The 112,102-nt window shown below is 40.2% G+C and overlaps 5 protein-coding genes across 6 annotated transcripts; 1 reads left to right on the plus strand and 4 right to left on the minus strand.

The window, feature by feature from the left end:
• Positions 1–5,698: 5,698 nt before the first annotated feature.
• LOC144518117 (DNA repair protein XRCC4-like) lies at positions 5,699–33,823 on the minus strand. 2 transcript variants are annotated; one of them, XM_078250529.1, is made up of 8 exons: positions 33,715–33,823; positions 27,747–27,888; positions 26,791–26,981; positions 16,986–17,152; positions 15,955–16,119; positions 14,662–14,762; positions 11,769–11,901; positions 5,699–6,035 (listed from the first exon to the last, which is right to left on the minus strand). In XM_078250529.1, exons 2-7 carry the CDS (start codon positions 27,883–27,885, stop codon positions 11,777–11,779), a joined length of 888 nt encoding a protein of 295 aa, XP_078106655.1. In that variant the 5' UTR covers positions 27,886–27,888; positions 33,715–33,823; the 3' UTR covers positions 5,699–6,035; positions 11,769–11,776. The 2 variants fall into 2 exon arrangements, with proteins under 2 accessions (XP_078106655.1, XP_078106654.1); XM_078250528.1 differs by lacking the exon at positions 5,699–6,035 and adding an exon at positions 8,445–10,852.
• Positions 33,824–33,923: 100 nt separating this feature from the next.
• tmem167a (transmembrane protein 167A) lies at positions 33,924–39,044 on the plus strand. The gene is made up of 4 exons (XM_078250530.1): positions 33,924–33,992; positions 35,785–35,894; positions 37,989–38,023; positions 38,130–39,044. Exons 1-4 carry the CDS (start codon positions 33,990–33,992, stop codon positions 38,198–38,200), a joined length of 219 nt encoding a protein of 72 aa, XP_078106656.1. The 5' UTR covers positions 33,924–33,989; the 3' UTR covers positions 38,201–39,044.
• A 22,216-nt stretch (positions 39,045–61,260) lies between these two features.
• LOC144517608 (arrestin domain-containing protein 4-like) lies at positions 61,261–63,491 on the minus strand. Its single transcript, XM_078249694.1, has 4 exons — positions 63,204–63,491; positions 62,971–63,058; positions 62,624–62,880; positions 61,261–62,245 (listed from the first exon to the last, which is right to left on the minus strand). The coding sequence occupies exons 1-4, from the start codon at positions 63,363–63,365 to the stop codon at positions 62,117–62,119; spliced, it is 636 nt and encodes a 211-aa protein (XP_078105820.1). The 5' UTR covers positions 63,366–63,491; the 3' UTR covers positions 61,261–62,116.
• Positions 63,492–64,709: 1,218 nt separating this feature from the next.
• Positions 64,710–71,087, minus strand: LOC144518119 (arrestin domain-containing protein 3-like). Its single transcript, XM_078250531.1, has 6 exons — positions 70,732–71,087; positions 69,751–69,811; positions 69,516–69,663; positions 67,813–67,909; positions 66,635–66,891; positions 64,710–65,978 (listed from the first exon to the last, which is right to left on the minus strand). Exons 1-6 carry the CDS (start codon positions 70,988–70,990, stop codon positions 65,730–65,732), a joined length of 1,071 nt encoding a protein of 356 aa, XP_078106657.1. The 5' UTR covers positions 70,991–71,087; the 3' UTR covers positions 64,710–65,729.
• Positions 71,088–76,526: 5,439 nt separating this feature from the next.
• On the minus strand, positions 76,527–78,720 carry LOC144517554 (arrestin domain-containing protein 3). Its single transcript, XM_078249637.1, has 5 exons — positions 78,629–78,720; positions 78,206–78,356; positions 77,693–77,789; positions 77,355–77,611; positions 76,527–76,760 (listed from the first exon to the last, which is right to left on the minus strand). The coding sequence occupies exons 1-5, from the start codon at positions 78,718–78,720 to the stop codon at positions 76,548–76,550; spliced, it is 810 nt and encodes a 269-aa protein (XP_078105763.1). The 3' UTR covers positions 76,527–76,547.
• Positions 78,721–112,102: the final 33,382 nt, after the last annotated feature.

Raw genomic sequence — 112,102 nt, forward strand, 5'->3', positions numbered from 1 at the left:
GTACAATTTAAGTGTCAAACAAAAGCCAAACCTGTGACATACAGTAGAGAGAAAATGCATCGTACTGTGATTTCTCAAGGTACAGGGAAAACAAGCATGTGTGTATGTTTTTTGTGAGTGAACCCTGTTTAGAGCAGAACGTGGGGAAGTTGCCTCAAGACAGACCTGAACCTTGAAGCGAGGCACAGTAAGCGACAATAGTAACTGACTTTCATCATGTTTATTCAGACCAAAATCAGAACCATTTTTGGCGATATTGTCGTACCACAAAAGAAGCTTGATGAAAAAGTATTTGTACATATACAGGCTACAGGGTGACTAATATGGGATTTTTAAGGCTGGTGATGATTTTGGTATTTGTGAGTCACACAGATAACAATACAGTCAGGTCCATAAATATTGGGACATCGACACAATTCTAATCTTTTTGGCTCTATACACCACCACAATGGAGTTGAAATGAAACGAACAAGATGTGCTTTAACTGCAGACTTTCAGCTTTAATTTGAGGGTATTTACATCCAAATCAGGTGAACGGTGTAGGAATTACAACAGTTTGTATATGTGCCTCCCACTTTTTAAGGGACCAAAAGTAATGGGACAGATTAACAATCATAAATCAAATTTTCACTTTTTAATACTTGGTTGCAAATCCTTTGCATTCAATTACAGCCTGAAGTCTGGAACGCATAGACATCACCAGACGCTGGGTTTCATCCCTGGTGATGCTCTGCCAGGCCTCTACTGCAACTGTCTTCAGTTCCTGCTTGTTCTTGGGGCATTTTCCCTTCAGTTTTGTCTTCAGCAAGTGAAATGCATCCTCAATCGGATTCAGGTCAGGTGATTGACTTGGCCATTGCATAACATTCCACTTTTTTCCCTTAAAAAACTCTTTGGTTGCTTTCGCAGTATGCTTCGGGTCATTGTCCATCTGCACTGTGAAGCGCCGTCCAATGAGTTCTGAAGCATTTGGCTGAATATGAGCAGATAATATTGCCCGAAACACTTAAGAATTCATCCTGCTGCTTTTGTCAGCAGTCACATCATCAATAAATATACAAGAGAACCAGTTCCATTGGCAGCCATACATGCCCACGCCATGACACTACCACCACCATACTTCACTGATGAGGTGGTATGCTTTGGATCATGAGCAGTTCCTTTCCTTCTCCATACTGTTCTCGTCCCATCACTCTGGTACAAGTTGATCTTTGTCTCATCTGTCCATAGGATGTTGTTCCAGAAATGTGAAGGCTTTTTTAGATGTTGTTTGGCAAACTCTAATCTGGCCTTCCTGTTTTTGAGGCTCACCAATGGTTTACATCTTGTAGTGAACCCTCTGTATTCACTCTGGTGAAGTCTTCTCTTGATTGTTGACTTTGACACACATACACCTACCTCCTGGAGAGTGTTCTTGATCTGGCCAACTGTTGTGAAGGGTGTTTTCTTCACCAGGGAAAGTATTCTTTGGTCATCCACCACAGTTGTTTTCTGTGGTCTTCCGGGTCTTTTGGTGTTGCTGAGCTCACCGGTGCGTTCTTTCTTTTTAAGAATGTTCCGAAACAGTTGATTTGGCCACACCTAATGTTTTTGCTATCTCTCTAATGGGTTTGTTTAGATTTTTCAGCCTAATGATGGCTTACTTCACTGATAGTGACAGCTCTTTGGATCTCATATTGAGAGTTGACAGCAACAGATTCCAAATGCAAATAGCACACTTGAAATGAACTCTGGACCTTTTATCTGCTCCTTGTAAATGGGATAATGAGGGAATAACACACACCTGGCCATGGAACAGCTGAGCAGCCAATTGTCCCATTACTTTTGGTCCCTTAAAAAGTGGGAGTCACATATACAAACTGTTATAATTCCTACACCGTTCACCTGATTTGGATGTAAATACCCTCAAATTAAAGCTGAAAGTCTGCAGTTAAAGCACATCTTGTTTGTTTCATTTCAACTCCATTGTGGTGGTGTATAGAGCCAAAAAGATTAGAATTGTGTCGATGTCCCAATATTTATGGACCTGACCTGGCATTTGGTTATTATAGAATTGTGGCAAATGCATACACACAGTTGATCAATAAACTCACTAATAACCATGACATTAGCAGTAAAATGAGTGTACATTAAAAGTAAACCAATCGTTATGAGTCAAAACACAAATACAACAAAAACATTTTAAATATTGAACTTGAATTGGTGGGAAAAATGTTCAAATACGTAAAATTGCACACTATACAAGATGTATCTACTGCAATGTATATTCATTATGTTCCAGGAGATCAATATTGATATATCTGTGATAAGTCATGTTAATATATTGGCCTGGTTCTAACACAGGCTATTACTGTTCTGGAGGTCTGTGAAATTGTATATAAAAATAATTCTTGTTCATATTCCCAAGGAAAATGATGGACACATCTGCACAAAACTGCTAGCACCTAACCTTGCTAGTCAAGTCTAACATGTTTTAGAAGTATTTTAGACTTGGCAAAGTTACAGTAAACTATGAACTGTGTTTTAATAGAAACACAACCAGACAGCAGCAGCTCAGTGCCGCAACCGCTCGTTTCTACGACATCCGAACAACAAAAAAATAATTAAAAAGCTAAAAGAAGCTGCGCCATTGTCCATTGTGAGGACTGCACAAGTGGCACAACTGTCTGGAGTCCTCGGTACCAGCTGTCAATCAGGTAGGCAACAGGTGTCAATCAGCAGGCAGGTGTCAGTCATGGTGCTGACAGCTGGTGGCCTGTCAATCGGTCTGACGGCTGTGACACAGATACTTAGGTTTGCCCTGCTGTCCACTAATTGGTGCCTCTAGTGTACCCTTTACTTCTTTATTCATCTAGTGCTTCTTTTTTTTCTTTACAATTTTATATCTCTATGCTCTTCAGTCATGTGGTGTTGGCAAACTCCAAATGCTACAAGACCAGATTAAGGCTCCATTTTATTAAAGAGATGTCTTTCTTCTTCAGCTCTACTAAAGAGGTGATGGTTGACAAGTTTCTCCCTCTGTCTCTGTCTCTCTGAGTCAATTCAATAAACACAGGTAAGCACGGGTAAAATGTAACGCAGTACAGTACTAAAGCTGCTCCTTTTACTGTGCAGTTAATTAAAGGGGACTGTCCACAACATTAACATTAACATTAAACTAAACTAAACTAAACTAAACATGAGCAGTGAGAGGTAAAATCACAGCATAGGTGCTGTGGTGAGGCTGAATCACTAAGACAACAAGGCCTGTCTGTAAAATGTAATACACATAGGGCTGGGTTCAAATAATCAATTCCCTAATTAAAATTTTGAAAAAAAAAAACTTAGTTTGAGTGATCTGATATCGATTAATAAAATCTCTAAATCAATCTTTTAATATATGCTTTTTCACCATGGATGTATAAACCACCAGAAACATTTTGGGGGTCAACTTCTTATGTAAACATTAACCTGGTGCATCATGAAAATATTTGAGGGTTGCTGTTTGCTTGTAGAAATTTACAGCATAAGTTGTCTGAGAATCTTTTATATCCAAGCAAAATTGGTATTGTAAGTGAAATTTCCCTAACCTAACTGATATTGAATTGAATCAGAAATGTAATCAAATCGAGACCTTGTGAATCTGAATCGATTTGGGAAATCATTGGCAATACCCAAGCCTTAATACAGGTAAACACATTCTTCTGTGAAACTCAGTTTGGTGCCTTGCTCAAGGAGGTGAACTGGTAGCTCTCCAGTTCTCCACTCTGTACAGGGACTTGAACCAGAGACCCTCCAGTTCCAAACCCAACCCCCTACGGACTGAGCTACTGCCACCCCCATTGTTTTTTTGTTCCTTTTTAAAAATCACTGCATATGCCACCTTCTATCAAACCCCTTTAAACCTGAAAGGATGGCAAAGAAGCAAAGGAACAAGGACAGGAAGTGAGTGTGTGAGAGAGAGAGAGAGAGAGATACAGGTGGGGGCGGGGGGGGGGAATGGTTTGATAACCATAACCAGACCATTCCCACGTCACAGATCTTTGCCAATTGCACTTAACATAATGCATCATTGTGGGAACCATTTAATTCTCTAACCTCATTCCTTCTGCTGTAATCACCCTATACAGTACATAACCTCTGGGGACTCAGGATTACAGTATTTCAAATTAAGATTGTGTCATATTCGAGAATTTAGCACTAACGTATAAAAAATGTTGATCTATGACATTTGCGTGACTCCCTATGGTAAAGTCTCCCTATGGTAAAGTCTCCCAGAGGAGTCTTGCTTCTCACTGTACTTCAACCACAGAAAAAATGGGTGTGTGAGACAGTCAGTTATTAAGCCAGGCAGCAATTAGGCCTACACGAGAGAAGGCAATGTGGACAGCCTGTCGATCCTTTGGTCTCTGAACAAGAGGAAGTCAAGATAATAACATAATGCATTCCCAGTCATGAGAGAAAATCAAGTCAACTGTAGAAAGTCATTTTGGTTTCTTTGGTTTCAATTACCAATTTAAAGGATGTTTTGGTAAAACTGCAATAAAACTCTGTTTCGGTCATCCGTGAAATGCTTGGGTGGCATACACTGATATTTGAAATTGCTAAGTGGTAACTATACATTGCTGTATTTCTAAGTAGTACTCTCACATGCAAAAACATGAAAAAATGTGATAGTACAACCCAACACACTTGCAAACGTTAAGCATAAATGTGAGTCAGAGCTCAACCTCATTCTTAAAGCAGGGTAATAAAATAAGCGGCACACGTTATCGTTAAAACTTGGTTGAAAAGTTGTATCTACACAAGAGTAACTAAAGAAGAAGAAAAATAGATATTTATGTAGAACCTTTCTTACAAACTGCCTTATGTCAAAAGAGAGAAAGTCTGCCTTGAACACATACTGCAGCAGGTTGTCATTATCACACACTTATGTTCAACTACCATCCTCTTAAACCCTGCAGAACATTGGGTTTAATGAAATAATGAGGCCAATCATTTCACAGCAGCATCTCAAAGAGAAACCACTCATTGTTTGTAATGATCAAAAGACTGTTTTAATGACTGGGTTGAAACAAAGCGGATACTATTTGCCACTGGCAAAACTTGTAGACCAGTGCAGAAAAGACTCCACGACTGGAAGACAAGTCAGCACTAAATGTGGAGTGGAGGTTTCTGCTGAGTAAAGTTTTATCTGTAACATACAGAATATTGCTGCAATATAAGTGGCTTTTATGGTATGTGTGTAAGTAATGTTATCTCAGATGTACAGATGTATACTCTTTTGCCACATCATCAATGGATATACAACATCTGGAAAGTTGTTGTATGTTGACTATAATGGTCTTTCTGTTATACTAATGATAAAGGCCATGCTAGAAGTCAGATGTACAGACTAGCTCTTTGGTTTCACACATACAGTTTACACACAGAGCAGACACTTACATGTTCAATTCAAAGTGCTCCAGCAGGAAGTTTCACTGCTGGTTTTCTATTGCCCTGAAATATATTCCCTCAGTTTTAAACAGCCTGCCCACTGCTTTACTTCCATATGTGTGCCGCCCCCAGCAGAAACAGCGCTACTGCACACTGTGAGCAAAAGGAGCAACAGGTAATGCAGTCTGACACAACCAGCGCAATAAAACCAATTACATTTCTGAGTTAGAAAGAGAAATCAACAGATGAAGAACAAAGTAAAACGTGTTTAATGCTTTGCAGATTTTTTATTGACTCACAAAATGTGTTTGATTCATGCAGCAAGGGGGCTGTAGTGCAATAATCCAAAGTGGAAGCATTCACATATTGGTCCAACATGTCTGAAGGGTGAGTAAACTGTTACTCATGGTATTTGATTATATATTCTCCAATGAGTTGTCATCTTCATTTTTTTAAACATTTTTTTTTATGATAGGCCAAGTGGTTTCAGACATTACGGTGTAAGGCGGTGAGCAGTGAGAGCACAGCACAGGCCGACAGACAATGACCACTCTGTCTCACTGGAGCTCTGTGGCGGGAAAGCAGGAAGACTCCTGTCATTCCCCTGGATGATGGGAATCCTACAGGTGCACACAGTAAGTGAATGACGATGATAAGCAAGAGACTGAACGTTTAATTTCAGCCTGGCACAGCCTTCATCGCTCTCTCACAAACAGAGTTAACTCATACAGCTGCATGGGCTGCTGTATGGCCCCGTTGATCTGTAGACTGTCTTTGCTAGAAGGTCATGTGTTTGCGACTTTGCTGTTTTATTCCAAAATGCTATAAAATGTGAAGAAAATCTATAGACTAACAGGAATTCAACAGTTACCAACTTTTAAACATAATCATTGATTAGTTACAATTAAATTGAAGCTAGTATGACAAACCAACACAGAGTGGGAAAAAAGTAAGGTTACCCAAAACTGAAAAATAATGTACATTTCAGAATTTTACAAAAAGGCCTTTTTCAGGGAACAAGAAATGGGTTAACAATGTAAAGCTGTTCTGCAGCAATGGAGGTTGATCAAGCTTTGAAAGTTGGTGCTACCAATTCCCACAGGTGTTCCAACTTGTCTGGATTACTTACAACCCCCTCTGTTTGTATAAAAGTATTGTTGGAACACACTGTGGTACCGTACTCTCGTGAGCATTATTTGAACAGTATCGTACTGCAGAAAGTAGTGTGTTGCTATAAAAATGGCGGGAAAAAGGCAATTAACAATGGAAGAGAGACAGACCATCATAACACTTAAGAATGTTGGTCTTTCCTACAGAGAAATTGCGAAGAAAGTCAAGGTGTCCGTGAGTACAGTATTCTTTACCATCAAAAGGCACTTAGAAACTGGGGGAAACTCTGACAGGAAGAGGTCTGGCAGACCCAAAGCCACAACAGAATCAGAAGACAAGTTTCTGACAGTCAACAGCTTGCGTGATATGCGGACAACAGCTTCAAGCACAGCTTAATAGTGGTCGTAATAAGCAAGTCTTAGTTTCAACTGTAAAGAGAAGACTTCGAGCTGTAGGTTTGATAGGTCGAGTTGCAGCAAGAAAGCCATTGCTAAGACGTCAGAATAAGAAAAAGAAACATGGTCAATGGACTACTGAAGACTGGAAGAAGGTGCCATGGACTGATGAATCAAAATTTGAAATCTTCGGTTCATCACGCAGGATTTTTGTACGCCGTCGAGTAGGCGAAAGGATGGTTCCTCAGTGTGTGACATCAACTGTCAAACATGGAGGAGGAAGCATGATGGTCTGGGGCTGTTTTGCTGGATCCAGGGTCGGTGATTTGTACAGAGTGAAAGGCACCCTGAACCAAAACGGCTACCACAGCATTTTGCAGCGCCATGCAGTACCCTCTGGTATGCGCCTAGTTGGTCAGGGGTTCATCCTACAGCAAGATAATACATAAGTCCAAGCTATGCCAGAACTACCTTAGCAAAAAAGAACAAGATGGTAAGCTTAAAAACATGGAGTGGCCAGCACAGTCACCAGACTTAAACCCCATTGAGCTGGTTTGGGATGAACTGGACAGAAAAGTGAAAGCAAAGCAACCTACAAGTGCCACACATTTATGGAAACTTCTACAACAGAGTTGGGAAGAACTTTCTGAAGAATATTTGATTTCCATTGTAGAAAGAATGCCACGAGTGTGTTCACCTGTTATATCTGCCAAAGGGGGCTACTTTGATGAGTCAAACATTTAGAATACATTTTGGTTCATAAATTGATTCCATGATTTCTTTTTTAACTTAAATTGTTCATTTGTTCTATTCTTTCATTTCAGAGTACAATAAGACATTGAACTGCATGAATTTCAATAAAAACCTGGAAAAATTGGGGTGTTCTAAAACTTTTGACCGGTAGTGTATGTGTATTATATCTAAATATGTGTGTGTGTGTATATATATATATATATATATATATATATATATATATATATATATATATATATATATACACACACACAACAACTTGTTCTCAGTGTACACCTCTATATTAAAAGCATCTCCAGTGTTGATTTTCACCAAAATGTCTACATTTCATGTTTTCACTGTACAGTACACCAAAAGACTGCTTGAACTCCTGCCACTGTTCTGTCCTTGTCTAAGCACGGTGTGTTCCTGAGGGCATACATGCCCTCCCAGACCAGATAGGGGAGATGTCATCAACTCTGACAAGATAACAACTGTTTATCATCACTGTATCATGATTTATTACATTTCACTTGGTATTATAAAAAGCAGCTGTAGAGAGCTTCGTTAGTTCAGTTTCTGTATGCATGCTGGGAGTACTGAAACTGCCTCCTTGTTGGGTTATCAAGTAAAATGAACTTTGATATAACTTCAGTGGTCCTGTCTATTATTTGATAATGAAGTTATTCTAACAGTATAAAACCTCTCATGACAGACACGTGTCGCATGTAAAACCCAAGACGCATCATGTTTTGCATTCATGACCTAAATGGGCAATGACTTTATGATTTAGTAAATGCTGAAAAGGCAAAGTTGCAAAGTTAAATGTTTATTTAAGTCAGGTTGAAATTAACACAACTAGTCTTGTGAGACATTTCAAAATAGATATTAAACCAGACATTTGAAAAACATTTACAATATTTCACATAATAAAATACTACTTTCTCCTTCATGCATATTTAATACATTTCCAGGGAAACATTTGCTAAAATCAAACACAAATATGTATTATTGAATCAACTGATTGAAGACGGAATTTAAAATGTCTTTTAAATTACAAAAAAATATATCATGTTCTATTCAAAATAAGGAAAAAACACAAATAGAATATTCATTCATTTTCAATTCAGTATAGTTTCCTAATCTTTCACACTTGGTCTCATCCTCCATCGGCACGGTGTCATCACGCATCTGTAAATTATCCTTAGAAACTGATCAGGTCTTCCCTTTATACAATTCCTTATTATGGGATGTATAGAGGAGAAGAGTGTGACATTCCTGTGGGGATTACTAAACCAGCAAGCGCGTGATGTGTGATTACCCAGACGGCCACCTGTGGTCTTCAGCAGACATTTAGGTATCATCAAAATCATAAAAGACAGCGAGAAGGTCCAGAAGTCAAAGGTAGAATGGTCAGATCAAGACTCTGAATAGGTCTCCATAGGTTAATTACTATCAGTGCGAAGACACACTGTGATGACCTCAGGACCTGAAGCTGGTAGCAGAGGTAATGGAAGAGGTGAAGACAGAGAGACAACATAACCCTAGTAACCCTCTGCATAACACCCCTCAGGTAGTCTTGGCCACAGAACAAGTAAGGAATAAAAGGCCAGATGAAAACAAGAAACAAGGGGTAGGTCAAATTATTGTTCGCAAAATGCTAGTTTAGAAAGTGGAAATGAAAGACATGGCGTACAATTTATTTTCATAATGAAAAGAGGGAGGAAAACATCAGCAAGACATGATGAATAAGCAGCAACAAAGCAGCTTTGGTTCATTGTTGGTGACACCCTGTTTTCTGGGTGTAGCCTGTTGTCCCTCAATAGCGGTTACTCTTTGTCTGGTCTCAAGGCTGAGGGTCTTGGCAGCCAAAGTCAAACTCTTAAAAAATTGCTTTCATACTCCTGGTCCAGATTTTCTGTCATGTTCTCCAAGTCATTACCAGCACCAGTAGTTCCTGAGGAAGCACTGGATGGCGTTATGTGCCTGTTATCACATGGCCACTAACGCATCTGGGCAGAGTCTTGACAGCAGCTCCGAATGGAGCACGCAGTCTTTGGAGTGTTTGGAGAAAAGAAGTCTCTCATGAGAGGTGTGGCAGGTAATTGTCATAGTTAAAGCAAACCAGATGGCAGTGATATGCTCAGGCTTTCTGGGAATTGCTTTCTCAATCTGGGACCAAATCTGGGGACACCTCCAGGACATTGTTGCCTGGTTGTCACCGTTTTGGTTATTTGTGTTATGGTGAGGTTGACTAGCTTGCTACATACCTAGAGAGGGATCAAGACAACCTGTTATTAAGGAAAGCCTTAGATTTAGGTCTTTAATCGTGTTCATGATGAGTCCCGGATGTCATCCATTCATTGAGGAGGAGGGTGGCGACAAGACAGGGAGAAAGAGATGCAAAGACAGAAGGGAATAGAGACAGTGAAAAAGTTTGAGTTTGTGTATCATTTACACAAATAAAACAAATGTCACATTTCAAATTTAATATTGTATCCCTCAATATAGCGATGCAGTTTGGGAAATACAGTTAAATATCTTGATATGAGCCAAGGCTGAATACTATTACCTTATATTCTGCCCAAGAAGTACAGAACAAATGAAAATGATAGAAAGTAATAGCGAGGGTGCAAATGAGAAAAGAAGAAGTGCATGTTTTCACTGGAACTCAAGGGCTGCTGCTGTCATTGCTTAGTTGGACCAAGCTACACTACACATTGCAGTCATTTTCTGTTTTGTTTATTTGCCAGCCAACACCCAAATGTAAGCTGTGGGAGGATGTTATGAGGTCTTTAGATTTAAAAGAAGTGTCACTACAACAAAAGTAGGAGAGGTAATCAACTTACCAAATGCACCAAATATTGACTGACAACATGATAACAACTGAAGGTTGACATTACTATCCCAATGCAACTGTTCTGAATCTGGAGATGTTAAAGTTACTGTTGTGTTAAATATTTAAATATAGATATAGCACATACGTGTGATGAATGTTGCTTTTTAGACTTTTTTTTGTAGCAGTAGCATACAAACACAGATGCAATCTTAGTCTGAGCATATTTGTAGTCCGAAAAGGCAGCCGTCCAAGAACCTCTGGTCATTCTATTGCAGTGCGTCAGTATGAGAAAAGATGCAGCTGCTGATAGGGAAAGACCTCACAACATTGTATGTATGAGCCGGATGTTCAGGAGACACCGCTGGAAATCCAAACAGAAGTTGATTAATATCTTAAACTCTGTCACACCCACCAGTGAGTCCATCTTTCTGAAGTCATGTTGTTAAGATGTTCACACCCATAGACATGCATTTTCTCAATTCTACTCACAAACCCAAGGGTAAATCAGAAGAGTTTAAGAAGTCAAATGCCATGGAGAGAATATGAAAAAATAAATTTGTATGCCCTGTTTATTAGGAGGAGAAGGCATCAGCTCCACATCTGAAACCAGTGCTGTGGTCAGAGGCAGCAGGAGGAGTACTGTATCTCCCTAATGCGTAATCAGTACAATCAATACTATAAGGTGTAAGATCAACAAAACCAGATATTTATGCAGAAATGTGCAAGAGCCCAGAGCTGCCACTGTTGGATGCTGGGAAGTGTGCATGTTTGGGCTTTTCTGTAACACCAATTATGACTACAAAAGAATGATTCAACCTCCTTTAATGAAGGAAGGTATGAGTATAGAAATTCAGTGGGGCACCTCAAATCAGTTACTGCAGTGGTTTTTAAGAAGTTTGTCTGAGTGCAGAAAATGAAAAAAAATGAAAAATGTAGGGAAACGACAGCAATGTTTCAGTTCCATAAAACAAAGCTTGAAATGATTTGTTAAACTCTGGTTTGGAGCCACAGGCCACACGGAACAGCTTATTCTTTAACTGACAGAAGACTGGAGAGATTGTGTGTTATGTTGACACTATCTTAATAGAAGATCTGCAATATATAATCTTGTTGTTCCATCTAATCTCTCCAATGATAAGTGTTGTATTGCTACTGTATGTAAAAAAAAAAAGCTCCACAAAACAGCTATGAACGAAAACATTTAGGTCATCTACAGGAAGCAGTGGCAAGAACAACTATGATACCAAATACGGTAATACATTGGTTATCTGACTAACCTGTGGTTTTATTCCTGCTCGGAAGGTTCCGGGCTCGGGGTATGACACAACCTACGCTTCTGGCTCGGTTGTTCATCTTCCTCATCAGAAAAGGTCTGGTCCACAGAGATGCCATGGCACACCAGATTACGACCTGCATACAACACATATAGATGTATAAACATAGAACTGTTCAGAAAACAACCTCTGATACCGTGGGTCTTACTACATCAATACTTTGCTGTTGCTACGCATCTTTAATAAATGATGTCACTAATATACCTGGTTAGTTAATAAAAATAAAAAAAATCATGTCTACTGTAAATCAAAGGTACTACTGTAGATACCAATTACATTTCTTCCTCTGACTTTTGGACTGCTAGTTCCTCAAATGCCTCTAAATGCCTGCACGCTGATGTCTTGTCCCAAATTCTTGAGATTTTTGGTTTCATTACTGAAGCCCAAATTCTCCATCTCCATTGCTTAAACCGATTCTCCATCAGTGTCATTTGTGGCACATTTGTGGTTGTCTCAGGACAAACTGCTTCAGATAACCTCTGTTATCCCCGGACAACTTCACACCCAAAGGTCCGGTGACCTTTATCGGGAATGGAGATCTGGCATTCCACACAAGTTTAGTCATAGGATGGTTTACATACAAACAGACACACCAGTTTGCCCTTTAACACCGCTGATAGCCCATTCAAATTCAAAGATTGACAGATTGAGCCGTTGTGTGAGATAAAAACAAATACTTAGAATACTTTATTAGCTGTCTGATCAGGAGATAACACTTGAATGAATGAATGCTTCTGTTGGTATCCACAGTAAAATGAATGAAGAGTGATTCAAGTCTGACATTACATGTGGAATACATATTGAAAATGTACTACAGATTCTGTAAAATATTCTGCAACCCCCCACCCCCCTTTTCTGTTTGTGTTTGACTGTATTGTCTTGTTTGTAATGTAGAAATAAAAAAATATCTAATATCTGAATGTTAAAAGGGCCCCTTCCATCAGTTTTTATCAGTTTCTTTCTTCCCTCTCAGACACTCCTTCATCCCTTAAGCCACACTGCCCTCCTCTCCTTTCATTCCCCTTATTTCATCTTTATCTCTTCTATCTTCAGTCACACCACTGTGAGTGATATGCATCCTTATGTTGTCACTATGCAGATGCTAAACTAGAGGGAACATGTCAAAGAGAGAGTTTCTTCTTTTGTCTCCAATTCTACCCTGCCATCACTCTTTCTTATCAGGCTCCGGTAATATGAAAACACACCCCTAGGCACAAGGGTTCAATGGGGTCAATCAATTCAAAGGGTAAAGTTTGGGTAGATTTCTAAATGCAAATAAAACATTGATTTGCTATTGTGCACTGATCTAGGTCAAATTTTGCAACAGCTAAATGGGTGGGGACTGAATTGCAAAAATGTATCTGTAAACACAAGATATTGTCCTAGGTCGCACGTTTTAATGTCCTTAGATCCCTATGAAGGTTGCTGTGAATTGATTGGTTGCTGGGGTTACCAGACTAAGGCTGCACAATAAAAACAAGAAGGAATAACAATGCATTAGGCCCCCATTAGCATATTGTAGTAACAACCATTGACATGAATGGATGGCTTGTTTCCACCACAGCCAAGTGATGGCCAAAAGAGACACCGCCCAGGGACGGATTTGTTGGACAGCTGAATTAGTGTAAATACGACAAAAACTTTTGAAACACACCCATAATGTTAAAAAGCTCTGAATATGAAGAGAATACAGGGACAAATTCATCAAGGCATGGACATAAATGCCGGTTGACTTATACTGACAAGCTAAAAAGATAAGAAAGCATTGTACTGTGAAACACTGCTGGATGGCAAACAACAAAGTGTGTGAGAGGGCGAGTTTGGCTCTGAATACAAACACAGCCATTGAGAGAGAGCGATCGGTGGGTTATCCCAGCAGAATGTAGTACAGGGGGGTATGACTCAGGACATGTGACATCACTGCATGATGCAGGAAGGGGTTAGACCACCTCATGGCTGGCCGTGTTGAAGCAATCATAGCAGACTTTGCTGGGTGGGTTCATGACTCACTAGCAAGTGTTTCCCAGAGCCTGACTACCCGAGGGTAAACTCTCTGCTTGTGTGTGCTTTTAAGTTTATGGTAAAACCCCCTGCTTACATGATCAATTACATTCAACTGTCAGGTTTATTAGACAGTAAAATCAGTTTGAGGAAAGTCTCACTTAGAGTCTGCATCAATACTGAGTCACATTGTGACCTATGACATAACAAGGAGTACCGGCAATGGGCAAAAAATGTGCCATGTTCAATACTTGCACACCCAGCTCCACCAAACCATGGTGCATGTGTAAGTGAGTGGAATATTGGAGCACAATGTGCTGATGGTGTGTCATTGTAACAGTACGTTTCTATAAAAGTGACCTACTCGAAAGTCCCAGATCAGGAATCTGTCCAAAGTTTTAAATTACTTTATGAAACATAATCCTGTCACCTGAGCCCAAATGATCCTTCAGCTTACACTCACAAATACACAGCCAACGTCCAAGTCTCATTATGTTATGAATTGCATTTGTTAGGCTCTGCCTTACCCCGAGAGAAAAGCCTCTGTTATTTCATTCTCAGTAATTAGAGGGCAAGGATATGTTCCAGTCTTGCTATTATCATTGATATTGCAACATATTCTGATGCAGGCAAAGAAGAAAACAAATGATTTTTCCTCATAAATATTATTCATTTGTAATACCCAATAATGTATTCTGAGTTATCAGAAAATGGTATATTGGCTTAGGAGCAGTTTTCCCTATGAAATGTTGTTAAAAAAAAGCTGCACTCTTAACATTATACACACACACACACACACACACACACACACACACACACACACACACACACACACCTGTGATGAGAACAGTTGGCTCCTGAGATGAATGGATGCTCTCAACTGACTCCTGTCTTGTGTCCTGACTGTCGTCTTCGCAGTGAGTTGTGTTATTGACACTAAAGGAAAAGACACAAGTTTGAGAGAAGAAGAGAACGTGTTTCATGTAGAACAAACAGTGGGTGTGTGAGGGAGAGTGAGTAGGACAAAGCAGAAAAATTGAGTTACGATGTAACTATGCTCCAGAAAATACGGCATCTCATTTTACTATACTTGCAAAACCTTTGAGTAATCACCTTTCAATACTTCATATTATTGACCACAAGGGACGGTGGCAAAGTCAGACACGTTAGCAGTGATTATGAGTAAAATCTTCCATCCATAAACTGTGGCCTGCAATGATGGAATATGTAATAACACAGGCTTGTAAAGAAACAAATTAGCCACCGTCTGTGTTCTGCAAAAGCCAAAGGTGTGGCGCACACAGATTTGACAGCACTGTGCTGACCTGCTTGGAAACAAAACTTGCAAGTGTGCAACTAAAGCAATACTAAAACAAAATTCTCACTGCTAAATAGTAAATAAGCTAAATTGATTGCCACATGCTCTGATACAGACCAATTCCTGCAAAGTCAGCCTCTAGATGTCAAGACTGGAATAAAGATAGACTACACATATATCAAGACTATATGTGCTATAAAGAATAAACTACGTTTATTTAGGAACTATTTTATAACATCCAAGATTCAAATATTTCTTTATATGTGTGCAGTTTGAATGGGAGAAAAACGTGCTGTGGTATACTGGCATTTCTTTAAACAAATCACAATTGAATTGGGCAGTGCTAGGCGCTGGAAGCAATAATGGTGCCTCTGCCTCGGGAAGGAACTTGTTTTGATGGAATGTGCTCGTTCAAAAGTTGTTTCAGTCGCACAACAGAAAACTCAGATTGGACAGATAGACTAGCTAGCTGTCTGGATTTACCCTGAAGAGATCTGAGGAGCAGTTAACCATAGTCCTCAGAAATCGACCAAAGTTTAGAATGCAAACACAAAGAAAGCGGAAGGTGAGCGACATCCGGCCTAAAATAAGGAATGAGGGACATCCGGCAGATCTGCCAGCAGCACCGGAGCAATCCCCTAAATAAATCGTCGTCGATATGGACTATAAACAGGTAAATCCTGCTGTGTGTCAAAACTGAAAATATGTGAACACATAGAATAAAACATATTTTACTGGTTCAACTGCATTTATAAGTTATGCCAGAGCGTCACAGAATTAGTTGAAGGCATGCAAAATCAGTCTGCTGACCTTTGTCTCCCGTCCTCATCCCTCTGCTGGTCGTCAGTCTGTTGGAGCTGGCGGAGAGCATCCTGCAAGCATCTGATCTTGGCCTTCTTCTCATTCAGCACCATGACAAAACGTGAGTACAGCGCCCCCTCCAACATCTCCTTATCCTCAACTTGCTGCTCCAGCCTGGTGAGAAAAGATAACTTTATTGTCCCGAAGGAAATTTGTCTTGGGCAGAAAGTACTGACAACGGCTTCATACAAACACATACATTTAATATCAATCAATCAGTTTGTAGACAGTACAATATAATACATGACAGTACATAACAAGACAATTAAAAGCACACCAAAACATACATGTGGTGGTGATGGCGGGTGGTGTGGGAGATCTGGGTTCGATTCCCACTGCGATACATCAACCAATATGTCCCTGAGCAAGACACTTAACCCCTAGTTGCTCCAGAGGTGTGCGACCTCTGATATATAGCAATTGTAAGTCGCTTTGGATAAAAGCGTCAGCTAAATGACATGTTATGTAATACATGCAGGGAAATGGACACCCACTTGCACATGGACGCACATGTGCAAACACAGACAGACAAAAGTTGTAAAAGCTGTAGGGTTGTTGTTTGTTTGCCTTCTGAGAGTAATTTGCTAAAACGAATTATGCTGATAAAGAGAAGTGATATATGAAATGAAAGATATACAAGTGAATAATTAGAAATTAGTTCCTAGAAATCCCAAGCCCAGTTTGCAACATCGGGTGGAACCTTTATTCTCCCAAATAGGCGACCAGTGATGTCGTCATATTAGGGGATTGTTGTACATAAAAACAGCTGGCAGCGCGACTTAAAAAGCAAATAAGAGCTTGCCCGCAAACAAGACAAACAACCAATAAATACCAGCGCTGAACATTCTAAGAAATGAATTAGTCTCTCTGGGTATTTTCCATTCAATCTTGACATTTGCTCTTCATCACGTTTTCTTTAATAAACATACATTTAAATCCATCAGCAGAAAACACAGGGCTGCTTTCCTCCTCATGCTTACTCTCTGAGTATTCTCTGGTGCTCCTGTTTCAATCTACGATTCTCCTCAAACAGCTGGCAGTTTTTTGACTTCAGACCTGTACTGCGCTTTAGGGACTGGCAAATCATCTCCCGGTTCAGCTCTAGAGGTTCTGGAGCTGGCTGGAGCTCCACGGAACCCAAGTGTACCTGAAGAAAGAAGTGTAGAAAAACAAGAAGGAAAATGAGACAGCAACATCAAATCAGAGTACAAATTGCATGAGCATCAGCATTCATATCGGTTGTCAGGTTTCATTTTTCATGAACAGTTGAGGAGTTTAGCAATGGGGGATGACCTCAGACTCCTAACCGGTCTTCCTCTGCATTGACAGGTGACAGTTAAGATAGTTCATGGCACAAGGTAAGCATAACCTCTGGGTGCCTCCCTCTGAGCATGACCGACTGGGAGGAGACAACAGGACAGATTTAAGCCTATACATCTCAGCTGCCCTGGGAGTACCAGGGGATCCTCTCAAAGAAGCTGATGGAAATTACCCAGGAAAAGCACATCTGGCACTTCAATCTTGACATGAGTAAGGGGCTGATAATAATCTCACATCTAACGCAGCTTCTAAAACCTGTTTACAGTCAAAAATGAGTAAGCATTTGTACCTTAATGCCATCCCAAAAAGCTCAGCAATATAGAGGTGCAACAAACCATTACATCACATTTTCTTTGAAGTGGGAGGCTTTTTAAGATGTTGAAGTGTTTTCTTCTGTCTGGGAGAAATACAGGATGGATTCATTGGTCACCAGTAAACTATGCACACAGTTTCCCCTCTGTTGCTTCTTGTCTGTCACTCTTTGGAATCACAGACAGGCTTCAGATGTAATAAAACATTCCTCATTTGGTTTGCATTTTGGCACAAAGTTACATAGCGGGGCTGAGGCACTGCAAATGTGGAAGTTTTTGAACATTTAGTTAATGTGTCAAAAATCAAAGCTGCCACACCAAACACACATATAAACAGCTGTTCAAACTTTGCTTGTTGCCTTGGAGACACACACACACACACACACACACACACACACACACACACACACACACACACACACACACACACACACACACACACACACACACACCTCAAGATGCTCTGGGAAACCAGAAGGTGATGAAGTGCTAAATCTTCACTGGGCTGTGTCGAAGTCACAGACCCGCTGTAATAAAGCCGCCATCTTCAAAAGATCTCATAAAATACTTGTCATTTCTGTCCGCTGTCCTGGCAGGCCACACAGCTGTTTTCCCCTCCACTGGTGAACCTGAACATGTTGAGTGGACATTCGCCTCAAATCGCTGCCACAGCTTCACTACCTTAGCCTTATTTCCTTTTTTGTCTTTTTCTCTCAATGTCAAATTTGCTTCTCTACTCTGTTTTCTCTCCCTCCCTGATTTTTTCTCTAAAGCCACCAGCAGATCAAATGTTTCACTCATCTAAAACCAAACATCTAAGAGATGAATTGGTACAAACCTCTGTGCTGACTTTCATGTATGAAATGTCATGCATGAACTTCATGTATGACTTTGTTGATGCTTTTTTTTTGATTAAGCACCACCATCAGGTTAGAATTTTTATTTGCCATTTAGAACCAAATGCCTACAAAATGAATGAAATTCCCATCCGCCTCAGCTGTACTTTGTGTTAAGTGCTAATTACCTAGGTTATGTTTCAGGTTCGGTTTTGTCTGTTGGTCAGTAGGATTACGGAAAATGTACTGGCCCCATTTTCATGAAACTTGGTGGAAGGGTGCAGCACGTGCCAAAGAAGAACTCATTACATTTTCGGGTGAATCTGAATCAAGAGGCGGATACACAAATTATTAGGGATCCAAGCCCGAGGGGGCCGGAAACTACGTTTGCAAGGCAACGTTCACAGATCCAGCAGAGCTGTGGAACCCTATTGTTTTCCTAAGGATTATGATTTTTCTTGTTTTTCCGCCTCTAAAACCATTTCTACAGCCTAAACCATGCATGGTGGGGCGGTGCCGTTTTCAGGACTGGTCCAGAACCCTGCAAGGACCTTGAACACAAAAAAAATCACCCACTTCCACCTATAGGTGGCGCTATAGTAACGTTTGGCCCTATAACTCCCAAACCGTACATCGCACATTAAAAATACTCATATCCATGCGTTCCCTGAATTCAGGTGAATCTCCTGATATAGGCCAGGCCCATTTCCTCCTAAACTTTTATGCGTGAAAAATTGTGATTTATCATAAACCTACTCCTACGAACTCCTCCTGGACTATGCGACCGATCTGCACAAACTCGGTACGTAGCACCTCCAGACCAACCGGACAGAGTTATCAAAATAATCTTCATCGGTTAAAAATTGCAATGGGTCAGGGACCTCACATACCAAAAATTACACATGTGGACCACTAGGTGGCCCTATAATGATGTCAAACGTGTTCCTTGAATCAAGCTGAATCTGATTATATAGGCCACGCCCATTTCAGCTAAGAAGTTTTTTTGCAATATCGCGCAATGTGTACAACCTAGGCCATGCATCCGATCTGCACAAAACTTGGCACATAGCATCTCCAGAGGGACCTGACCAAAAGTTATCAAAAGAATTTTGCTACGTTAAAGTATGCGCAGTTTAAGACCAAACAAATTTTCGTAGCTAGCTACCAAACACAAACTTAAACATATCTTGGCCAAATTAAATGCTATCAGCGAATAATACGAGATTACTGTTCAGCATCCCACTACGATGCTCTGTACCAAATTTGGCAAAGATCTGCGATTAGGGGGCGCTATAATAAACATTTGTGTTTTTGCCAATAACTCAATGCATGTAAATGGAACACTTGCAATTGCAATTTCTCTGCCGTAGTAATTGCTATCAACATGAAACTTGTACCTCTGTACCAAATTTGGTGAAGATGGCCATTAGGGGGCCGCTATAGTCAACGTAGACGAGTTTTGGCCCTTTAACTCAATCAATGTTAATGGGATATTTGCAATGGCAATGTACTACAGACCTTCAGCTCACACCTCGCAATAGTTCCTGATGTTTGCCTCCCCATCATTATGCTTTGGGTTCCGCTTTCGCATGCTCGTCGGGGGTGACTTGCGTCGGGGGCGACTCGCGCCAGGGAGGCTTGGACCCTGTCATAACTGCTTGCAGTTCTAGTTTTTTAATTGAGACAGGAAATGGCTTTGGCGGAGGTCTGCACTCTCCAACGGCCCTTCTAGTTAGCAAATGTTAGCATGCTAACACACTAAACAAAGATGGTGAACATGGTAAACATTAAACCCGCTCAACATCAGCATGTTAGCATTGTCACTGTGAGCATGTTAGCATGCTAAAGCTAGCATTTAGCTCAAAGCACCACTGTCCCTACATAGTCTCACAGAGCGTGCCTATTAACTTTACATTTAGTCCTCTTCTTGTGTTCTTTTAGGGGTGTGGACACCACTAACCTTTGATACAATACTGCCCTCTGCAATAGGAAAGTGCACACCATACATGGGCACAGGGGCTCACGTGTGGTCCACTCAGTATCATTCCACAATACACTCAATATAGATTATGTGATAATTCTGCAGAAAATCTCTTTGAATAGTGACATGCTTATTCAGTGCCAGTGCTGCCAGTCTGATCAAAACAAGGAAATCAGTGATTTAACAAAATTCTTAATAGGGTGGGGACACAGAGGAGACCACCCAGAATGTAAGGAGGATGAGGTTCCCAAGAACTCATAAAAATCAAGAACAACATCAGGATGTCACAGTGATACAGTGCAGGCCCCTCTCATGTATTTAGAGGTAATTTGTGTGATACTGAGCTTCATAAGTCATCGGCAAGTTCATTTGGTGGTGATTCTGTGTTTGTGCAAGATGGTCCACCATTAACAGGAAACCGCGAGACTGAGGTAGGAAGAGGCCGAGTAAGAAGGGCTGATGTTTAGCTTGCTCATATTAGACTGTTGTATTATGTCTTGTATTTCTTGAAAGCTTAACTAGGGACATGGCCTGGCATCGGTTGCACTTTGTTTGAATGTAACAATGCCTACATGTATTGTCCCTGTTAAAAAAAATGAATTACATAAAATAATTGTGAAAGCTTTGTTCTAACCTCTTCTATCTTCTCCACAAACCCCTCATCTCCATTTTACTACCTGAGCCTAAATCTCCCCTGTGCTTTCAGATGAAAGGAAATTTGGGAATAAATCAGCCCTGTTAGAAAGGATAATGTGAAGGCTTTGAAGTCTAAAATGCTGAATACACTGTTTCCACACTTTAAAGGATGTTGCAATGTCCTACATTTACTGTACAAGTCTCACTCCATTATAATGTCAAATGTCAAACTTTGTCATCAATGTTTTACCCACTGACACCGTTCAAGACCATAAATCTTCCTGACCAGTGTGTTAACATGGTATTACCAGTTTAAGACACCAGATACAGACATCTAAAGTGCTGGAAGCACAACCCTTATTTACTGGATTAACATTGGAAATGACACTGCAGCTGCTGTTTATTTCATCTGCTCCTTCTTTTAAATAGCAAAGGTTGTGTGTTTCACAAGTCTCTAAGAAAACCTACTGCAGTAAACATGAGAATTCCAGATCACCAAAAGTTTACCTTTAGCTTGTTGTGCAGCATGGAAAGAGGAAGGGCGCACTAAACAAAATATAAATCTGGAAATGTAGGCAAGCAGCATGCTAAGTTTTACCTACCACTGATAGATAGTAATGTTTTTTATTGATTTAAGTTCCTTGTTGAAAGACAGAAAAGGGCTACAAAGCTCCCTTTATTTTCCTGAGCTTCTGCTTCTCTCCTGAGACACAGAGATAAAGTTAAAGGTCAGACACTGTTGCCAGCCTATGCAAAGATGTGGGAGGTCAGATTGTTTGTCTGTGATCCACGACCCACTGCCACATTTTTCTACTGTGTTAAATAAAATAAGCAAATTGTTCGTAGATGTTGTTTCAGCCTTTAACAGCATTAGACATATGACTTTTATATGACAGGGTGGGCTGATTTATGACAATTAAAACACCAATGCAGCTAAGATAACAGGACAAGAAAGACAGAAAAGGAAATAACCTCTAAAATAAGATGAGATGCTTCCTGCATCTCTCTGAGTCTAAGATAAATATCATGACTTTGCATAGTTTTGCATCATTGACCTTGGTGAATCATTTTGTATAGAACATCATCAAAATAGACAAAAAACATTTAACGTAACATGGGAATGTAAAATCTTCCAGGATTCAGGATAATTGCCAGACATTACCACACTGTCCGATGTGTGTGTGTGGTCTAACTGTTTGTTTGTGTGTGAATCTCCAGACAGCTAGCCAGACCATAAGGTCAAACCCGTGGAGAAGAGGGGACGTAGGTGTGGAGGACAAAGCCAAAAGAACACAGTCACAGTGAAAAAGATACCACAACACACACTCTGTGTTCTCAGAGGACACAAAGCTGTCCTTGTCACACTGTCCAACACATTGTGTCCAAGGGAACAGAGAAGTGAGTGGGTGAGCACTGTGTGCATAATGACAAAGACACTATGTTCATGGGTGGGCATGGGTGCTCAGTATAGGAAGTGTGGGCATGGAGCGAAGTTCAGCTTGTCCCATCAGCTCCTTCATCCGCCATGCAGAGGCGTGAGGCCAGATAAAGAGCAGGAAGTGAGGGGCAACAGCACTCAGTCTGTCCCTGATATGAATGTTCCTATAAACAAAGGCCATGCTATGGTACAGTACCAGAAAAGGTAGTGGGGGAAAATAATTAAAATAGTTAATTTCACTTAGCTATCTGCCTAGAATATTGCGTTGAGAGACGTTTAACGCAAGGAAGGAAGACATTATTAACGTTAACTCTCAACCAGAGAGACAAACTACAACTCTGTGACTACTGTGATGTGGAACCTCCTGGTGATGACAGAAGGAGAGATGCGTTGGTGGATCAGATACTTCAATCCGTTCAGAATTCAAATCTGGCTTCCAGTTCTACCACAATTTCCCACACACTAAATGTAGAACAAAAGCTTTACTACAACTGTAAAAACCAAACATGTAACCGTGGACGATTGCAGATTTTATTCTATTTTTTCTGAAACCACAATAAAAGTTTTTGGGCCGAGTCATGGGATTGAAAATTTGCATCACCAACAATGGGTTTAGTGGCAATTTGTATTTGGGCCTCTCAAAACATGGCCACTACTAACATTGACTAATGTGATTTAAAAAAAAATGAAAAAACACATAGGGGAGGCCCTATGGCAACCTTGGACTCTGGGAAATTATGATGGGTATTTTTAACAGTTTTTTGACATTAAACACAAAACAATTACTTAAAAAAAAGAATTCAAAAATGTATTCATTACAATACAGCAACTGATTAAGAATCAAAGGCTGAACATTAATACACAAGGAGTAATAAATCCTGATCTCTTATCCTGTCATTTATCTCCAGTTTGCAGTTTCTCCAGATGTTTTGAAACATATTATTACGGAAAATGATATGCACAGTGAACTAGACATTTGCATTTACAATGTACAGAGGTTAGCTATTAGATATATGGCTTGATGATGTTTGGTACAGTGGGACACAAAAATAGAGAAAGAAAAAATTTAAATAAGACAGCTTTGAGATATGCCACCACGCAGGGTGGAAAAGCTGCAAAGTCTACAAAGAGAGGAAATAGGACACCAAACAGATGAATAACATCAACAAATAAGAAATAAAGAAGTGAAAAACAAGCCAATGAATCACCACACACACACACACACACACACACACACACACACACGTTGCTAAAAGTAGCTAGGACAGAAATAGGTCACCTATTAATGTATTGTCATCATTTCATCTATGAAGTTTTTGCTTTTGTAAAAATGATCATGCACACAATTTACAAATATCAGAGTTGTAAATAATTGACAAACGCAGGCTGTGAATTTACAAACACTCACAATTATATATTGAATCATTTCACACTTCAGTATGTAGGATAATTCAATCAGAATAAGAAAAACATGGACTACTGGCGTCATGCTGCACAGCTGGAATCCCCAGTGAACTATAACACAAGTTCAATTTGACAAACATAAAACATCGACAATCAGTGTCACATGCATCCACCCAGACTCATCCAGAATCATGCTGCTTCAATTACCACAACTGTCAAGAATTAGAGAAAGCTGGTCTGAAGTAAGAACTGTGTAGCTTAGTGGTACTGGAAGACAGCATGCCTCTGGATAACTGATCAAACATTTGTGTGACCGTGTGTGCTTAGTAAAATTGTGTAATCAACTTATGTCAGTGAAATTACAATTAGGCCTACATAAAAAACTGAAAAAATACACATACTTCAGATTGTTTAGGAGCCAAATCAAGTTCCTAAACAGACATACAGTATCTGTTAATTCCACTTAAATGCTCCAAAGTCCTTAGACCATTACGTGTCCGTAATAGAGTATTTATTTTTCCACCAATGACGGATTGGTACTTAAAAGGCAATTAAGGAGGAGACCATGTCTGACTTAGCCATGTAAAACACCTGCTTAGTAGCAGTTTAACAACGAACACCCAAATTACATTCATCATTACAACTTCTGGGGTCATATTCATAAAATATTAATGTCAGTTTAAGTTCGCCACCTGTTTTGTCTCCAGCCTCCTTTCTTCTATTTCCAGAGGAAACTTGCCTCATTTTTGGTCATTTCTGCACCCTGAAATTATCTGGCTGGGAAAATATGTTCCACTTTTTAACCTCTGACTTGTTGGAGAAAAAAAAGGCAAACAAGGGAAGAAAAAGAAGAAGAAAAGAAGCAGGTGTTAGACAAGAGTGGTAGTTAGCACTTCATGCAAATTGTCCCCCAGGATTCTTAGAATTGTGTCTACCACACACATACTGCACACAGCAATGATTGCAATTTCAAAGCCTTGATGAGCCTAACTAATGTTACCACCTGGTCGTATTCCTACTACATCCATAGTAGTAATACTAGTCAATCATTGTGAATTGTATTAAGTATTAACAGCGAAACTAAGCTACATTTGGGGAAACCATGTGTACCTCTATACAGTATGTTACTTAGTCTGAAAAAGAAAGCATCCACAAAAACACAACATGTGTTGTTTAGAATATCCATTCTGTATTTATATTCTTGATATAATTTCATTATTGAAATATGGCATGTAGTCACAAAATCCTTTACAGTAAAAATAACCGTTTTGCCAAGTATGTAAATTAGCCCGGCCACCTCATCTTAAACCAACAGTATGTCTGCACGTCTGGACACAGACACATGCACACATAGGCACACTTGTATACACAGCCCACACTCACAGACACAAAGAAAGCAAGGGGGAGTTGGACAAATAAAACAAAATGGCTCTAATCAACTGTTATTTTAAGATGGGGACGGCCCTGTCCATAAATCAGGGTTTTATGGTCTCTACAGTGATCCTAACCCCTTGGTCTTCTCCCTCTGGTTTCCTCTATCTGCACAGCAGCCCCAGGACCCGGAGTGACCTGCTCTCTGGAGGCAACAGCATCCTCTCATAGTTTGAAAGAATAACGCCAAAATCCACTGAAAGCAAAGTGGCCTGTACTCCATCAGTAATGTAAAATGTAAAAATCGCCTTAGCACAGAATGTAATGCATGTCTTTGTCAGTGACTGCTGCATAAATTCCAAAAGAGGTGATTTTATGTAGGGAACTGATTGTTTACATTAAGGCAAGCTAGCTCCACCGTACCATTTAACTAATCAGCAAACCCTTTTCTCTAAACGTTTATGAGCTGTAGCCATTAAACAACTGCCTTATATTGTTGCTATTAGATGACTGAATGATTCCTATCTCTGGCTTTATTCCACAGTGGCCTGAAGGCAACCAAGCCGTTCTAATTCTGCTTTAATGTGGGGACACTATAACCCTTATCTTTTTAACAGCCCCCTATAAAAAGTAAGACTTCCTTTCTATTTTGTTGTACGTCGTTAGATGCGTTTATCCTCAGGGAACAGTGACAAGGGGGAAGTGTATGATGTGGAATTCAAGGGTGAACGGATAAATCTACATCATTAAGAATAAACAAGAACTCTCTCAAATTGATCGTCAATAACAGTTTCCTCAACAGCTTTTGGTTCATTACCATAAGTGTGTGATGTGTCCCTGAACAATGATGCGAAGGAACCAAAACCAGTTCCAGCAAATATCACTGAACTACAGACCCGCAGGAGCCACAGCGGTTTCAGAGCTGCAGTTCCAGTCCAAACTTGCCATATGTCGGCAAGAGAGGTAAGCAGTTTAAAACTGCAGACATGTCGATATTCTCCATCTACAGGTAAGGCAATGTTGGCACTGAAAATTCATAATTCATAAGCTTGAATAATACATTGTTAAAAAAAAAGGTTTTAAGGTGTGTCAGACGCATTACATTTAAATACATTTTATTAAACAGTTGAAATATGCCATTCACATTACAAAGCAATCAACCAGAAATGTGCTTGTAAAACATGCCTGATGACGTTGCATTGGCTTGCAGCAAAGTTGAGCCAAATTTAACGGGTTTTTTTTTTTTTTTTTTTTTTTTTTACAGCCAATCCTGGAGCCCTCTGCGTTAGCATCACTGCTGTGCCAAGGCAGCAGTCCCATTAATGCGATGCTGCTGTCCGTCTGAACACAGCCTCAAAGCTGCTGCTGCTTGTAAATGTTATTATATTAACTTTAAAACCCCAAAGATGTAAAGGTTTTGTCAGCTAGACCATACTGGCTACACACTCAGAGTATTATAATAAAAAGCCGCCCAAAGCTTTTGCTCACCGAGATTTCATTGCAGATCTTCTGATACGAGAGATGACAGTGATCTGGAGTGATGTGAAAAGAATACGCTTCCTTGTCACCTCCTCTCCTTCCTCCTTCGCCTCCTATTAGCGCTTGAAAAAGATCCTCAACATATCTTTCCCTTGTGGCTCCCATATCGTTGACTTCCCTTGTCACCTCATCTTCTGAAACTGGACACACAGAAGGCATTTTTCTAATTGTTGCATCATTTTAAATTCATACAGTTGAAAGAAGGGCAAAGAGGTGATGGCAGACTGCAGAGCAAAACTATAAACATTAATTATGTAGCAATGTGAAAGCGGATTTAAAAGAAAGCATGTCGAGAAACCTAGGGGAATGTCGTCAGCTGTTGCACAGCTGCTCACTCGGGGCTGAGGGTCCCAATTAACACATCAAACACTGAAACACTGAGGACCCAGAAGACCGCACATAGCTGTCACAACCCCATCTCTGCCTGTCAACTCTGCAGATGGACAGCAATAGAAAACTAGTGAGCAGTTATGTTCCAGGTGTCCTTTCAGAGAAAATGTACTTGTGTGTATATGCAACCACACACACACACACACACTGAACACACTGAACACTGACTTGCACATACAAAGACAAGCCTTGTAGAGTTTAATCTACTTTCTACACCTGTAAGCTGCAGCACAGGAGTGAAGAAGGATGGTGAAACAAGGTCACTGCTGTCCCTCTGGTTAAAGGATAGTTTAATATATATTTAGTTACAATACTGTGAGATGGGGTTCAGCCAGGTGCCTACACAGTTTGGGAGCTCTGATGAATGGTAAACCTGGTGAAAACCCAGTCTAGTCAATGGTCAAAAGGTTTCAGTCTTTGTAGAAGGCATAAGCCGAAGATTGTGCGTTGGGAATTATTTGAGTAGTCCATGAGTCTTAATGTGTTTTTGTTTTTTGCATATCTGAAGTCTTTACCTTCTCCGATCCATGCAGAGTTACCATCAGTGAGTGCTAATGTGAACCCAGCACCCAGGTCTACGGCCCAGTCCACTCGCAGGATGTAGGGGGTACTTGGATCAGTAGCTACAGTGATCTGTCGGACTGTACCACTCATAACCTGCAAAAAACCAAAGATAGGAATTAAGACACAAGGTGAAATTATGATTCACTGTTTCTGCAACGAGCCTGTGGCATTGTGTTCAGGATGCTTCGTAGGCCTACTGCTAGAATTTGGTCCTAGGACTTCCTTCGAAGACAGCCCTCCTATCAATCCATTTTGATGTTGTAAGGTTGTCTTAATCTTCCAGTTGCATCAACTGTTTTACTTCTTGGATTTGGTAATAAACATCCCTGTGTGTCTTCGCATTTGCATGGGAGTGTGGGCTCCCTGACCACCAGTGAGGTCATTGCACGCTTTAAAGATAAATAGAAGAATACTATTAAAAGAAGGTCCAGTTGATGATTTAGTCAGTGTGTATATCCAACAATCTACAGTACACATTTCTTAACATGAGTCTGAACATCCTTGCCTCACACAGCCAAACTACATCTCAAGAGTTTGCAAACAAGATTCTACAAACATCCACTTGAGAGACTGAGCTCAAGCGTAAGCTCTTTAAACTCACAAAGCTTTGTAACAACCATTAAAACGGCACGTTACACTGTAGGGGAAATGTTAATCTCAGCTGCATGGACTATTTCTCATCTCAAATTTATTTAGCTTTTAATGGATAGTTTGGGAGAAATATGACATTTTAAGAAGAGCCATCATGTTTGACAATACGATGCAAATACCAATGACAGCCCTGCATGTCATTCGTTCAATCACATGTAAGGTATTGCATTGATGTGAGTTAAGAGAATTGCCAATCATCTACTGCGGCAAAACCCGTGGGCTCCATGCTCTTAGTTACTTGATACTAGGCCTGCACGATTAATCGTTATAAAATCGCCATCTCGATTAACCCTGTTCATGATTAACATTTTTAAATAACTTTGATTTTTTTTCGACTTTGATTCTCATTTAATTTTACGAGCCGACAGCATCACAAACGCTACTACTTTCTTCTGTGAGTTTTAAACATGGACTGTATAAAAAGGTTTTAAAGCGCTGCAATGCTCTCCCTTCTCTTCATTGAAGCCTCTGTGTTTACAGGCTTGTGGTGATGCTCAATGTGCTATAGGTGCCAAAACAAATCTGTTTGGTACTGCCAATTTGTTTTGTTATGTCATGGTTCGTGTGCAATAGCTGGTGTGCAATAAACATTACACTTCGTGAGAAAAAAATCGTGGCAGAAAATTGTGATATCAATTCTAAGCTAAAAAACGGTGATTCATATTTTTCCCCGAATCATGCACGCCTACTTGATACTGTGAACTAAACGTAATTTGCCAATACTACGCTGCTCAATGACTCATTCGAGCTCGTTTGGTAATGTCACCTTGCCCTCAGGCTAATACCTTTGCTAGCTGATTCACTGCTGCAGTTAAAGATAAGTCTCCTGCCAGAAGCAGCCTATGTTCAATAGATCAGTTACAAAAGATGTTGATCTAAGGATTACAATATGATCCATGAGATGGTTCCTGACATGTCCTTTTGGTTTTCTGGCAACTCATCAGGTTTATTTCTTCTCAGAGGGCTTGAGAAACTTTTACTTGATTACGGATGTCCAGGCCAGAACATGTGATTACTGCTTCCACGTGAAGTGAGAGGGGAGTTGGACATCTTCCCTGCTTAACTACAGGGCAAAGTGTGTGGAGATGGAGGGAAAAGGACGGCTAAATTGGCAGTTAGCCAAGATAGACATGTTTGCAAAAATGACCTCTTTCAGACACTATGCAATAAGTTAGGACGTGACAGCACTTTTTTTTTTTTGATTCTGTCTTTGCATCCCCCACCATAAATGCTGGCAGAGCAGCTGGCCAAGGTTATTCAAAATGAGACATACAGCAGAGATTTGACATAGACAACACATGTGCCCTCCACACACACACACACACACACACACACACACACACACACACACACACCCTGAAGAAACAGATTCAATTTGACCTCTTGTGCTTCGAGAAGGGGTGTGGCTGGACGAAAGGGGATGAAAAAGATGAGGGAGCTGAAGGGTTCAACTTTAACCCCATAAAGAGAGCCCAGCTACTCATTAGTTACTGTAACATCTGTTGTGCAGAGACGATAACCCTGTGGTAATGACAGAAGGACACTCCAATTAAATAAACAGCGCTGTCTGTCAGGAACGGTGAGCTGCGCAAAACCTTCAAAGTCAATCCCGAAGTCTTCCTGTTCAGTTCTTCGATCGGCGCACACATCACTGGAATGCTTAAAATCATCAACAAAAAAGCTCCCCGCAGCTTTGACACATAGCCCTTATCCTCCTCTCTTACTCCCTCTATAATTTCTTTGCTCAACCTTTTCATTGTCATTTCTTCAGCATTGCTGCATATGAAAATAGACTTAACTGTGCAGGAAGTACTAGGAAAATGAGTCACAAAGAGAGCCTCTACTGTAATTATGCATCTTGTGTCTTCAATGAGGAGTCCATACAGAGTAGAACAAGCTAATGCAGTTAACTGTCTCTTTAATGGGCCTGGACTATTAAACCAGTCCTCTCACTGTCCTTTCACTGGACTTTCCCCTCATGCTTTCTCCAATACAATAGATTCAAGATGAAAAGGAGAACTCTTTGGCTAGTCCACGATATATGGTAGGATGAGTCAGGGTTTAAACAGCAGCAGACTGTGCCATAGCCTTTTAGTCATTGTTCTTTCCACGTGTTGGCTACCTGAAGCCACTTGACAAATAGAAACAGTATGAGCAAATATAACACTGACTACAATGAATCAAGGCCTAAAGAGTGTGTGTGACCATAAATTGACTGATGCATGCCTCAAAGACCAGGTTTGAAAAACTACTGTAATTTAACCATGGAGATTTTTACTACTTATATTCGTGCTGCTTGCAGAGACTGCAATGAAGTGGTGATGGGTCAGGGTCAAGCTTCATCTCATGCTGTGTGACATAATGTGCCTTCTCTTACATGCAGTACTCCTTATACAAAGGCTAGATTCAAAGATGTCTTGTCCCCATAAGGTAGCAAAAGCATTTGAGATTGGTGACAAGTTTCAGACCTATAGTAGGCCTGCACGATTCGGGGAAAAATAAGAATCACAATTTTTTAGCTTAGAAATTGATATCACGATTCTCTGCCACGATTTTTTTCTCACGAAGTGTAATGTTTAATGCACACATGAACCATGACAAAACAAAACAAATGGCACCTGTAGCACATTGCGCATCACCACAAGCCGTTAAACATAGAGGCTTCAATGAATAAAGAAAATAAAGTACATACTGGCCATTTAAGTACAGTAGGCTACCAAAAATAGTAACATAGAACACACTGAACTAAATATGGCCCTGATACAGGCTCTATCTGAAATCCTTGAACATTGCATAATTAAAATCAATGTCATTGTCAATGTCAAATGCTTTCAATAAATTAATTGAAGGAGAAAAAGAAAATAATCAAAGTCATTTAAAAATTAAATGAAAATGAAATGAGAAGTTGAAAAAACGAAAGCACCACTGGCAGCATAATTAAGGTAAATAAATTACACACACCAAAAATATTTGCTAGATACTAGATAATGTAGTGTTTAAATTCCACTAAAATCACACAAAGATAAAATGTTACTTTAGTCAACAGGGTTTCCCCCAGTGTAGTGTAAGGCTGGTGGCCCACCGGGCTTAAGTTGCCCCCCACCATCCCTAAACAACTGAGATACAGTGGGGCGGCTTGGTTCGAAACTTATATTTTCAAATCTCCAGTTAGCTTTTAGCATTGACTTAATATAGAGCCCTAGGAAATCTGTCTTAAAGCTTTTTTAAAGTCTCAATTTCGCGATTCCGTCCATGATTGATGATGAACTATTTGGCTCTACATTAATGCTGCCATCAGTCTGTGACCGGCCCCAGGCGGGCCCTTGTATTTAAAAAAAAAAAACCCAAAACCCATTTCACAATAGAAACTGTACCAGTGGTTCTTTGCACCACTGGTTGTGAGGAGATGACTAATTCCAACAAGAGGGCAATCCTTTTAAACAAACATAGGCTACATAGCTAGCCTGAAAGGGTTGCCCTCGTGACCTCAGCTCTTCTGTATAATGTTGTACACAACATCTTGCTAACCCTGGATTCAGCCGCACAATAACAGGTTATTTTCACATCTCCAATTTTGACATAGGAATAAGTTACAGTACTTAAAACTTGCTCAGTCACAAATGTAAAGCAACTCTCAATGAATAAATAGGTCAGTGCACTGTAAACTTTAAAACGTAAATCACATTAAGAGGAATGTGCATCTGTTTAAAAAACACTTGCTCATCTCTTGCTGTTAGAAACCAGACTCTCCATTTGAAGACTTAGTCTTTTTCTATCCACATCCACATTATCCTCTTGTTGAAAAAAATGTTGATTCATGTGTGGTTTATAATCTGACAGATTTCTTCTTACATGAAGAGCACTGCAGGAGTGTCTGTGAAAGAAGGGTTGAGGGCATGGGCGTCAGTTTGGTTTGAAATGTGCTGGGGACAGAGATGCATTCGGAAGTGTATTTCCAGAAGTGCTGGGTACAATGACGCATTCATTTTTTTTTCTCTTTCGCGCAGGTCATGTTTTGAAAGACGCTGTCCTGTATCTTACTAATGTAAATGAATAAAAATGTATACAAAAAATGTGATGATGTCCGACACACTTTATGAAGAAGAAAGCCTTAAGTTTTCAAAAAGCATTAGACAGGCAGGGGATCGAACCAAAAGTCCAATTATTATGGACGTTATCTGACATTAAGCGTTTCTGCTTCACATTTTCAGCAGGGCAGCGGAGCGGCTGTGGGTTGACTCTCCACGGTTCTCATGGGCTTTATAAGTCATAACGTGAAAAAGCTTAACGTGGCTTAATGTACCTAAACGACGATCACCAAATTTCTGGTTTGATTTTTTTGACAGTTTTCAGTGGTTATGAGGAGCAATATGAGAGAGAAATTTGGTAATCATTGATCATTGTTTAGGTACATTAAACCACGTTAAGCTTTTTCCTCGCCATGAAGAAAACGTTAATGTGAGATAACTTCTATAATCGTTGGATTTCGGTTTAGTTTTTTTGACAGGCTTAAGTGTTCATGACAAGATATGGCCATATTTCACGTTAAGCGTTTTAGAATGTCCCGACAGGAAATGTTAACAGAGAAGCACGTAGCCAGCACAGCAGCAGAACGTGTGCGTGTGTGTGCCTGCCCTGTGGGGATAGAGATTTTTGTGGATTTGTTGGCATCTGTCGCTCAAGAATTCTATGTGTTATGAACTTTATTTTTTTTAACTAAATTGAGCTCAAAGTTTTCAAAAACAGTGGTGGGCCACAAAAATGTCAGTCTTACGTCAACAAAAAAAGAGGATAGTATCTATCAGGGTAAGAAAATATAAAGATAAATATACCAGTCAAATTTATCTATATGATTAAAACTAAGGATTTGTTTTATAATTGCTTAACTGTGAAGTCTGCAACATTTTATAAATCCTCATCTCAAGTTACCAGTGGCCAAAGTGATACTACTGAAGCAGTCTTTCAGCAATATATCTGCCTTATAATATACATATATATATTCACTTCCTTCTCTTTCCCATAATACCTCAGATTGTATTATAATTCACAGGCTAATGAATTAGTTCTCTTAATACATCCATGATTACACCCTACACTAATTTTATATAACGTTATACTAACTTCCGGGGTTCTGCTTCGTCACCAGTGCACCATTGTGGAACGAATATCATCGGTAACGTTACAGATACTCTAATAGTCGGAATTCACTATAAATTTGGTCATGTGTATGTAAAACACTTAACGTACATATTTCCTCAAAATACTTACTGTATTGTATGGGCTAACTACAGTGTTGTCCAAACGAAGGCATTTTTGTATGAAACTGAACTCATGCTGCTCTCTCTGTTGACAGTTTTTGAAAGAAATTTCAACTTTCACCTCCTGTGTTCTCAGCATAGGCTGTAGCTTCTCAGCCAACCAGCACACGAGGTTTCGCGCGCAATGCGTCGTTACGTTACGTTACGTAACGTAAACATCTTTGGTTACGTTACGTACGTTCCAGAGAGCAGGAACTGTGATGTGGCTTTGACTCACAACAAAAAATGGTAAGGTTGTTTTTCATTAATTAAGTGCTTCTGCTCTTTGACAGTGTATTTTAAGCATATTCTATAACACACATTCTACGTATAATGTGTGTCCGAAAAACACTGTGACAACAACTAATGCTTGCATTCGGTGTAAAGCAGGACCTATAGTAAATGCTAAACTAGCTTGCTAGCATTGGCTAGCTAAAATAGGCTAAACGTTAAGCCAGTCTATCTTTCACATGTATGTTTCTATTCTTAAATCTCACTTTACTATATTTTCATATCATCACGTAAGTTGCAATCGTTTGTCAACGTGAGTAGTTTGATAACAAAGGCTTAATATGTTGCAAATGAATGAGTAACGTTACAAACAATGCTGGCATCGCAATGTTTTGTGTGTGTGTGCCACGTAGCTGCACCATTCTTTAGGGAGCATGTAACGTTATATGTATGTGTGGCTCGGCTACACATTGTGGATTGGCATTACAAAGTTGAGCTTGCAATAACGGGAATATTTTAAACCAAAGCTCATAAGTAATTAGGTATCTTGACTATTCCCAGAATAACTTATTTAACTGAAATCTTAATGACAAGCGGACAATGTATTAAAAACGTTCTTCTTAAATAAAACATGTAGCAACAACAAACACACATGCATGATCGCCGCAGGCAGAATCATATGTATCACAACGTCCAAAATATTATCCAAATACACACTTTTAAAATTCAAAACTGTTTATAATGTTGTCATTTTGCCAACAATAAAATGGTAGTAATATAGTACTAAGTTAGCTGTGGCAGGAGTGTAATTAGTGCTATCTGGTAACAAGACAAAAAGAGTATACATGCTTATTTATTTATTTTTAAATGCATGATTATGTCAAATTATCTAAATGCCTAAAAGGCATGTCTATCACCATGTTAGGAATGTATCATATTTAAATATCTGGATTTCAGGGCACATATGAGAGCATCCCAGAATGATACTACAGTAACAGTTTTAGGATTAATACACATATTTCTGTGAGTAGAAACGGAAGGTTCCAGAAGAGGTTGCATCAGAAATAATTATAAAGCCCTTTGGTAGTTTCCGCTTTGGAGTGCAGAGTAGTTAATTACATGTATGATGATCCTTGTCTTTGACTGTGAGATGTCCAGTATTGTTGGCCAACTAAGCTGCACCCCAGTGTAGATGACAGGCAAGGATGTATACCCAAACAGGGAAGGGATGACATCGGTATCGTCCTCATGTAGCATTGCTTACCATGTCAGGAGCATCAGCAGACACACAACTGGCGAACAGCTCGAAAAGTATGCATTTAACACACAAAAACACAAATCACTAATCTGCAGTTCAGACGGTTTGGAATGAAGTCGGGTCCTACAGTTTGTTATGGCTTTTAAATAAGCTACATAGCTTAAAGCTAGGCAGAGTAGTCTTGGGTCTCCGTTTTGCCACATGGCAGTATGTGATTTAGATTTTTCTTAAGCCACAAAATTGATTTTGTAAATTAGTATATGAAAATGTAGGATCATTTTGACTGGCACGCCATCGAAAACATGCTATTTGGCGTTGAGTCTTTGACAATGGTGTGAGTCTAACTGGGTCTACACAGCCAGCCAAGTTCTTTGTCACACAGAATGCACAGCTGGTACAACAACATTCCTTGTGACAAGTATAGCATGACACCAGTGTTACAGAAAATGAACTAAAGGGAAGTCAGTGTTTCTAATTTGTATGATGTATTGCTGGTAAGCTGCACTAGATCATGTCTGTTACTAAATGTAGAATTTCTTTTTCATCTTGCAGTCGGCCATTTTCAACTTCCAGTCACTGTTAACAGTGATTCTCCTCCTGATCTGTACCTGTGCCTACATCAGAGCGCTGGCTCCCAGTATGCTAGACAAGAACAAGTCCGGGTATGCTCAGATACTATATGAGATACTTAACAATGAAGCTGCAATTGATGTCTTTCCAGTGATTAATTGAGCCTTTGTCTCTTAGATTGGGACACCATGTTATATCAAACTGTATAACCAAATCATTGGAGTGTTAATACACTTCTTTACTATCACTTATTATCTAAGTCTAAGACCATAAGACTCTTCTCTTATGGCCCCTATAATTCAGTTAGTGCTTGCTACTGTGTAGTAATACAGCAATCAGTGACAATGCTAAGACACACATTATTTGTTTTTCATGTAAGTGCTATACATTCTGCTTCATCCTATAAGTAATTCAGCAGTTCTGTATTTCAACTTTATATTAGAGCTGTTTGTTTTCTTTCTGTGGTAGAAATAGTCTGTGATAAAGCTGATTCTGCTTGAAATGTAGAATCTGAATGGAGTGTATGTATGTAAGTCCTATACTTTTAAATGATCCATCCCTCTGCAACTCACTTTACTCCTTTTATGACAGTAAACTGGATATATTTGAGTTTTGCACAAAACAGACATTTCAGGATATCATCTTTGGGAAACACTGGTCAATATTTGTTAACAATTTTCTGACATTTTATAGACCAAACAACTAATTGATTAATCAAGAAAATAATCAACAATAAAAAATAAAAAAATGTTAGTTGCAGCTCTACTACTAAGGACACCTGTTTATTTTTTCAGCTAATAATAAGATCCTCGAGGCAAGTAAAGTAGCAGAAGGCCTAAATGTTCATTTTCACTGGATCATTATTATTCTTGGATGTGCAAACTCCATGATTCACTTGGCACAGCCCAGGAACAGCACATACACACACCCACACCATTAGAGCAGGGAGGTGTACCCTCTTCAGACCAACAACAAATGAGACAGAGTGGCAGATGGGATGATTTAATAGTTTTCCCTCTGGATTGATTTGTTGACTAAGGCATTAGATGTTATTTGTGTTGATTTGGTGCCACACATTTTGCAGATCATTTGTGAGAGGTAGTGATAGGCCTAGAATCTGAGGGGAAGAATTCATGTTTTCTACATAAAAATATTTGTAGATAATAATAAAATAAAAAAATAAAAACATTTTTCCTAACTTGTAGAAAATGTAACTTTAACGGGTAACTTTTTAGCTTAATTTACCTTAACTGAACAGCTTCGGAGTCATTGGAATGGTTATATGACTTTTTTTCCCCCCCGAGTTGAATGGTGGTCGTCTCGCTGCCCCCTAGCGCCTGTGAGCGGTAAAACCACCCTTGCAACTTTCAGCCGGCGAATTGCTTCACGGCACTGCACACATATGCCCATTCAGGAACCGGCTAACAAGGCAGCGATGGAGTTTTTCACACTATCGTCATGGCTGAGCCGGCAAAAAAGAAGCAGAAAGCTAGGAAAGCATTGTCGGAGGAACAGAGAAAGAGGAAACGGCAGACTCACCGAGCGAGGAGTCAGTCACAAGTAAACATAGGAGCTGCCAAATATCTATTCCGAAGCTGTAGGAGGAGCTCTATAGAGAAACCTGCGAGCAAAAAGCGAGAAAACCGCAAAGAAATGGACAAAACTGCATCTGGCCTCTTTAAAACCAGGGCTATCTGAAGTCAACAAAATTAAAAAATCACAATGAGATTCTGACACCATCTGGTCAGTTTGAAAGTTGGCTTTTAGGCTTTTAAACTTGTACACTTGCAGACAGACACACCCTCACACAGGCCGACAAGCACATCAGAAAAGCAAAGGCCTGGAATGCAACATTTGCCTCAGCTGTCACTAGAGATAGTAAGACTTGCCTGCTGTCCCCCTCTCTTCCAATGTGAACACCCCTTACATGGAAATGGACATCTGATGCTGTCTGGGTTTTGTAGGAAGTTGAGCACAGTCCTCTTGGAAAGTCTGACTACCAGTTACTGTAGCTACTATATTGACATATCAACACAGGGCCCAGCCTCTTTAACTTTTAATAGAGGCTTTTTTGTTTTATTGCAGTAAAAGTTAATTAATTAACTATTAGTAAATTAACTTTTAAAGACAGATACATAAACAGACATTTGTTCTTGCTTGTAATTTTCTAATTGTTTTTCTTTTAGGCTTCTAGGAATTTTCTGGAAGTGTGCCAGAATAGGTAAGCCTTTTGTGTTTTTTTTTTTTCATTTTTTTCTTCTTCTTTATATCAATGAAATGTTGCTTAACGATGTAGCCTTGCACTTAACATTATTTATTTTCTCCAGGTGAGCGGAAGAGTCCCTGGGTTGCTTGCTGCTGTGTCATCATGGCTTTTAGTATACTGTTTCTACAGTAGCAGTCGGAAGAAAACCACGAATGGAAACATTGGGCAAATGAACAGACAACAAGGCATGGACAGTACAATCCTAGAAGCACAACAGGGCCTCCGAGGGTATCACTTAGATAATATAAAAATGGAGAGCTGTCACCACTCACCGTAGCCACGGAGAGAGAAAAATGTGTCTTGTGTGGGGGGGGGGGGGGGGGGTGGTGAGCTGATAGCCCAAGAGTGTGTCTAGATCCCTCCACGGACTCCAGGTCTGTCCTTGTTTGCTTATGTGGAATGTTTATTTACGGATGTATGTGTGGGGGGGCCAATGTTTTTTTTTTTTTTGTTATCTGCCATTTTGTTTAAAGGAAAGAAGTCATTCTGGTGGGATCAAAATGATAATTTTTTTTTGTCCAAACATTTCAAACCGATGTGTTTTGAAGTTGTCACAATTGCATCGACCATTTTGAAATTCTCCACAAAACGGACCTTCATAAATGTTCATAATTGTTATGCGATTCACATTGAGGCTTATATTTGTAAACTGAGTTATAGCGAGGTGTGACTTCAACCCATCTCAGCACCCTGTTTGTTGCCTGTGCCCTGTTTGTTGCATCTAGAAATGATCCTATTTCACAGCAAACAAAATGATAGTATAGCTCTTCAGGTGGCTAATAGTGCTACATGTTTGCCTCAAAGAGCTACTGATGTTTTTAAAGTCAGTCAGTTTGCTGCTATTTATTAAAAACACCCTTTTTGGTCATTTTTGGCTGTTGACACCTGTTTGTGTCTGTTGTGATGATGCCACTGTAAAATGAAGTGTCATTATTGAATTCAAACATGCAAAATACATGTTGATGAACCTGTTAAACCTTTGTCAATCTCTCTTGAAGGACTTGATTACACATACTGTACATGTAAGATTGCAAATGCAGAGTTAGACAACATGTTTCGTGATTAGTAGGAAACTACAACCCTAAAGGGGCTGTACTTGAAATACTGGGGGAAAAGTTGGCTGGGTTTTCCTCCACACGACTCTCAGAGACCGTTGCCCAACTCGTCAAATACCTACGCTTTGTCACGGCCCTTGGCGTCTGATACCGACGGACAAGGCACTAACATGCATTCGTGGCCGGATTGGCTACCAAAACAAAACGGCGAAGCTCGGATAACATAACACACAGAGGGAGTGTGACTTCATTCTCTGCTCAGGACGCCATTACTTCACTATATCTTAAAATTTCAAATACTTTTTTTACTGCTTTATTAATGTACTGAATATCGAGTACAGCTCTTTTTAAGTATTGCTGCATTAGGTTACAACGGAAGTGTAGTCCTCCTAGAGTGAGATGGACAGTGAAGAGTTTGCGATAACTTCTTCTATAACCTTGCAGTCAACACTCATCTTCACAGGGTTTACTGCAAAGAGCTGTCCCCTGATTGTACCACACAACATGACCTTGCTAGATATCTGTTTAGTTCCAGATATGTTGTAGTGTAAGCTGCATTAGAATTGCATTCAAACCAAGACGGCCTTTGATGTAATGTCTTGAAGTATTGGATGAAATACAGGAGACTGTGGAGGATATCCAGAATGTTTATTAGAAGGCTACAACTAAAACTGTGTAATTGCTGGTTTAGATGACAAATCCTCTCAATGGACAGCCTTGGCAGCATGCAAGCAGAATTCTAGCTAGTGTGACATTATTCCTAGCACCACATGTAACAAGCTATATGATTGCTATGAAAGGTTAGCGGCAAGTTATAACTTCAGAATGTACCGTCTCACTTGATTTTTACCGTCAGCCACACAAGTTATCAAATCTGACATGTACTGTTAAGGAAAATAGTAGAATTGCATTATGGGTTTGTCATGAACAATTGAAAGAAAAAGCATAGAGGTAAACAGTTACTAGAGTGGGTAACATTAGAAGCATCCGACACAATGTTCTCTCTTCTGTGTGGTACGGATTTATGTAAAGAAGGAGACTTGTTGACACACTCACCTTTGATACTCAGATCACTGCTGAGTGCCCAGATCCCAACACCCCCGCTCACAGTCCCTTGTTAGGGAACATGGATCCCATATTGGCGTGCATCCGTTTTGGCACTCGCAGGTTGAGATAAAGCATCAAGTGAAGGCTGCCAGTAAAGTTTGGATTATCAGGCAGTGACGCAGATACAAGAAACACAGAGGAGCAGGACGCTGTCAGTCATCTGCTTCTATCTTGGGAAGCAGAGATACTGGTGGCCTGGAGGAACATCACTGGGTCATCGAACCAAGCTAATGTCTTGGGTGATGATGAAAGGAAAAAGATGGGAGACGTGAAGTGGCTTACTCCAGCTGATGATAGCAGCTGTTATTATCAGTCTGGTTTTTCACACAGAATTAACAAACAGAATATAACAGAATATTAAGTATTTTGTAGTGCAGTGGTATTGAATAATCCTGCAAACTGTTAAGAAAATCAACATATGGTTGGAAACTGTAGACTCTTGGGTCTGGCTTAAATGCCTTTTGAGGATGGTCAAACGGACTAACTTGTTTTTTTTAAAACTTTTTCAATCAAACTGATTATTCTTAATCTGCCTTAAAGTGTGGGCACAGTTGCAATGACGAATATCTGGCGGTGACCCAGTGACTAGACGCCTAAAACAACATTTGGACTATTCCTGTTGTTTGTAAAGTGATTGAATACATGCCCTGATTTCTGTGTTTGAGTTGGCTTGGCCAACAATCAAAATTGTGTGTGGACGCCAAATGGCTAAGACCATAAGAAAATAGACCCTTTTCTTTTCAGTGTGGGAAAACTCTGTTTTACATGTCATTATTACCTTCATCCTCTATGTTTTTCTTTCTTTCTTTCATTCTCGTGGGTCCCTTAGGTTTTGAAATGGTGTCTTACAATGAAAACGTGGGATGTACACTGTAGATATCCAATATGTCTTAAGTCTTGCTACTGTTTGATTTGTGATCAAACAACACTTAGTTGATATTTTGTAGGCTAATTCCTGTATTTATTTAGACGTAATATATTTACATTTGGCTACTTTTATGCCAACAAACAAGTAAATCAATATTCCACCCACTAGAACTGTATTCCTGGTAGTACGAAGAAGACTATAAAATGATACTCTCCAAAGAGCCTTTCTCCATGAACTCTCTTACCTTTTATTTTGAAGGGATTAGAGGTGCAGCCAAAGATGTGACAGCATGAGATGGCATGAGATTTAGACATCAAATCCAAAACACCTCATCTAATATAGTGTGGTGTTTCATGCATCATTAATTTACATGAATAATTACGGCAAATGTCAGCTGTGTCGTAAAGAGGTGCATATGATTGATGCAGACATCAGGATTCATGTCGACCTCACTGATTGGTACAATACTGAGCTCATTCAGTTTCATTTCCAGATCATCATTTTTTTATCTGTTCCCGCAGTGATGATGGAAAATGATTCTCAGATAAGCAATAAAGACATTTACATTGAGGCTAAATCAAATGCTCCTGAGTTTGCAAATGTTCCCTCAGCAGATACTTCTAAATGTGTGATGTTCCTTGTGCAGCTCTACACTGTAGGATATAATAATATCCAAAATAACTCATATACAAAGTGTTTAGGGCGTATACATCATCATTGATACAGCTCCAGCAGAAGAGCATGTTAATCTGATGTTATTGTCCCTTTTCTTCCTTTGATCAGGCAGGAAAGTTTCTTGTAGTCGTTTTGAGTTCTTCAAAGGCAATAGGGCTAATAAAGTCGCAACCATATCCTGCTGAGCAGAGCGTCCAAACTGGCCTTGACCTTTTAAATGATTAGTGGAGCCTGTTAGAATCACTGCTACTGCATTTTTCTTTGTTGTTGGAGAAAATGAAAAAGAAATGCAAAAGAGATACCGGGTTAGAAAGATAATGACAGGGAAACAGAAAAAGAGAAGAGAGGGGATTATTTATTATACCACTGACGTATCTCAGCGATTAACCTCCCAATATCCCTTGGTTATTTATTTATTTAAAAGCATGTGGCTTCTTAGTTTACTGATACCTAGGAGGGCAAGTCCTTTCTTGTGGCTGCTTCTGGTTTCAGCCACAGCTCCAAACTCCTCTTTAGACATAGAGGATTACAAAGGCCACAGTATGATAGATTAAAAATGCTTGACATCACATTCTTACTGTAAAGCCTTTGCTCTGTCCTCACTTCCTCATTAGGAAAGTGCAACCTTTGTTTTCAGCCTTTGAGGGAAGACAAGAAAGAAAGACAAGAAAAATGTTGCCAGCTGAAAGACACCAATATCCTCCGTGTAGGGCAAGTCTGGCTCGGTAAGCCTGATGACAATGTGTGTGATTAACTTTATAATAGACACTGGATACACTGTAGATTTGCTCATATAGTCTCCCCCTGAGAACCAGGCCTTCTAGGTCACTCTAACTCCTTCCATGTGTTATCTTTGACCAGAGATTTTATGGTAACAAGACAAAATGTTAGACTTAGTCCTGGCAGACAGCTCCCTGTGGCCACAAAAACGGGGGCACTGCATGTCTCCTTTGAAGGCATTTGGAGTTTGTTCAGAGGACATCTCACTCCATGCTCATTAGCCCAAGGCAGGAGTTGTCTCTGCGTAACAAGGCAGTTGCACAAAGCTGAAGAGCTTGAGGTCTGTGCCAGCAGGGATTTGTCTGTGGTAGAAACAGATGAATGAAGTTACTGTGATCTGAATTTAAGATAACCCTGAGTAAAAATGTACAGTAGACAAATGTAGACAAATGGCAAATGAGACAAAGCTTAATAGTCCTGATGTGACAATTTAGCCTTGGATGTTCTGACACGCTCTGGCTATCAAATGCTATGAATAATGGCTCATTACTCAATTATAGTCAATAAAGCCTTGCATTTGTACAGGTTCTTGTCTGTCAACACAGTCACATTCTGATGAACTGTTTGATGAACACCTATTTGGCACATACATTCATGTGAAAAGTGTGGCAATCTTAATACAACTTTGGTATTCGTCAACGTTTCATCTTCTAATTATCTAATGATGAATTTTGCAATGAAGGTGTATTCAAACTGGTTTTGGCCTCTGTGTAAATCCTAGTTTTACTCAGGGCACGTTTCATGTAGTTATTAAATGTTGATTCTTGTAATAAAAATAAATGACTTAACTGAAGATTAAAAAAAAAGAATAATAAATGAAGATGAAAATCACTCTGCTTTAAATCGGATCACTCCTTCATATGCCTCAATGCATAATTTGAATAGTCTTGTAGTCCTTTATGACGGGATTATTTTGTGTATCAATCACAAAACTGTTCAAAATTGCATTTCTCAGAGCTGTCATTGGAACCGTGCAGTTGATGGTACACAACACACATAAAGTAACAGCTTGTGCATGTTGATGATGAAGAACAGTATTATCAGAATTCAACACTGAGCATGTTGAGATCCTGTTGCGGAACTGGAGCTTCTACCAAAATTTACAGACATTGCACGTACGCATATACAGGCATGTGGTCCGCACAAACATCCAGACTCCCATGGCTGAAACGCTGGAGACTACTGTAGGGGGCTTTTCAAGGCAATAACTCTAAAAAGACAACACCAGCCAAGAAAATGCTCAGCACAATAACTTAACAGCAATACCAGCTGCTGTTTAGGGTTAGGGTTAATACTTTTTCATTTTGTATCTATTTAATGTGTTAATAAAGAATTGGGTGTAAAAAGGCAGGTTAGAAACACACCAGATGTAACACATGCATTTGCGTATTTTCATCATTAGAAAAGCTGAGCAGTCAAATTACTTAATTTCTTCATACACAGCTCTCACAATATTAAAACAATAATCCGACATGTCAGATCTACTAAGACCATCAATCAAATTCAGAAGTCAAGAGGTGTTTCTAGCATTCTTGTCATTACAAGCCTCAGATACAAACGTAATTGCGGTTCACAAATTCTGATGAAAAGCTGATTCGTCCTCGGCTGTTCTAACGTACTCTGGCTATCGGATGTGATTACTCACTTATTGTCCTGAAAGCCACATTGGGTTTGTACAGGTCCTCTACTTGTCTGTGAACACTCTCACAATTTGTTGTGAACTGTTTGATGACTACACATTTGGCACATCATTTTGTGTGAAAGTGTGGTTTTTGGGCAATTAACTAATGATGCAATGATGATTTTGCAATGAAGGTGTATTCAAAACCTCAAAACCAGTTTTGGCCTCTGCGTAAGTCCTAGTTTCCCACAGAACACATTTTATTATTTAATTATGAATTGGTATTATTGTTATTGTAATGCTTTTATTTGAAATGACATACACTACTTCTGGATTTTTATTGTTTACAGCTGATGAAGACCATTAATATCAGACTTCACTAGTGAGCATGTTAAGATCAAATATGACAACACTGTTCTGTTGTGGATAACGCTTCTCTCTTCCAGACTGCTACATCCAGCCTTCAGTCCAACAATCCTTATTGTTCTAAAGCACAAATAATACACATAATAAGACACATAATGTCCATTAAACGATGGTGAAAAACATGGATATTATATGCACTGGAATTGAAATGTATTTTACACCAGCAGGTTACACAAAGTCATGCATCAAATTATGACTGAATCCACCTGACTGATCATGCAGCATTTTTTTTGTAGGATAAAATCATATAGGCTCTGTCAGATATTAATACGGAGTGGTCTGGTTTGAATAGAAAAGGCTCATTCAGGTGACATGAAACACCCTTTTGTTTTTCCAGGCCTTTTTCCTTATAGTCAGTAAATGTGATTACCTTTATAGCATTTTACCTGTATTGGATAAGTGTGACATTCCTTCATCACAGCTATATGGCCATTCTGTATCCTCTGTTAATCACTATTATATTGCAATACATTTTCAGTCTAAAGGCTGTATAACATTGAGTGGCAACATAGTTTGCACAGGCAGTTCAATATACAATATGTACAGTGTACAGTGCAATTAGTTTTTTCCTTGTTCCATAAGAAGAGTTTCTGTAAACGTTTTTGATTAATCACAACTCTCCCACATAACCATAACTCACTTTATTAGTCTATGATCCTCTTTGCAGCTCGGGACACATCTCTCTTAGTCTGCTCTAACTTTAAATGACTTTTTGTAGTGTTTCATCTGTTTTACTGGTCTCCATAAATACAAATGCAGTGTACCCACAGTTGTAGACATCACCAGGCGTGTCCTGGCACGTAACACGTATGACAGCAGTGCTGCTCACAGAGCTGTGGAGAGCCACATCTGGCCAATGTAAACATGCCAACTAGCTTTACAATCCTATGAGAATTCTGTCAGATGCTCGCCTCAGAGTCACACTCATGGGTGTAACCTTAAATTGAGAAATAATAACATGAATAATCCGTTATATCAAAGACTGCACACAATGCTGCGGGTCTGCAGGGATTTCGAAAATTAACATCTTCATAAGACAGATGACAACTTTAACAGAAAATATGTGTTTCTGATAAGTCTACAAGTGTATCACTTGCTTTTATTTATTGGTCCTTTACATTTTGATGCATTTGTTCAATTCACAGTAAAGGTTCTTTGGCTGAATGATGAAAACAGCAGTAATGCAATAAACGGTGACATTGCACGGGGCCACAAACCATTTCACACTCTGCCGACCACAGGATTTGGTACATTGCAATGAAAATAACACTCCTCTCTGTTGAGTAATAACAGTTTAGTGAGGCTGTAGAAGAATTGTATAAAATGTCGGAATAACAGGGAGTGGGTGATAGAGACTCACTATCTTCATACTTAATACTTGGTGGATCTTATTTATACCAAGGTTAGTTTATATATGAGCCAATGAGTCCAACTCCTCTGACTTTAGGGCAAAACTAACATCAGAATTTCTCCATGTATCGGCTGCACTGGTAATACTGATGAGAGACGTGTGATGGAAACGCCAACAGAAGCGCAAAAGATCCTGAGTATAATTCCTGAGAGTAATTGGTTGAAAAGGGTCAGTATGAGTATCTTGTAAACACTAAAGGACAACAAATAAAGCTTTCATGTAATTCTATGATTTTACAATTGTCCAGTTTGTCATTCAAATATACATCCAGGTTATGATAGTTCCACCTTTCTGCTCTTACAGAAGGCAATAATGGAGAGAAAAGCCATAGTCTTTGTAACTTCCATCGCCATTGATAACTGTCATCAGAGTACTTCTGCAAGTACTAGGGAGTTAAAAGGGCACCTTTGTCCATCTCTCTCATTACCTGGGCTCATTGTGCGGGGTTGTCATATCTAAAAATGTCTGATGGAGTACACTGGAGCAGTGTCATTAGGTTAGCACAACGGCTGGATCTATAGGATGAAATTTGGCAGGGTGGAGCTTGAGGGGGAGACGACAATGAGTCGACTCACTGACTCACCACCTGCGAGTCATTGGCTGGTGCTGAGTAGTAGAGGAAAATATATCCCGACTTTGACAACACTGTATTTATCTGCTAAACTTAGCATATTTTATGAATAAGTGAAATGAAAAAAAGGGCTCTAGGTTAGAGTAATTAAAGTATTGCGGTATTGTTGTGGCTTGAATACAGAGCACATATTTTCTGAAACATATTGCCTTTTTTTATTTACACATTAAAATATTCCAGAAAAGAAAGGCAGTGTGCCACTTGGACACAGTACTCCCTATCTGGCTCATACTGTTTTCTGTTCTTCATCGTTTACTTTCCTTAATTACTAAAATTAGTTGTTTAAACAATTTTTAAAAAGGACTTGATCCAGCAGTTGTTAAAAGCAGAATATCTGTGGACTATGATTCTTCAATGACAAACGTGTCTTTCAGTCATACTAAAAGTATTACAGTAATCTATGCAGATTGCAGATTAGATATCCTCTGATCCATGCACACAAAGGAGTTTCCAAATATCGCTCAAACTCTGACAACTTTATTTCCTCAAACTGTTTATCTATGCAGAACAAATTAGCCACACAATGAATCTTGTCAACACATGCCTGTCAGGTCACACAAACAAGAGGATGAGTTATCAGCCAAAATGTAAACTACATTTTGAAAACATGATCGTGCAGCACAGACCATGCAGAATGGCCTCTCCTCACTTCCCAAACAAACACAGTGACTGGACAGCTCAAGCAGAAGGTTCAAAGCAATCACAGAAACAGGGGTAACAGCACTGATTGTTAAGTATTTGCCTTGAGCTGAGGCCAAATGTCTCAACAGAGGCCATTACGTTCTCTGATTCTGAATGTGAATTTTGAAACATGTTCATACTGAGAAAGATGGCAAGGAAGTGGAGCATTGACGTGCGGTTTATAAAGAGAATAATGGAGTGCATCATTCATCTATCTGAATAGGCAGTTAATAGTAAGCAAGCAAACAGAGCAAGATTATAGAAAAACAACACAAAATAAATCTTCACAAAGGCTTTCTGTGTTGTACTTGTAAGGAAAGCTGAAATAACACTTAGATTCAAGCTAAACTATGTTGAGACATATGTAGGGTGTCCAGTGTTACTGTGGGATCAATAAATCAGTGCTTTGGAGACGTTATGATTCAATACGTCTTCAGTCCCTCTGATGGTGTACTTTGTCTAAGAGATTAGTTCAGTTCCACATTGTTAACAACCTAATTTGTTTTTCCTCTATTATTTTACTTGCTCTGTTGAATCTCCTAACCACCATTACATATTTGTCTGTCCATGGGTGTGACTGGTATGTGATGTAGTGACGAAAAAGAGGCTCAAACTGCTGAGTGAGGAGAAAAATTCACAGCAAAATGGTCACAGTTGTCTTTAAGATATATGTTGCTAGCCTCCACATATTCTCAACGTTTTGTAATTCCCGGATAGGATGTCAGCTGACAGAGAACCCTTAATCGTTTGTGTTCATCCACTTATGATTTAGGAGAAGCATTCAGCTAATACTGCATGTGCTCAGCTGAAGAGAGAAATATGTTTTGCCCAGATGAGATAAGTTTGTCAGATGTGGGAACTGAGTGAGTACTACAATGGCTCCTCTGTCCTCTCCTGGTCTCTCAGACATGACTCAGGCTGAGCGAGAGAGATGATGTCTCGTAGTAACAGGCTTCTCTGCTCTCTGCTGTGATGATACAACAGCAACAGTAAGGGCACTAATATGTCTTTACTGTAGTCATATACAATATATTGAAAGGCTAGCAACATCTTTATCTTTTTGTGTCTAGTTGTATATTCCAACTTTTTTCTCTTTCACTTTTTGATGCCTATTTCATCAAATTGCTAAAAGATCTAAATAAACTGATAACAGATATATGAAGCAACCACATTGATAACTCACATGTAACTTCCTGGAGATAACTTGAAGTTTGACAAACATGAAAGACACTCCATATTGTCATTTGTCTCTTATGGAAACGTTGTTTGACAGTGAAATAAAACAATGCCACATGCAGATGCTTATTCACTCTCTTAACACTCTTTAAACTTTGCACCCATGATAACTGGTGAAAATAATCACCAGTGGTTTACAGAGAGCTCAGGAAATAGTTTGTGTTCAACCCAAACACTTGCAGGGGGGGGGGGGAGTTTGTTCCCTTAGTTTGAAATGTTTCCCTTTGCTTTTTTGTCTGCTGCAGTCGTGACTCATGACAATGTTTAGGTTCAGATGTACAAAGTCAGTTCATTAGTTATTTCCAATAATACATATGGCTCTTTTATTTTGAACATCAAAAGAAGAAGCTCTGGTCACACTAGGTACTTACCAATAGGAGGTACCATTGGTAGTAAGTACCTAGAAATACGTAAGACTTTAGAAGAGTGGTAGCAGTTGTGCAACAGGATTACAGATATATTTGTAGTGTCCCTTTCTCTCTCTCTCTCTCACACACACACACACACACACACACACACACACACACACACACACACACACACACACACACACACACACACACGCACCATGTGTTTTGTGACCTAAAGTGTGCATCAAGGCATCGTAACAAGATCCATATGTAGTCACTTCCTCCCTCTACTGCTCTAACATGAGGGGGCAGTATTAACAGGGCTACAGAATCCATAGATTTACTCGCCAGAGGAAGAAGAAAGACACTAAAGACTTACAAGGTTCCTGGCACAATAACTTTTTTTTGACACTGAGACGTACATAAAGCCGCACAACTAAAAGCTTTTTTGCTTCCCATCATAGATCATGTAATTGGTAATTGGCATTTGACATTGGCCCAAATCAAGTCTGTAAAACTAACAGTTGCAACAAATATGCAATGTAGTGTACTGTTATGACATTTAAGAAAAATGACAATTGTAATAACAGGAAGATCCCATGGCCTTTTTAAGATGTTGAATTTACAGTGTTTTGCATATTTGTGAATCACCTTGTTCCTGGCAGGGCATGGCCTAACCACGCATGTTGCAGAATCTGCAGTCATGCTCCCACAAATCAGATTATGGCTGGAGGAAGCATTTAAAATTTCAGAGAAAGGACCGATTCTTAAGAAATATTTGTAACAAAGGATCACGTAGCATCTTGATGCGTCATGTGTGCTCAGTGGTGAGAACTGAACTAATTTGCAACTTTTAAAGGGAAATATGTTGCCCAGGTGTCAGATCTGCTCATAGTATATTTATGAAGTATTGCATGTCCACACATGATGCTGAAATACAGGACCAACAGGAGGGAAACATGGATCCATGGAGAAGAAAAATGTAATAAAGAAACAGGCAGTTGCTAGGGGACACTTCTCCTATAGCCTTGGCTTTGTGTTTTTCAGAGTTGCTGGTAAATAACTGTGAATGATTCTTGGATGCCACGTTAGTACAAACTGTGGATCTTCCATGTGAGCTGCCAACATCTGCCAGTGAAATGAATGCATTGTTTGTCATTTACAGTACTGATAAATAACTGTGTACAACACCCACAATCCATTTAAAAAAAAAATATTTTCCCATCTGGGTCATTTGGATCCAATTAAAGGCAACATGTAAACAGTTCTTGTAATCTGGGAGACTCCGACGCAAACACATGATTTATTGTTAATAATAAAATCACAGCAGCGTATTAAAGTGGAGGGGATGAGCCAATGATATGCACATAACATTCATTATGTTTCAAACCAATAGCAACTTTAAGTTTCCCATGGATGCATACAAAGGGTGATGTGAATTATTGATATATTATAGAGGACTAGGGCTGGGTACCTAACTTCGATTCTTTTAGGCACCGACCAAATTGCCTCCATAGTATCGAAAAATGCCGTGTCATTCAAAACCAAATTTCAATACCTAAGGTGTAAATCTCATCAGTGTCAGTGAACCTAAGCATGCAGCATGCTTGTACCAAGATCTAATAATGCTTGTGATTGGCTGTCTAATGTTACACGTCATAGAAGCATGCAGGAAATAATCTGTTATGCACAGTGACAGAGCTCAAGTGTGTGTGTTGTTGTATTTTCAGAGGTTTGACTACCGGGTTGTGACTACAGTGTACGTCACATAGGTGTAAAGGAGCTGAAAAATAATAATAATAATAATAATAATAATAATAATAATAATAATAATAATAAAAAGATTTGTAACATAATGTGTAATGTTGTAATTTATTTTTGTTAAAAAGGATTTTATAAAATTAGTATCGGAAAAAATATTGTTCAGGAACCGGTATTGGTATTGAACAATTCCCATCCCTATACAGGATTAGATTAGTCCCACATTCTTCAAAACAATTGTTGTATTTGTTTATTACCGTCTGGAAAGTGTTCCAGTCATTCTCTGTGTGTTGCAGACAAAACACTTTTGCACAATCTCCAAATGTGCCATATTTTGTGGTCAATGATGCGTCAATGTGGGAATCTGTCCCTGGGTGTCACATCACAACAATAACAACACCAATATGCTGTGCCAGACGTAGATGGAAAAATGGGATTCCCTAAGCGACACAGCACTTCTTGGAACTTAAATTAAATTTGCCATTAAAAGTTTTCTGCATATGGAGACATTTCACAAGGGACAACAGCATAACTCATAAACCAATCATTATCAGCTGGGACGTTCACATTAAACAGTTTCTTGTCCGGTCTGCAGACTCTTCATTTCCTGTCTTGTTGCTAGATAAGTATCTATTAAAAGACACTACAATGTCTATATTAATGCATAGGCTGCTTTGATAATAAACTTACTTAAATCCTACTAGTATGAAGGGCAGCAAGAATCTCTACTCCTGTCTGCTTAGTTTAGGGCCAATTTTAGGATGGTACTCCGGGTCTGCTTCATGGCTTTCAGATCTCTCTCTGCTGTTTGACGGCAGGTTTCCTTGGGTTTGAGGATAAAGACAAGCATTAAAATGGTCACGTGTCTTCAAAACATTAGATTTCCTCGGTTAAAGTGTAAGCCTTCAAACTGCCTTTTTAACCTTCAAAAACAGAAATAACGTCAGTAAAGTCTAACTGTATGTCACTAGTCTGAGCATGAATTGATTTAAACAGCATGTTTAACTTTGTTATCTTGCATACTTTCATTCTTCACAATTTATAAACTCACCTATACAGTACCTTACCTTACCTTTCTCAGAACAGAGAATCTGTGCTTTTAACTGGAGTGGAATTTTGTGACTAGAATCGATGAATTACTTAGTAATTAGGATATGTCACATGTTGAATTTGGCCCAAACCAGAACCAGCAGAGGCCGTGCAAGTGTGCCAAGAGCAGGAGCCAAGGTCTCAGTGACCAGCTCTGTCCTGGTCCAGCACTACAGGCGTAATGAGGAACACATGGTCTGCCAACTCAGAGCCAAACCACATCTCAGGTGTGTGTGTGTGTGTGTGTGTGTGTGTGTGTGTGTGTGTGTGTGTGTGTGTGTGTGTGTGTGTGTGTGTGTGTGTGTGTGTGTGTGTGTGTGTGTGTGTGTGTGTGTGCGTGTGTGTGTGCGTGTGTGTGTGTTTCATTCAAGCCTTTTAATCTGCTGCTTTGTTAACAGAACTTTGTGAACATAAAAATAACCATAAAACATGATATTCAGTACAATGAAGCCTCTTTTTTCCTCCCTGTATTCTGTGTTATACCTCCATCTAGTGGTTATAAGTAAATACATAATTGGTCTGCAGCATAACCTGTTGAATGCCATAACGTATTTATTCATATCTAATACAGTTTGAAGATATAAATTGTTTTTTTTGCATTTATAGCTTTTTCTTATGCTAATAGTACAATCCAAGTCAAGTAAACACTGTACAAACAAAGAGAAGCAATTGTTAAACCACAGTCTGTTTTCTATTCTTATAATTAATGAATATGTATTGTCATTATGATAATTTTAAGATATTAGTACAATGAACATTAACAAACAAGAACACTGGTGAGCAGATTGCTGGCCTCTATAGATTTTTACAGCATCTACTTTTGTTTTATGGCATATATTATCTCAACCATGGTCTTATTTGTTATCATTAAATACACCAAAGTATTAGACTTACAATTTGACAATGACAATAAAATACACACCATGAAGCACTTTCTTCATCTTTACTCCAACTTTACCAAAGTGCTGATGAGTAGTTACTTCTCTCTAACCACCACCAGAGGGCAGTATGCCACTGTTGCCTAAAGGGATGGGGCAACCAGGTGAGTGTTTTTCAAGGTCAGTATTACACATCACATTGATGATTTGGGCAGGTAGGGTTTTCTAAATAAGATCAATTCATGTCAAAGTTGTCCTGAAAATACATACTAGTTTACTTTGATACATTTTACCATTTATGTAACAGATTATGATTACTCTTCTGTTTGAAGTGGTGGATGTAACCAACAAATCCACCACACTGCTTATGATTTGCTTTCTCAATTCCAATCAGCTACTGTCTGAAACACTAAAGATGCCATAATAATAAGCCTCTCACCGACACACACCTACATACATACACATACGCACATCAGAAAATGACAGGGCGAAGGGTTGGTCTGTCTTTATAAGGGGCTGCAGTGGATGCACCATTTGCTCACATGCTGGCAATTGCACACACACACACACACACACACACACACACACACACGCACACACACACACACACACACACACACACACACACACACACACACACACACACACACACACAGACACACACACCATCTCTGAACTCATCCATGAGAAAAGGATCTGAGCTGTGGAGGAGCTGAGTTAGCCGCACAGACACTCTCTCTCACACACACACACACACACACACACACACTAAACGCCTGAGCCCCCATTGGTCGGCGTCTCTCCACCCCACCGCGGGAGTCTCTGAGGGGTCTGCTGCAGTACTCTCTGCTCCAGGGGCCTGGAAACGCTGGAGTGAGCCATTTTTTTTTCCCTTACTTCTATTTTTGGGCTGGATATCGGCGGTCCACAGCCTCCCTCATTTTCCACTGTTTTCCAACGTACTGGTTCCCAGTGTACACTGCTTGCATGGCTTCAGTGCCTTCTCTGCATATACAAACAGCAGTAAGGCCTGCAGCTCAGACAAGCAATATGATACCACTGAGACAACAAGAATCTGTGCAATAAGCGAGTGAGGAAGGACGCATAAATTGTGACTCTGCTGCAGGGCCCAGGGGCAGCAACCCAGTGCCCAGCCAGCCATATAGACTCAGGCCACAGCTAAAAGAATTTGGAAAGGACCCTTCCTGCAGCCCATCCCCCCTTAACTGTAGACATGACCTAACCAGTCTCCTCCCAAATAAGCAAGAAATCCACCACCAGTTATGTTGTTTTGAAGTCAAACCCAAAGAGCTTGTTTTACGTTTTCTTCTCCTCTGTTGTAATGAAAGTGATTGAATACGCTTATTATGTGTGATTAATGACATTACATACATTATACTACATTGTATTTACATTGTGATGGTAGTAGCATATAAGAATGGATCAGTATATGAAGTGGACAATACACTCACATCACAAAAGCTATTTACAGCTCCCTCGACTTATTACAGGGGTGTTACACCTGAGGGAGAACACTGCTAAATAAAGGCAGGGAATATTAGGTGGGTCTTTATTAAAGTTTTATTTTTACAACTGCTTACACACAAAATCTTTACATGTCACATGATTTTTGAAAACTCTTACTCAAAGAGCCAAACTAAACACCAAATCTCCAAAGCCATAAGCTATTTCTCAGCCTTTCACTCAGTTTTCAATTGCAAAAAACACTTCAAAACACTACACACAATTTTCTACCTAAGACAAAAAAATCTAACAGGAGGTGACTTGCTTTCCTTTCCAAACACAACCAATGAAAATGCTACACTTATTCACCAGGTCACAGACCCATTTCTCACATGTGCAAACACTAATTGTTAACTGATCACTAACCAACCACTGCTTTAGTATAGGGCTATAAATAGGTCAAAGGTCAGATTACCTGTTTTTTACAATGGATGCCAACAATAGACAGAGAGCAAGGTGAGGAGGAGGGAGAGACAGGGGAATGACGAGGACAAGTTCAAAAAGGAAGAGTTGGAAGAAGAGGAGGGGGAGGATGAGGAGGAGGAGGAGGGCAAAGAAGAGGTGGAAGGAGAGCCATCTCTGTTGAGATTAGGGCCACACATATTGATCATGTGATCAACCACGGGATGTCCAAAGAAGATGGACTGAGAGTCCATAATTCAAACCTTCAGAAATGAGAACAGGTATGCAACTATCTAATGACTATTTCAGCATTATCAATCAAAAAAATCAGACTTTATTTTTCACTTTTCATAATGCGCACACACACACACACACACACACACACACACACACACACACATAGGCCTACACATTTTTATTCTAAAAATGATTATTTTGGTTTACATATGTTTATGGTTTTGTTTTCTTGTATGCTATGTATACACGGTATACAACACTGTGCTACTGTTACAACAGTAATATTTTGCCAAATATTTTCTGTTTCCACATTGGTTTTTACAGTGTACTTTTCATCCCCTCTTGGCAAATTACTTTCACTCTAGAAAAATCTATGGAACTGTAGATATAAGCCAAAGGAGCTTTAGATTTAAAACAACAGTGTGTACATGCTATATCCAAAAATGTACTATTATGAAAAAAGTGTTTGCCATTTTATGCTAATGCTTCATTTTGTGTTTTTGAGGTGTTTATGGCATATTGAAAGCAGTGTTTCATTTTGAAGGAGATATGAGGCATTTTACATTTTCTTTTGGGAATTGTGTGTAGAGTTTTGTAAAAAAAAAAAGGAGACATACTTCTAAAAACGTGTGTAAGCAGTTGCAAAAAAACTGTAATTATTAAACACAGCTATGACTACAGTTAATATGCAGAACTAAATTGCTATATTGAAATGTGCATAATGGAACGATAAACACAACTACAGTGGGCAAATGTTACAGGCATGTTACTTTGACAGTGTCTGGCAATGTAATGGACTTTTTTGTTGTGAATATTTACACAGCAAATGATAATTAAAACCAGGCCGATACTGGTACAGCATATTGTGGGTCTGCAGGCCCAACAGGCAGTGGATCGATCAAGTTCATCAAGGGAAGCTCTTCATCCTCAGGCCTGGAGTAAAACACAAGAGTATCTGCCCACATTCATAAAATAGAGGGAGGTCCCTAATTCCACAATAGCCTATAGGGCTTCAGATTCATGTAGGAACCTGTCAGAGGGAAGAAGCATGTTTATGAATGAACAAGCTGCTTCTCTTCCCGAGTTCAGTGTGTAGTCTGTTTAGCAAACGGATGAATCTGTGTGAACCTGTGTGAAGTGGAAACATCCATCATTGTATTTTAATGATTGTGTGTGCCTTTTATGCATTTCCTTATTATGGATGCATACATAAAAGCCATAATAAACTTTAAAACAACTGATATTTGGTTGAAACGAGACCCTTTACATTGTTGAGCGGCTATTAGAAAGTTTTCACATTCCCAGCTGTTAGGTTCTGACAGCTGATTGACAGTAGGCCTATATGATTTTGATGTTTGCATTTTACGCAGTGGTTTCTGTATCTCCGCGGCCTCAGAGATGGGTATCCGGCTTATTGATAGTGGTGAATGCCAGCGGGCATTAGAACAGCAAGCGGCCATCTGCCAGCCTAGCGAACTAGCAACCCCACCAGCTGCAGTCGCAAAACGCCCTACAAAGCAGGACATGCATGCAGCTTCTGACGTCTGCGGCCACACTGCGCTACAAAGCCCAGAAAAACCAGGAGCGGAAACAATGAGAATCACGCTTTTATACGCCGCATAGGACCACTACCAGCAAGTTTTTTGAGAAGAGGCTGCCGTTAAGTGTTCATCAGTTCATTTCGGATGACCGGTTTGTGCGATTATTTTTCCATGCTGAAAAAATATACATAAAAAGACTCATGCAGGGGCACTTTAATTCCCCGACATGGCGACGGCAAGAAAAGGGAGAGAGCTTTTTACTATTTTGGAAACTAGCGCGGACACAGAAAGTAGCACGGTGTGCGACAGCCAAGACTCTCCGCTTAATCTTTCAGCCGATGTGAAGTGGTTTGAAATTCCTTACAGAAAGCCAGACTCGGACGAGGAAGACGAAGTGCGGGAGGAGGACGGCGAGGGGGAGAATGGATTCACGGGCACGGCAGCAGCCGCGGCGGAGACTGCAGACGCGGCCAGCTTCATCGCAGGAGGAGGCTGCAACATAATTCTAGTCACTGGTAGTAGTAATGGGATCAAGCCCGACGAGGAGGAGTACGCGGAGGACTGTTATTATTCTACCTCCACTAACTGCTCTGATACCACCTCAAACGATTCGGATATTGATTTCTCCGATTTGGAGGAGGAGGAGCGCAGGAGTTTTTTCAGCTTTGAAGATGACTCGGACGAGGACTGCACTTCTCTCGACTTCTGGGGCGAACCTGATCAGGTCATTTCAATCGAACCATTCACCGCTGTCAGCGGCCCTCAGCACTCGCTGGGGGACGATGCTGACACCCGTGACTATTTCCGGATACTCTTCCCAGATTCTCTTTTTGAACACATGGTAGAACAAACAAACAAATACGCCCTCTATCGGCAAAGGAGGAGTGGAAAATCAGACCCCCACTGGCACCCCACTGATGTCAGAGAAATGAAAGCTTATGTAGGTCTGAACATTCTTATGGGCATCAATCAGCTTCCAGACACTGGCATGTACTGGGCCAGTGACATTTTCATAGGCAATGCAGGCTTTAAAAAAACAATGACAGCCAGGCGCTTTGAAAAACTCACCCAGTATCTCCAGCTGTGTGACCGTGAGTCTGAGCCTGTGCGTGGAGAGCGTGGGTATGATGCCCTCTTCAAAATCAGGCCTGTCCTTGATGTGGTGGAGAACACCATGTGGGATGCATACACGCCCAATCGCTGTTTAACCATAGACAAGTGTGCCATTGTCATGAAGGGACGTTTCTCCCCCACCCAGTACATGCCCTCCAAGCCCCTGAGGAAAGGGCTGACAGTGTGGATGCTGTGTGACTCGCGCACTGGCTACTGCCACCGGGCCAAGATGTACGTAGGCAAGCCCAGTGAAGATGAAGCAACGGCCTCCCTGACCTACAAGGTGGTGACCTCCCTAGTGCGTGGCCTGGAGGGTCAGTACCACCACCTCTTCATGGACAGCTTCTTCACCTCAGTGCCCCTCCTCCAGCGGCTGCTGAAGGACGGACTGTACGCCTGCGGGCCCACCCAGCCAGGGCGCAGAGGTTACCCAGAGGTGCTGCGCCCCCGTAATGTCGGAAAGCTGTCACAGGGGGAGTTCTACCAGTGCCAGCGTGGCAATCTGGTTGCTACGGTGACACGGGATGTCAAGGTGGTTAGCTGCCTCTCCACCAACTGCGCTCCAGGGATTGTGGGTATCAGTCCAGGCCGGCAGCTGCATGAGACAGATGGGGAGGGCGAAAGTGACAGCATGAACTGCTCCGGTTTGTCGTACGGTGTACCCCGCCCTCTGCCCTTGCTGTTGTACCAGGAGAACATGAGGGGTGTTGACCTGTGTGACCAGCTGAGGGAATGCTACCAGGTTGGCAGGCCATGTAAGAAGTGGTGGCGCTTCTTCCTGTGGTTCTACGTCAATCTGTGCATCGTCAACGCTTACATCATCCTGAGGGAGAGCAGAGGGGGCACGCCACCGGCGGGCTTCAACGGCAAGCAGTTCACCCAGCGCCATTTCCGGGTGCGCCTGGCGCAGCAGCTGATTGGGGACTACCAGGGGGCAAGGGGCATGGAGCGGGCAGCACGCAAGAGACACGCAGATTCACCCATAGAGTACGGACACCGCCTGGAGCGCATGTCGGAGCGCTCTCGTCGCTGCAGGAACTGCACCAACAAGGGACTGCGACATGAAAGTGTGTTCGGCTGCAAGATATGCAATGTCCACCTATGCAGGGGAGGCTGCTTCTCTGAGTTTCATAAATAACATTGAACTGGTTTTTGTTTTTATATCCTTTGTGTAATCAAACAACTTGTGTCAAGGCATTTTTTTTAAACAGTAAAACATTTGTAATTCCAAAGGTTACCACTACAAGTGCACAATATAGTCACACACTTTATGTAGAGCTAGTTTTAGGATAGAAGTATTATTGCACGTATAATAGAGAAAACAAACAAAAAAACTGTAGATTATATTTGAATTAGTATAGAATTTGGCAAATTGCCTTCTGTAACACTAACAGAATTGCCTTGTGTCACTTTTTTATACGTTTAAAATAATGAGAAGGATTTTATATGAAAAAAAGAAGAAATCAAACTTTTCTGCACCTACAATAGATCAGAAAATGTTTACTATGGGAAGTTTATCTCTCTCCTTTTCCAAAATAAAAACTTCATTGTGATGTACTTAACTGAATCATCCGTTTATTTATGTTGTATTAAAAGCATGGGAAACATCACCATAGTTAATATTAAAGTTAATATTAAAGAGGAAAAATATGTTACTATAATAATAAAACGATGAGCATGAAATGTACACTGGTTTAAAATAGGCTCAGCTTTGGTTACTTCTGGTCCTTCACATGAAAATCTGTGTCTCTGGGCCTACAAGGGGACACAGCTTGCAGCAATTAGAGAGTAGAAAAAGCCCCTCAGTACTCTGCAGCCAACGGACCTAGTAGTGCCATTTCTTTCTCCAACCGCAATGCTTACACAGAGCCATCTGTGGCCCTACTCTACTGGGTCCAAAATGTGGCACTTGTCTCTGACATGATTGGAAAATGGAAGAAAGATGACAGAAACCCAGGAACTTCTTTTGGGAGAAGAATATGTATGTCTAATTAGTTAGAGTAAGGGTGAGTGAGGACATTCATTTGAATCATGTAAGTCAGCATGTACACAATTAGGTAAAGGAGGGTGATGGATCAAAGCTATCCCTGCTATCCCAAGAGAGGACAATTGAATTAAGAAATATTTGTGACTAGTGTAAAACATAATGTGTATTTTCATCAAAGCTTTCCTATCCACTCTGTTATCAGGCAGGCAAGCTGAAGGCTGCATGTAGGCAAAGATAGGCCACTTCAGCAGGTCGGACTAGCTGTCTCCTGTGTCTCTTTCTGAGATATGTCTCCCTCTGTAGCACGCTGTCTATCTCTCTCTCTCTCTCTTCTCTCTCTCTTCCTCCTCAGGCTCTGCTGTGCCATCCTACACATTCACTCCACACACACACACACACACACACACACACACACACACACACACACACACACCCACCCTCCCTTCCCCTTCACTCGCTCTTGCTCGCTCTCTCAGCCGTTCCCCAGCTGGGAGAGGGTTAGTCAACTGGACGGCCATCCCGCTGATCTGCGGGAGCCCCTTTGGGGAGTTACCATAGCAACCGTGGCCGATGAAGACAGGGAGTCGCCAGCAGGCCCGCATGGTTGTCATGGTACTAGCTCTGGCTACGGAGGAGGGAGGTGCCAGAGGCCACACCTCCCTACCCCTTCTCCAAAAACCAGGCAAGGCTATGGGGTGTGTGTGTGTGTGTGTGTGTGTGTGTGTGTGTGTGTGTGTGTGTGTGTGTGTTTGCGTGGGGAGGGAAGGAGCTAGCTGGCTGACAGTCTGCACACTGTACACGGAGCCAGACTGGTTACCAGGCAGGCTCTGCTACAGCACAGCCAACACCACGACTGCTGCCAAAAATGAGCAGGATGACATGAAGCTGCTGCTCTGGAGACGTCTTCATGCAGGTGTAGGATTAGAGGAATCTGTCACGCTGTGTTCTGCATCATACCAAAGCTCACTGAACATTTCTATTCTATTTTATTGAAGAACATAAACCACACTGCTGCTTTGCAGATATCTTCATGCAGGTGTAGCAGGCAGAATTAACTCTGCACTGCGTACTGTGCTAGCCTACATAAAACCAGTCCACAAATTTCTATTCAGTCATATTTTCCTTTTTTCAGCATTTGCTGAGTTATGTCAATGGCTGTCAGTCCTCCTCTACCCACATAGTCATTATACTATCAAAGTTATCACCGCTACCTACAATAGCCCTAAGTGATACATTAAAGGCTGTTTGACATATTTGAATGACATTTCATGTGTTTCCACTCAAATATTAATACATTTTCTAACAGACGCAACTAACACACAATGACAAGTCATTTGCAGCAGATGTGAGGTGAAATATGAGCTTAATTTTTCAATTCCCACAACAGCAGTGCAGAGGACATGAACACCAGAACAGTGGGATCTGAAGCCTGTGTATGTTGGTCAGACTTATGCTTTTGTATCATTGTTGTTGATAGTAGAACATTTAAATTCTCTCCTCTGTTTTGTGGGTGTTAAATAGTGAAGACCTATTTGTGTGCCAGAACCAAACACTGTTTTTTTTTCTCTCTCTCTCTCTCTCTCTGGGTAGGTGAGTGTGCTGTATGTTGTGTCACAATAGCCAGATCTAATGTTTCCAGGATGGATCCCAACCATAAAATGCTCAGCTCTCAACATGTTTCCCCTCCTGGGCAGAGAAAGATCTCTGAGTCTCTGTCAAGAACATGGGCCTGGTTTCACTTAAGAACCACTGGTTGGGTAACACATGTAGGCCTACTGTTAGAATCATGAATGTGCCTTTGTTCAATACTTTCCTCTGTTACAAAATGAGTCCATGGACAGGGATGAGTGTGAGAAACCCCTAACATTTGATTCTCAGAACCTACTGAGTCATCGTTTGTCTCTGTGCTGCGATGTATGAATGTTCATTCTCAACAGCCATGATTGTGAGGAGATGACGAATTACTTCTTAAATGTACATTATTATTATCATCTGTTCAAATTAATTAGTAGGCCTAGGCCTTTTTATACAGAATAATCCTTTCTTCACCTTAACAATCTATTAAAAATACTAGTTCATCTTGCCATTTAAACTCAGCTTTTTATATACTCAAGTGCAGCGATGGGAAGTAACTAAGTTAAGTAAAGTGAGTTGTTAGCAGTTCCACCTAATTCTCCAATATTTTACAAAAAATGCAAAGATTAGACAATATTCCAAAAATGAAAAGAGATTTGTGCAGCAAACATATTTTTCTCTTCATTGCTACCCCAATAAAATGAAACTACCTCAAAACTAGCTCCAGCTCAACCAGCTCGACTAGTAAAATGCTATGCATCAGTATTCATTTAATAATGTTATAGATGATAATATGCCAGATACATGCGTGACTGCCATGCATTATTTCTACATTGTGGTGTTGGTACTTTTACTTAACGTAAAGGATCTGAGTAGTTGGATGTATTAAGTACATACTGAACACCTAAAAGAATCAACTGTTACTACTTAGTGACACACATCTCCATCTAGTGGACAAGAGAACATACAGTGAATTCTCAGGCGCTTGAGGTAGTTTAAACTTATTTAAATGTTGCTATATTGAATGGTTATTCTGAGTCCTGCTGCTTCTTGTCATAGCACATGCACACCACTGTCTCTGGAGCTAATGCATATTTTTTTTAAGCAGGAAGCTTTCTAAACCAGATGGATCTCTTTGGTTTTTGTTGATGTGGTTTTGGCAAACCCAACAGAATGACCAGAGGAAGTTTGATCTCTGAGTCTCTTGCCAGAGGGACATCAAGAGTGACCTGCAACCAAATAAAACACAACTTTTAATAATTCATCTTCTCCATTTTTCATTGTGCTGTATGATTTTTTTGCTCTGGCTCTCTGTCACTACATCAGTTTTGAGCTGATAGAAAAGTTTGGGCTGTAATATGACACTTTGTCCTACATGCACTCATCATTAGTGTGTAGACAAGCCATGAGGCCTGTCCTCTTTAACCCCTCCTCCTCCCTCTTTCTCTCTCTGTCTCTCCTCCGCATACAGCCACGGTGTGGTGCTATTGTCATATTCCTTCTGATCTTGACAAAAAGTCATGTGTTTTTGCAACCACTCTATATCCAAGCCAGCTGTATTTTTAATAAGTGAATCATCGATGACACAATATACACAATACAAATACCTTGAGTTCGTACTCGAGCTTCATCATGCAGCAGTTGAAGAAGGTAGAGTGGAGCTGTGGAGGGATACTCAGAACTTTGGTTATGGTCTGACTGGTCTCAGCGGGAACAGCGTCTCCTGTAGCAAAGAGGGTGTCATTTGTGTGAACGATCCTCTTTGACTGAGCAACAAAGGTCTGCTTTTCACACAAGTAGAACTTGGGTGTTACTGTGCGTGCAGAGTCGTTGAGTACCTCTACAGAGACTCCTATCGCATCACCTATTTATATTTAGGAGAAAAACATCATTAATGTTTAAGTTAAGGCCAGCCAGAAAATAAAAATTCTTATTTCTTATTAAATCTGTTTACCTTGCTTTACTCCCATTTTTTCTGAGCTAACATTGATGGTAACCTTTGCAGAGCCATAAAATGAAATCCTGGTCGCATATTGTTGCTCCTACCAAATGGAAACATACGCCAAATAGCTGCATAGATGATTATTACAACATATAATAATAGTATAATAATAAAGCTACTGGACACACAATAACTAAAATATTGAACTGATTCAAGTAAAATGGCAAATTAATTCCATACAGTACCTTAAGTCCAATGATTATCATTTCTGATTTGGAGGCAAAGGGGAACTTGGTCAGAAAAGGGAACTCAGTCTTGGTTTTGTGGACGAGCCAGATTGACTGAGTCAGCTGTGCTCGCAAACTGTATGTAATTTTGCCGCATTTCCCCTGGTAAGATGAAGGCATATCTCTGTAGGGAAATAGTCCAAATACATAAGGGGGATTATTATATTTCACCAGCTGATAAGGAAGTGTTTATTATGGTTATAAATATATATTTTACACGCACGTATTTGGAATCACAAAGGTGAATGGATACACATTTCTCCCAGGGCGGAGGATTTCTGAACCTTATAAAAAAGAATAAAAAGAAACATTGCTGTTAAACACACTTTTATCAGTTTGTTAACACACTATAAAATATCTATCAATTCAAAAGCTTTAAGCGCTCTTTCTTTTTTGGTAGAAGAGAGTGACAGTACTAACCATCTCCTTTGTTCTTATCCTGAAGAATAATATGTTCAAAATGAAAGTATATCTTCTTGTCACTGTGCATCCCTGTGGCTTGTCCTTCTTGTTGATGCCATGTCACCTTAGCTTTTCCTTTGGCTTTGACCAAAAAACACTGCACTTTGGTTTCCTTGCTGGTCAATACTGTCACCCTGCCAGACAGGATGTCCCCGGGAGAGAAGGTGCCTCGTTCATTCACCTTGTTGTAATCCACTGAAATATGCTTTACAGTCATGATAAGACTAAATCAAATAACCGTCCCAAAGGTTGTGGAGTGGAAGCACGATGACGATGCTCCTTGTTGTGTAGAATAATCCCTGTAAATCTACTGGAAACTGGTTTAAATTGATCCACAGTGGTATTGAAGTGGGACCTTTTGCTAATGAGTAAGGATCAAGCAAGGCTGGCATATACACTGTAGCAATGGACTTCTCCAGAAGCTATCTGTGGTGTCTCACATGACCATGTGATCATGAGCTGCAGGTGTCACTTTCACACAGGTAACTCTAGCCAGCAGCCTTGCAGGCTAAATTAGGCCAAATAAATTGAGATTGACGTCATGGATGTACTAAGACAAAAGATTCCAGTATGCTGTATGTGTGAATATTCATTTATATTCCTCAGTGAATACTACTGAAACCAATGTAAAAGCCACAATGTAGCACTACATAATCCATACTTTATCAATAACGTGTCTAACTCTTGATGTAAATTAAAAGAATAATAGAGAACCTTTACCTGGCAGGAATACAATATTGATGTTTTAGGCAGGCATGACGCATGCTAAATTTGCACATATTAAGGAAATGCACATAAGCATTTAGAGCATATTCCTTTCTTTCTTCTAGTGCTAACAGATTCAGAGGAAATACCCATTCAAGATTTCTGTGGACCATAACTTAGTGCTGTCTACCTACGCAAATGCATCTGAATATAATTAAAACGTTACATTTTTCCTGTTGGTTTATTGAATTTTTACTTTTCCACTGACATCAATAAAATGATAAGTTGAAACACAAGTTTGAGTTTAGGCATATTTACTGTTCAAATAATGCAAATGTATACAGGTACAAATATACAGCCAATTCACTTTTGTGATATTTGATATAACAAATAAACTAAAGTATAGCTATTCAAGATACTGAGAAAATGTATACCATTTTGAATCCATCTATTGATAACAATTTTTTTTTACAGTTTAACAGTAGGCTATGTTTAGTCAACAGTAGTTCTGTTCATCATGGCCCTTTATGGATATTGATTTAAGCAGGCTGATAAAAAGTTAGTATTTACATATTCTTGCTTTGCCAGACCCTCCTCCAAAGTGCGCTGAAGGAGGGTCTGGTTACTCCACATAGCTTTTGGGGATGGGAGGAAAACGTGCTCTGGTTTATTGGCATTTCTATAAACCAATCAGAATCGTCATGGGCGGTGCTAAACTCCACACAGAGCCGCTGCAAAATAGTTGTGTGAGAGAAAACTCAGATTGAACAGATAGTCTAGCTAGCTGTCTCAATTTACCCTGCAGAGACCTGAGGAGCAGTCAACAATAATCCTCATAAATCCATCGAATTTAAAATTCCATCACAAAGAAAGCAGAAGGAAACAGAAAATACATGCATCCGGCGGAATTTCCTGCAGCACCGGAGCAATCCCGGAGGTGGAACGCGAAGGATATAGACTAGTATTTTACATAACACCAAAATTCCAACATATGGACATCAATACAGTTCAGTGGAATAAAAAAAATTAAATTTGGCATTAACATTAGCAACTGACCAATAATCATATGGTTACTATTATTAGCAATCTCCAAACCAACTTTTGGCACTGAAGTTTTTATTTATTTATTTATTTGTTTGTTTGTTTGGATCCTCATTAGCCACTACCAAGGTGGCAACTACTCTTCCTGGGGTCAGCCCAAGAAAGCATTACATCATAATGTAAAACAAAAATCAAATGAAGCTACTAATGACTAATGGTGCTCGAGTTGCATTGTGGTTAATCTAAGCACAGTGCAATGCTAAAACGATGGCGTATTTAAAGTGCACTCGCATATTTGCTAGGGTACATTGCATATGCTTCATATGGAGGTGGGGGATCCACTTCTTGGGGTGCTGCTTGTGCTTGTGATGCCGTACCCCAGGGTGCTTGGTCTGGGTCCCCACATGCTTTAAATCCAAAGCCAGCAGCAGCAGGTGGTTTCATAACAGGAACCTCAAAGGAAGGTAGGATGACTATAGGGAGTTTGATCTCTGGGTCTGAAGCAAATTTGACATCTAGATAGATCTGTGAAAATACAAAGTTGATGTTATATTGTTGGATTTGTCTTCTTTGCATCACCAGAAATCTTCTGCAGTATTAATCTATTCAAGTCAGTGGGGGATTTTTAAGTTTCTTACAGTATTCCTTTGTTTTGTCACTAGAGGCTCCTTCTTGTTTACTGTATGGTTTCATTCTCTTGAGTTTGTTGAGTTCATTAGTGTTTATAAGCGTTTCCTGAATTGATTAGGTTTATATGTGCTCTGCCTTTTTTATAAGTTACTTTTAGTATTTGTTTTGTCATTTTACCAACAGTCAGTGAAGAAAATGCTCCCTTTGTCCTTCTATCTATTTTAGATCATGGCACAGCTTGAATAGGATTTGTTTTTGCAATATCAGTATTTGATTTTTAGGTCACCTGTGACTTATAAATTAAACCTCATTCACAAAGCACAAATAAAACAGATTAAACAATGAAAACAGAGACAAAGAAAAGCCCCACAAGCTTCCTATTAGTAGCTATTCAAACAAAACAGTAGTCAAGCATATGAACAGAAGAATGGCTCAAATACAGGATCTATCATTTGACCATATATATATATATATATATATATATATATATATATATATATATATATATATATAGTGTGTGTCTATATAGTGATATATATAGTGAAGTTTACCCTCAGCCTGTACTCCAGCTTGATGATGGAGCAGTTCAAGATGGAGGGAGGTAGCTCCGTGGGGATGGAGATCACCTTGGACACAGTCTCTTTCCCAGAGGATGCAACAGCCTCACTCATCTCCTTAATGATCTTCTCTTTTTGAAATCTCCTGTGACCCTGGGCGAAGAAACTCTCCTTCTTATACAGTATGAATTTGGGCTTCGCTGAACGAGTTGAGTGGTTGCTGACTTCAACTGTGACTTGGAGAGCCTCGCCTTTAAAATGGAGAAAAGAAAGCTAGTCAATTTCTAAACCTAAACAGTACATTGACGTGGTATGAAGAGCGACAAAGACCGCATAGAGAGGAGGTCAGGTTGGATTGATGGGTCAACAAACACATCACTTTCCCCCAAGAGGCCACTGTTTGTGTCAGTGTCCCATGTGAAAGCAAAAGTCAACGTTGACTTATTTTAACTTAACCAGGATCTATTCCTAAACCTAACCAAGTAACTTAACCAAGTAGTTTTGGTGCTTAAACAACTAATTCAAACAGACTTATTTTAAGCCAACCCATAATCCTTTCCTAAACCTTACCAAGTTTTGGTCCCTAAAGATCGCCACTGGCTATTGTCTCTCAGATGAGAGAGTTTATGGAAACTAGCACCCTGATACTGATTGGCATGTCCCAGTCATCCTTATTTCCATGGCTGGGGCATGATCAGTTTACCTTGAGAGTGCAACAAAGGCAAAAACTTGTTGTTAGACCTGTTTTGGCGCTGCCCCACACCTTACATCCTGTGCATTGTTGTGTAATCTGTTGGCTTCAAGTTCGCAGCAAGTCCAATGCACACTGGTTGGTAATCTAGCTGCCTTTAAAGAGAAAGATTTCAGCAGTTGGAGGAAGAACAGTTGTAGTTGTAATGTCATCTTCCTATCATGATTTAAATACAGCTCAATCAATAGTGTTAAGATGCAGCACAGTAAATATGAGCTTGCATTTTGAAGTATGGAACTACTGCAGCGTCGAGGAATAAGGTTCTCTTCTGTCAGTGCAGAGTCATTCTCATTACCTGTAGTCCCAGGAGTGGTCTCTAATAGAACCATTTCTACATGACACTGTTGACTGATTAACCAGGTTTCTCACAGGTTTTGAAGGAGTAAAGTGATACCAAAAAAAAGTTTGTAACTCATATTACCTTGCTTGTATCCCATCTGCTTGGTGTGAACATCCATTGAAATGTTTCCAGAGCCAAAAACGTTGACAGATTTATCCTTGCAACCATTCTGAGGTTCCTAAAAGAACAGACCCCACCTCAGATTAACATACAGTGGGGCAGAAAAGTATTTAGTCAGCCACCAATTGTGCAAGTTCTCCCACTTAAAAAGATGAGAGAGGCCTGCAATTTTCATCATAGGTACAAATCCAGAAAATCACATTGTAGGATTTTTAATGAATTTATTTGCAAATTATGGTGGAAAATAAGTATTTGGTCAATAACAAAAGTTCATCTCAATACTTTGTTATATACCCTTTGTTGGCAATGACAGAGGTCAAACGTTTTCTGTAAGTCTTCACAAGGTTTTCACACACTGTTGCTGGTATTTTGGCCCATTCCTCCATGCAGATCTCCTCTAGAGCAGTGAGGTTTTGGGACTGTCGCTGGGCAACACGGACTTTCAACTCCCTTCAAAGATTTTCTATGGGGTTGAGATCTGGAGACTGGCTAGGCCACTCCAGGACCTTGAAATGCTTCTTACAAAGCCACTCCTTTGTTGTCCGGGCGGTGTGTTTGGGGTCATTGTCATGCTGAAAAACCCAGCCACGTTTCATCTTCAATGCCCTTGCTGATGGAAGGAGGTTTTCACTCAAAATCTCACGATACATGGCCCCATTCATTCTTTCCTTTACACGGATCAGTCGTCCTGGTCCCTTTGCAGAAAAACAGCCCCAAAGCATGATGTTTCCACCCCCATGCTTCACAGTAGGTATGGTGTTCTTTGGATGCAACTCAGCATTCTTTCCCCTCCAAACACGACGAGTTGAGTTTTTACCAAAAAGTTCTATTTTGGTTTCATCTGACCATATGACATTCTCCCAATCCTCTTCTGTATCATCCAAATGCTCTCTAGCAAACTCCAGACGGGCCTGGACATGTACTGGCTTAAGCAGGGGGACACGTCTGGCACTGCAGGATTTGAGTCCCTGGCGGCGTAGTGTGTTACTGATGGTAGCCTTTGTTACTTTGGTCCCAGCTCTCTGCAGGTCATTCACTAGGTCCCCCCGTGTGGTTCTGGGATTTTTGCTCACCGTTCTTGTGATCATTTTGACCCCACGGGGTGAGATCTTGCATGGAGCCCCAGATCGAGGGAGATTATTAGTGGTCTTGTATGTCTTCCATTTCCTTATAATCGCACAGTTGATTTCTTCACACCAAGCTGCTTACCTATTGCAGATTCAGTCTTCCCAGCCTGGTGCAGGTCTACAATTTTGTTTCTGGTGTCCTTTGACAGCTCTTTGGTCTTGGCCATAGGTGCCATTAATACAGGTAATGAGTGGAGGACAGAGGAGCCTCTTAAAGAAGAAGTTACAGGTCTGTGAGAGCCAGAAATCTTGCTTGTTTGTAGGTGACCAAATACTTATTTTCTCGAGGAATTTGCAAATAAATTCATTAAAAATCCTACAATGTGATTTTCTGGATTTGTTTTTCTCATTTTGTCTCTCATAGTTGAAGTGTACCTATGATGAAAATTACAGGCCTCTCTCATCTTTTTAAGTGGGAGAACTTGCACAATTGGTGGCTGACTAAATACTTTTTTGCCCCACTGTAGTTAGACAATTGTCTCTTCTGCTTAGGCAACATTGGTTGCAGTTTCAAAGATAGCCTAAATGATTACTTACCATAAGTCCGGGAGTATCCATGTCTGCTTTGGACACAAATGTGAAATGGGTGTTAACCTTTTTTGTCAGCTTCATTGATTGGTGAAGCTCTGCCTTCAATTTATGAACAATGTTGCCTATGGAGGATTTGAAAGACGATGGAATTTTTCTGTAAGTACAATAATAGAATATTGAAAGAACCTGAAAATAAGTCAAACATCAATTCTAAAATAAAGACTAAGTAAAGAATAGGCACCTGTCAGGAATCTTAAAGGAAAAGGGAAATGCATGTCTTCCTTTACCAATGACTTCAGTGCCTGGAACAGAATTAGGAATCATTTAAGCTACAGTTGGTAACTTAAAATGAAAATAACTTTTCATATTTGCTCAAACTCTCACTATATACTGACAGTACTACATGAATTAGATAATCAATGGAAAAATCACATTCCTCTGCCTCTTCCTGGTGCTCCTAATGGCGTCAGGAAAACAAACAATCAGACACAGTGTCAATGACTGCTAGAGAGCTGCAATCAAACTGTCACACTAGGCGGCGCTGATCAAATATAAATCAAGATCCTGTTACTGCATTGCCTATTTTTCACCTCAAATGTTTTCAGATACATATTTTAGTGTACTGTTTAGCTGTAAAGTATGTGCTAAGTTTTGGCTCAACTTGGTTACAAACTACAGCTACGGTTTTGATTGTTTGCCACAGTGGAAACTTGCAAATGCCATTAGAAACACTAGAGAGAGGCAGAACATGATTCTTTCAAAGATTTTCAGTCTCATGTGATAATTAATAATAATGATAATAATAATAATAATAATCAGCATATAGTCATAGGCACAGTTGCAAGGGGGTATGTGGAAAACAGAGTAGCTCAACTAGTTTGAACAAAATTTAAATTATGATTTGATTAAAGAATATATTTAAATATTAACAATTATAATTGTTACACCAGTTACACCTGAACACATTTCTAACATACATTGGGAATCGATAAAGGAGTACATGAGTTTCTCTGGGGATACCTCAGACCAAAAAGGTTGGAAACCACTGACACATATGACATTTCAGCAAATATGACAAAAGATTACTTCTCTAAGTTACCTACTGAACCTTTTACATCATATTAATAATGGATCATTATCTAAGTCATTGCATTAGCAAAAGTACAATGTAGGCTATGGCATGATTGCATTCAATTCAATTCAATTGCATTTAATACGTTACCATCTTCTCTTGCTGCTCTCAAAATATGATGTTTGACATCATAATATTTCTCATCAGACCAGTACACATGATGTTGATTTTGCCCGTAATGTTCAGACCAGCAGACCCGAGCTTTTCCCTTTGCTATAAAAACAAGCGACTGGATTTTAGTTTCCTTAGAAACCTCCACGATAATTCTACCATTAATGGTATCTCCATTCGAGAAGGTGTTTTTGTTATTGATGGCATCATATTCAATTGAGAAGTTTTTGATGGTCATTTTCCTCAGAGAAATACACAGTGGAAAATCCAAATCTCCTGTAAAACCAGGAGGAAAGTTAAGGCTTGTAAACCCTGAACAGCTGCTCCTCACTGTTTATATCTGTTCTCAGGCATGTGAATGTTGTTGAACCTGTTTATCTTGTGTGTGCCCAAAGGTGGGCGGCACAAATGCACAAAGGGGGAGTGGTAGCATTCAGCCCTGCAAACTCACCACAGTTTACCAAACAATTAAAAAATATCTTAAAGTGCTCATATTATGCTCATTTTCAGGTTCATAATTGTATTTAGAGGTTGTACCAGGATAGGTACAATATTTCTGTTGTACTGCACATTGCTGCAGCTACTGTTTTCACCCTGTGTGTTGAGCTCTCTGTTTTAGCTACAGAGTGAGGCATCTCACTTCTATTCCATCTTTGTTGGGAGTCGCACATACGCAGTACCTAGGACTACTACCCAGTCAGAAGCAGAGTATGAGGGCATGCCACGCTAGCAGCTAGGCAAGCATTATAACCAAGGGGGTAAGCAAGCATCTGAAAAGCGTACCTCCTATGGGGAGGTTCATAGGCTAACAAGCCATCACCTTCTGCTAGCATTCCATTGACTGCCATTCATTTTGGCGTCACTTTGACAGTGAATAACTTTACATCTGAAGCATTTAAAGACTATTTGTCCATTCTTTATTGCTAAAGAAACACAACAATGTATAAAAGGCTCCATTACCTTGTATATCACATTATGGCCCCGTAGCAGCCGTTTTTATAAAAATAGGCTAAGGATTGTGTCATAACCATGCAACTTACTGTCGCATAGTAGAGAAATTACCGTATAAGCTCGCAGGCAATCGGGGGGACGTGGAGGCATACAGTCAAAATGACAAAAAAATGAATAAGAATACTTACCAAAAGTTGCTCCTGCTCTTACGCTCATGGACAGCTCCTGCTCACGCTCTCCGTCTCTGCAAGATTGAATGATTGAGATTTCTCTTGGCACAGCCACCAGAAGACTTACAACTTTCAGACAGGTTGCTCACGTCACATCTACGTTGTCAAGCTCAGTTTGAGGCTGCGCAGCAACACTCAGCCATCACCGGAAAAGTGCTTCTAATTGACTTCACTGGTATCCGTGGAAGTCTATGGCGTCGCTTTGTCCATTTCTTTAACTGTCTATGATTATAACGTGTGTTTCAAAGTGACGCACATTTTTCATGGAAAAAGATATACGACACAATAAAGGAAGGGGAAAAAGCATTATATGAGCACTTTAAATTGCAAATGGATAAAGTCATAGTCAAAGCAATCTATCTCTGTTGTCGAGAATGAGCATGTCTTGATAACCATCTCATTGGGCAGAGTATAATACCTGTATTTATAACCTGGGTTTATGATGTCACATGAACATGACATGCAAACTCTACTGTAAATGTTGCACATACTGTTTGACATAATGGGATTTTAGTCCAAATAAAGTTTACAGTTGAGTGAACTAAATATTCTCTAAATATCTTCTCTTAACCAAAAGCTACAGTCAGAAGAAAGGGACTGTAGGTGTTAGTGTGACACGGCAGAGTATTTGTGTTTGGTTCTAGATTTTTTTGCAAGTGTGTTTTGGTTTGCTGTGCTAGTACGTTCTACTACGCTGATGAGGAAATTAGATGGGGAAGAAGGAAGAAACACCCTGTTTTGATACCGCTGTTTATGCCAACCACTGGGAAAGTGGCGATGCAGTTGAGAAGTTAAGTGTTTCACTGTAACAATTCAAATATCATGATAGTCAGTGGTGTTTTCAAACCATCTACTAGAGGTGGGTGGATCGATCCAAATATCGATAATATCGATACCAACCACTACCGTCTACTGGCAGTATTTTTCCTGTGATAGAGTTGCCGAAGAGGAAGTGGTGGAGCGCTTTGAAGAGGACTGGCAAAGCCGAAGGCCCGTTCTCCACTAACTGAACTGATCAAAGACAAGGCAGAGACAACGAACCTGTGCAGCTGCACACAGAACAATGAACTCCTGGATTCCTGTTCAGTAACCGAGTTGAGCTTCCAGTGGCGTAACGAGCCAACACCGGGCCCCTAAGCAGGATTATCAAGGCGGGCCCCCCTACTACAGCACGTGATGACGGCGCAATGTCCACGAGTAGGCTACCATCAATAGGACAGGATAGGATCATAGAGACACAGCATATAAGAGATGAGATGACTGACAAAATCAGGAGTAGCCTACGCGCACCACAACAACAACAACAACAACAACAAAAACACTGGTGAATGTGCACCATAACACATGAATGTCACAACACAACGATGTCTTTTGTATGTTTGTTGCAATCAAGTTGCAGAAGACAGTGAAAGTTGCAAAAACAGTTTTTTGTATAGTTCTTTAAAAAAAAAAAAAAAAAAGGAAACTTGTTTTGGGAAGAATAATAATTATTACTATTAATTAATTACTCTGGGCTGAGATTTCCTAGGAACCTTACCAAAAAGGCTCAGGATGCTGCAAATGTTGGTATAATATGAAAATGGCTGGTGGATTTAAGACAAAAAGTAATAATTTATTTGAACATATGTGTCAGTGGCTTGTTGATCTTGACATTGTTAGTTAATTTCCTAACCTGGGCTGGGACACACATTCATACGGTTTAATAAAGTACTTATTGGACTTTAACTTAGCATTGCACTTACAATAACGAGTGTAGCTGTCCTCAATTTAGGTCATCCTGTACGTCTCATCTCCGGTTTTTCCTCCATCCACCGTGTGTGTGTGTGTGTGTGTGTGTGTGTGTGTGTGTGTGTGTGTGTGTCAGTCGCGGGGGGAACTCAGCAGCTCCGCCCGCTGCAGAGATCAGACAGGATGTAAACAGCAGCAGTTTTCAGTGACTTTAGAGTGAAAAAACGTTACAGCGTACATTGATGTTAAAATGTATACAGGTTGGCAGGACGGTCTGAAATGTTCTGCACGGTCTTTCGTTGTACGTTTTGTTGGTAAATGTGAGATGTTCGAGTCACACATGTGAAGAGAACGGTCTCTGAAACAAGGAAATTAATTTGACCCGTTCTCACTCCCGCTTGGTCAGTGGCCAAATGCGATAGGGGGCCCCGGCTGTCAATCAATATCTTCCAGTCACGCGGGCCCCTGATTAGTCCGGGCCCGTAAGCACCGCTTACCCTGCTTACCGTTAGTTACGCGTCTGTGAGCTTCCCCACATTTGCTTTTGTATGGACTTCCGATTTTGGTTCTTTTTTTGTTTTTTTTAAGATATGACCTTAAGTTTTGTTTTAAAAACTTGTCCTGTGATAAAATAAATTATTTGATCCTACCCTGTGCTTGTCATTGTTTCTTTGGGTTGCCATGCATTGCTCTCCCTTGTGTAAAACAACCTAGGCCTACCAAGTAAATTGTTTTGATTTTAAGAGTTCCTAGACTCTAGTAAAACTAGGAGGTGTTGTCAGACAACATTTGAAGTAAATCTGCCGTGCCACTCGCCTGGTGGCACGGCCTTTTAAAATGTCAATGACGTCATACACATATACGGCCAGAGATACTGCTTTACTGCAAGCTCTGAGTCGCTTCCTTTGTTCTCTCGAAGCATCGACAACACAGCTGACAGGTTAGCCTCTCCCTGTTAATACAACACAGCTGACAGGTTAGCCTCTCCCTGTTAATACAACACAGCTGACAGGTTAGCCTCTCCCTGTTAATACAACACAGCTGACAGGTTAGCCTCTCCCTGTTAATACAACACAGCTGACAGGTTAGCCTCTCCCTGTTAATACACGTGCTAGAAAGAGGTTTGCTAATGTTTTAAAGACCACGCCGAAATTTTCACTCTGACATTCTGGTTCTGCTTTGGATGCCATCAAGCGGGATCTCCGATCGTAATCAGTCCTTCACTGACCAATCAGCATTCATTAGCAGAATGCTAGCGTGTTATGGGCAACAACGACTCAACCTGTAAGAAATCGAAAGGACACAAGTACTCGTTCATTCAACTTTTGACCTATAATTCATGTTGAACTTGCAAAAAGTACAATCAAATCTGAGATTTCTCAACGACAATCAGGCGAAAGAGACAAATTTAGCCGTCTAGCTCCATAGAGTCCCATTCATTTAGCACTGGACCGCGATCACCCCCAGTGGAACTCTGGTGGAACTGCAACCAAATTTGGTACAATGGGGCTGAATAGGGAATGGAACGGCTTTCCGTCGACGGGCTTTGGTAACATATATGTGCTAACTAGTGTTCGCTAGCAATCTCGCTCTCTCTCTCTCTCAAAAAGCTGTTCCACTTAGCGCTCCCCCTAGAGGCCTGGAGAACTTCCGTTGTGTAAAGTGGATGCAGTGTTTTTCTGTTACATTTCTTTTCGGGGTTTGTGTGCTTTTCATTTTGCATCGTTTCTATATTTGCAGCGCGTTTATGTACTTGGTTTTGTTATGTGTATTTTCATCGTGTTTGATAAATGCTGCGCATGTGTTGTCAAATTAATGAAAATGTTTTCTTAATTTTCTTGCGTTTTGTCTATTTGCATTAGTTTTTTTTAGTTGCAGTGCGTTTGTCCCACCGTACCGATGACCTCCAGGAAAGACTGGCGTTGGCGAGTGAGGCTAGCAACCTAATTCGCAACACTTACAAGAAAACTGCGAAACAGAACAATATGCAATACCCCCAGATTCTCACTAGAGTGGGGGAGGATGAGAGACTCAATGGGACAGACAAAACGGTAACAGCTACAGAAAACGCACGAATAACGAGACGGCTCACCCAAACCACACTGAAGCCATCTTGGATTTGTGAAATTTGTGTTGCAATTGCAACGGCTGGCCAGTGTTTGGCAGTGTATGGACTGGTGGCTGATGTGCAATTCCCATAAGTTATTTATTGCTGTCGGAGTCAAGATCATCATCAAAAAAAAGTATGACTGGGAAAGGAGGAAGAGCCTTGTTAACATCGGTGAGGCTTTTCAACGCTGCAGAAACCTCTCGAGAGGGCTCCCGTTATGGACAAGTGAGTAAAAGGGACTGCAGATGAAAAATAGCCTTCTGGCTAACTCTGGCATATTGACAGAAATGTTTATTAATATGCACTGTCCCTGTAATAAATAAATAAATGAACAAAAAATAGTGTTAGCTTCACTGTTTTACTGTTTTCAACAGGTCAGTTTAACCTCCTCCGTTTGCTATTGTTTGTGATGGCTTGGCTTTACAGTAGTAGCGACAGTTTGCTAATCCACAAGCTAACGTGAGCTAATATAGACTCTGCCATATTTCATTTGGTCAGCAGAGACACAAACAGAAGTGGTCGGTATGGCAGTGCGTGTCCTTGAATCTGGGAGGTGGATATTCTGAATGCAAACAATCTTCGCATGCATAGCTAACTGCACCTTTAAATTTGAATTTTAAAAAGAATGGTCAAAGACGAAGCAGCCAAGGCTATACTGTAGCACTTAATAGTTACTGGACGTCATAACAAAATTAACAAAATCTCTTTATTTAATGTCCTTAAAATGTGTAAGTATTTTCACACTAGTACTTATTGCCAAAATCCGTCAAAGCACATCACATATGCTCCATATGGAGGAGGGGGATCTGAAGGGTGGGGTGCTCCTGCTGGTGGTTGTGGTGGTACAATACCCCAGGCTGGTGGGTTTGTGCTCCAAAGCCAGAAGTAGCCGGTGGTGGTGCCACCCCAGCAGGAACCTGAGACGCTGGCAGGATGACTATTGGAAATTTGATCTCTGGGTCTGAAGCATATTTGACATCGAGGTAGACCTGTGAAAACACTGTTGATGTTATATTGTTATTTTATTTTGTCACCAGAATTCTAGTACAGCATTATATACATTCACAATTATTTACACCCTGGGTGCAGAACCGACTCCTTTAAAAAAAACACCATGAACAAGGAGAGAGGGATGGGTGCAGTTGCTCATCTAGATGAGTAGGCATAACAAAAAACAATAACCCTTCACTTTACATTTTCAATTTTCAAATCAAAGATTAATGGTTTTAAACAAAGTTAGCACTGGCTATTAAGAGGTGTGCTTATTTTTTCTGATGCCATTTGGTCAATAATGTATTACCAAATTTAAGTTGTATTGATTTGATAAGTGAGATTACCTATCCTCTCAATAGAGTTGAGGTTTTGGTAGTTTTCGTGTGAGTTGTATGCTGTCAAGACTGTAAATCACTTAGAGGCACATTTGTGATTTTGGACTATAGAGGAAATATTTAATTGAAATGTTTATTGAATTAATAAATATCCCTACAATTGTCAATAAACACAATATTAGGAGACATTATCTTTTAGTGTAAAGTCGCATAAGAACAGGGCACAAACATCTCTGTTGCCATATAGATGCTTACCCTGAGTCTGTACTCCATTTTGATGATACTGCAGTTGAGGATAGAGGGCTCTAGATCAAGAGGGACTGAGAGGACTCTTGTGACATTTTCTTTAGTAAAAGGTGCGATGGGCTCTCCCACCTCTTTAAAGAGGTCCCAAGTATGGACTCTTCTCTTTCCTCGTGCAAAGAAGCTGTGCTTTTTGTACACACAGTACTTAGGCTTGATCTGGCGAGACGAGTTGTTTTGAATGGAGGCCAGAACCTTCAATCCTTCTCCTGCAAAAAACAGACCAGAAATATCAAAACAACCCTTGGTATGAGACTAACAAATGTTAATATCACTTTAAGGGTTCTTACCTTGAAAGAAACCAGTTTTTTCAAGATTCACATCCATGGCTACTGTTCCGGAGTTGAACAATTTCATTTTCTTGTCCTTAGAATCGTGCTGTGGCATCTGAAAGAAGACCAGATTTATTAAAGCAAAATTTAACAAACACAATAAACACTCAAATGTCCACGTTCCAGTGCCTCCCAGCACAACAAAAGCTGTGGAATTTAACAGGTGTACTGTTAAAATAAACATTAGATAATATCTCTACAGGGAAGCTAAAAACACATTTCAAATTCAGTAAATGGCCTAAAAGTAATAGTGTCATTGACTATGTTGTGTGAATTTTAAAGCTTGTTTATACAGTGTGGGAGTGCTGAATACAAATAGTCAAATATATCTCCTTGAGGCAGTTGGGGTTTAAGCACATTGCTCAATACACCGTCAGGTACTAAGGAATGGCTGGATTGCAGTCATTCAACAGCCATCATCGACACGTCTTTGTTGGAATGACAGGAATGATGATGTAACTCAGTAAATACCATTAGCTCAGGGTGACTTCTCGGATCGGCCTTTGTCACAAAGTTGATCTTTGTTGAATCTTTCTGAGGTACTCTCATTGATCTGCTCAGCTTGGCTTCCAGCAAGTACACGATTTTACCAACACTGCCATCGAAGGAGGAGGGCATAACCCTGAAGCACAAGAGCCGAAGAACAGGATAAATGGATTGGGCATTTTTTATGCACTGCACATACAGGAAGCAAGCAATCAAAGTAATATAGACGCTAGAGTAGGTCTATAAACTACAACCTTTGACTAAATATTTCATATATCAAAATAAACTATGATTGCAAAGGTAATGTATTTAGTTGTTTTCAGAAGATAATATGCAATGCATAATTTTCTGGAGAGGATAAGGGTCTGTCCAGCTCACAATGGAACCATTAAAATAATAAGTACTTACTGGAAAGGGACCTGAAAGGTGAATGGGTAAACATGGCATCCTGAGGAAACAACATTGCTCCCTGAAAACCAATGAATTGTAAAGAAGAACATGTTTAAATATCAGTTTTTTCCACAATACTCACTTGTTTTTAAGTTTGAACTAGCCCTTTGAATGCAGGGGCTTTACTAGCAGCAGTTGTAAAATACTTACATGTTTGTCCATTCTGGTTCGTCAGTAGTGTTTGGGTGTCACCTCCTAAAGAAAATCAGCACACTGAATTAACAGCAATAATGTTACTTAAGTTATTAAACATTTGGTGTAGACCCCAACGAAGTTCAGTTTACAATCACTTTTGACAAATTAATCCTCACAACTAAAAAAGCTGGAGGCAGATAAGTTTTGGCACCTTAAACACAACTAATACACACTTAAAGGTCCAATATGTATTTACTGTAATGAATCCAAAAATGACCCCAATGCATCATCAGATATTAAGGAAACCTTTTCTGACAACAATGCTAATGCCAGTATTTTCTCCTTTTGCAACATGACATCATGACTTCGCGTAAACATACACGCCACTTTCCTAAAGCCAAGTGTTATCTGTACGCATTTTGAGCCATCCCCGTGTATGCCTACGCTGTATACAGCGGACGGCAGTCTGCAACGTCACAGTGTAAACATACACTTTCTAAAGCCACGGGGCGTGTTATCGCGAGGCTACGGTTGGGTTTAGGAAACGTCACACATGGGTTGGGTTTAGGAAAAGAAGAACCGGTTGGGATTAGGAAAAGAAGAACGGGGTTGGGATTAGGAAATGTGACACGGGGTTGGGTTAAGGAAAAGAACAAACGTGGAAAGGAAACATTACACGCGGGACACGATCCCCACACTCCTAGGTGAAAGTCCTGTGTTTTACCCATCCACTACTCCGACCAACCTCCCTACACGGATTTTCGCCCTTTCATACTACTCGCTACGACGTCAATTCACACGCAATCGCAAGGTAATTTAAGTCAATAGAGGCCAAACGGCGTTGATAAACACGTTAAAAAGCGAGTATGCGTCTTGACAACATGCCAATAATAGCATACAAATTGGCGTGTCATACATACGCCACTTCATGAGATCAGTCTGCCTTTTGAAATTTCTGTTCCGTGACGGAATTTCTGTTTATGTTTTGGCCTGTGTGTTGTTACCAACTGCCCAGTTTGACAGCCAGGCCGGGGTGCCAGATATACTTGTAAAAATGTAAACCCAGCGCGCCACAGCTGTAACGTAGCCATGAAAGCAAGAAACAAACGAACAAAAAAACGGCTTTCTAACAGTTGCGTGACCAGAGACATAACAAACCCTGGGTAAATATTGGAGATGTATTTGAAAGATGGAGACAGCTAAGAGCCCAAAAGGACGCTGAGTTGGCTAATTTCCTCCTGAACAGGTAGCTAAGCATTAGCTTCAGGCTAATTTATCACAGCTACAAGGGACAAGCATTTTATGTAATTTCAACATTTGTGTACTCACATTGAATTATATAGTTAGAGTACCCAAGTTGGTCACTTGCAAAAATAATTGAGACACAGCCAGTAAAGTGATCGTGACTGGTCCTGGCTAACGGCGCCATGCTAACCCTGCTAACGTTGCCGGAGGACCAGGCAAGCAGGCCAAGGCTGTTTACAACGTGTAGCCTGTTCAGCGGCCGTAGCCGACAACGTTGAGTTATTTTAAGTTAAGAGAGGGGGGCTGTAAATCAGGAAGAGAGGACCGTGAGTTTGCAGTGTGTTTAGCGATTGTTGCCATAATTCTAAGCCAATAAATTGTGTTGAGTTGGGTGGAGAGGACGGCAAGGTAGTGTTATTTTTAACGGTTCCTACCATAATTCCAAGCCGAGGAAGTGTGTCTGTGCGTCGGGTGGAGAGGACAGCGAGGGTGTTGTGTTTTAGCGGTTGCTACCATAATTCTAAGCCGAAAAGTGTGTCTGTCAGTTGGGTACAGAGCTCCGCGTGAGCACAGGCTTTTATGACTGTCAATATATCCATAATCTAATGTTAGCTACTCCGCTGTGCTGTGAAGTAATGTCTGGCTATGTGAGACAAGCGTTGTTGTGGATGCTGCGGTCTCAGCCTGGCAGCGATATTTTTTTTCCCAGTATGGCCACGCCAAGACCCGCCCTTCAATAGCTACTATTGGCCAGGCGTCCATGCTTACACACCAATCGGCTATCCTAACCTTAACCACTCAAGGTGAAATGCCTAACCCCAACCAATCAGGCTGCTTTGTAGGGTCTTGGTGTGGCCATAGTGGGATTCGTAATTTTGCAGCCTGGCAACCTCCGAACTTCAAGTCTGGGGAGGAGGTGGCGGGGGAGACGACTCTCTCCAGTATTTTGAATTTGTACTGCAGTAACTATTTTAAACACTAGCTGTCAGTATTACATATTGCACCTTTGAACAACTAAGGAATTATCAAAATAGTTTTTAAATATTTTTCTGTTGATTAATCTACTAATTATTTCAGCTCTAGTCGTTTAGTGACATTAGTTGGTGTCTTATGTGTGTGTGGAGGTTTGTCTTATGCAATCTACAACAATAGAACACAGTTAAATGCACTGAAAATGTATTTGTTTTTGTATGTCATTTTGCACACATAGACATCACCATCCATTATTTTTGTGCATGCATCTCATCTTCCTTATTACATATCAGGCTGACTCTTTTATCCAAAGCGAGTCCAAAAGAATGCATTGAACTATGAAGGTGCAAACAGCAAGAAGAAGTAGCCTACATTGGCTTCAAATTAGCAAACTAAAAAGAGTGCCTAACCTGTAAGTGCAAAAAGTATTACAATTGGTTGGTTTGCTGTTTTATCATTTAGCCTACTGTTTAGGCATGTAACAATAACCACATAATTGTCTAATTGTCCATTTTTTAAATAATTGCAGCGTCTTTGTTTAACCGCAATATAAAGCCACCAAAAGTATTAGGCTACAAACACGTTTTCTGCTTTGCACTTCTTTTGCAATTCTGCAACATATTTCTTGCAACACACTACACATTGTTTCTTACATTATAGACACTTTGTTCAAGAATGAAAACTCTTGCAATCATTGGAAAACACTTCTTTTCAAAATGCAAAACACCCACTGTGGGTGTGTTGCCAATTTCAAATAGTGTTTATATAATATATATAGTATGTTGTGTGTTTAATATATATATATATTTATATAATATATATATATATATATATATATATATATATATATATATATATATATATAATATATATATATATAATATAGTGTAATATGTATATGATCACCTTGTGTGCCACAATTAGTCTACAACGAGTTCTCCATCACCATCTTTGTCCCAACTTGACCCCAATTACTCCCCATTTCTCTAGCTCTGATTGAGGAATTATTTTCGGCTTGGCGTTGGAAAGTGTGCGACGGCTAACCACATGCCGGGTAAACTGGGTGCCACCTGAATGAAGTTCAAGCCACAGAGCAGCACAAGAGGGCTGAGCTCTGTTAGGCAGGACAGGAGTATTTGTTCCCGGCTGTCATAAACAAACATCCCGTTGATTCCATGTGCTTTTATTTGGAAACCCAAATGGCGTTAAAAACCCGCTGTCTGTTTCTGTGAATGAATGCCTGCATTGCATTGTGGGAGATCGGCTTTAAATGCGTGTCAGTAGCTCGTATCATATTGTAATGTTCTGTATTAGCCTACAGCATACTGTAATATTTCACCGGTAATAAGACCGAAATAATATTATTAAAATAAAGAAATGTATACTATGATAACATCTAAATATATGTTGCTAGATGTAGCGTTATAGTTTTAAAAATATAAATAAACAACAAAGCAATCCAGCTTCCCTGGCCGAAATAGACCAAAGTAATAACATTAAAAGAAATACAAATAAACCATGATAAGATCTGGTGAATAAATGTTGATTAAAACAGCGGTTATTGGGCTAAAAATACCAATAATAGCAAAGCTATACAGCTTCTCTGCCGCAGCCCAGCTGGCAGAAAGAATCGTGCTGTGATCAGGGAATCCGTGTGTAGACCACAGATGATGCCTGTCATTGACATACATAGGCATTGCATCCGTGGGCCCGTCACGGAATTTTCGGCGATTCCGTGAAACTGTCACAGATTTTGAGTTAAGGGGCCGTGTTCATTTCACGGAATTCTGTGAGATCAGGTTGGCTGACAGCATATGCTGCTACAGGCTGCTGCTGGCTCTCCTTCTGTGGGTGTATCTAACACCTGTCAAACACATCATAAGCAGTCATGTGAGCTAAACACATTGCTGGAATTAATGACTATGTGGTATTCAGGCAAATTCCATCAGTGCACCTTTGGTGTGTCTATAGGTGTGAGGATAAACACTGGCAAAAATCTAATTGTTTATAGAAATGTGTTGCGGAATCATCTTTAAATGTTATTCTGGTGAACAGTCCTTAGTGAGTAAAGTTTTTTTTTTATATAGCACTTTTTAAAACCCAGAGTTACATAGTGTTCCATAGTAAAAACTTGATGAAAAATGAATAAATAATTACTACACATTTTATTGCCATATTGTACCAGTGACCTGTGCACTCACACATGATTCATTTTAATACAGTTGAGTATATTACCTATTATAGTACAACAAATAATTTAGTGTGAAACTCTACATAACTGGTGATATCAGAGTGTCTTGAAAACAACTGTGTAAAGTTGTAAAGTACCACTCCCAGAGTCACCGTGTTCAACTGATAATGATGTCATATAACTCCTTGATTACCTTTGACAGTGATATCCTTGGTGTGTGCTGTTTGCTGGGGTTGAAATCATCATGTGTCATCAAGGAACAGCTATGTCAAATATCTGTTGCAGTGGTAAGCAGTTCTTAGCATTCATTTGAATGGTTTGTGTGATTTTCTCAAAAAAAGGTGAAGCGAGTATGATGAGCAAAGCAGCCGAAACCACGCTGTAACCTTGCGCATTGCTGTCCCCTATAGGAAACCAGATGCATTACTGCACCATGTTTGCAACCAAGACACAGTTGCAAAAGAGCAAAATCTATGTTTTACTGTAAAAAGCTGATAACAATTGGACATGAAAACGATTAATAAAAAAAACATCTTGACATAAAACATACAAACATAAAAATGTACTGCACTTCTTTTAAACATTACAGATGTTTATCCTACCGCAATGGTATGATAACATTGAAGAATACTTTATACTAAAACTATAAAGACAATATAGTATTATTATTATTATTATTATTATTATTATTATTATGACACACCCAAGACCTGAGGGATCAGGTGGTGACATCAGAGAGGGAGCACCAGAAGAGAAGGCGGAGTCCTTGGTGAAGAATTGGGACACGTTGGGACATGGAGGTGGTAGAGCAGGTGTCTAGTAATCACAAGGTTTCTGGTTTGATCCCTGTGTCCTGGAGCAAGACAAACCGCTCCTGATGAGCAGGATGGCACCTTGGCAGCCTCTGCCATTAGTGTGTGAACGTTTGTGAATGTTGGCATGTGTTGTAAAGCTAGAAAAGCATTAAATACAGGCCATTTACCATTTATGCTGTTTGCACTGTAGGTCTTTGTTGTTATCAGAATCACAATCAGCTTTAATGGCTTTAATAAGTGTAAACACATACAAGAAATTTTACTCTGGCTTTTTGTTGCTTTCAAAGCATATACACAGAAATAGACATACGGCTAAAAGCAAGGAAAATAAAGCTGAACAAGGTAAACAACTATGTAAAGATATAAGAGAGTTATAAGAGGTACTTTCTGTCACTCAAATATGCGGATTGATTGAGGTCAAGAGGTCACGAGCTGTCAAAAATGTGATTTACGTCCGCCAGATGTTTCTGACGCGATTCTTCTGGAACTTTCCAGAAAAAGGGCATGCCTAAGACCGGATATTACCAGGGAGGAGACCGCAAGATGCATATTAATGTCCCGAGACCGGAAATTGCGTTTTTAAATGAACCAATGGGCGAGATACAGGAAGATGCATTTCAAATGAACCAGTGAGCAAGAAATAGGTATCTTTCCACTATTTGAAGCAGATAAACACCTTGTATAACTGTGAGACCAGAGAGTGTGTGTAAGACAGGGCGGTAAAAAAGGAATGTGGTAAAAGTGTAAGGGCTCCTCTTACAACAGACCCAAGGAAGTAGCTTTACAGTTTTTGCCCGTTGCTTGAACACTATAGACGCATGCTTAAACCAAAGTAACATAACTTGAAGTTGTTGTTACTATACCTTAAACAAAATGTAACCATACCTTAAACAAAAGTGCTGCTTTGCACTTTAGTTGCAATTCTGTAACACACTTGCTCCTTTCTGCAACACACTTGCTCCTAGACACTACACACTATTTCATACATAAGACACTTAGTTCAAAAATGAAATCTCAGGGTACCATTGGGAAAACACATCTATTCAAAATACAACACACATTGGTTAATTGAAAAGACGTAGACACACACCTGAAAATACTTAGTTACAAAACTGAACACCAATCAGCCAGCTACAAAAAGGCCTCAGTTAAGCCATTTTGATAACTTTGCAAGCATGGAGGCAGGGAGAGCTAGAGGCAGAGGAAGAGGAAGACACAGAGAGAGAGAGGAGGATGTGGTCGAAGAGGCCACGCAAGGACCATTATTTCGGATGACTTAAGAGCAACTTTGGTGGACCATGTCATAAACCATGGCCTGACTATGAGGGAAGCTGGGCAGAGAGTCCATCCTAATCTAAGCTGTTTCACAGTTTCATCCATAATAAGGACATTCCGCCTGGAAAACAGGTATGTCTTCAATTCTCTACTCTACTCAGACTGTATCTAGAGTATTTACAGTACTCTACCATATGACGTTACTGTATCACATGTATTGTATTCCAGGGTTGCTAATGCTCCTTTTCCAACAAAAGTAGTAGTTTTGTGAAACATACTGTGATAACGTGTTGAGATGTTTCAGTACTGTGTATGGTAAATACAGTAAAGTTCAGTATACACAGTACTGTAAAAAAGAAGCAAACGAGAACAATTTGTGGTTGCATTTTTCTACAGAATGGCTAGAAGACCTACTGAGGGTGGATGCCAACGCCTGTTCACCCAACAGCAGGAACTTGCCATAGTGAACCTAGTCAGAGCAAACAATGCAATCCGTCTCCACCAGCTACAGCAACAAATACTTGCAGATAGGCAAGTATTCAACAACAAAAATTGAGTAAGCATTACAACTACACGCATCTTGGTAAAGCACAACATGACCATGAAGCAATTGTACAGGGTCCCATTTGAGAGGAACAGTGTCAGGGTCAAAGAACTTCAACATGAATATGTACTGGTAAGTGTTTCAGTCCTTTACATTTACAATAAAGAATGGGTGCAGTCCAGTAACAGATGAATATGTACCACTGGATTAGTACCACATAGATACATTCAGAAAGCTACACAGGTACCTGTGTGGTGGGGTGGGTCGGTTCTGTATGTGTAGTAGTGTAGGTGCGTGCTTTGAGTAAAGTCATCCACAATATGTATTTTTTGTTACAGAGAATCTTGGACATGGATGGAGCTGCCCAGCCGCATGAATGTATTTACATTGACGAGGCTGGATTCAACCTTAGCAAAAACAGACGACAGGGACGTAATATAATTGGCCAAAAGGGCAATTGTGCAAGTCCAAGGGGCAGCGCGGGGGAAATATCACATTGTGTGCTGCCATAAGTCTTCGAGGGCTACTGCACCATCATGCCAAACTGGGTCCCTATAATGCGCAACACATAATCACATTTCTAGATGCACTAGATGCTGGACCAGAGCAGCCCAGGTTTGTTGTTGTCTGGGATAATGTTAGTTTCCATCACACACACACACACACACACACACACACACACACACCAACAAAAAGATAGCTTGGGGCAGGATAACTTAGCTCAAATCAGGAGTTACATTTTGTGAACCACTAATGTTTGCACACACGTGCATATGAAATTTGAATTGATGAATACAAAACTTATTTTGTATCATTTTAATGTAACTAGCTGAAATAGATTTGTATTGATTGACATTGACAATTCACAATGACAGACATTGACAATGACTTAAAAGATTGGTTGTGTTTAATGTGTGAAAGATTTAATGTCAATTTAATAAAAGATAACATACAGTGGGGCAAAAAAGTATTTAGTCAGCCACCAATTGTGCAAGTTCTCCCACTTAAAAATATGAGAGAGGCCTATAATTTTCATCATAGGTACACTTCAATGAGAAACAAAATGAGAAAAGAAAATCCAGAAAAATCACATTGTAGGATTTTTAATGAATTTATTTGCAAATTATGGTGGAAAATAAGTATTTGGTCAATAACAAAAATTCGTCTCAATACTTTGTTATATACCCTTTGTTGGCAATGACAGAGGTCAAACGTTTTCTGTAAGTCTTCACAAGGTTTTCACACACTGTTGCTGGTATTTTGGCCCATTCCTCCATGCAGATCTCCTCTAGAGCAGTGATGTTTTGGGGCTGTCGCTCAGGTAACACAGACTTTCAACTCCCTCCAAAGATTTTCGATGGGGTTGAGATCTGGAGACTGGCTAGGCCACTCCAGGACCTTGAAATTCTTCTTACGAAGCCACTCCTTCGTTGCCCGGGCGGTGTGTTTGGGATCATTATCATGCTGAAGGACCCAGCCACGTTTTATCTTCAATGCCCTTGCTGATGGAAGGAGGTTTTCACTCAAAATCTCACGATACATGGCCCCATTCATTCTTTCCTTTACACGGATCAGTCGTCCTGGTCCCTTTGCAGAAAAACAGCCCCAAAAGCATGATGTTTCCACCCCCATGCTTCACAGTAGGTATGGTGTTCTTTGGATGCAACTCAGCATTCTTTCCCCTCCAAACACGATGAGTTGAGTTTTTAACCAAAAAGTTCTATTTTGGTTTCATCTGACCATATGACATTCTCCCAATCCTCTTCTGTATCATCCAAATGCTTTCTAGCAAACTCCAGACGGGTCTGGACATGTACTGGCTTAAGCAGGGGGACACGTCTGGCACTGCAGGATTTGAGTCCCTGGCGGCGTAGTGTGTTACTGATGGTAGCCTTTGTTACTTTGGTCCCAGCTCTCTGCAGGTCATTCACTAGGTCCCCCCGTGTGGTTCTGGGATTTTTGCTCACCGTTCTTGTGATCATTTTGACCCCACGGGGTGAGATCTTGCGTGGAGCCCCAGATCGAGGGAGATTATTAGTGGTCTTGTATGTCTTTCATTTTCTTATAATTTCTCCCACAGTTGATTTCTTCACACCAAGCTGCTTACCTATTGCAGATTCAGTCTCCCCAGCCTGGTGCAGGTCTACAATTTTGTTTCTGGTGTCCTTTGACAGCTCTTTGGTCTTGGCCATAGGTGCCATTAATACAGGTAACGAGTGGAGGACAGAGGAGCCTCTTAAAAAAGAAGTTACAGGTCTGTGAGAGCCAGAAATCTTGCTTGTTTGTAGGTGACCAAATACTTATTTTCCCGAGGAATTTGCAAATAAATTCATTAAAAATCCTACAATGTGATTTTCTGGATTTGTTTTCTCATTTTGTCTCTCATAGTTGAAGTGTACCTATGATGAAAATTACAGGCCTCTCTCATCTTTTTAAGTGTGAGAACATGCACAATTGGTGGCTGACTAAAATGATCACAAGTTTGAATATCTACAAAAGGGAAGTGCGACATAAACATTAATGCAGGAGTAATATTAATCCAAAAACATAATATATAATACTAAAACAGGGACCATTTTACTGCAGAAATGAGAATGAGTACCTTTACTTTTGATATTTTAAGTAAATGTTGCTGATAATACTTACCTACTTTTACTAAATTAAAGTAGAATGTAAGACAGTGTAGTATTGATACTTTAATAAGAGATCTATATAGCCATTTCGTCCATCAGTTGTATGCTTACATATTCCTGAATTAATGCGTACAGAGGTCAAAGGTCAGATTACCTGTTTTGAACAATGGATGCCAACAATAGACAGAGAGCAAGGGGAGGAGGAGGGAGAGACAGGGTATGACAACGAGGAAGAGGATGAGGAGGAGGGGAAAGAGGAGGAGGAGGAAGAGAAAGGAGAGCCATCTCTGATGAGATCAGGGCCACACTTATTCATCATGTGATCAACCACAGGTTGACCAATGAGAGAAGCCCATCTTGAATAGCTTTACAGTGGTGTCCATACTTCAAACCTTCAGAAATGAGAACAGGCATGCAACTATCTAATGACTATTTTAGCATTATAAATCAGTCAGACTTTGTTTTGCACAAAGTTCATACAATACCCCCTGCCCCGACACACAAGCATGCACAAACACACACACAGACACACACACACACACACACACACACACATATTCTTTATTCTAAAAATGATACCTTTGGTTTACATATGTTTGTACTTTTGTTTTCTTGTTTCATGCTACTGTATACAACACTGTGCTACTCTTACAAACGTAATGTTTTGCCCAATAAATATTTTCTGTTTTACTGTAACATTGCATTGTTGTTTACAATGCACTTTTCAACCACTCATCAGATTACTTTCACTCTAGAACATTGTTAATGTCGATATAAGCCTATGAAAGACAAAAGAGTGATGCAGTGTTGCATGTGTTTATGGCATTTTGAATGCAGTGTTTCATTTTGAAGGACATATGAGGCATTTTGCATTTTGTGTGTGCAGTTTTGGGAATTGTGTGTAGAGTTCTAACATAGTTCTAAAAACGCGTGTAAGCAAACAAAAAAACTGTAATGCGGTTTACAAAGTTCATTCCTGTCACAAAGTCCTTGGCCACATGCCAGGGTCTGTTGATGCCCACTGTCAAAGTGTACACTATGTCCATGAACTACATGGAAGGTGGAGGGAAAGTCTCTGCATTGATACAAAATAATAATAAATAATAATAATAAGATACTGATGCAATCACACACACCCCTGTGGGAACTGACATGTAAATGGATACACGTGTGCCAGGCTGAAATGTTGCTGTCGAACTGAGTGACTTTACTGAACAATGACTGATTGTTTGCAATGTTGTTGTCCATCCAATGCGCCTTAGCGAGCGCATACCATGGTTTTCTTGCACGATGGAGCTTTTGAAGTTAAAGAAGTCTAGTTTTGCTGAGTGCAAAAACAATCTATTGAGATCTTCTTAACACTGTATGAGACTATACCACCTGGAGTCTGTCATGTTTCTGCACATTTCGCTATCATTTCTGTTACATCCCAAATTAGAATCTATTAAAAAAATCATATTAAATTGTCTATCATACACTTTATGCAAGCAATTCACTGTTCAGTTTAATATCAGATTTACATTTAATATTTACGCATTTAGGCCTACTAGAATATATACATTTTTGATGGTAATTTGATGACAAACTGGTAAATTTGGTATTTTCTATATATAGGTAACAACTTGACAGAAACTGAAGACTGTAAACGTTTCAACTGCACTGTATAATATGTGGGATATGCTCTACAGGGTATTCATCTGATGACATCAATGAACATGATTTGTTTTTATCCTTCTATTCTTCGTCTGTGCAAAAAAAAAATTAAAATAAAGAATAATCCTGATGTGCTGGTCCGAGGGTAGTGCCTAGTGTGTTTCTAAATTTCTGAATCATTTTAGCACTAACATATTTTTCTTTAAAAACTTTGTGGTAGATTTGGTATAGGCTATCACAAAACATATGGTGTTCTGATTGGGATTTTTTTTTTTACCCGGTAGACATTTCTAAATCATGATCTGTTGATGATCATTATGAGAAGATTGTAGAACATTTTGTTTTATCATCAAATTTGTTCAAGACTTTGGCAGCACATTTTCATATTTCAAAAGTAATGCAGTTTTACACACATGGCTTTATGTTCCTAAATGATCATAATCAAAATTTAGGTCTTGGAAATGAAAGTTAAGATCCTGGTGTAAACAGTGAACTCCCAAAGCAACTCATGCTGCCAGGAGGCTTACTGAAACAAACATTTTGCTCAAAAGATATTTCTGTCAGGTCCATTACAGTTTTTTACAGTTGCTAGGACACATTTCTCAATACTTGGGTCACTTTTTCAAAACTCTTCACACAGTGAGCACAACAGAAGTATATGTGGGCTAAACTGTGGATCATGTATCATTGCTTTGGCACAAAATGCATTCAATGACTACATCTTTCAAATGACATTCATTCTTTTCTCACTTCAACACAACTGCCAAAACTCTATGTACCTACAGGCCAATGTAGCACATGCTAACATACTGTTTTCAAAACTGTTAAACTTAAGTTCAAAACAATAACATAATAAAAAACTGAATAAGACAGCAATTTGCTACATTTCTACAGTAATATTGTAATGAAATATATTTTGAATCGAAAAATTAAATGCTATGAAAACAATTGAACAAATGGACCTCTCCATTCCTCAACGCCGTAGAGGAATTTTTTTCCTCATGGAGGTGGAAGGTTTATGACCACCATCCACATAATCAAATGTCCCTCCTTGAAGCAATGAATGCTGGATGCCTGGACATATCAGCAGAAGATTGCCAGGGATTGATCAGGCATGCCAGAAGATTCTTTCCTAGGTGTATTGCCCTAGATGTTATAAGATGTGATGTGGATGAGAACCTGTGGCCAAATGCAGAAGACAGAGTAGACTAGCATTCCTATTGTATCTGTATCAGTGGATGGTGTGTATACAAATTCTTGTATTTTGGAATTACTCAGTGCAAATAAAAGACATACAATATATTGAAGCGTACTGCATAATGTCTGATTCATTCCAGTAACATATATTGCAGTGAATTCTAAACAATAGAGAGTTGTCCTTGTTTAACATTAGAAAATATTGTATAATGATACCTGTTGTTAGTGTATTAAAGGTCATTGTTTTGTGGGTGACAAAGTGTGTTTGTTGGCTGTCAACCTTTGCTAGTGTTATGGGAGAAGGAGTTGATTTGAGACATGTATGAAGTGATTTGGTAGTTTTACTGCATTTTGAATGTGAAATGAACTGCTGTGCCGAGCTGAAAGTTGGTTAAGAGAACTGTGTTAAGAGTTTTGAAAAAGTGACCTAAGTATTGAGAAATGTATCCTAGCGACTGCAAAAAACTGTAAAGTCAAGAACAACACCGACAATAAAAATGCTTTAGGAAATTTTATTGACTAAATTATGAATTCAATTTGGCTCTGTTCAGAGGAGTCCCCTGACCTTTCATGAGCACAGCAGCAGCATTAGGGGACGCTCACACAGTTTAAGACTGGGAGAGCTAAACTATTCCCCCTTATGAACAGAGCAGCAACAATGACACAGAAGCAAATGTCACGTTATACACGACAAGGTGGAGCAGGGGAGGAGGTGGGTAGCATAGATGCGAGCAGCAAGCAGTTAGGAGCAAACTAAAGCAGCTTAAGTAGGGCGCCCTGTTTGAGTGTAGCCATTTAGCAGCGAGGGGAGTTGACCAGCTGATGCGCTGATGCAGATCAGATGTTGGAGCTCAGCTGATGCGACCGTGTTATTGGCCAATAGCGGTCATAACAGCGTCTTGACTACTTGGCCTGCCAGAACTGACGCTGACGCTCAATTTCTGCTGTAAAAGCCACAGGATTCTGTGTATCCAGTGTTGCTAAATTCAACACTAAACAGGTTTCATCCAAATTGCTGTCTACTGTGCCCTGCGATCAGTCAGAACAATGGACTTTTATCTGCTTTTGATGGAGAAAAAAAATGTAATTGTTGTGGTTTAAGAATGGAGTGTTGAGTTTGTTTACCCCAATCACAAAAAACATATTGTCTTATCTCTTGCTCAAACATTTTTATAATAACCCACATTACATCCTGTCTACCATTTCCATAGGGACATTTTTTTTTGTAGAAAGAAGTTCCAAAACTGTCCAGTGAGGTTTGAGGATTGGGGACATTGTTTCAGAATTTTACTCACAGCATTTTTTCCAATGCTTTCAGTACCACAAACAAATATACATTAAGATTTTATTGGCATGTCAGAGATGAAAAAAATGTGAAAATAAAATAAAAGCTATATGGCAAGGCATACCTTGGTAACACTATGTAAAATGAGAAAATATGATTTTTAAAATGTGGGTGAGCTGACCCAGTACTCATTTAACCACTAGATGGCACTCAATACCTTATTCTGATGCCCACTATGCTTTATACAGTATAAACCATGACTATACAGAACTTTCTAACAACATAACTTGTCATTACAAATGTCATGTCTCTTCAAGATGCAGATCAATTATTTTACAACTACTCTCGGAAAAAGCTTCACGGTGGCATTTTAAACATAATCTTTGTGATGCTTTAATAACAAGTGGTTTAACAGCACTTTGATAGGTTTACAGTGCACAATGCAGCCATAAAATGCTGCTAAATACCCATTAAAACTGACAGCATAAGGCATATAAAAACTCCTGGCACAAGTTAACTTGACCACATATCTTTTCATCCCTGCTGTCTCGCTCTATTTGAGAGGGGAATAGACCTGCCAGCAGTTTCCTCTAAAGTATGAGATTTTCTTTGGAGTGTAGTGAGGCACAACATATTGTAAAAATGACTTGTCAGAGATTATATTTGGGCTGTTACAGATGTATAGAAGCCGTGCATTGCTTACTAGGCTATACTAGACCCACCAAAGGGTGGCACGGCTCTACTGTATGTTGAAACTCACAGACACAGGATGGGATTTTGTAAACACTAAACCACACAGACAATAGATACACAGCGCTATCAGTAGTAACTTTACTTTGAAAGAATTCTGCTTAAGAACTTTAGGAAGTTATTTTGGAACTATTTCCATTTCACCAAACCTCTGGTACAAAGTTTGTAAAACCATCCATTGTTTTATGGTTCATTTTCTGTTTGCTAAGTGGAAGTTTGTGTGGGAATCTATTAAGTTAAATGTTTGTCACGACAGTTTGTGATATTTGGGTCAGAATCTTATGTTGCACAGACAGACAGAAACAGCTCAAAGCTGAGGTCGCTTCAATCAACAAACTTTAATCATCTTCATCTGTTATTTAATCTAACTGTCCATTAGCTACACAAAGACTTAACATTCAGGCTTTTAAACAGTGGAAGGAATTTATTGGCGCAATGGTACAGGGAGACCCAGATAGCGGCATTTACAAGAAATCAACATTCCAGCTGTTTTGCTGAGATGTTGTTAAGTATTACTCGTAACACTCCTGGAAAGTTAAGCCTATTGATATATATTTATATACATTATTTACTCAGGAAGTCACATTGAGATCGAGATCTTATTTACAAGTGAGACCTGAGTACAGAGAAAAGTGAAATTACATAAAAATGAATACTAATGATATGACAGAAATAGAATAGTAAAAAAAAAAAAAAAATATATATATATATATATATATATATATATATATATATATATATACATTTATATAGACAACAGCATGAGAAATTATAAATAAATGCTTTCTGAAATATCCTTGGCATGTGTATAACAAGGAATAAACCTACACATATGTAATCACACCTAAAATCTATAGAACCTCTAACTATAGTTTTTAATTCCCTATCGATGACTGTAATGATACTGTTGCTGCACTTTTTACCTATATGTGTTAAAGATGTGACATCACAACTGCACAGAAGTCCTAACGGTTCGTTTAAAGGCACAGTTTCTGAATATGTTTTGTGTGCATTTCTCTATGAATTAAGAGTTTTTATACTTTCACAGTATTAATACAGCACCTTGGCCTGCATTATAATACAAAAAAACATGCATATCTTACTTTCTACAAAATGGGACCTTTAAAACAAGTTTAAGGTTAAATAGAGCATACAGTGAGAGTTGTAGATTATGGCTGACTGGATAGAGCTTGCTGAATGCATAAAACAAAAATAAAAATGACATGCATTGATGGACATGCCAACGTTATTAATATACATGGTGAATAATACTGTAACTAGGGTGGAACCCCGTGGAACGCCCCAAGTCACTGGAAAAAACTCACATTTAATATGACCTGCTTTTGTACATCTGATAGTTGCTAAACTACGTCAGTGTTTAAGTCCATGCCAATATCTGATGGTCTTTGTAGGACTGTGAGGCGATCAACAGTGTCAAAAGCCTATGTTTGACAGGTCGACAAAAAAGAGCTGCACAATGCATCTTATTGTCTACACATAACTTATTTTGCATTTACTTTACTTGCATTCATTAATAAGGGCAGCGTAATTATAAGAAACAATTGACAACTTGAAATAATACATTGTGTGATGATATTTTGTGTTGCCTTTATGCCTCCATAGCTGATTTTATGTCAAATAACAAATCTTTGACTGAGTTGTTATGTTATAGTGTGACATGATGAAGTCCTGAAGTAGTGAATCTTTTGTTTTTGTGCTGTGAGAACATTGGCTCCTGAGAGGTAATGGGTAGCATGGTTTTGTGAAAGGCGGCTGGTTGTTGTAAATGTGGAAGTCTGATGTAGATGAGTGTTTGGCACATTTTGCTATCAAGTAAGAGTCTTAGCAACATGATCTTTTGATGCGGATCTACATGCTGGACATTAATGTGTGTGAGTAACTTTGGCCGACTGCACTCACACACACGACCATTTATAATAGGCTTTGGCTTTAGCTGTCTCTGATAAGGGCACCTATCAGGTTTAGTTGAGCTCACAGTGACTTGACTTTGCCTGCCAACTCGGTAAACCAACCACACACAGTATGACGGCTGCATACACACACACACACACACACACACACACACACACACACACACGTCTATCTCTTCCATCTATCTCTTTATCTCATAGATATCACATCACGTTGTTAACTGGATCATCCAGACAGCAGCGGGGGTATTTTGATCTAGCCGTGTCCAGTACTGGTGGGGTTTGACTTTATTTTTCTGTGTCTTGGTTAATTTCTTCTTACCAAATGGATTTGGAAACAATATTTCCATTGACTTTCTCAATCTCTTTAACAGTCAGCTCCCATAAAGAGGCAGCTGGTGTGTGCAACATGTTTCCCCCATCGTCAGTGTTTCTGTACCTGTCAAATCTTCATATGAGCTCAATTCCTGTCATTTCTTTCACCCCTTAATCAATCTTTGCGTAACAATTCATATTTTCACTATGTCACCCAGGTATAACCCTATTGTTTGTTGTACAGGAACAGAGTAGACATTTCACCTCATCAGATCTAAATCCAAAGTGAAGTAAAAGAACCCAGAGGATAAGACGCGTTATTGATCTGTAGTTTCTACACACCGCCTCTCTCCTCTAGTTAATCCACAGGGTCAGCTCTAATGACATTGAGGAGCTCCTCTGGCAGTCGGCACTGCTGCCATTTGCAATTTAGATAGAGAGAAAGGAGAAGAGGAGGAGAAGGTGTATGGAGTTGAAAATGAGTGGGGAAAGTGAAGGAAGAGGGAGACGGGAGAGGAACAGGAGGGCTGAAAAGAGTGACAGGAAAGGAGGTAAAAGAGATTATGGATAAAAATAACAGGCAGAAGAGAGACAGCAAGAGGATGGGTGCACTGCAGTAAAATGGTTTTGGAAAGGAAAAAATATATATAAAATAGAGTAGGCTGATTTGAATGACAGAAAGTGAGAGACTCTGCTGATTGAGTAATGCTGTGTCTCACAGAATAACTACTCACAATAAATACATTTGAGAGCTTTCGCTTAGTACATAAATGAATAGTTTGACATTTTGAGAATTAACCTTATTTGCTTTATTGCCAAGGGATTGATGAGAATATTGATATTTCTCTCTGGCCCGTTTACTGTAATAGCTATGAAGCTACCAGCTTAGCTTAGAATAATGAATGGAAACAGGGGGAAACCGCTAGCATGGCTCTGTCCGAAAGAAAAAGACTGCTGGCTACCTGCACCTCTTAAGCAAACAATTACAGTTTTTTCCAACTGCTTACACACGTTTTCAAAACTATGTCTCCTTTTTTCAAAACTCTACACACAATTCCCCAAACTGCACACACAAAATGCAAAATGCCGTACATCCTTCAAAATGAAACACTGCATTCAAAATACCAAAAACACATCTCAAAATGAAGCATTTGCATCAAATGGCAAACACTTTTTTCATAATAGTACATTTTTGGATATAGCTGTTTTTGGATGTACACTGTTGTTTTAAATCTAAAGCTCCTTTGTCTTTCATAGGCCTATATCTACAATGTTCTAGAGTGAAAGTAATCTGCTGAGAGTGGTTGAAAAGTGCATTGTAAACAACAATGCAATGTTACAGTAAAACAGAAAATATTTATTGGACAAAACATCATGTTTGTAAGAGTAGCACAGTGTTGTATACAGTAGCATGAAACAAGAAAACAAAAGTACAAACATGGAAACCAAAGGTATCATTTTTAGAATAAAGAATGTGTGTGTGTGTGTGTGTGTGTGTGTGTGTGTGTGTGTGTGTGCGTGCGTGTTGTCTGTGTTTGTGTGTGCTTGTGTGTCGTGGTGGTGGGGGGGGTGATTGTATGCACAAACAAAGTCTGATTGATTTGTAATGTTGAAATAGTTATTAGATAGCTGCATGCCGTATGGACGCCATTGTAAAGCTACTCAAGATGGGCTTCTCTCATTGGTCAACCTGTGGTTGATCACATGATGAATAAGTGTGGCCCTGATCTCATCAGAGATGGCTCTCCTTCGTCTTCTTCCCTCCCCCTCCTCCTTGTTGTCGTCCCCTGTCTCTCCCTCCTCCTCCCCTTGCTCTCTGTCTATTGTTGGCATCCATTGTTCAAAACAGGTAATCTGACCTTTGACCTCTGTATAGGCCTATACTAAAGCAGTGGTTGGTTAGTGTTCAGTTATGACATAATGTGTTTGCACATGTGAGGAGAGTGTGTGTGCCCTGGTGAATAAGTGTAGCATTTTGATTGGTTGTGTTTAGAAAGGAAAGCAAGTCACTTCCTGTTAGATTTTTGTGTCTTAGGTAGAGAATTGTGTGTAGTGAAAAAAGTGTTTTATGCAATTGAAAACTGAGTGAAAGACTGAGAAATAGCTTATGATTTTGGAGATTTGCTGTGTAATTTTGCACTTTGAGTGAGAGGTTTCAAAAATCGTGTGACATGAAAAGATTTTGTGTGTAAGCAGTCATGCATAAGCACATCATGTATAATTGTTGTTTTTTTCATACAAAAACACTGTTTATGGGGGTTATGTGTCGGTCTATTTCATGGCTGGGAGCAATGACTTCCCAGGAGTCTCCTCTGGTTGCCTAGCAACCTCATGGTGACAACAGGACAGGATATAGCCTCGAAAAATAATAGCAACTTGCCTATTTTTTCCGATTTTTCATGAAACAAAAACGACAAATAGTGCTCATTAGTAAGGTAGTAGAGGTGCCGGGAGGTGTTTTTTTGTTACAGTAGAAAAGATCACATGTAACTTCACATACAACTTCATAGTCAACATCATGTTCTAATTGTCATTCATCTGGCATCTCAATAAATCTTCCTCGATCTCAAAGTCCGGACATATGGAAGCGTATTACATTCAACATAGAAAATAAAATGTAGAAACCTTATCTCGTAATAACGAGATCCTGATCTCGTAATTTTGAGAAAAGATCTCGTAATTATGAGATTAGGATCTCGTAATTTTGAGAAAAGATCTCGTATTTATGAGAAAAGATCTCGTAGTTATGAGATGAATGCATTTTCACAACAACAGAAAACAGCTCTCTTGTGTGAAGCTTTCAGGCTAGCTGCTTTTTTTGTCGTTTTTGACGCCTTTTTTTCGCAGTTTGTTTTTGCTTTTTCCAACATTTTCAATTTCTAAATCTTTCTTCTACAAATTTTCAGCGCTTATTTCTACGTCCCATATTTTCTGATATAAAACAAAAATGTGACCCGAAGTCAACACAAGGGTTAAAGATGAGACATGGTTTTTAATCCACAATGAGCTTGTGCTCAAACTTTAATGTACAAACCAACATCATCACCAAAACCCATTGACATATATATAACGGACCAACAGATCCCGTTGCTCTGGACGGAGACCAGTGAAGGCCATTAGAAGCACTTTTCCGGTGATGGCTAGTGTTACCGCGCAGCCTCCAACTGAGAGAGATGACGTAAATGTGCCGTGAGCAACGTGTCTGAAAGTTGTAAGTCTTCTGGTAGCTGTGCCAAGAGAAATCTCAATCATTCCGAATATTGCAGAGACGGAGAGAGTAGGTATATGTAATGAGATAACAAAGACACAGGCTAATTATTGCTAACTAAAATGCTAGTTAACATTAGTAATTACACTTAAACAGCTAATGTGAGGCGAAACTGCCTGCGAGCTTCTCCTGTACTATACGGTAATTCCTCTACTATGCGACAGTAAGTCACGTGGTTATGACACAATCATTAGCCTATTTTTACAAAAACGTCTGGTACGGAGCCATAACGTGAGGTACAAGGTAATGGAGCCTTTTATACATTGTCGTGTTTCTTTAGAAATAAACAATGGACAAATAGAGTCTTTAAACGTTATTCGCTGTCAACGTGACGTCAAAATGAATGGCAGTCAGTGGAATGCTAACGTGAGGTGATGGCTTATTAGCATCAAAATGGCGCCATAGGAGGTTCGCGGTCTGAGGAGAAGCTTACCCCCTTGCCAAAACCTAGCTTGTAGCTACTCTTCTTCGTCTCCCTTAATACCAACATACACCATGGTCATATACCTAGACACCCTCTGCTGGTCTTTACTAGGTATTACAGTTGATTCATTACAACACACGTCTCACCTCCATCCATCCATCCATCTTCTTCCGCTTATCCGGGGTCGGGTCGCGGGGGTAGCAGCTCCAGCAGAGGACCAGGCCAGGTTAGAGATATAATCCCTCCACCTAGTCCTGGGTCTCCCCCGAGGCCTCCTCCCAGCTGGACGTGCCTGGAACACCTCCCTAGGGAGGCGCCCAGGGGGCATCCTTACCAGATGGCCGAACCACCTCAACTGGCTCCTTTCGACGCAAAGGAGCAGCGGCTCTACTCCGAGCTCCTCACGGATAACTGAGCTTCTCACCCTATCTCTAAGGGAGACGCCAGCTACCCTCCTGAGGAAACCCATTTCGGCCGCTTGTACCCTGGATCTTGTTCTTTCGGTCATGACCCAGCCTTCATGACCATAGGTGAGGGTAGGAACAAAAACTGACCGGTAGATTGAGAGCTTTGCCTTCTGGCTCAGCTCTCTTTTTGTCACAACGGTGCGATAAATTGAATGTAATACCGCACCTGCTGTGCCGATTTTCCGACCAAACTCCCGCTCCATTGTCCCCTCACTCGCGAACAAGACCCCAAGGTACTTGAACTCCTTCACTTGGGGTAAGGACTCATTCCCTACCTGGAGAAGGCACTCCATCGGTTTCCTGCTGAGAACCATGGCCTCCATTTTAGAGGTGCTGATCCTCATCCCAGTCGCTTCACACTCGGCTGCGAACCGATCCAGTGAGTGCTGAAGGTCACAGGCCGATGATGCCATCAGGACCACATCATCTGCAAAAAGCAGCGATGAGATCCCCAGCCCACCGAACTGCAACCCCTCTCCACCCCGACTACGCCTCGATATCCTGTCCATAAATACTACAAACAGGATTGGTGACAAAGCGCAGCCCTGGCGGAGGCCAACTCTCACCTGAAACGAGTCCGACTTACTGCCGAGAACCCAGACACAGCTCTCGCTTTGGTCGTACAGAGATTGGATGGCCCTGAGAAGGGACCCCCTCACCCCGTACTCCCGCAGCACCTCCCACAGTATCTCCCGGGGCACCCGGTCATAGGCCTTCTCCAGATCCACAAAACACATGTAGACTGGTTGGGCATACTCCCAGGCTCCCTCCAGGATCCTTGCGAGAGTAAAGATCTGGTTCGTTGTTCCACAACCAGGACGGAATCCGCATTGTTCCTCTTCAACCTGAGATTCGACTATCGACCGAACGCTCCTTTCCAGCACCTTGGAGTAGACTTTACCGGGGAGGCTGAGAAGTGTGATACCCCTGTAATTGGCACACACCCTCTGGTCCCCCTTTTTAAAAAGGGGAACCACCACCCCGGTCTGCCACTCCTTAGGCACCGTCCCAGACTTCCACGCAATGTTGAAGAGGCGTGTCAACCAAGACAACCCCTCCACACCCAGAGCTTTAAGCATTTCTGGACGGATCTCATCAATTCCTGGGGCTTTGCCACTGTGGAGTTGTTTAACTACCTCAGCAACCTCCACCAGGGAAATTGATGCCAATCCCCCCTCATCCTCCAGCTCTGCCTCTACCATAGAGGGCGTATTAGTCGGATTTAGGAGTTCCTCAAAGTGCTCCTTCCACCGCCCTAGTACCTCCTCAGTTGAGGTCAACAGCGTCCCATCCTTACTGTACACAGCTTGGATGGTTCCCCTGCTTCCCCCTCCTGAGGTGGCGAACGGTTTTCCAGAAGTACCTTGGTGCCGACCGAAAGTCCTTCTCCATGTCTTCTCCAAACTTCTCCCACACACGCTGCTTTGCCTCTTTCACGGCAGAGGCTGCAGCCCTTCGGGCCCTTCGGTACCTTGCAACTGCCTCCGGAGTCGCTCTGGGATAACATATCCCGGAAAGACTCCTTCTTCAGTCGGACGGCTTCCCTGACCACCGGTGTCCACCACGGTGTTCGTGGGTTACCGCCCCTTGAGGCACCTAAGACCCTAAGACCACAGCTCCTCACCGCAGCTTCAGCAATGGAAACTTTGAACATTGTCCACTCGGGTTCAATGCCCCCAGCCTCCACAGGGATGCACGAAAAGCTCCGCCGGAGGTGTGAGTTGAAAGTCTGTCGGACAGGGGCCGCCTCCAGACGTTCCCAATTTACCCGCACTACCCGCTTTGGGCTTACCAGGTCTGTCCAGAGTCTTCCCCACCCCCCTGACCCAACTCACCACCAGATGGTGATCGGTTGACAGCTCCGCCCCTCTCTTCACCCGAGTGTCCAAAAACATACGGCCTCAGATCAGATGAAACGATTATAAAATCGATCATTGACCTTTGGCCTAGGGTGCTCTGGTACCAAGTACACTTATGAGCATCCCTATGTTCGAACATGGTGTTCGTTATAGACAATCCATGACTAGCACAGAAGTCCAACAACAAACAACCACTCTGGTTTAGATCAGGGAGGCCGTTCCTCCCAATCACGCCTCTCCATGTGTCTCCATCATTACCCACGTGCGCGTTGAAGTCCACCAGCAGAACTATGGAGTCCCCGACTGAGCCCCATGCAGGACTCCACTCAAGGTCTCCAAGAAGGCTGAATACTCCAAACTCTGTTTCTGTTTGGTGCATATGCACAAACAACAGTCAGAGTTTTTCCCCCCCACAACCCGCAGGCGTAGGGAGGCGACCCTCTCGTCCACTAGGTTAAACTCCAACATAGCGGCGCTCAGCCGGGGGCTTGTGAGTATCCCCACACCCGCCCGGCGCCTCACACCCTGGGCAACTCCGGAGAAGAAAAGAGTCCAACCCCTATCCAGGAGTATGGTTCCAGAACCAAGACTGTGCGTAGAGGTAAGCCCCACCAGATCTAACCGGTAGCGCTCCACCTCCCGCACAAGTTCCGGCTCCTTCCCCCACAGAGAGGTGACATTCCACATCCCCAGAGCCAGCCTCTGCTGCCCGGATCTGGTCCGTCGAGGCCCCTGACCTTCACTGCCACCCATGTGGCAGCGCACCCGACCCCAGCGGTTCCTCCCACAGGTGGTGGGCCCATGGGATGGAGAGATGTCCGCCACGTAGCTTTTTCGGGCTGTGCCCGTCCGGGCTCCGTGGCAAACCCGGCCACCAGACGCTCGCTGATGAGCCCTCCATCTGGGCCTGGCTTCAGACGGGGGCCCCGGGCTTCCTCCGGGCAGGGTCACTTCATCCCTTCCTCGATGTTTCATAGGATTTTTGAACCATTCTTTGTCTGGCCCCTCACCTGAGACCACTTTGCCTTGGGAGACCCTACCAGGAGCACAAAGCTCCAGACAACACAGCCCTCAGGTTCATAGGGACACACAAACCTCTCCACCACGATAAGGTGATGGCTCCCGGAGAAGCACGTCTCACCTGTTTAGTTTAATCTGTTTTTATTTTGGTTTGGGTTTGAGACATTGGACGATGCTAATGTCTTTAAGTACTATAGATGGGATTGTTATCAGTTTGTCGACTTTGCACAGGCACCTCAGGACTTTGCGGTTGTTCCGGCGGAAAGCCCATTCTGATCTGTTGGACTGTGACATTGTAGTGTTTCTGCAGGATCAGTTGAACAAATATGTCCATTAACTAATACCATCTATAAAGTTACATAAGAAGTATCACGCTAACTTAACCCAGCTGAATTTAATGTTACCTCTCGGTGGTACAGTTCATCACTGCGCCATGGCCTACTGCCAACTAGCTAGATATTCCAGGTGTTTAAAATGATCTCTTAATTACGAGATCTTTTCTCAAAATTACAAGATCAGGATCTCGTAATTACGAGATAATTGTCTACATTTTTTTTTCTATTGTGAATGTAATACTAAGGTGTCTACATTTTTTTTTTTCTATGGTGAATGTAATACGCTTCCGTACGGACACCCTACAGCGGTGTTCAGGTTTTTTAAGTCGTTTTTACATTTACCTTCAGACAGAAGCAATCGTTTTCCCCTGTTTTCAGTCTTTATGCTAAGTTAAGCTAACCGTCTGCTTGTGGTAACCTCATATTTACTGTAAGAGTGCTATCAATTTTCCTATTTAACTCTTGACAAGAAAAGAGATAGGCCAAAGTGCATTTCCCAAAACATTAAACTATTCCTTTATCCAAGATGTGCAGGAACCTTAATGTCTCACTGATGGAAACATTCTAGTTCAGAATGAAGCATCTTTTGATACCCAAAGTAAAACACTATACTATCTTGTGTTTAAATATTCAAGTAGGATTCAATAAGGAGTATGTTAAGAGGAAAGGGTTAACTATGTCAGATTTGTGCAGTTATGTACTTTTTTTTCTCCTCGCAGCCACTAAAAGAATTCCTGCAGCCAAACAGGAAGCCACAGAGGGAACAGTTGGCTACCCTAATCTTGTGCAGATCCTCTGATAGCTTTCTTCCCCACAAACAATGCCAGTCAGGGCTGTAGAGGGGTGTTGAAAGACCCGACAACCAGGCAGAGCCAAGATCTTTGTCACCCTCTGATCAACACTCAGACATGTTCATGTACTACCAGGAAAAGATTTTAGTTGCTGTAAAACCGTCATGCCTCCCAATGTTTCACATCCTCCATTGTTTCTTTTCTTTCTCTGCTTCTTTCCTTTTTATGTAAAGTATGTAAAACGGTTTTCTTTCAGAATAGCACAGCATTTATAATCTTTCTGTGTTTCATCTGTTGAGTGTGTGAGATTTTGAGTATCTCTATTATTCTAAATCCATGTCTGTCTGTATGTTAATTCAGTAACAGTCTGTCCATCCATTAACTGCTATATATAAGTAACAATAGGAGATGACCTTTTTTGCCTTAAAAATGTTACCACATGATGAAGTCACAGTGAAAGAATCCTTTTTTAAAAGAGCATTATAGTTAACTCACTCTGCGGCCAGACTTTAAAAGCTAATACTGCCACCATGATGTCATTACCACAGGGTCAATACTACAGCTAATGAGTCAGGAACAGTATGCAATCTCGAAATATAGTCTACAAATCTAGTGTCTCTCTCTGTCAGTCAGTCTGTTTCTCTCCCTGTGGTTAACACACAAACACCCCGACACACTAACACAAAGTGGAACCGCCAACCCACATGTTATATTCATGTCTAAGTTCATGTTCAAAGTAGTGCTCCATCTCAGAGTATAAGAGTTACCTCAGTCAAACAAAAGAGGTGCTTTGTTCCATCATCAGGCTAAATCCTCCCTCAGCAATTATCGTTCACCTTCCAAAGACCTCAACCAGGAACAGAGCCACACTCTCTCTTTTAAAGCAGGCTGTGGAGCATGAAGACACAGGCGCTCACTCTTCTCTTTCAATTGGCTCTACTGTAAGCTTTGAACAAAATGTTATGATTTGGCACTTCTGTTGGTGTCTGCAGCGGGTATTTTGTCCATGGAGAGCATGCAGTATGTCGCTGTTGGATTAGGATTTTTGTGAAATATAATTGATACTTTGAGACAAATCTGTATTTGACTATGAGTGTTTAGCATTTAAAATAGAACAGTTAATGAATGGTATGACGTGTGAGAGAGAGAGAGAGAGAGAGAGAAAGATGTTGATTCACAGACATACTGGTATGATTTCAGGCATTGTGTAACTCTTAACTGTTACTTTAAATTTTACACTCTTTCCCCGGATATTATTATTGCCCACTTAAGCTTATATGTAAAATGGACCTTTCAAATAAATGTAATGTGAACTGTGATGTAATGTAATGTATGAAATAAAGAATTTATTTTCCTGATGCTGATCTCACAGAAGAAGACCTCATTTATTTTGAGTAGCCTATATTTTTTATCTTTTTTGCATTAACATGACAATAATTTGCCTTGGCAGCAAAGCTCCCTACTCTGCACTTGCTCCTGATTGGCTACATGAATCTGTGTGCTTTAAGATTTGAGATGCCCACATACAATACGACTAAATGCTAATGTCACCATGCTAACATGCTAACTGTGACACTGCTAACTGCTAACTGGTAATATTTACCACGCTCATCTGTTAGCATGCTACATTTGTTAGCATTAAACACAAAGTAGCTACAACTGAGCTTTTCAGGTATTTGGTCATAAACAAACGTAATGGACAAATAGACATTTTAAAATGATGGATGGTGGTGCTAGATGGAAAGTTATGGGGTCACCAAAGTGATTACAAGTCATCCTGAGGGGAACATTAATGTGTGTATGAAATGCAATTACAATCCATCCAACATTTCACTGTCAAGTCAACCTCATGGTGGCAATACAGGTGAAGTCATGAGGATTCTGTACCATATTTCATGGCAGTCCATCTCATAGTTGTTAAGACATGTCACTCAAAAACAAAAAACCTACAGATGTAAGATGTGTCTGTGCAACTGTCCACCCATGCCAGTCAATGTGAAATGTTAGAAAAGGTATAAAATAAAGAATTATTCATTAACTCCCTGGACTGCACTGATTGTGTGTGTCTTCCTACAAACACAAAAATGCAAGTGCAAAAAACATGCACCCCATGCTTTAAAGTCCCAACTTGAAGCATTGCTACTGGAGAATTAGAGAGTTGTCTGTCAAAGCTGGGTCAGATATTTGCCTTGAGCTGTCCGTCTGTTTCAAAACAAATCTTCCAGCCTATGACAGTGATCCTTGAAATCAAATCCAGTTGATCTCCCCTCTTAACTCCACTTTATGACCCAGTGAAGAAAGAGACGCCATCCCTTTAAACCGCTGTAGTCCACCTGACTCTTGCTCAACTTGTTCTCATTTCCTGTTTAAGGGGAATGCAGCTTGATCGCATTATGAGGCACTAAAACACCATAAAAGACAGGTTGTAATAAAAACTGAAAATGCCCTTTTTCCAGGAAACTGCCTGTGATATATATTTTGTCACATGATGTATGTTTGGGACCACTCTCCCCTCCTGTCTCTCAACACAGCCACTGTTGCTGCAGTTGTTTACATCAGGGCCAACGGGAGGCTTCCAGGCGCAAAGGGTCTGACAGTCTATCAGTGGAAGAGGGTAGTTAATATGGGCACACAACCTCTGTCCTGACCTTGATGCAGGACCATTTATCATCTAGGCTTAGAAAAGGGATGAGGTTGAGAGGTGTATCCAGATAGAGGACACTTTAACCCAGGTTAGAACCTCTGCGTCCTAGCCAGTATACAGCTTCTGAGTGAGAATCAATTAGTGCTGCTATTGTTATTGTAAAATAACATTAAAAATGTCGACACATTGATGTAAAATGCATCAGCCCATTAAATATGTTATTTTCGGTTATCTCAGATTTATGCTTTTAATCGCAATTATGACAGATTTACATGCATATGACAATATTAAAGATACATTATTTTGTAATCAGTTTCATCAAACCTCGCAAAAATGCTTGTTACTTTTGCAGATTACATTAAAGGTTCAGTGTATAGGATGTATGGTTATCTATTGGCATCAATGGAATATAATACTAATACGTATGTTTTCATCAGTGTATAATCCCCTTAAAAAATAACAATTGTGTTTTCGTAACCTTAGAATGAATCATTTACATCTACATATGGAGCGGGTCTTCTTCCTCGGAGTCCGCCACATTGAACCAACATTGTGGACTGGTTTCATTGCCGAGCATCCCCTTTTACATGTAAGTAGTCATTTGATCTGTTGGTAATATAAAAATATTGATTATAGCAGCTTTAGATTTTTTTATTTTTAAATATTGACTCTACTCATACACATTTCATCCTCTTAAAAATGTATCCATAACTGCACTTTAACCTTACAGTATAATTAGCATTTCATTTTGCACTACTTGCACTACACCTCATGTACAGTACGTACAGCATAAAAAGTCCCCCACTTCTGTTAACTTACGTTAAGTGTGTGTGTGTGTGTGTGTGTGTGTGTGTGTACCACCTGAAGAATGCCCACAGGACTGTCTGTTCTTTCATTTAAGCATCTTTGGAGAAGTCTGGCTCAGGGTCATCCCATTATTGCAGATCAGAGAGTGTGCTTTTGGCTGGCGGCATAAGAAGTGTTGTTTCTTTTGCCCACATGCACACACATGCACACATACACACACATCCATTCCCCACGCTCCCATTTTGTTTTTTTGGTAGCACTCATCTGCAGCCTTATTACCCAGAGTCCTCTGCAGCAGCCCAACCGGCGCTCCGCTGCTGGAGTGTTCTGTTAGTCACATCAGCACCCAGCACACGCTCAACCTCGCTCAGATCATCAGGAATTTCACCGATGGAAAAGCTGCCCAGAATTCAGAAAAAGGCTGTGCATACATCTAATTGTGATGGAGTTTTCCACCCCGGCTAAACTGCTGTTTTTTATCTTTTCAGTCCCAGGATGAAATGCTGTTTCATCTCACCAGTGTAATTAACTGCAGAAGTAAAATCTTCAATGCATAAGTCTATTTTTGCATGTTCAAATCAGGGTGCTTTTCTTTTCTGCCCCCTTAGGTATATTCAGTCATCATGACACATTTTGACTATTTAGTGATGATTACAATGGCTATAAGGCTTTTTGAGTTTATATTTACATCTGCATCATAACCATTAACACCACATCTCATTTTATTTATTTAGTGGCATCACTGCATATAACTCAGTCATCAAAATGAAGTGATATCATCTGTATGATTTGTGAACATCTGTTTAGTAGGAATGCCAGAGGCCTTTTTCGGAATAAGCCATTTAACAGCTGCCTAATAGCTGTATGAATCACCATCATAGTAAAATGTCTAACAAATCTAACAAATACAGGGTATGCTCTTCTCTCTAATGTAGAAGTTTAATTTCTTAAGTCTCTGTATTTTAGAGTAGCTGAAAGCCTGCATGTGAACAACCTATTACAATTTTTAGTATGTCAGCCAAATGAAAACAAATATGATTGAATCAGAGCCACATGTGCAGAATTTTCAACACCATTATAGACACTGCTACTGTGTCTGTATTTTGGTCAAAAAGTGACCAATAGGCAATAGATAACCACTGAAAAACACATACAGTACACATCATTGCATCTCTGATAAGTTCCTTCTTGAATCGCAGTTCAAGTCAAACACATCGGTTGGTTGATTCCCTACAAAGAACAGACAGGCTATTTGCAAACAGGCATTTATCCTTTGAGTCAACTAGCATCAGGACAGAGAGACTTGACAGATCAAGAGTAGGCATAGCAGGGCCTACATTTTCAGGACCGCTTAAACTTTAGATGTCTGTAAATCAGCAAAACTTAGAATGTTACTAGACATGCTTATTAGGATGTTTGCATCTCTTGCTCTCCTGTTGCATCAGCGGTTGAAAGCAAACATGTTTTTTTTCCTTGAATGCCAAGTTTATCTCACAGCCTAGCCTGGATGATCTTGAGGCTGCAGTATTTCCATGTTGATTCCTGTTAGATAAACTGTGTGACCAGTTTGTAAGTTGCTTCTTATTTACACTGCTAATCTAATTATACCCAGAGGCAAGTTGCTTATGTAGACCATATTAGAAGTGCCATTTTGCTTATGAAAGCCATTTCTAAATTGTGTAGCCAGTCTTAGAGTTGGATTTGTAACTTCCACCGTTAGCAAAACCCCTGGTTGGGACACCCTCTTCATCAGCAGAGAGGAGGGGGAGGAGGCAACAGCAAATGTTGTTTGGAGCAGGCAGTTTCAAGACGCCCCTGGACCAGAGGAGACTGGGACCAAAGAGTTTTATTTATTTTCTCCTGTGTACTATGTATGTGTTTGTGTTGTACATGTGTGAGCCTGCATGCACACATTTGACAATGTGATTCCTCCTTGATTATGTGTATTGCAACAGCATATGATGTATCTTCGTCTTTGTTGTGTGTGGGACCGTGTATACAGTGTCTGTCTGGCACTTGCAGGGCTGACAAGACTGTAAAGCAGCTTCTTCTAGTCTTTCAAGGTAGAGCATTTTCTGCAAGGGGGAACAGACGTGGTCCATTTTAGCGCAGGTCGAAGTGGTGCGGATGGTGAGGCGGTGTAAAGATCTTAAGATGCAGAGGATACAGCAGCTGCATGCTGTGTGAAGTAGAATAACAGAGGGTAGTTTCCATATTTCAACCTGCTTGCAGCTCAAAGCCTGTTTACATATTACCTTAATGCTAATAGTGAACCTGTTATGTTTTTTTTTTTTTATTTTGACTGAAAAATGAAATACATCACATTAAATAAAAGTGGGCCACAGGCATTGTCACCATTCTATCATCATGTATGGCACTCCGCCGTCCACTTTAGAGCGTCATTGTTGAACAGTGATATATCCTCAGTCCTGACGCCAACAATTACTCATCTGCAAACAAAAACACAGTGTGACAAGGTGTACTATTGTTAATGTTAAATTATTTACTGAGCCACAAGCTTTTGTAAACTTCAGCGGCAATTAATCTCAAGAACCTCTTTTGTGTGAGAGCTTAATCGTTTGCTAATTAGCGTCCTTGCTAACAGACACTCTCAGTGGAAATATACGATTACATAGCCCATTGACAGGCTCAGTAAACAAAGGCTGTTTGCCAAACTGCCAAAGCAGTTGTTGTAAAGCTGGAAAGGGGCACATCTATCATTTGTCTGTGTGAGTGTGCATGCATTTATGTGTAAAATGAGTGACAGAAGACACAGCAGAGAGAGAGAGAGAGAGAGAGAGAGAGAGAGAGAGAGAGAGAGAGAGAGAGAGAGGAAACCAAAGAAGAAGAGTGTGATTGTTGGGTGCATTTTGATTTCACTCTGTAGCCCACAGAGATTGCGTGTTAACCTGATTTGAGTAAACATGTTGGGTTGTTTGTAAGGGACAGTGCTGAGTCCGATGTCTAGACACACTGGAATAGGTGACCTCAGACAGATGGCTTGGCGATGCAAAACTGAGAGTGGTGGGTGGACTGAGAGACAGAGAGAAAGAAAAAGGAGAGAGGAAGCGAAGGAGATGGAGGGGAGCAGCAAGAGTGATGTTATCTGACAGATGTAGGTATGTTGTTTTTATGACCAGTGGTGGAAAGTAACTAAGAACATTTACTTAAGTATGGAATATAAGTACCACTTGTTCTTAAATATATATATATATATATAGTATTTCTATTTTAATTCCACTTTATTCTTCTACTCAATTTCATTTCAGAGGGAAATATTGGGTTTTATACTCCACAGCTATAGCCACTTTTCATATTAAGATAAAACATATGATATTCTTTCAAATTCAGTGCATTTTAAAATTTTAAACCAGCTGTTACCACTCCTTTTCGATGTGCGACCCCTCCTAAAAAACAACTGTAACTAATTGGGGGCCCCTTATGTTTCAGATGTCAGTGAGTTGTTAGCAGTTCCGCTAAAGGGACATTACCCTGGTTTCATTTAAATACCTGCTCAAGGCCAAAAAAGGTAAAATGCTCCAAATATTTCATATCAAAACTTAACAATAGTAAATAGTCCAAAAAATGAAGACAGTTTTGTTTTTTTTGCTCTTTCTCTCCCATTTATGATGTCACAACCTCTCAGATTTACCTTGTGATCCTTTAGAGGGGGTATGTCCCCGAGGTTGGAAACCACTGCAGTAAACTGTATGCGAAGTAATCGAAAAAGAGCTTCACCTTTACTAACTGCAACAGAAAAATGCTGCCTCAGATTGATGCAACAATATTAGTAATGGAGTAGTTTTACTTTGTAGTACTTTTACTGTAGTCAACAATCCTAGCACTTCTTCCATCCCTGGATAGAATAGTCTTTTTACTGATAAACAGAGCTGCAATAACCAGAACTTCTTGCATGTATCTGTTTCACTCTTCTTCTTCTTCCTCCTCCTGCTGTTTCACTTGGTCCTCCTGAGATCGGAGAAAGAGGAAAATGATTAACAGAAACATAGCATTCACAGTGTAATATACAGAGGTAGAGCTGGAAACAGTGATGAGGTAAAACATATTCTAAAATAACATTTGGAAAAATGAGTGGGATGATTTGTCTCATCCTCACTTTTCTCTCTCTCTCGCTCTCTGGATCAGATCATTTGCTCTCCTGACTGAAGTTGTGCTTTTCAGTGATGGAGTGTAACATGCTGGGGCTTAGTTCTGATTGTCACCACAGGCCTACAGATTACATGGGGCCACAGTCAATGGGAAAATAGCTCAGTCCTCTATGATGGAGTACATCAGCTAGCCTGCCTTCCAGGCATCCAGCCAGTTAAGAAACCTGCTAGTCAGTCAATCCATCAGTAGTCAGTCAGTCAGTCAGTCAGTTGGTCAACGAGCCGGCCAGTCCGTCAGTCAGCCAAAATGTCGCCAAGTTTATCAGTCAGTAAGACAGGTTTCACACCGTAAACTCTATACTGCTTCTTTTCCCTGGGGAAAACCATGTTCAGGAAGATAGGAAACTGAATGGAGAGGATGCAGATTCTACATCCTCTCCTTATTTATTTTCTTATTTATTATTTTTTTTCAACAATGTAAAAAGACCTGATAAATTACCAATACTGAAGTGAAATATAAGATACTGTATTTTATTTACATTGTTGAGCATTGTTTTGTTTGTGATTAATCCATTAGAAAACAGTCAGAAAACAATGCTCATCCCGAATCCCAGAGCTAAAGGTGATGTCTTTTATTTAATTTTTTTAATTTCAAATGTAATTTTTAATGATATAAATCATAGAAAGGCAGCGTATCCTCACATTTGAGCAAGTGATAATAGTAAAGGCTTGCCATATTTGCTTGATGAATGAAAAATAATCCATTA

The sequence above is a fragment of the Sander vitreus genome, chromosome 5 (genome assembly GCF_031162955.1).
Source record: "Sander vitreus isolate 19-12246 chromosome 5, sanVit1, whole genome shotgun sequence".
Lineage (NCBI taxonomy): Eukaryota > Metazoa > Chordata > Actinopteri > Perciformes > Percidae > Sander > Sander vitreus.

Coding starts and splice junctions, on each gene's coding strand:
- LOC144518117 (XM_078250529.1), bottom strand. CDS start 27,885: ATGAGTGGTACAGTCCGACAGATCACTGTAGCTACTGATCCAAGTACC. Junction 16,120..16,985: donor CACCAGAGAATACTCAGAGA/GTAAGCATGAGG, acceptor TTTTCTCACCAG/GCTGGAGCAGCAAGTTGAGG. Junction 14,763..15,954: donor GATGAGGACGGGAGACAAAG/GTCAGCAGACTG, acceptor CTTTTCCTTTAG/TGTCAATAACACAACTCACT.
- tmem167a (XM_078250530.1), top strand. Junction 35,895..37,988: donor CTAGACAAGAACAAGTCCGG/GTATGCTCAGAT, acceptor TTTTTCTTTTAG/GCTTCTAGGAATTTTCTGGA. Junction 38,024..38,129: donor CTGGAAGTGTGCCAGAATAG/GTAAGCCTTTTG, acceptor TATTTTCTCCAG/GTGAGCGGAAGAGTCCCTGG.
- LOC144517608 (XM_078249694.1), bottom strand. CDS start 63,365: ATGCCTTCATCTTACCAGGGGAAATGCGGCAAAATTACATACAGTTTG. Junction 62,881..62,970: donor AAAAATGGGAGTAAAGCAAG/GTAAACAGATTT, acceptor AAATATAAATAG/GTGATGCGATAGGAGTCTCT. Junction 62,246..62,623: donor AGCTCGAGTACGAACTCAAG/GTATTTGTATTG, acceptor ATTTGGTTGCAG/GTCACTCTTGATGTCCCTCT.
- LOC144518119 (XM_078250531.1), bottom strand. CDS start 70,990: ATGACCATCAAAAACTTCTCAATTGAATATGATGCCATCAATAACAAA. Junction 67,910..69,515: donor TGGATACTCCCGGACTTATG/GTAAGTAATCAT, acceptor CTGTTCTTTTAG/GAACCTCAGAATGGTTGCAA. Junction 66,892..67,812: donor GCAGATGGGATACAAGCAAG/GTAATATGAGTT, acceptor TCCATTTTAAAG/GCGAGGCTCTCCAAGTCACA.
- LOC144517554 (XM_078249637.1), bottom strand. CDS start 78,720: ATGTTCTTCTTTACAATTCATTGGTTTTCAGGGAGCAATGTTGTTTCC. Junction 78,357..78,628: donor ACCTTTCAGGTCCCTTTCCA/GTAAGTACTTAT, acceptor CTTGTGCTTCAG/GGTTATGCCCTCCTCCTTCG. Junction 77,612..77,692: donor AAAAACTGGTTTCTTTCAAG/GTAAGAACCCTT, acceptor TGTTTTTTGCAG/GAGAAGGATTGAAGGTTCTG.